The 141,095-nt window shown below is 45.5% G+C and overlaps 2 protein-coding genes across 3 annotated transcripts; both read right to left on the bottom strand.

Moving 5' to 3' along the window:
* Nucleotides 1-41,784: 41,784 nt before the first annotated feature.
* On the bottom strand, nt 41,785-63,359 carry TTLL2 (tubulin tyrosine ligase like 2). The gene is given in 2 exon segments (XM_012554557.1): nt 41,785-43,398; nt 63,336-63,359. Coding segments are annotated over 2 exon segments (1,638 nt in total).
* Nucleotides 63,360-70,000: 6,641 nt separating this feature from the next.
* On the bottom strand, nt 70,001-101,964 carry UNC93A (unc-93 homolog A). Of its 2 annotated transcripts, XM_004368776.2 has the most exons (8): nt 101,878-101,964; nt 95,820-96,001; nt 94,837-95,066; nt 92,229-92,354; nt 81,958-82,169; nt 80,088-80,223; nt 78,936-79,067; nt 70,001-70,685 (listed from the first exon to the last, which is right to left on the bottom strand). In XM_004368776.2, the coding sequence occupies exons 1-8, from the start codon at nt 101,962-101,964 to the stop codon at nt 70,417-70,419; spliced, it is 1,374 nt and encodes a 457-aa protein (XP_004368833.1). In that variant the 3' UTR covers nt 70,001-70,416. The 2 variants fall into 2 exon arrangements, with proteins under 2 accessions (XP_004368833.1, XP_004368834.1); XM_004368777.2 differs by lacking the exon at nt 92,229-92,354.
* Nucleotides 101,965-141,095: the final 39,131 nt, after the last annotated feature.

The following is a 141,095-nucleotide window of genomic DNA, read 5'->3' as shown; positions in this document are numbered from 1 at the left end:
CCTTCCTCCAGTGACTGTCCTCATCCTTCCTCCAGTGACTGTCCTCATCCTTCCTCCAGTGTCTGTTCTCATCCTTCCCCCAGTGACTGTCATCCTTCCTCCAGTGACTATCCTCATCCTTCCTCCAGTGACTGTCCTCATCCTTCCTCCAGTCAATAATAAATGTTCTCGTTCATTTTTATTGCTTCTCATCAGCCACGTTTTCTTAAAGTGTTGTTCTTGCCCTCACTTAGAATAACTTGAGGCACTTGTTAAAAATTCAGAATTCTGGGCCTCAGCCCAGAACCACTGAAGCAGAAGTTCTCTGGAATGTTCCTAGAAACACATGTTTTTAGAAAGTTTCCTCAGGATTTTTGTATTCATTTTTTCTTGCTGCTGTAAGAAATTGCCACAAACTTAGTAGCTTAAACAACACAGACTTATTCTCTTACAATTCTGGAGACTAGAAGTCTGAAACAAGTCTAAAATCTACATGTTGACAGGGCTGTGCTCTTTCTGTGGGCTCTGGGGGAGAACCTGTTTTCTTGCCTTTTCCAGCTTCTAGAGGCCACCCACGTTGTTGGCTCATGGCCCCGTCCTCCATCATCAAGCCAAAACAAAACCAAACCCGTTCCCGTTGAGTCACTTCTGACTCATAGTGAACCTACAGGACAGAGTAGCACTGCCCCGTAGGGTTTCCAAGGAGCAGCTGGTGGATTTGAACAGCTGACCTTTTGGTTAAAAAAATAAAACAAAAAAAAAAACCAAACCCATTGTCATCATAGCGACCATATAGGACAGAATAGAATTGCCCCCATAGGGTTTCCAAGGCTGTAATCTTTATAAAAGAAGATTGCCACATTTTTCTCCCACGGAGCAGCTGGTGGGTTTGAACTGCTGACTTTTCAGTTAGCAGCCAAGCACTTTAACCACTGGCCACCAGGGCATAGCATCTTCAGATCTCTCTGTCTACACCTCCTGCTTCCAACGTCACATCTTCTCTGACTCTGACCCTCCTGTGTCCTCTTCTAAGGACCCCTGAGACTGGGCCCACCCAGATAACCCAGGATAATCTCCCCATCTCAAGATCCTGACTTAATCACACCTGCAAAGTCCCCTTTGCCTCATAAGAACACCATATTCACACAGGTTCTGGGGATTAGGATGTGGACATCTTGTGGGGGGAGAGGGACATGATTCTGTTTACCACAACTTCTTCTTGTTAGGTGTCGTTGAGTCAGTTCCTACCCATAGTGACCCCGTGTACAACAGAACGAAACACTGCGCGGTCCTGCGCCATCCTCACAACTGTTGCTATGCTTGAGCCCATCGCTGCAGCCACTGTGTCAATCCATCTCCTTGAGGGTCTTCCTCTTTCTCACTGACCCTCTACCTTACCAAGCATGATGTCCTTCTCCAGGGACTGGTCCCTCCTGATCACATGCCCAGAGTAATATTTAAGCACATTGGCCTAAACCTTTATCCTGCCTGATGGAATTACTAAATGGTTTCCTAACTGTGCTTGGCATCTCTCTCTTCCTCTTCCAATGTATTTATATGCTTCTGCCAGAACAATCTTTTGCAACCCACACATTTCATGAGTGTACACTTATAGCAGTTCCTGTTTATCAGGTGGAGCCCAAGGTCAAGTGCCTGCATTTTACAATGTTATGGATTGGCCTGAGTTCCCTCAAAATACGTGTTGTAAATCCTAACCCCTGTATCTATGGTTCTAATCCCATTTGGGATTGGTTTTTCTGTTATGTTTAATGAGGCAGGATTAGGGTAGGGTGTGCTTTAAGTCATTCCCTTTTGAGATATAAAGGAGATTAAACAAGCGAGCGAACAAGCAGAGGTGGGGGAAGAGAGACGCCAAGCCACATGAAGATCTCCCAGGAGCAGAAGCTGAGAGGAGACGAGAACCTTCCTCCAGAGCAGACAGAGAGAAAAAGCCTTCCCCTAAAGCTGGCACCCTGAATTCAGACTTCTAGCCTCCTAAACTGTGAGAAAATAAATTTCTATGTGTTAAAGCCACTCACTTGTGGTATTTCTGCTATAGCAGCTCTAGATAACTAAGGCAAGCATTATCTGTGCCCACCCTATGTATTCAGCCTATTCACCAAACTCTTAAAACACACCTTCCACCGCTGGCCTGGTCTTCACACTGGTCTCATATGGCGTCTGGATTATTCCCACCTTTAAGAGCTCAGGCTGCTAACCAAAAGTTCGGCAATTCGAATCCACCAGCTGCTGTTTGGAAACCCTATGAGGCAGCTCTACTCTGTCCTACAAGGTCACTATGAGTCGGAATCAACTTGACAGCAACGGGTATACTAATAGCAGACAAAAGGAATTACATTTTGTCTTAAAATGTTATGGATTTAAAGCTTCATAAAAAGGCACTTGAAGTTAATAAACTCTGGAGCTTACAAGTGGAGCTATACAGTATCCTTTATGTTCACCTTTTCCAGGAAATTTAAATCGATGCACTATACTTATTTCACATTTTTCATTTGGTTCCGGGATCCAATCAAACATCACACATTGCATGGACTTGTCTGGGGTCTTAACCCCTTATAGCTAAGAGCAGTTTACCGCACAGGCTTTTTATTTTCTCCTTTATTTATTTATGCATTTATTTATTTGGTCTTTCCCATACGGACAAACTCGACGTGTCCAGGGCAGTTGTTACGTGCAATGTTCCTCCGTGCAGATTCGTCTTATTGTTTCCTCATGACAAATACAAAGTTGTGGATGCCAGTGAGGGGGTCCTCGTCTTTGTGTAGCATTTTTAATTTAATGTGAATATTTATAACAACAAAATACTTTTAATAGCAAATAGTTCCAATATCAAAAATATAATTCAGTTCCTTTTTTCATGGGGCACTGCTGTATTCAGTTAGAGACTTCCAGCACCAAGGAATCAGAGACAGAACTCACCCACTGGCAAGCAAGTCATCAAACCTTTTAAAGTAAACTCACACCTACATTTGTGCATATCTTTGCTGTTCTCCATCAAAGCAGTAGACTAAATTTGTAAGGCGTACACGGGTTTCTAGTAGCCTTTACCAAAGGAATTCCTTTAGCTACTACCAGGCCAAAGTTAAAAAACAAACAAAAAACAGTTGCTGTTGAGTCAACTCTGACTCATGGTGACCCCATAGGATTTTCATTTTTCAGGAGTTGATTGCCAGGCCTTTCTTCCGAGGTGCCTCTGGGTGGACTCGAACCTCCAACCTTTCAGTTAGCAGCCGAGCTCGTCAACATTAGCCCGCCCATATTCACAATCAGAGCCCTTACAGCCATCACAGGCAAACATAGCAAGATAACTTCTAAGGAGAGCAGTGCTCTGGCTTTGCAGGTCCAGGCATAACCCTGGCCCCCAGTCTCTCCTCCCTTCCGACACCTCTGCTCGTCTGCAGACATTTCTGCTCCCGAGTGGACATCTTGCCTCAAGGCTGTGGTGTCTGAATGACGGAATCTACTCCTGGTGACTGCACTGGTTTTCAGGCTTGGATGACTGAGTTAGTGGTTAAAATGCTTTTCAAAAATGAACAAACATTGTAAAGCGTAAACATGGATCCGTTACTGTGGTTTAGAAATGGTAGAAACCCATAGCGAGACTCATCTACAGCAAGATTTAAAGGACGTAAAACACCTAGTCACACTGTTGTCTTTTCCTGCTCTAAAACTGCCTGGTCAAGAAACTTCCATGTCTCTCAACTGAAGAACTTTCAGACTGAGCAATCCTTCTCTGGCTTCTTCCTTCTCTGGGATCTCCTCGGCATTGATATGGGAAGTCCTGGGTTATCTTTATCTAGCTGATTGGATTTGCTTAAGAAAATGTTGTGTCAATAGGGCATGTCCCTTTAAGAGAGAGAGTCCTTTTAGAATCCAGTATTCTAGTTTTCTGGGGTGGAGGGGCCAGCTGTGGGGACACAGTCAAGAGGAAGAGGATGATGGCGGAGGTGCCCTGTATGGATCGGGGAGGTGACTGAGTCTGACTGGAATGGCTGAGATGAGGGGTCGTACCTAGACCACGAGGAGCTTAGGAGTGTGGGGACACTGGGATATTCTTATCGTGGAAAGGGGAAAAAGTGCCTTTTTGGAGGTTTCAAGGACTGATAAACTCAAGCCTAATTCTGAATGAAACTTCTGGAAAACCCAGCTGAGGAAGGAATGATGGAGTTATTGGTTTTTACTGTTTAGGAGATCCATTTGCTGTCTTCATCAGAAAACAGGTTCTCTGAACCAGCTTGTTTCTCTGTCACTGTGGCCCATCTGTTTATTCTTATGTGGATACACAGTTCAAAGTTTACGAACAAGTACATTTCTGGTTATCAACAGGCAACATTTCGTTACAGTCTGAATCATCTTTGTAACTCTTTGCCTGGAGTTCTCAAGATTCCCGACGGCTTGCTGTGTGCCAGAGTCAGCGACCTCCTTCTGATTCAGGCTTTTTCATCATTTTGATGACAGTGACCCTGCTTCCTAAGGAGCCCTGGTGACACAGTGGTTAAGCACTCGGCTGCTAACCAAAAAGATTTGCGGTTGGAACCCGCCAGCCGCTCCAACGGAGCGAAGACCTGGCGGAAACCCCATGGGGCAGTTCTCCTCTGCACACACGGGGTCCCCGTGAGTCAGAATCTTGTTTCCTTAAAATAGAAAGTGGTAGGGGCTTATCAGAGAGGAATGCTTCCTCTTTTTAGGAATCCGTGTTTTTGTTTTTTAATTGCTGTGAGATTTATATCACAGGCACAAGTGCTGCTTCTCTGAGAAGGGGTAGGTGTGTTCCTTTGCTGTCCTCACACACAGAGCCAGTGGATTCACAGCCAGCAGCCCCAGAGCAGGAAACGGCCATCTGTCAGCACTGTTTGCAGGTGATTGTCTGCTCTTTAGTGACATGCGGGAGCTCAGTGAAAGCACTTCCCCTGCTCTCTCCCTTCCTGGAGCCCCTGGTGGCACAAACGGCTAAGCGCTCAAGTACTCACTGAAAGGTTGGAGATTAGAGTCCTCCCAGAGGTGCCTCAGAAGAAAGGCCTGGTGATCTCTTCCAAAAAACCCTATGAGGTGCAGCTCTACTCTGACACGCTGAGGTCTCCATGACTTGGAGCTGACTGTGCAGAAATGTTTTTTTCTCGTTAGTCTGGTGACAACCTGGGCCCTGCAATGTGACTTCCATATCAGCTCCAAGCCTCTTCCTCTGGCGGTGTGGGAGAGCTTTTGGTTTAACACTTAGATGGGTGGGCTGTGTTTCAGCTCCTTCAGGTGGGGTTGCCAATCAGCTGGTGCTGGGTAAAGAGCCCAGGAGTCCTTCAGTGTCCCATGTGGATGTCCAGTTACATCAGGGACATGGCAGTCAGCCAGCTGGAACGTGGCTGTGTGCTACCCCGATGATCTGCAGACCCCGGCGTTTCTAAAGCTTGTCACCGAGAGGTCGCGTCTGGTTCCTGGGCTGGTCCCACCCCTTCCACTCCGTGGGCTGCAGACACTGAGGTTTCCCTTCCATCATCCAGCTTCAGGCTTGAAAACCTGAGCACTCGACAGGGCGCGCTGGGGTGCAGTGAAGACCTTGGCCTCCTAAAAAGTGGTGGTGTTGTTAGCCGTGTTGAATTGGCTCCAACTCACGGAGACCCCATATACGTCAGAATGAAACCTTGCCCGGTCCTGCGCCATCTTCACAATCGTTGGCATGCCGGAGTCCGTTATTGCAGCCATTTGTGGAGCCCTGGTGGTGCAGTGGTCAAGAGCTTGGCTGCTAACCAAAAGGTCAGCAGTTTGAATCCACCAGGCGCTCCTTGAAAACCCGATGGGCAGTTCTACTCTGTCCTAGAGGGTCGCTATGAGTCGGAATTGGGTTTGTTTCTTTTTTTTTTTTTTTTGGTTTTCAACCTAGGGGTCTCATCTTCCAGCACTATATCAAACAATACTCTGTTGTAATCCATAGGGTTACCTTGGCTAATTTTTGGAGTAGATTGCCAGGCCTTTCTTCCTAGTCTGCCTTAGTCTGGAAGCTCCTCGGAAACCTGTCCACCATGGGTGACCCTGCTGGTATTTGAAATACTGCTGGCATAGCTTCCAGCATCACAGCAACACACAAGCCACCACAGCAGGACACATGGACAGTATGACTCACGCTTATCTTTCGGGTGGGGGGGTGGCCTCAGTCCCGGTGTCGATACCTGAGTGGACAAATGGGGTGTGGGGCCGCCATGCTGCTTGTGTCCACGGTGGGACTGATGAGCCCAGGACCCTGTCTCCCTTCCTGACCAGGGTGCTGAGGGGCCACCTGGAGGCAGAGGAGACAGAGCAGACGAGCCTCCCAGGGAAGAGCAGGCAGGGCTGTTGTTGTTGTTAGATGCCGTGCGGTCAGTCCCGACCCACAGTGATCCTGTGTACAACAGAACGAAACACTCGGTCCTGTGCCATCCTCACAATCATTGTTACGCTTGAGCCCGTTGTTGCAGCCACTGTGTCAATCCATCTTGTTGAGGGTCTTCCTCTTTTTCGCTGACCCTCTACTTTACCAAGCATGTTGTCCTTCTCCAGGGACTGATCCCTCCTGACAACATGTCCAAAGAATGTGAGATGAAGTCTCACCATCCTTGTTCTAAGGAGCATTCTGGCTGTACTTCTTCCGAGACAGATTTGTTCATTCTTCTGGCAATCCATGGTGTACTCAGTCTTCTTGGCCAACACCACAGTTCATCGTGGGATCACAGTGGGACTTAACCCACAGGGTTGCTTGTCCGTAAGGATGTGACAGATGTTCATAAAGGCCTAAGAACAGCTCCCGGTGAGCTCTCATGAAACATTAGGAAGAAAAAGACCACTGCGGACGTGAAGTCGTTCACAGCCTTTTTTCAGGAGATGGACTGCACCGAACGTCTAGGAGGCGGGAATGCGTTCAGTTTTGGAAACATTCGATTTTGAGATGTCTGTGACCAACCGACTTGACTTTGAAACCAATGCCTTTAGGGTAGTGTTTCGCTATTTACAGAGCAAACATGTAATGTTTCCATTTGACCTTTACTGACCCCGTATGACCAGGGGAGAGAAGATGTTATTTCCTATTCAGATGAGAACACCCCGAGGCTTAGGAAGGCTGAGTGGCATTCCCAGGGCTGCGTCCTGGTAGGACTGAGATTCAAGCATTGTGGGGCAGTCCAGAGCTCACCCTGCTCCTGCTCCGTGACTACTTAGGACGGCTGCAGATGGAGGAGGGAATGAGGAGCACGGTGAGGAGCGCTCCTTGCAGCTGGAGCTGGAAAGGCTTCCTGCTGTTGTTGTAAGCTGCCATAGAGCCAGCCCCCAACTCTTGGCTACCTCACGCACAAGGAACGGAACGCTGCCCCGTCCTGCGCCATCCCCGTGATGGGTTGCAGATCAGACCGTTGTGATCCATAGGGTTGTCACTGGCTGATTTTCGGAAGGAGATCACCAGGACTTTCTTCCTAGTCCATCTTAGTCTGGAAGCTCCACTGAAACCTGTTCAGCATCCCAGCAACTCACAGCCTCCACGGACAGACGGGTGGTGGCTGCACATGAGGTGCAGTGGCTGGAATGGAACCCTGGTCTCCTGCGTGGAAGGAGAGGATTCTGTACTGAACCACCACCACCTTGTCCTGGCGAATACTACCGAGAGCTGAGGCAATTACAGATCTCGCCATCAGACGGCGGAGGGCGGTTCCCGCAGGGAGGCACAGATGTACCCGCCACGCCTGTCACCGGTTTTCCGCCTCCTGGTGGCCCCTGCTGGTTGCTGCTGCCAAGCTTTCGGTTTATGTCTGTCATCAGCTGCAGCCTTGACCCCGACGTTTCTCAGCCTCATTCTCTTCATCTCCAGCGGTACTCGGGCATTCTCTCGCCCCCACCCTAATTTCAGCTTTGTCTCCCGAGGTTTGCTAACACTAGGGTAATTCAAACATGGACTTGTATTTACCGAGGGCTTTCCATGTACCAGACGCTGTTTCACATTCTTGGGATACGTCGTTGAACAGCAACTCCTACTCTTAAGAGCTTTACGTTGTCGCACAGAGGGAAGAGAGAAAGGAAGTCGACAATAAACATAAAGAATTAATATACTTAACTAACCCCAAACCCATTGCAGTCAAGTTGATTCTGAGTCATACTGACCCTAGAGGACAGGGTAGAAGTTCCCCATAGGGTTTCCAAGGCTGTAATCTTTACGGAAGCAGACTGCCACGTTTTTCTCCCGAGGCTGGTGGTTTCGAACCGCCAAACTTTTGATTAGCAGCCGAGCATGTAGCCACTGTGCCACCAGGGCTCCTTATATACTGTATTAGAAAGTGATAAATGCTTTGTAAAAATTGAGAAGCAGCAGCAGTTCTGGAGTTTACTTTTCTGTGTTCAAATGTAAGGTTCCCCAACTTATTAGCTGTGTGACCTTGGGTTTGTAACGTGGCCCCTTAACGCTTCAGTCTTATAATTCCTTAAATGGAGGTCATAGTAGCACTTACCTCAAAGGGTTGCTGTGGAACTACCTTGGTGGTGGAAAAGGCTAATGTGCTCAGCTGCTAAGTGAAAGATTGGAGGTTCGCGTCCACCCAGAGGTGCCTCGGAAGAAAGGCCTGGCAATCTACTTCCGAAAAATCAGCCACTGAAAACGCTATGGAGCACAGTTCTACTCTGACACATGGGGTCGCCATGAGTTGGCGCTGACTTGATGGCAGCTGGTTTTTTAATATTTGGATAGCAGTTAGCACAGTGCTTACCATATAGAAGATGTGATTTTTATAATAGAAAAAGTAATGTGGACATCTTCGTGAATTTTCATGCTAGCCTCTCATCTTACCCGTTTAAAACCAGAATTTGGCTCCTCGCTGCCAAGGCACTACCCCCCAGTGTTACTCAGTGCCCCACTTCTAGCGGTTCTGACTCCCAAGGGTTTGTGAGGCTCTACCATGAGTTGGGCAATGTGCCGAGACTTTCATTCACATCGTGGAGTCTGGTACTTTCACTCCCCTTCTTCCACTTGAGAATGGAAGCAAGCCCCCTCCTACCTCCACCGGGTGCTGTGCCCTGCCTTCGCCTCTCCTGCCTTCACCCTAAGCATTGCAGACGCCATGTGGGAAAAGTGACCAGGGCAGAGAATCTTTCCAAAGTCTCTGGTCTTCTCCAGCCATGCACTCCCTCCACCCCGAGGCCCTACATTGTCAGTCTTTACAAGTGTAGTACTATCAGGATAATTTCTGGGGAAAAAAGAAGAACATTAACCTAATTTAAAATTTGAATGCAATTACTTTTCAGCTGTTTCTAGAAAAACCCAAGAGAATAATACAATCACTAATTTCTTCTCAAATTATGTTATTTTCCTTTTATGTAGCTAATTTGTAATGTGATGCTACCTACTTTTCAAAGAGATAATCTCTCTAAAAGTAAAATATTTTTCATGAGTTCTACAGTTTTGTAGCTTATTTTCTCTATTTTGAGGTTCGCTACCGCTGAATTGTCTCTAAAGTATGTAGATCGCTATCTCCTTTTCTGAACAACTTTGATTCTTATATACATAGAACGTTTCCTTTGTTATGTTCAACAACTAATATTTCTTTTAGAGTCTGTTTTGCATATTAACATGAGGAACTGCGTAACATAAGATGGGCTGGTTTAATAGGTACAAAAAGAACAACTAATATTTATGAAGCATTTTCCAAGTGCCATCTCTGTATTACGTGCTTTACACTTAGCATCTGTTCTAATTCTCAGAGTAACACAGTGAGATTATTTTGTATCACCATTTTGGAGGAGAGGAAACTATAGCCAAATGAAGCTGGGATTCCAGGCTAAGTGACTAATTTCAAGCCCCCTGCTTTTAGCTGTTTGCTATCCTGCCTCCCTTAGGATAAGATTAAAAAAAGAAAGAAAGAAAAAGAAGAACTCTCAGGCTCTTTTTGTCTCCGTAATATTTTAACAAATAATAATAATTCATTAACTGTATTAGTTTCCTAAAACCAGCTGCGGTTGAGGCAGAGCTAACATGGCCCTATAGACAGAAGCACCATGCCGTCCCTCCACAGCAAAGACCCGAAAAACTAAGTAAAACAGAGACAAACATCAATCCTGGAAGCCTAAGCATCAAATGAAATAAAGAACTCAACTAAGCACTGAATGGAATAAGAAACTGACAGAGAACAGAGAGTGAGGAGAGATACGGAGCGGAGGTCCCTTATCAGCTAATGCAGCACGGATTTGCCATCTTGGACTCCTACTGGAGATCGGCGGACAGGGAGTACAGGAAAGCAGCTTCACGGAGCTCCCAGCAGGAGACAGAGCACCTGGTAAATACGCTTTCCCACCCTCCACCCTTCTTTCCCCTGCTTGACCTCTGCTGCTTCCTGGTGGGCCACAGGTGCTCAGCCGGGAGCTGCCATCTCCATGCTGCTTGGATTCACCTTGCCCATGCTCCTTCAGTGCCATTTCTTTGTTGCTGATGTTGCTTTTGTTGGCTTCTCTTTGTTTCTTCCCTGCCTCTCACCTTCTCCCCATCCTTTCTCTTGAACACCTGGCTCCATGTGCCATCTTTGCTTCTTTTTGAAAGGCTGTGAAGCATTGCTCGGCTGGGGAACTGCTTCCCAGGTCTGTGCCACCAAGCTGGTGGGATCCCTGAGGCCTTTTTTTTTGTTGGTTTGTTTTCTTTTTCTTTCTCCCTTTTTGTTTTTCTTCATTTCTCCGGTTCTCATCTCTCTCTGCTTTTCTTCTTATCCTGTCTGCTGAATACCTGGTGCTGTGTGCCATCTCTTCCCCTTCTAGATGGGCTGTGCCCCAAGGCCTGGGAGCCACATCCCTGGTTGCTGGTGGGATCCTTGGGGGCATTTCTTTTTTTAAAAAAAAATATTTATTTATTTATTTTTTCTCTTTTTCTTTTTTTTTTCATTTCTGGTTTCTCGTCTCTCCACTCCAACAGCAGGCTCCTTCAGCACTTTTTTTATTTTTTTTTTTGGCTTCTGTTTCCCCTCTGTCTCATCTTTCTTACACCCAGCTTGGCTGTACACATCACAACCTCTCCCTTCCCTCCTGCCTATCTGCACCATGCACTGAACATCACACCCCCAAGCAGCACAGGCACAGCCTACGGGGACCTTCCCTGCACTGATTCCTGGCCCGCCCTGTCAGTCCTAGTACGTGCCACAAACAACCCATCCCAGCAACTCCCTTCGGCTAGACCTGCCCTGCTGCACCATATCTGAGCGACTGACCCTGCCCATTGGACAAGGAGGCAAAAGTATCGTGCCCACAGATGAGCAAACAGCAAAGAACGCACAGCCTGCCTGCTCAGGCATACCCAAATAAAGCAAAAAAGCAGGATGAAACAAACAAATCTTCACTCAATAAATGAAGAAAATAACTGCTGGATGTCCGAAAGACAGCAGACAATATCAAAATATATAAAATAACAGGACAGGATGGTTCCAGTAGGCGTCCAAAATAAAACACCAGATGACTTTCCGGTAGAAGAAAAGGCACTGAAACCACCTGATAGGGAGTTCAAATCTCTACTATACAGAGCTATCCAAGAGTTGAAGCAAAAAGTGACAAAAATGAGGAAAAAATAAATAAATTCATGGCAAGGCAGACAAAATCATGGAAAATACAGAGAAAACAATGGAATAATTCAGGAAAATAATACAGGAACAAATTGTCAAAATTAAGTCACAACTAGAAATCATACAAAAACAGCAATTAGAAATCCAAAAGATAAACAACAAGATTTCAGAAATGGACAGAGTCATAGAAGGTCTGAGACACAGATTCAAAACGGTGGACGACAGGATCAGCGAAATTGAGGACAAAGACTTGGCACTTTGGGGAAAAATCAGAAAAAAGAAAGAAGAAAAATGAAGAAACCCTGAGAGTTATGTGGGATACAATCAAAAGGAAAAATCTGCAAGTGATCGGAGTTCCAGAACAGGGGGAGAAAACAGAAAACACAGACAGGATCACTGAAGACTTGCTGACAGAAAACTTCCCCAATATCATGAAAGATGAAAAGCTGACCATCCAAGAAGCTTAATGAACCCCACATAGGAGAGACCCCAAAACCAGCTGCTGTTGAGTCCATTCTGATTCATGGCGACCTCATATGTATCAGAGTAGAACTGTGCTCCATGGGGTTTTCAATGGCTGATTTTTCAGAAATAGATTACCAGGCCTTTCTTCCAAGTCACCTCTCGGTGGGCTCAAGCGCCCGACTTTTCAGTTCACACCTGAGAACATTAACTGTTCGCACCATCCAGGACTCCATTAGTTTTCTAGGGTTGTCCTAGCAAAGTGCCATAAACTAGGTGGCTTATGAGGACATGAATATATTGTCTCACGGTCCGGAGGCTGAGAGCCCAAGGTTAGGGTGTTGGCCATGTTGCTTCCTTCTGAGGCTCTGACAGAGAATCTGTTTCAGGCCTTTCTCCCAGCTTCTGGTGGTACCAGGCGTTCCTTGGCTTGTGGCTGCAGTCTCCCCTTTTATAAGGACACCAGTTGTATAGGATTAGGACCCAGCCTACTCCAGTCTGACCTCATGTTAACCTAACCGATAACATCTTCAAAGACACTATTTCCAAGCAAGGTCACATTCACAGGGACTGGGGTTAGGGCTTCAGCATGTCTTTTTGGGGACATAGTTCAATCCATAACACTAACCAGCTTCACCTGGTTCTATTACGTGGAATCATTTACAACTGACATTATAGGGCTTAATAAGAAGGATGAGTAAAGCTGTTATAGGTCTATTTATTCAATATCACACCTGAAAGGGCTAGGGTACTCAACTGGTGTACAACATACACATAGTAATTTATTTAACGTAATTAGGTTTGCATACAAGGAGCCCTGGTGGCACATTGGCTAAGTGCTCGGCTGCTAACCAAAAGATGGATAGTTTGAAGCTACGAGCTGCTCCATGGGAGAAAAACTTGGCGATCTGCTTCCATAAGGATTATGGCCGAGAAAACCCTATGGAGCATTTCAACTCTATCACGTGGGGTTGCTATGAGTTGGAATCAACTTGATGGCACCCAACAGCAACAACACGTTTACACAGATTTTTTAAAAAAACTTAATTTCTCCACACTTGTCTTTATGCTTAAAAAGTAAATGAATTGAATTGATTTTTTTTAATCGTTTGCTTTACCTGCTCTGCAGTTGGCATATTTCTGCATTTTTGACAAATGAGGCATTTCACAGTGGAGAGCTCAGCACTCTTGGCTGGGCACTGGGATGTTGTTGAGAACATTCACAGCTGATAATGGCCATCTGTGCAGCCGAGTTTTGATCTTGAGGCATTTCCAGCTGAAGTGACCGTGTCAGGTTTTGTGGCTGTCATTGCACCTCGGTTATACACTCATCTTCCTCAAGTCTGTGGAAATCTAGTGGCAGGAAAGCACCAGCATCAGCCTCTGATGCTGCCACTCAAGGAAGGCAGCCCACAGAGACACTGAGCGTCGTCATGAGGGCTTCTCGTCCAATTCTGCTGCTGACTTTAAGACACAAACCTTCATGATGAAGAGGGCAGTGGTGGCTCGGTGGTAGAATTCTCGCCTACCGTGTGGGAGACCCGAGTTTGATTCCCGGCCAATGCACCTCAAGCACAGCCACCACCTGTCTGTCAGTGGAGGCTTGTGAGCATTGCGGTGATTCTGAACATGTTTCAGCGGAGCTTCTAGACTAAGGCAGACAAGGAAGAAAGGCCTGGTGATCTACTTCTGAAAATGAGCCAGTGAAAACCTATGATCACAGGAATCCAATCCATAACCGATCACGTGGTGGTGCAGAAATGGGCAGCATTCTGTTCCATTGTGCATGGGGTGCCATGAATTGGGGGTTGACTTGATGGCAATTAACAACAATACCTTTATTACATGTAAACACAAAATCTTTCTATAGCCAGTACGCATAGTTCGTGGAGCTTTCTAACTTCTGATCTGTCCTTTGATCCCCTGCTGGGTCCTCTTCTGTCTGTCTTGACAACATCCTCAGACCCCACCACCCAACACCCAACCCAGACGCTGGTTCTCCAGGGGGCCGCCATCGACCCTTCCCTTTTCTCGGTTTGCACGAATCTCCTGGGCAGTCTCTCATCTGCCTGTGGCTGACTGCCACCATGACAGAGCCCACCCAAGGCCAGCTCCTTCCTGAGTGCCAGGACTGTCAGGATGGCTGCCCACTAGCCCGTGTGCCTGGGTGTCCCACTGCAGGGCCAGAGGTGGGAACAGGAGCTCTCCCTCCGGTTGCTGTTAGAAGGCCATCACAATACTCTGTACTGTCACCTGCCAGAGGCCACTGTGACAAAGACATGTGTCTGTGATGTGGATGGTGCCCCGGGGTGGGGTGCAAACCACAGGCTGCACAAGCTTAGCAGGAAACTTGAACGCTGCTGTCCTCCGTGCTCCAGAGCTCCACCGCTCCTAGTGGGCACCGCCCAAGCCCATCAGCCTCTTGGCGGACACTGAGAATCCTTCTCCACCCCCTCCTTTCTTCCTTGTGTCTATCTGGGCCCTGCCTCAACCATTTGGACTTGAACTCCTTCCTCTGTCCAGCCCTCCTGTACTGTCAGACACATCACAGTCTTTCTCCCAAACCTGCCCAACAAGCTTCCTGTCCTTCCAGGCTGCCCCCACCTTGGCGAGGGTCCTCCTTATAGAATACAAAGTGGATACTACGCTCTGTGGCTCAGACTCCCGCAGGCCCCAAGCCAGCCCTCAGTTCACCCTTTGTGCCTTTGCACTTTCTGCTCCCCGCTCCCCATGGGCCTCCTGGCTTCTCTACCACCAAGCGTGATCTCTCTCGGTAATGGATGCCTTCTTGGTGAAGCGCTCCCTGACTCTTGAGACACAGGCTCCGTTGCTGAGCCTCCTCGGCCTCTTTTTATGCATCCATAAACCAGTCATCACACGTGCACGCTCCTTCTGTGTCCGCCCTGGGCCCCGTGAGGGCAGGGACGGAGCCCTTTCATAGGTGAATCTCCAGAGCCATTGCAATCCTTGAAGAAGAGCAGTGGTGAATGGATATCCACTGGGTATGCTCATGGTCACGTGGTACCCGTCACACTGACTCCATATTTCTGTAGTAACCTCAAGAAAGAAAGAGCACCCCTCTGTGCCAATTTCGGGGACTTAGAAATGGCGGTGTTAGGATAATGGTGCTTTCAAGATTGATACTCACTGTCCTGTTAAACCCAGCTTCTTTCCGTTTTAGACACATGCTCATCAGCCTCAGAGGGCCCTGGAGGCGGGTCCCTCCCCTGGGTTCCAAGTGAGGCCTTCTTCACCTGCTCTTGCCCAGACACTGAAGATTCACAGGTAGGGGGCTTGAGGTGGCTCCGTGGAGGTGGCCCACCCAGCTCCCTCAATGGCGGGCACCGTCCCCCAGGCTTTGGAGGTAGAGGCCAGGGCTTGTTACACCTCCATCTTCTTGACAGGACTGAAAATTAAGATGATTCCAAATGCCTCCTGGTTTTCTGAGTCTTTCAGACTTTCAAGTAAGCAGAAACATTAATCATTATTTTTTTTGGTAGTTTTAAGATGTTTACATTCAGACATCATCAAAAACAAGATTGACATTTTACATAAGAGTCCCCAAAATCAAAGTTACGTGATATCTATTTTTTAATCTACAATTTTCAATAAAAATTAATAGAATCACAGGCAAATGTGGCCAAAATATTTCTCAACTCTAGCTAGTGGCCCACTTATTACATGCTATATTTACCAACACGAGTCCCGGGTCCTGAAAATGGTCGACACACTCAGGTGCTCACCGAAAGGTTGGAGGTTGGAGTCCACCCAGAGGTGCCTCAGAAGAAAGGCCTGGTGAGCTACTTCTGAAAAGTCAGCTATTGAAAGCCCTGTGAAGCACAGCTCTCCTCTGACATAATGGGGGGCACCATGAGTCAGGGATGACTCCTTGGCAAGTGTTTTTTTTTTTTAAATCAACAAAATAAAAGTAATTTTTTCCATCAAAGGAAATTTGACCTGTAAAATTTGAACGTCTATTTAGGATGTGAAACTAGTTACTGGTGTGGTAACTAACAAAACCCGCGTCTCCACTTAGTTTCCATTCTCCCTGGAAAATCCCACTTTCTCCCTTGCCCATTCAACTTCCTAAGTGAGGTCGGAGCCCAACGTTTTCCTCTGGGGTTTGCTTTGCTAAAAGGTTAGCCTCAGCCCTCACAGGCTGGCGATCTGCATACAGGAAATCACCGCCCAGGCTCTCGGTGTTGATGGTATCGGTTGTCACCATGATCATCCAACACAGATCAAATAGAAATATCAAAGGAGGCGGGAATACCGTCATCAAAACATAAAATGTGTCCCAAAGCCCTGGCACCGGGTGTCCGAGGACAGAGAAGCTCACCTTCAGGGTGCAAAGTCCTGGGATGACACGTGATTATGCTCGCTGCAGAATTTTCCTCTAGAGCCAGCTGCTTCCTGGAAAACGTCACACCACGTGGCCACTAGGGGAAAAACAAGCGGAAATGCAAGAAGAACCACACCCAGACAGCAAGGGGGCTGTGCGGGCCCCAGACTTCTCCGAGCTGAGGGCCCTGTGCTCTGCAGTTCCGCCCACCGCAGATGAACAGAGGTCTGGGAGGCATGGTCGGCGGGACGGTGCTGCCAGCTCAGTTCCAGTAAATAAAGCAACACACTTTTCAAAAGGGAAATTTGTTTTTGAACATCATTTGCCTCCTATTGCCTCAAGCATCACTCAGCCTCCACATCTAACCCTTGAGTTTGAGTTCCTGCAGGGCACACCGCAGATTGTGGGAATAACCTTGCTGTCTCCCCGGAAGGGGAGCAAAGGGGATCAGCTGCAGCTACAGAGCAGTGTTGCTTTGTCAACCTGGAGGACAATTCACTAGCGTGGAAGGAAGCCCGCATCTCCTCGCTCCTTACTCAACCCAGGGCTTCATTCACTTGCAGCCTTGTTAGTTTACCTTTTAGGAGCTTTAAGATGACGTAGTCTCTCCTGCCCCAGGCGCCCTTCCTTAAATTCGACTCCTGACTCCCCAGAGTCTTTCTCACTCTTGCTGTAAGTCTGGCCTAAGTCACGGTGAATTTACTCTCTTGCAAGCAGACTAAACGTATGAAGAAATGAACAACAGGGCATGATACTTGCAATAACTGCTCAAAGGGGAATTTAGACGTATGTTTTTTCTTTAGTGTGCTTGTTACATGAGGATTACAGGAGAAAAAAGAAACCCCATATAATTTAACTACATTATTTTACCATTTCAGTAGGTAGGTCTATGAGAAATCAGTGCTGTTCCTTTAGTATTTGTTGACTCAATACATGGGTGAATTAATCATTTAACCCCAGGAAGCCTCAAACTCTGTGGGTTCAAGTAATATAGTCCAATCTCTTTAGGAAAATTTCCCTATTCTAAAATTAAAAAAAAATCATAATAGATTTTATGATTGTCTTGTGTAGAACATTTAAATAAATTATTTATGCTCTTCCATTTCTGAGGAGTATTTGGTTACTTACACTTTGTTGGAGTTTTTTTTTTTTTTTTTTGTTTAAGCAATTAATCTTCTAAAATTGAACTGGACACAGCCTTGGGAGTAAGCCGTGAGCCGGCCGTCTTGGTTCAAACCTCAGTCAAACAGACGGGGTGATGGCCAGCAGGTGGCGCACATCCACAAGTTTTGCATCATGGGTGTTCACGCTGTTTTCAGGAGGTAAGCGCTAGCTTTTAGTTCCCTGGGTATGTTCTCGATTGAACTGACCCCGACACTCCTGAGCTGTGCTTAACAGTCAGTGAGATTAACAGTTAACACATCTCACCTTTTAGAGTTTCCACACCACACGTGAGATGATTTCTGTCAGTGTTTTCCTTCTGCACATTGTAGCGTTACTTCTCTATATGTGTAATATTTTCAGTTTGAAAAAAAAGATATTCTTTTCTAAATTCCTAGTCCAGAATTACGCCTATGAAGTTACATAATATTTGATGAGTGTTTATTGAAATGAATACATCTTTGGGGCAGGGTAGAGTAGAGTACGGATCCAAAGAATGGGGTGGGAAGGAAAGGGAAGTGGACGAAGTCTAATTTTTATATAATAATTACTGCAATTCATATAGCTCCAGATTCTAAACTCACCAATGTCAATGGCCAGATTGTGTAGGCTGGTGGCAAAAATACAGTGTGACTTCAAGAAAAAGAGACATTTGTAGGACAAATCATAACCAAATGATACAATTATTCATGGCCAAATACACAGATGGGGCTTTGGACCTGGTCCATTTAGTGAGCATTTGTTCGTGGAAATATGACACTTGATGTCCCCAATGCCGTGCATGCAACTGGCATGTACTAATTCCGAATGAAAGAAATAATAATGAAGCCACAACAATCATGCTTTACATAATTTCTCAATTTTGTGTTTCGATAAAGGTAGAAAGAGCACTTCCTGAATGGTACTAGGAAGGAGCTGAGTGCTGAATTAAGTACAACCGTCCTTCGGGTTTTTAATGGCCACATGAAGGTCATGCTGTAAGTCCAGGTAGTGCTTCAGAGAAGAATCTTAGTGCATTAAGACAATGAAGCTACCTGGACTCCAGAGTGTGTAATGCTCTGGGGCAACTCTGAGATTTCTGGTGTTTTCATTTTGCTTCACCTTTTATTTTTGAGTTGACTCTGACTCATGGCGACCCCATGTGCACGAGAGCAGACGTGCGCAGAGTAGAACTGTGCTCCGTAAGGTTTTCAATGGCTGAGTTTTTGGAAGTAGATCACCAGGACTTTCTGCCCAGGCAATTCTGGGCGGACTTGAACTTCCAACCTTTTAGTTAGCAGCTGAGCACTTAACTATTCACATGCTTTGCTTTATCACAGTTTATTTTCTTCTCATACGTTGAATCCCTACTTTTTTCATAGCCGTGATTTGAACGTCTCCTGAGAAGCCAGCTCTCCAAATGGTGCCAACTCATGGACAATCTGCCACGGAGTGGTTGCTCTGGGGTATCATCATTACCTTCATCATCACCACCATCATCATCGTCATCATCCACCAAGAGTTTGAAGGTGAAGTCTGTCTCTGGGGTAAGCAAGTGTGTTGATAACATGGGCTGCGTCCCTGTTTCCTCATTGTCCCCTGTGTCAACACCACTGTCTCCGTGTGAAATAAAGCCTTCTCCAGCTTCCTGGGCTGCTGCCATCTTTGTTGGAACCAACCAAGCCTGGGCCCTGGTGCAACTGTGTGTTTCCAAAGAACTGTGGACTTGGGATGGGGCCTGCACAGACAGGTCACCTCCTGGTTATCAGGCCAAGTGTTCCCAGTGCTGCCCTACAGAGCAGCAAGCCCGGCCATCGGTCACCTCGTGGGAGCGTGGGGCTCGGACGGGCCCAGCCGCCATCAGCGAGTCTTTGTGGCATGAGCCGTGCCTGGCCCGCAGCCCCAGCCAAGGCCGGGCTGTGCCAAGACCAGATGTCTCGATAAGAAAAGCAGCCCCATTTCAGAGAGCTTTTCCTGCGAGAGAAGCAGCTAGATGTTTTCCACACTTGAAAGGCCACAGAGCTACTTTCCTGTCATCTTTTACTTCTTAAAGCCACACTGGGCCACTCATCTGTCAATGGGATAGTTCTAACGTGGACTGCCGTGCAGACGGCCTTGGAGTTAAAAAGCAATTTTTTTGATAAGGTGTGGTCAGCCAATGGAGTAGCTCACATTAACCCCTCAGCACTTATAATGTGTATACAAGTCTTATTTATAACGTAGGCCGAAAGGAGTTTCTAGAAAATGAATATTTTTGTCTGGATTTCTTTCTTTTATTTCTTCCTCTATTCTAAGAGGTCTAACCATAATTACAAGGAGCCCTGGTGGCACAATGGTTAAGTGCTCGGTTACTAACCAAAAGACGGGCAGCTCAAACCCACCCAGTGGCTCCACGGAAGAAAGGCCTGGCAATCTGCTTCCATAAAGATTACAGCCTAGGAAACCCTATGGGGCAGTTCTACTCTGTCACATGGGGTCACTATGAGTCAGAATCGACTCGAAAGCATCTAAAACAACAACCATAGCTGCAAAACGAAATTTAAAAAGATACAAAGCCAGAATTTACATATAAAAATGGTGCTGGTAGGACGTATGGTTATTCCAATGAGGGTACCGTCTCGTATAAGTTGAGAGAAAGGCAGAAATGGGGACTCTGAAGTCAGGCCTTCTGTGACCTCCTGGCTGGGGCAACCTTGGGCAGGTTGACCTCTTTGCCCGAATTGAAAATCTGTGAATGGAGCAGTGATCACGGGGATTACTGTTCAGCATTCCACGGGCCAGCTCACGTCGAGTGTACTGCAGTGGCTGACACACCCCGGCTCGAGACACCCAGGGTTTTTTTTTGGCAGTACTCTCGGAGAGCAGCCGGCCTCTGCCGGGGGGCGACTTACCCGGTTCGGCTTCTGCAGCCCCCAGCTGTGACTGTCACGGCTGGGTGAGGTCCTCTGACTCTTGAAACTGTCATCATATCCTCCCAAATTGTTCTCACAACACTTCCAACTGCAGCAACATGCTCCGTGTCCCAGCAAGGAGGTCTAGAAAATGCTGGGCTGTAAAAGCCAGACAGTTTTCTTCTCTGCAGTTCTTAGGTTCCTTAATATTCCTTTGTGCGTATGATTCCTCAGAAAGCAATGGGAAGAAATAGTAGTCACTGTTCCGGAACCGTGTGTCACCACAGAACCCTTCCTACGTCACTGTGTGTTAGGAGGGTCCTTACTAGGACCAGGTGCCTTGGGCTTATTCTGACTCACGGTGACCCCGTGTGTGTCAGAGTAGAACTGGGCTCCACAGGGGTTTCAGTGGCTGATTTTTCAAAAGTAGATCACCAGGCTTTTCTTCTGAGGGCACCTGTATGTGGACTTGAACCTCCAACCTTTCGATTAGCAGCTGAGTGCATTCACCTCGCACCACCCGGGGACCCCGCTATGTTCCCCGGCACACCTTTTAGGTAAATGTATAGGGCCTCCATAACTAAGAGGTTTTGTTGTTGATTTTGAACTTGGGCCTTTAAAACACCGATGAAAGTGTTACTTAGAAATCGTTGAATCTACACTGTGTGATGTGCTGTACACACATCTCACTCTGCGTGTACGAGGAGTGGATGTGGATTTGGTGTCTGATATTAACGTCTGTGTCCTGCTCACAGGAACGGGCAGTGCCTGGTGCTGGCTTTGGGTGACAGCTCAGTCCCTTGTGATCCTTCTTACTCTCCTCATCCCTGTTTTCCCGAGCTGTTTGCTGTTCTGGTCTGACGCCCGGCTTCGCCCAGAGCCGGCTCCCGTGTTGGGAGGCCCTTGTCGCCCAGCGTCGAGCTGCTTTTCAGTCTCTGCGGTGACCGAGCGTTGGCACTTTGTTAGTGGGTTTTTTTGTATTTGTTGTTGCTGTTGAGTCAATTCCAACTCACGGCAACCCTGTGTGTGCAGACTGCTCCACGGGGTTTTCAAGGCTGTGACCTTTCAGAAGCAGATCGCCAGATCTTTCTTCCGAGGCACCTCTGGGTGGGTTTGAACCACCAACCTTCCAGTTAGTAGCTGAGTGCTTAACTGTTTGCACCACCTAGGTACTCCTTAGAGTTTGCATTCTAAATAAGAGATTTGTTAATTATAACACAGGGGAAGTCTGCCAGTTCCAATATGCTGTGCAAAAATTCTTTGCAGCTGATTTCTTACGAGCTTTGGAGCGGCCTGTCTGTCTCCATGGCCATGGAAACTCTCTAATTTCAGCCCTACTGCTGCATTCTTGGAGGACAACATCCCGCCCTTCGTATTCCGTGTTGGTGTGTACTTCCTGCCTGACTTGCACCCACAGGGACGGCTCCACCTGGCCCCGTGGGACAGGAAACATGAGACCCCCGACTCGGGCAGCCCCGCAAATGGGCCCTGGGCTGGGCTGCTCTGCAGGTACCCAAGGCTGCCTGTGAAACTCACTACCCCCCGCAACGCTGCAAACGCCAGTGAAGCTGCCTTCGCGGCCAATTTCAAGTCCTGAGAGAGGACGTCATTCGACAAATGTTCCTGCTGGCAGCAGGGTGGGGCAAGCTTGTGACCAGCCACCTGGTGACTGCTTATGAGGACGAGGCTCCTTCGCTAACGCAGCTTGTGATTTGTTTGTTTAAATCAAAAGGGCTCACGACTCGGCCTCCGTACCTTCAAATTACACAAGTATTTAGCATTCATCAGGTGCTTCACGGTCTTGTTCTCTGCAACTACTTTGAGGTGTTAGGCTTGTCTGCTGCAAAAGACCTCTTTAAAGTGTTAAAAAGCAAAGATGCCACCTTGAAGACTAGGGTGCCCCTGACCCAAGCCATGATATTTTCAATCACATCATAGGCATGTGGAAGCTGGACAATGAAGAAGGAAGACCGAAGAAGAATTGATGCCTTTGAACTGTGGTGTTGGTGAAGAATATTGAATATACCATGGACTGCCAAAAGAACGAACAAATCTGTCTTGGAAGAAGTACAACCAGAATGTTCCTTGGAAGCAAGGGTGGCGAGACTATGTCTCACATACTTTGGACGTGTTATCAGGAGGGATCAGTCCCGGGAGAAGGACAACATGCTTGTTAAAGTAGAGGGTCAGCGAAAAAGAGGAAGACCCTCAACAAGATGGACTGACACAGTGGCTGCAACAATGGGCTCAAGCATAACAAGGATTGTGAGGATGGGGCAGGACCAGGCAGTGTTTTGTTCTGTTGTACACGGGGTCACTGTGAGTCGGAACTGACTCGACGGCACCTCACAACAACAACAAGGATTGTCCTCAGATTTAAAAAAAAAAAAAGAATCGGAAATGGAACAGAGCCGAGCTGTACCCCCACTAATAGAGGAAGCTCATCTCCAGGAGTTTCTGATTCACAGTACCAAAATCATCTTAAATGTTAAGCAGTCATGCTTGAACAAATAACATGTAAATGAATTCGAGCTCATTTTCTAGTCTAATCTCTTCACATTTACATGATGGCTCTTTTTTTCTCTAGGAAATGTGAATAATCAACTCAGAATGGGTATGTCGATTATAGGCTGGTGTTGCATATGGTTACCGAATGGGGTAGACAAAGAAATCTCTGGGGCCATTACATTTCACAGGGACTAAGGTCTAAGGGGAAACCCTGGTTGCACAGTGGTTAAGAGCTACGGCTGCTATCCAAAATGTCGGCAGCTCAGAACCACCAGTAGCTCCTTGGAAACCCTGTGGAGCAGTTCTACTCTGTCCTTTAGGGTTGCTGTGAGTCAGGATCGTCTCGACGGCACCGAGCTTTTTTTTTTTTAAGGTCTAAGGAGAACCTTGGTGGCGCAGTGGTTAAGAACTCAGCTGCTAACCAAAAGCTCAGCAGTTTGAATCCAACAGCCAATCACTGGAAACCTTATGCGGCAGTTCTACTCTGTCCTGTAGGGTTGCTGTGAGTTGGAATCAACTCGACAGTAACGGGGTAGATTTTTAAGGTTTTTAGGTCTGAGGCCTGACCCAAGCCATGATGTTTTCAATCACCTCATAAGCATGTGAAAACTGGACAACGAATAAGGAAGAATGAAGAAGAATTGATGCCTTTGAATTATGGTGTTGGCGAAGAATGTAGAATATACTATGGACTGCCAAAAGAACGAACAAATCTGTCTTGGAAGAAGTACAGCCAGAACGCTCCTTAGAAGCAGGGATGGTGAGACTTCTTACATACTTTGGACATGTTATCAGGAGGGACCAGTCCTTGGAGAAGGACATCATGTTTGGTAAAGTTGAGTGTCAGCAAAAAAGAGGAAGACCCTCGCTGAGATGGATTAACACAGTGGCTGCAACAATGGGCTCGAGCACAGCAAAGATTATCATGGTGGTGTGGGACCGGGCAGTGTTTGGTTCTGTTGTACGTAGGGTAGCTATGAGTTGGAACCGACTTGATGGCACCCAACAACAACAACAATGACTAAAGTCTAAGAAGAACCCCTGGTGATGCAGTGGTTAAGTGCTCAGCTACTAACTGAAAGGTCGATGGTGCAAACCCACCAGCCACTCCAAGGGAGAAAGATGTGGCAGTATCTTTTCGGGAAGATTACAGCCTTGGAAACCCTATGCAGCAGTTCTACTCAGTCCTGTAGGGTCACTATAAGTCAGAATTGACTCTATGGCAACAAATTTTTTTTTTTATTATTTTTTAAGGTCTTAGGATCAGGAGTCCTGGTGGCATAACTGTTAAGCGCTTGGCTGCCAACCTGAAGGTGGTTGGAACCCACCCAGCGGCTCTTCGGGAGAAAGACGTGGTGATCTGCTCCCCTAAAGATTACAGCCTAGGAAGCCCTATGGGATAGTTCTACTCTGTCCCATGGGGTCGCTATGAGTCAGAATTGACTCAATGGCACGTAACAACATAATGCGTATTGGGTCAGAAGGCGCCCAGGGTACGATATCAATCATCTCCCTGATAAAATAGCTATGCAAGGATTTCTGTGATATTGGAAATGAGTCTCAACGTCGTCTTTTTTCCTTTATTTTAATTTTGTTTGTTTGATTTTTTCACATTGATGACAAGTGTGCACATTGTATTCAGAAATTATGGCTTACGTAATCCCTATGTTCTTTGCAATGTTCTAGCTCTGTGTGTGTTTGAGCAGAACATGCGGTTTCTAATTGTTGGGCCTAGCGTGCTGTGCTCACCCATTGGACCAAATCCTCTAACTGTGTCGCTCAACTCCTTTCTTTTTTATTTGCTCTAAATTAAAAAAAAAAAATTTGTCCGCTTATTTTACGAAAATAAAATTTCAAACTTACAGAAAACTGCAAGAAAGCACAGAGAACTTCAATATTCCCTTTACCCAGATTCACCAATTTTTAAACCTTCTGCCACATTTGCTTTGCTATTCTTTTTCTCTCATTCTCTCTTCATATGAGTGTGTATGTATACATGTACACATGTACTTGTACACATACATATGTTTCTATTTTCTGATCCCTTTGAGGGTAAGTTGCATATCAATGCCCTTTACCCCTTAATATGTCTGTGCATGGTACCTAAGAATAGGTATTCTCTTTCATAATCACACTACAGTTCTCAAATTCAGGTTATTTAATGTTTTTATCTAATCCACAGTCCATATTCCAATTTTGTCAGTGGTCCCAATAATGCCCTTCACAGCAATTTCCCTTCCACTATAGGACCCAATGCATTTGGTCTCTGTCTGAGTCATCTAGTGGTGCTGTAACAGAAATACCACAAGAGGATAGCTTCAACAAAGAGAAATTTAGTCCAGTAGGCTGTAAGTCCAAATTGAGGACATCAGCTCCAGGAGAAGGCTTTCTCTCTCTGTCGGCTCTGGAGGAAGGTCCTCGTGATGCATCAGTCTTCCCTTGGTCTGGGAGCATCTCAGCGTAGGAACCTCAGGTCCAAAGGATGTGCTGTGCTCCCAGCACTGCTTTCTTGGTGGTATGACGTTCCCATGTCTCTCTGCTTGCTTTTCTCTTTTATATCTCAAAAAAGATTGGCTTCAGACACGATCCAATCTTGTAGACCTCGTCAATATAACTTCTGCTAGTCCATCTTATTACATCATAGTGATTGAGTTTACAACAACACAAAGGGAAATCACCTCAGATTACAAAATGGTAGACAATTATGCAATACTGGGAATCATGACCTAGCCAAGTTGACAGATATTTTTGGAGGACACAGTTCAATCCATAACAGTCTTCTTTAGTCTGGAACACTTCTCCACCTTTCTTTGTTATCATTCATGACATGAAGAGTATGACCCAGTTATTTTATGAGATCTTTCTCATTCTGGGTTTGTCTGATGTTTCTTCATGCTCAGATTCTGGTTATTCATCCCAGGCTAGCACACTACCTACATGGTGTTCTGTCCTTGTTGGGGTATCCCACTCATCTGCCCTCATTGGTGAGGCTAATTTTAATCATCTGGCCAAACCGTTGTCTGGTTTCTCCACTTTGCAGTTAAAATCTACCCCGTCACCACTAATAAAGCGATCTGTGGGCTGACACTTTTAGACCATGCAAATACACTGCTCCTCATCAAAATCCTACCCTCTCCCCTACATGACCTGAACCAATCTTTTCTCTGATGGTTGCAAAACAGTAATTTTCCAACTCTACCATTCCATCTACATCTTTCAGTCAACCTTTTACCAAAAGGAAGAGAAAGGCTTCCCTACTCCCGCATTTGTTTATTTGTTTATTCCTTCGTTCAATTAAATTAGTTCATTTGCTTGTAATCCTCTATATTTTTGCTGATAGTTTTGTCTCTTTGACCTATCAGTAATTAAGGTGGTATGTTGCAATCCACTCAAATGGTGGAATTTTTTTTTTTCTAATTATTCCTATAGCTCTATCCATTTTTGCTTTATACATTTTGAGGCTGTGTTGTTATGTACGTGTATGTTTTAAAATGTCATATTTTCCTGGTAACTCAAAACATTTATCATTATACAATGACCATCTCTACTCCCAATGATATATTTTATCTTCACTGTTCGAAGGAGATATATATATATATATGTATATATAAACTCCACTTTGACTGATGTTAACATATCTACACCAGATTTCTTTGGTTACTATTCCATCCTTTTACTTTCAACCTTTCTATTTCTTTGTGCTTTGGGTGTGTCTTTTCTCCCTTGGGTCACTGTGAGTTGAAAATTGACTCAATGGCTCCTAACAACCACCACCCTATAAATCAGCATAAAGCTAGCATTGTTTTTTTTCCTAGTCAAATTGTCAATTTCTGACTTTTAATTGGTGAGTTTAGGCCAAACATATTTTATACAGTTATTGATACATTTGAATTTGTTTCTACCATTTTATGTTTCAATTTGCCTCATTTTTTCTGTATTTTTCTGTTGCCTTCTTCCTGGATTGAGAGTTTTTTCCTTTATTTGTGTTGAAGGTGGTTTTGTTCATTTGATTATTTTTCCCGTTATCCTACATTTTCCTTTCTGCTGGTTTCCTTTGTTTTAGCAACTACCTTGGGGTTTTCATCATACCTATTTAACTTAATCAAGTTGTAAACCTGAACATGTCTGGATTCTTCCATGAACACACAATCGTATCCACACACATTTGTATCCACCTTTTGGCTACTGTGAATAGTGCTGCAATGAACATTTGTGTGCAGGTATTAAAAGGATTTTTGTGTAGTTTTATTGAGCACGTCTGAACGTTTTGTCGTGGGAGTATTCTCAGCATATCTAATCTGCCGTCTTTCCAACACAGAGCCAAGGCCATTGCTAGACATGACATCCATGACGCGCGGAGCCACTGAGCGGATTCTCGGTGCCACAAGGTCCCGTGATGTGCTTGCTCCTCTAGATCTCAGGATCCTCTTTCCTTTCTGTCCCTTCAGCCAGTGTTACTGCACACCTCGCTAGGACTTTGACCTTGGCAATCTATGACTAGGAGACGAAGCAGAGAAGTGGACACAAAAGCAATTGGCTAACCCAGTGACCTTGAGCAAACTCCTGACAGTGAAAAAGTACACTTGCTAGTTCCCAAATGCCATGTGAAATGACTGATTAATGTTGATTCAAGTCTTTGGTGAAGACAAGTATTTTACAGACCTGTATTTTATTTCTGTCTCTGAGTCTTTCAAACTCTTTGGATCCTAGCTGGTCCATGTGGAATATTTCCAATATATCACTTAATTTTCCAGTGGGAATTCTAAGCCTGTTATTGCTCTTGGATAAACTTACCGTATCTTCAGCACTTCTACCTACGAGGGGTATTTCCAGAACAGAGTGTAACAAAAGTCCCGCTGTTCTCCATCCTGCCAGTTTATAGATGGCAACTCGGTCACATGCATGTTCTTGTAAATGCCTACAAATCAGCAAAGACTCTTTGGGTGTTGGTTGTGCACCAAGAAGCCAGTGAATTCAGTGGTTCTCAAACTAATGTCCACTGTTTCCAGGATGTTCCATCAATACACAACACAAAAATCATCTTTCCAACCTTTGTGCTACAATTTTTTTTGGGGGGGGGTAGAATCTTTTTCTCAGCTGTAAGATTCTGCATCTGATTTATTTTTCTTAAATGTATTTTGTGTTGCCACTCATCTGCCAGAAACTGCTAACCATTGACAAAACAAATGAAGGCCAACAAATAGATATTAAAAAAGAAAAAGAAAAGAAACTAATGAATTAAGTTTAACTTAGCAGCTCTTCTTTTCTTTACAAACACATGAAAATAGTCATAAATCTACACCACATGCGTGCAGTATAATCATGCTGGGTCCTATACTAAAATTAGGAGTAGCAAGATTTCAACATGTTCCACAAGGAACCCCACAACTTCTAAGGTTTCTGCCTCTTGTACAAGGTTGAAAATCACTGTTATTAGTCCGGGGAGGATACTATGGGAGGAGGTAGGGTTCTTCACTACAATTTATTACCTAGCCTGACATCCCAAGCCAAGATGAAAAAGCCAGAGTGAATGTTTATGATAGCAAGGGTCAAGAGCATTCCAAGGCCAGGGGTTGCCTGCTGTGGGATTGATGACGAACTTCAAAGGGTCTGATTTGGAGAGCCAGAGAGGAAAATTGCAGTCGGGGAGATCATTTGAGCAAAGCTAGGAGATTGTATGTTGCAAGGAGACCAAGTAGGTCAATCGGCCTGAAGCAAGATGCTCAAATATCAATAAAAAATGATAGCGTGTGATGTAAAAATCAATCTTGCATACTAGATCTTGATGGGGTGGGTCGCCATAAAACATGCTTGAGTGGCTAAGTGACCCAACAAATGTTTTGGTTTAGGAAGTCATATTTGCCAAATGTGCAAAGGCAGTGTATATATTGTTCATGCCTTGCTGCAGCAGAGGAAGATGGCGCCTGTACTCCCAGGTGCTAACATGTATATATATATCCTTTTTTTTATTGTGCTTTGGGTGAAAGTTTACAGCTCAAGTTAATTTCTCATTCAAAATATTTATACACATATTGTTTTGTAACATTGGTTGCAATCCCCACACTGTGACAGCACTCTCCCCCTTCCCACCCCAGGTTCCCTGTGTCCATTCATCCAGTTCCAGTCCCTTCCTGCCCTCCCATCCTGTTTTTGGACAGGGGCCGCCCATTTGGTCTCGTATATATGGTTGAACTAAGAATCATGTTCATCACATGTGTTGTTTTTTATTTTATAGGCCTCTCTAATCTTTGTCCAAAAAGTGGGCTTCAGGAATGATTTCAGTTCTGGGTTAACAGAGTGTCTGGGGGGCTATAGTTTTGGGGGTTCCTCCAGTCTCCATCAGATCAGTATGTCTCATCTTTTTTATGTGAATTTGAATTCTGTTCTACATTTTTTCTCCTCCTCTGTCTGGGACTCTCTGTTGTGATTCCTGGCAGGGTGATCACTGGTGGTAGCTGGGCACCATCTAGTTCTTCTGGTCTCAGGCTAGTGGAGCGTCTGGTTCATATGGTCCTTTAGTCCATTGGGCTAGTATCTTCCTTGTGTCTTTGGTTTTCTTCATTCTCCTTTGCTCCAGGTGGGATGGGACCAATATATGTATCTTAGATGGCCGCTTGCAGGCTTTTAAGATCCTAGCTGCTACTCACTGAAGTGGGACGCAGAACATTTTCTTTATAGACTTCGTTATGCCAATTGACATAGATGTCCCCTGAGACTATGGTCCTCAGACACCAGCCCCAGCTACTCAGTCTGTCTAAGTAATACTTAGTATTTTCTTATTTTCAGGTGATGTTTAAGTCCTTGAACTTTTGTTATAAGTAAGGTTGCTGGATTTAGCAAATAAAATTACAGTAAAATTTGAATATCTGGTAGACAACAAATAATTTTTCTTTTTTCTTTTAGTATAAGCATATCCTGTGCAATATTCAGTACATACTTATGCTAAAAAATTATTCATCATTTATGTGAAATTCAAATTGAACTGGGCATTTTGCATAATATCTGGCAACCCTAGTTAGAACTCATTTGAGTACAACATCCTCTCTTTTTATCATTCTCAGTAATATTTTATAGATAATTTAGATGCCACATGTTTCTAAATAAAATCAATGTAACATACATTAAAATGCATTCTTCAGAAAGATTCCACCCCGATGACCCCAAAGAAATCGTGTTTCCAGATGGGATAGTGAAGCACCTTACCAACGGACATGAGGAGGCTGTTTCCCAATGAAACAATCATAAAAGTGGAACAGTCAGTGCTATGATAGGAAAAACAAGTCTAAAACATCCCCAATTTTTGGTTTGGGCATTAGATAATTTCTTTAGATTCACTTAGATTTTTGCCAAATTTTAAGAATTTACATAAATATAAAAATAGAAAATAATGTCACTGACCTTAGAAGTTTTGTCTTCTGACCTTGACTTGAATAAGGAATGTGGGCTTAAATACTGATTTTTAAGTCTTCACTTCACTGACATTATGCCTTGAATGGCAGCCGTAAACGTAATTCCTACCTTCATTCCAAGCACAGACCTTGCCATCTAGAGGCCCACGTTTATTGTCGTTGGCTGCCATCTCGTTGATTCCGACTCAAAGCGAGTCTTTTGTAGAACACACATAAACAGATATTTAAGCAACACTGAGAGAGTGCTAATCAGGTTCACTATTTCACAACGCTCGTTTGTACAGACAGTAAAGACTAGAAGATTGTCACCACCCATCCAGTTGCTAAGCTAGAGTTTGGGAGTTTGTTTTAGACTCTCCCTTCTCATTGTCAAGGATTGAATTGTGACCCAAAAATATCTGTCGGATTGGCTATGCCATGATTCCAGTATTGTGTGATTGTCCACCATTTTGTCATCTAATATGATTTTCCTATGTGTTGTAAATCCTATCTCTATGATGTTAATGAGATGGGATTAGTGGCAGTTATGTTAATGAGGCAAGACTCAATCTACAAGATTGGATTGTGTCTTAAGCCAATCTCTTTTGAGATATAAAAGGGAGAAGTGAGCAGAGAGACTTGGGAACTTCATACCACCAAGAAACAAGAGTCAGGAGAAGAGCATGTCCTTTGAACTTGAAGTCCCTGTGCTGAGAAGCTCCTATACAGGGGAAGACTGATGACAAGGATCTTCCCTCAGTGCCAATGGAGAGAGAAAGCCTTCCCCTGAGTGTGGCACTCTGAATTTGGGCTTCTAGCCTCCTAGACTGTGAGAGAATACATTTCTCTTTGTTAAAGCCATCCACTTGTGCTGTTTCTGTTACAGCAGCACTAGATGACTAAGACAACCCTCATAGTCCAATGGCCACTGGGCGTTGTTGAAGGTGCCTCCTGACCACCTTTCGACTCTGCCCTCCCTTCCAGCAGTGCAACCCCAAACTTCATTGATTCTTTCTTGAACTCTTGTAGTAGACTCCTCACTAGGGCCCTCATAGCAGCCAACATGTTCTTCGTTACCTCTGGGGCCATTTTTCCTAGATGATTCCATCAGTCATTCCCTGTGTAAGTCATTGAGTGTCTTGTCCGTCACCCCTTCAAGTTAAGCTTTTAGCCCAGGACTTAAGACCCTGCATGCACAATCTGATGGCCTCTCCAGCCCTGTCTCCTGTCCCTCTCCCACTTGCCTCTTCTCAGTGGGCTGGGTTTTTGTCATTACTCTGAGCCCACTCCGTGCCTTGACGGTTCTGGCCTTTGCACGTTCTGCACCTTCACATCCTCAGACTGGAAGTAAGGAGGCCAGCCTGGTGGCCATGTCCCTCCACCCCCACTGGGAGTAGAGAGTCCACCCTGGCAGCCATCCCTCCACCCCTACTGGGAGTAGAGTCCAGCCTGGTGGCCATGTCTCTCCACTCCCACTGGGAACAGAGTCCAGCCTGGTGGCCATGTCCCTCCACCCCACTTGCTTCATCACGTCCAGGGTTGCAATGCAGACTTAACAAATACAGAAGCAAATCGGCACTCAACCAATTTTTATACTAACACATAGGGCCCCAAAAACGTAGGAAAGGAATAACTTCTTCAAAATCTTATCACAAGATGTATTTGTGTACTTTTTTCCAGTATGTACTTAGGTTTTTGTGTGAAGGAATTGGAATCTATTTTAGTGCCAGTAGTTGGTTTAACCCTAAGAGGTACTGTGCACACATCATTGTAATCTCCATCTTTTAGTGATGCTGTTTAAAGTACCTCGAGAATAGCGGCCGTCTTGGGTTTGAAGGGAGAAAACATTTTTTCTACTGTGATTACACTGGGTGGAGGACTTTTCTTTCCAGATAAAAGGTGAAATGAGGTGAGGCCACTAATCAGCTATAACTGGCACAACAGATCTGTTATTGAAGAGCCACTTTTAGTTCAGCTGGAAAAAATGGACTCATTGCTTTGATTGTTTTGGAACCAGCTCATCCTGAGGATGGTCGTTAAATCAAACCAAACAAAACCCAGCTCTGCTCTGCTGAATAAACTAGCCTCTAATTGTCTTGTGGAAGACCAGGGGAAAAACCAACGGGCAATTTTATCAGTAAGCTGTGCCCTCAAGCTTATGTGATGGCTCAAATGACAGTTCTCAGTAAACATGATCAGCTGTATCCTCTAGCAATGTCTTGCATATAAAATCTGCAGTCAAAACAGGAGGGAGTCCATCTGAGCATTTGGCTCAAAGTACTACGTCTTGTGAATATTCTGGTATGTTGGAATCATACTGGTTTCCAAAACGCCAAGACTTACTTTAGGTCTAGGCTTAACATTCTTCTAAAGAATTCTCATTGGATGTGCCATCTGACATAGGCATAAAATTAACTTTGAAGAGGGTTAATATATGCACATGTTTGCAAGCAATATATAAACACACAGAAGTCCCTGGGTGGACAAATGGTCAAGCGCTTGACTACTAACTGAAAAATTGGAGTTCTAGTCCACCCAGAAGTGCCTTGGAAGAAAGGCCTGGCAATATGTTTCCAAAAGGTGGTCTCCAATAGGACTGTGGTCATGACACTCTTGTGGAGCACAATTCTTCTCTGACTCATATGGGGTCACCCAACTGGTTTGGTTCTGTTGGTTTGTATAAGTGTGTTTAGCTGGTCAGAAGGTAGGATTAAGAAAATCATAGATCACCAACAACATCATCAACAACAACTAGCATTCAGGGCTGGAGAGTGGGTGGGTCCGCCTGCGCATTCTGGAGGGAAGGGTGGTGCCTTCTTGGAGCAGCCGCTCACCCTTGTCTCCTTCATCTGACCTATGTTTTTGACATGGAATCACGAACTCTTACAGGAGAGAAGCTCAGTAAAGAAAGGAGAAGATCAGCAGCTGCTTTCTGTTTTCATCTCTCACCTCGGAATGAGATGCACGCTGAGTCAAGACCCCCTCCCTCTCCAGTTACAGCCCTCAGTGCCACCCCCCTACCTTCTACTAGAGAGAATAATTCCACCTTCAGAGCCTGGCACAGCCTGCCTCCCTGCCCCCTCTCTCCTCACTCACCCATGCCTCACTGGGAATACTCCATTCCCCTGCTGAAGGGCCCCCCATCTTCATCTAATCCCCTGAGTTTGTCCTTCGAAGGCAGGGTGGCCATTGGGCCTTCTGGAAAACCCTCCTTGACCCACTCATCCCCAGCACTGGGTGGGTCCCCATGTGCTCCCCAATTTCCCTCGCACACCCTCTTAGAACTTACCCCACTGCACTCTAATCACGTTTCTCTGCCTGTCCTTCCCACCTCCAGAGCAACCTGAGAGCAGAGACGGGGACCTGGACTCCAGCTTTGACTCCCCAACCACGGGAATAGGGCCTAGGAAGTTTTGGAAATCACTTCCGCAATAAATGGAAGAACCCCTAAGATGGAGAGCATTGTCAGAAACTCTGGTTATGGCTGATTCTTTAATATCAGCAGAGTTTTGACATGGAGGGCTACACACAAAAATTAGTACTATGTCTGATGCTCGATTTTGTTTAAATCCAACTTTGAAACTGACTTTTTCTCGAGCACTGAAACATTGGTTCTAATTAGATTACATTTCCTTAAATAAAGATGTCACTTTGAGGACTAAGGTGCGCCTGATCCAAGCCATGGTGGTTTCAGTTGCCTCATATGCATGCAAAAGCTGGACAATGAATAAGGAAGACCGAAGTAGTGTTGATGCCTTTGGCAAGGAATACTAATATACCATGGACTGCCAAAACAACGAACAACTCTGTCTTGGAAGAAGTACAGTCAGAGGGCTGCTTAGAAGTGAGGATGGTGAGCCTTAGTCTCACATACTTTGGACATATTATCAGGAGGGACTAATCCTTGGAGAAGGACATCATGCCTGGTAAAATAGAGGGTCAGCGAAAAAGACGAAGACCCTCAACGAGATGGACTGACATGGTAGCTGCAACAATGGGCTCAAGCATAGCAACCATAGTGAGGATGGCACAGGACCGGGCAGTGTTTCGTTCTGTTGTGCGTGGGGTCGCTTTGGGCTGGAACCGACTCGATGGCATCTAACAACAACAACAAATAATTTAAGATGAAATTAGAGATTTAGAATGGCTGGTTCTTTTGAAAAAATGCCTTACACAAAAGGCAAGCCCCAACAATTAAAGTTATGACTCTACTTTTTACAAACTTCCTTTTGAAACTTATTTGATAGCGTTCATTATTTCTTTGTTAGTCTGTTATTAATCTTATACCTTCTTAAAATTACTACTATAATTATTTTGCTATCCTTCTGGATTTTTTTTAGGTCATTTTATTTCTTACCCTACTTAAAAGGAGAAAATCTTTGATTAGCCTAGCTGGGTGTGGGAACTGTATCATTTCCTCCACGGTGTTTTAAGCCCGAGACCCTGGTCATTTTGCTGAATTTTTATGGTTGAACTTGACGTGCTACATTAGCCTTTTCAAGTTAATGCTGTTTACAAAACTTTTCATTTTTCCAACCTGAGTTCAGAGCCACATTATGACTTTTGTTGCCTTCGTGGGATTGTTTCTCCATAAAAAAAAATTAAAAATTAAATTTTACTGTGGCGTTAGTATAAAAAAAAAAAAACAAAAATTATAGTGACCCTATAAGACAGAGTAGAACTGCCTCGCAGGGTTTCCCAGGAACGGCTGTGGATTCGAACTGCTGACCTTTTGGTTAGCAGCTATAGCTCTTAACCACTGCGCCACCAGGGTTAGTATTTATCTATACTTCACGTTGTTGTTGTTAGGTGCCATCAAGTTGGCCTTGACTCATAGCGACTCTATGAAAAACAGAACGAGACATGGCCCAGTCCTGCGCCATCCTCACAATCATTGTTATGCTTGAGCCCATTGTTGCAGCCACTGTGTCAGTCCATCTCATTGAGGGTCTCCCTCTTTTTTGCTGACCCTCTACTTTATCAAGCTTGATGTCCTGAGGGACTGGTCCCTCCTGATAACATGTCCAAAGTACATGAGACATAGTCTCTCCATCCTCGTTTCTAAGGAGCATTCTGGCTGTACTTCTTCCAAGACAGATTTGTTCATTCTTCTGGCAGTCCATGGTATATTCAATATTCTTTGCCAACACCATAAATCAAATACATCACTATACTTCATAACCAGACCTATTATCAACAGAGGGAATAAAACCATATTCCCTGCTTAGTAAAGAATAAAATTTAATGTCCCTATTGTATTCTTTTGTATTAAAACCATATTTTTGCCTGATTCATATTAACTCTTTTCTTCTGCATATCATTTTTAATTCACAGATCAGAGTATTTCAATGAATCACAATTATCTATTTTTCATGTTGTGTTGATTTTCAGGTTGTCAAGACTTAGCTGGTGGAGGAGCCTCTCTACATGGGCTTTTTTGTTCTTTTATACCACTTCCCCTGATCGATATTTTTTTCAGCTTTAAAGGCGTTCATTCATTTTTTTTTTTTAAATTGTGGTAAATAGATATGTAACAAAACGTTTGCCATTTCAACGATTTTTACAAGTACAATTAATTCAGTGACATTCGTCAAGTTCATCTTGTTGTTTTTTCAACCATCACCAACCCCTGATATTTACCTACGTACCTCGTTGCTTTCTGGAAACCAATAGTATGTGGCAGACCCATCCCCATTTTTTTCTGCTCCCAGAGATGACATTAGCTACGCTCCAAGGAATGCTGGCTTCTTTTAGGGGAGGAGAGTTTGAAAGAGAAAATCTGGCCAGTTGAGGTGTGCTGAGAGGAGAGGGGGAGGGATGTTCCCGCAGCTATTTTTAGGACCTGGAGCCTGAGAAGACGTTCCTTATTATGCCTATGGATTTACGCTGCTTTTTCCCACTCTTATATATTGTGCTGCTCTACCCTACTTTTCTTAAAGGAAATAGGTCCTTTAGCCACTGGGATTGTCTCCTAAAATGACACTTACAAGTGATAGAAGCCCCAGGGTCATGGAGGGAGTGAATATGTCTCTCTGTTCTCCCCCAACTGTGGTACCTATGAGCACGACCTTGTTTGGAAATAGGGTCTTTTTAGATGTTATCAGTTAAACTGACATGAGGACGTACTGGGTGCATCCTAACCCCACCTGAGTGGTATCCCGTGAAAGAGGAGAAGAGGCGTAGAGACACAGAGAGCAGACGGCCGTGTGAAGGCAGAGGCAGAGACTGGAGTAATGTGCCTACAAGCCAAGGAATGTCAAGGATTTCCAGGAGCTATTAGAAGGTGGGAGAGAAGCATGTGGCAGATTCTTCCTCAGAGCCCTCAGAAGAGATCAACATGGCCAACACCCTGATTTGGACTTCTGACCTCCAGACTGTGAGACTATCAATTTCTGTAGTTTGAAGCCACTCACCTTGTAGCTTCTTGTTATGGCAGCTGTCGGACACTAACACGGTAACAAACAGAAGGATTATGGGCAGAAAGTCCCCGTTAAGCTGCAACACTCACTGAGTCAGCTCCCAGCAGCCCTGGTGTGGTACGCACAGGATGGTGGCCAGATGGAAAGACCAGGCTTAAACTTCCAGCTCTACCACTAAATCTGATCTCGGACAAGCTTCTTGACCTCTCAATCTTTATTTTCTCATTTGTAACATGGGGATATCTACCTCAAGTGTTTTCCTACATAAATACTTATTCTGTGGGAATGGAAATAATGGAGATATTTAAAAAAATTAACTGGTTTCAAGCTTTAAGCTTTCCTAAATAGTGTGTATATCTTGCAATGATTTAAATAAAATTTTGGCGTAGGTGACTGAAAAAATTTCTACCACCAGATTGAAAAACTCTGGGTATTTCCCAATAATATGATTTGCAATTATAGCTACAGCCGTATAACAGACATGTTACATTCTACAAATGGCTGAGGACTAGCTGTACCTCCCTTGTGATTCATCATGGTAAATTGTAGTTCCCAGTGCTAAGTGCCTGTCCAGCAGATCCAAAATTAATTGACTGAAAATTATAGGCTGTCAGAAGAAGGTTGGAAAAAACCTAAAATAAGACCTGCTCTCATGGTTTCTTTTAAATGTGTTGTCTATTTGCTTACTTCTACGCATCACTTTATCTCCTCACTTCCAATAGTTTTACCACATTTTTCTCATGTCTCCTTTTCTCCTTCTCCATAATTTCTTGCAACATTCATTTCCTTTAATAGCAATGATGTGTCTCCTTTTTTACAGGTAGAAGGTTGGGAAAGTTACCGTTAGTGGTATGAGCCAGCGGTCTGAACGAGTAGGGTTTGATTTAGAATTATCTTTTTATTTTTTTTGTCTTTGTTCTTCTTCTGTCTTCATAAGGCTATTTTGGTGCAATTGGCTATATAATTGTAATTCTGAAATATTTAACCTTTCAAAATGCAGCAGAAAGTAGGATTCTAGTAAATATAAAATTTTTAAAGCATTAGAATTTATTTTGCACTAGAGTCCTGGCATCAGAGTTAGGGTCAGCTTTCTGTATACATGCAAGATAACTTACAATGACCAAAAATTTTCTAAGAATTTTCATAGTCCCCCAGGGCTTAGAGATCAGTTTTCAGGTTTTGTGTTAAAGTGAAAGTCTTCCTAAATATCCTCGGTTGATGCCTAACCAGGAGTTTAACCAATCCCTGAGGACCTTTAAAATGAATGACCGTGGGTTATTATTTAGGAAGGCCTGGCAATCTATTTCCAAGTATCGGACTGTCTTAGGCATCTAGTGCTGCTCCCATAGAAATACCACAAGTGGATGGCTTTATAAAGAGGAGTTTATTCTCTCACAGTCCAGTAGGCTACAAGTCCAAATTCAGGGCATCAGCTCCAGGAGAAGGCTTTCTTCCTCTGTAGGCTCTGGAGGAAGGTCCTTGTGACGCATCCGTCTTCCCTTAGTCTGGAGCATCTGAGTGCAGGAATCTCAGGTCCAAAGGATGCTCTCTGCTCCCGGCGCTGCTTTCTTGATGGTATGAGTTCCCATGTGTCTCTTCTCACTTCTCTCTTTTATATCTCAAAAGAGATTGGCTTAAGACACTATCCAACCTTGTAGATGTCATCAGTATAACCTCATCACAGTGATAGAGTTTACAACACATGAGGAGATCGCGTATAACCTCGTCATAGTGACAGAGTTTATAACACATAAGCAAATCACACCAGATTACACAATCATACGAATACTGGGAATCATGACCCAGCCAAGTTGACAGATACTTTTGGGGGACACAATTCAATCCATGACACAGATAATGAATATCCTATGGATCACAAAGGTCCGACCCGAAACCCATCATGGGGATGGCGCAGGACCCAGCAACGTTTTGTTCCACAGTGCATGGCGTCACCGTTAGTGGGCACTTGACGGGAGCCAACAAGAGCAGCAACAACAGCAGCAGCAACAGCAAGAACCACCACAGCAGCAGCAGCAGCAGCAGCAACAGCAACAACAGCAGCAGCAGCACCAGCAGCAGCAACCACCACAGCAGCAACAGCAGCAGCAGCAACAGCAACCACCACAGCAGCAACAGCAGCAGCAACAGCAGCAACAACCACAGCAGCAGCAGCAGCACCAGCAGCAGCAACCACCACAGCAGCAGCAGCAGCCCCTTGGGCATAGACTGCTACCTCTGCCACTCGCTCGGTTGCTACTGGTCTCTGTTTAAACGCCCTAGCTTTCCTCTAGACCTGGTCCTTTTGTCGGCTGGGTTTCCTGCTAGCAGCATGCCCCTCGCAGGATGGCCGTTATGGCCTCACACTGCTCTCCCTGGTAGCTGCAGTGCCTGGTCCTGAGCACAGGTATCTCCTTATTGGATCCACAGAATGGCTGAAATACCTCCTAGCGGCCTCCCCCAGCCCATCTCATCCATGGCTCGCGCTAACTCTGGGCTTCCTTTTGAACCCTGGTCAGTTGTACTCTTCCTGTTCCGTCCACTCCCACTGCACGAGCCTCCTGCCTGCCGATGCAGGTGGCGCAAACCAAAGTCTTCTGATGGACGCCGGGTCCCAGCCGCTTCTGTGGGACTCTCAGGAACAGAAACACCAGCGTGTAATTTGCTGATGTTATCATTCTCACGCCAACCCCAAAAGACAAATAAAGATCGGATTTATAAAGATACTGATAATAAAAGGCAAAAATAACAACAACAAAAAAGATGAGATATTCAACTTATGTCAGAACCAACTTACGACGGAGTTGTCTGAATGGAACCCTGTCGTAAGTCAGGGACTACCTGTATTTAAAAAAAAATTAAGGAAGAGGTAAATCTAATTTCTGGTGTTCAAATGATTCCAGTTGCTTTATTTGGTCTCATTAGAATGCCTAAGATTTTGACAACAAGGACCTTTATTTTTTATGCCCAAACCAAACCAAATCAGTAGCCATTGAGTAAATTCTAACTCCTGGTGACTCCATGTGTGTCAGAGTAGAACTGTGCTCTGTAGGTTTTTAATGGCTGATTTTTCAGAAGTAGATCACCAGACCTTTCTTCCAAGGCACCTCTGGGTGGACTCGAACCACCAACCTTTCCGTTAGTTGTTAAGCACTTAACTGTTTGCTCCACCCAGGGCTCCATTTTATTTGCCAAATACTATAAAGTAGGAACTTTGGACATGTTATCAGGAGGGATCATCATGCCTGATAAAGTAGAGGGTCAGGGAAAAAGAAGAAGACCCTCAAGGAGATGGATTGACACGGCGGCTGCGACAATGGGCTCAAGCATAACAACGATTGTGAGCATGGCGCAGGACCGGGCAGCGTTTTGTTCTGTAGTACACGGGGTTGCTGTGAGTCAGAACTGACTTGACGGCACCTAACAACAACAACATAGGAACTTGACTGACATGTAAGAGCACAACTATCCTGACCTGCTTATATTCTTGCTTGACTCCTTTAAATCTTTCCTGGAACGAGGTTGGGAGCCAAGAAATGTGTAAATGCATGAAAATAGGTAATGGACAGAAACACCATGGTTAAATGTGCTGAAAGAGTTTTTTCTTTATTCCCACCCCCATCTCTCTCTTCTTTTTGAATCCCATAATCCCATCCAGGTCAAATAATAGAGATTTTCCAGCAGCTCAAGAAGCCCCTTCCATGTGCTCCATCCCAATCACAATAATTAATCATCTTGACATTCACAGCAATTAATTGTCTTGACATTCACAGTAATCACTTCCTTGAGTTTTGCTTTTTGTAGCTGTATCACCCACAATGCACCCCAATTCACAATCCTTGTCTTGCCTCTCTTGCTTTTTGATTTTTTTCCTTTGTTTATTTATTTTTTATTATGGCAAAACATAAGATTTACCATCAGCGACATTTAGTACATTCACGATGTTGTTCAACTATCACCACTGTCCCGTTCCATAACACTCTCTTCACCCTAAAAGGAAGCCCCACATCCAATATCAGTCCCTCCCCCCATTCCCTCAGTCCCTGGCAACCACCAGTCTGCTTTCTGTCTATACATTTTCCAACGCTGATATTTCGTATAAATGGGATTATATAGTATATGGTTTATGTCTGGCTTCTTTCACTTGGCCTCAGGTGGAACATTTTGGTTTCCCCCATCAACATGATGTTTTCAGGTAAATGCACTGGGACTTGCGTGTCTTACAACTCCTCAGATGCGTTCTTATTTGGCTGGAGTGGTAACACACCTGCGCCTGGAAGGTTCTGCCGTCCTACACTGGGATGATAAGCTAATAGTCACAGACCATCAAGGGGAGCTTCTTAAAGCTTTTTAAAGCTCATGAGGACCCCAGTGGAGACCCATTTGCTGCAATGTCTGACTTACAGGCCGGGATCTAAGAACTCAGAGTCATTTGGGCATTTTTATTGGGTTTTCAATAATTTTATTCACTCTAAATGACTGACTGATCATTAAGTTGAGAAAAAGAATTTTGAACAAAAAATGGTGGATTAAAAACCAAAAAGTTAATTCCTGTCCTTTTTTGGACAGTTGTCACCTAAGAATCTTTTAAAAATGTTTATAATAATCATTTTTTCATTGTTAGATAAACACATAAAATAATTGTAATAGCTCATATCCAATACACTTAAGGGACTGGGTTATATTACCCCAAGAAGAAGAAAAATAGTTGCCGTCAAGTCGACTCTGACTCGTAGTGACCCCATGTGTGTCAGAGTAGAACTATGCTCCACAGGGTTTTCAGTGACTGATTTTTTAGAAATAGATCACCAGGCCTTTCTTCCAAAGTGCCTCTTGGTAGACTCAAACTACCAGCCTTCTGGTTAGCGGCCAAGTGTGTTAATGGTTCGCACCAACCAGGGACTCCTATTTTCCCAAAATCTCTGAGCAAATAAACACGTGCTGGGGGTTAATCACCACTTGAACATGTTATACTTTGTCAGAGTTGTTATAATTATATACACCCTCATATATATATTCCCAATGAGGTAGTTAGTATGGGACTGGAACTATCGATTTCCCTGGGATATGAGTCTTTGGTTTCCAAGCTCCACGTCACCTTCTTTTTGTTTCATTTTTGGCCACTTGGGTTGGTTGCTTGTTTGTAAGCTTCCGGAGCTCTCGAATTATCCTTTTGATATTTAATCCATTCCTGGAAGCTCCAAAAGTAGCTTCGTTGAAAGGGAAAATGAGAACAAAATTGCCTGCCTGGGGTTCAGGCTCTTCTCTGCTGTCTGGTTGGAGACCTGGGGAGATGCTCATCTTGCAGCTATGCGCCTGGATGCGTGGACCGTAGGGAATGAAGGACTTGTGTGGCGTGTGCCTGCTCCTTAACTTGGGTTTGATCTTGGGCAGCTCTGTTATTGCTAGAAGTACATTTTGCTTGTTCATTCGTTCTGTAAGCTGGGAGGTCTGTGTATTTTTAGGACATGTTCTTTCAACTTTCTCCATAGCGGGTTCATCCCTAGTGAATGCTCTACCTGTGACCTGTAAGAAAGACCCATAAGGTGGAGAACTGTACACCTTACTGAGTCTACCTCTATCACTCTTGGCAAACGAGACATTGGCATCACCCTCGGAGGCATGGCCACATCCTTTCCCCTTGTTCCTTGGGCCAGTTATGTGAATCAATTAGATGATATCGTGGATGAGTTTCCTCTTCACTGACACATCAGTGGAACAGTGTAAGGACAAGGCTGGGTTGAAGTTGACTTCTAAGAGCCATGGTTTCAAATTGTCATCAATCAGAACATCAAACCCGAAGAGCTAGAAGCAGTTGGCAGCACAGGGGACTGACGGAGCAATGGCGAGCACCGTCAGGATGACCACGTGGTTGATTTTTTGCCACAAGAGAAGGTCGTCCACATCACAGCTGCGGAGATAGGAGAAGAACCTGCTGAGGGTCCATTTGCAACCATGGCCGACCACTTCTTTGAACTTCTCGTAGGAGGTCCCCAATTTATTGATGCTGCTGTTGGTCAGGTGGGCATAATTGTTTTGCAAATTACTGAGGTCAGACTTTTCTGTGGCAAACCGCACTAACCCTTCCTGGTAAATATAAATGGTCAGAGGCTTAAAGCCAGTGACACAGACATAAATACGGAGGTCACATTTATACTTACCGACAACAAAAGGGTTGCAGATGTATTTCTGCACTACGTATGTATCATCGAAGACTAAGTCTTTGATGTCACTGAAAATTATGATGCCCCTTCCATGAGATAATTCTGCGGGCTTGCAAATCCAGTAGCTGGGCATAGTACCCAGCATCTGTCTCTCTTTGGAGTACTCCACTACAAACTTGTGATAGTCGTTGGGCATGATGAACGTCAGAGGAATGAATTCATAAAGGGAAGTGCTGTAGACCCCCTTCATGTACTTTAGGAGCTTTACCAAATCATCCTTCCTGGTGAGTTTGGCTGTTCCTGGGTGGTGATTCAGTCACTGCCAAGGCTTGAGGTTGGCATGCTTGATCATTGGAAAAGACGAAGCCCTCCAGTACAGGTTCCAGTCTTCAACATCTTGCATTCGTTTATCAAATTTATTCCAACCATGCTCCAGGAGGACACTTTGCATGACTGCAGGGGTGGTTTCATCCACGTGGAACACCAGTGGTTTCATGACGGCCCCTGAATGTTCATCTTCTGCCCTTAGGTAAGATTTTCTTTTCTAAAAATAGACATCAGAAAAGGGTTAGAAGAGGTAACCTTGCACTACGAATGCCAGTAAACTTCCATTAGTCCATAAACTAGGCCAAGCCAGATTTGGCCCACCCTGCATGTACAGAAGGGCCAGCTGTGACCACTGACTGACCTCAGCAGAGGACGCAGCAACAGGAGGAACGAATCAGAAGGAAAATCATCACCCAGACCCCATTCCAAAGCAAGAGGTTCAACAAGAACCACATCACTTCCTGTTTCCTGGCCGCCTTCTAGGATTTTCCCTCCCCAGTACACCTTCACGGCCGCCATCTTGCTGCCCAAATTACATATAAGCCCGGCTTCCCCATAGCTCGGGGAGTCAGATCTGAGGAACTTCCTCCCGGCTCCCTGCTCTGCGCATTGCAATAAAATTACTCTCTCTTTCTCAAAGACTGGTGTCCAGATCATTGGCAAGTCTGAGTGTGCCAGACAAAGACCCACCTTCCTGGGTTCAGTAACAAGGAGAGGGCCGAGGTGATCTAGCGGAGCTTTCAGATACAATATTTTGATTCATAATCCCAGCTGTCTGGCCTGTACCTGCCATGATATCTACGTGTCTTTCTTCACAAATATGCCCATCTCTGCTACCTCTACAAAAATAGATGCATTTCTGCCCATGCACTTCTTTATCTATTTAAAGCTTAACTGTACATGACATTCTATTTAAAAAAATAAACAATCTGTTGCTGTCCACTTGATTTCCAACTCATGACAACCCCGTGTGTTACAGAGTAGAACTTATATCCATAGGGTTTTGGCTGTAATCTTTGTGGAAGCAGATTGTCAGGCCTTTCTTATGCAGTACTGCTGGGTGGGTTTGAACTGCCAATCTTTAGATTAGCCACTGATCAGAAACCCACTGCGCCACCCAGGGAGGGATGACACTCTATCAATGAGATGTTAAAACATTTGCAATTCCACCACCAGCATTCTGAGGCTAACAGTCAACGTTAGGTCAGTAGGTGAGTCCTATAGGCTTAAAAAGTGAACATTATTTACACCAAAAAACTAATGTCAAATTTTTTATGGTTAAATGAATCTGGATATGTTAAAAGAAGCTTAAAACAATGGTGTTATGTGGTAAGAGTTTTATTCGCTTGAGGAGTTTAAGGAAGGTATTCAGACACCTCTGATGGTGCTCCAAGCACCCACTTGTTCACACCAGGACCACTGAAAGAGTTTTAGTGGCCAGAGGTCTGCCTCATTCAAATAAATGGTAATTTGTGAGAAAAATAGTAGAGAAGGAGAATTTGAGTTTGTAAAAACTCATTTGGCAAAATCAATGATGATGTGAAGTCTGGGCCTCACACTCTGAAAGAGAAATAGGAAACAGAAGATTCAACATTCTTCTGAACTTTCAAGGAAAAACAAGATAGCTTTTGAGAAAATCATAGCTGCTGACGAAGCATAACATTTCATTACGATCTAGAAAAAGGTAGAACATGTCAAAGTCTCTTGGAAGACAGTGTATATTTCCAAAGTCCTACGATGAGGTGTTCATTAAACATTCCTAGTTAAGGCAAATTTGATTTGTTTCTTTGACAGTGTTAGTATTGTTCGTGACTAATTTATCACATAAGGCCACGTAAATAAGTCGTTTGGTAGAAATGATGTGGTGTTTGAGAGGTTATGGTTGATGCAAAAGGAACAAATTTTGGTTTAGTAGTTTTCAGATATGTCATGGGAATATTTTGACACAGGCTGTATTTTCGGTGAAGCCATTTTTGACCAGAAAAGAAAAAGAGGAAAGAGAGAGAGAGCAACAGAGAGGAGGGAGAGAGAGAGGAGAGAGACAGAGAGGAGACAGAGACAGAGAGGAGAGAGAGACAAAGACAGAGAGGAGAGAGAGACAGAGAGGAGAGAGATAGAGGAGAGGAGAGAGATAGAGATGGAGAGAGACAGAGACAGAGAGGAGACAGAGACAGAGAGAGACAGAGAGGAGAGACACAGAAAAGAGAGAGGAGAGAGACAGAGAGACACAGAGATGGAGAAAGAGACAGAGAGGAGAGAGAGGGAGAGAATTACCCTGCTGACTCACCTTTTTGTCCAGATTTGTAGCTGGGTGGAGGATGCAGGGAGGGATGGAAACAACGCGTTTCCACGTCAGCTCGTTTCCAAGTCTGAACCCAGCATTAAAGATTATTTTCCACTAGTACTGAGGATGTCAGCAACACTAAGATGATGGCTCCAAGTAGGCTTCTGAAGAGCTGTGAACAAAAGCAGTGTCCACAGAGTAAGTGTCTAGCTTTCCAGTGTTCCTGCTGTGATAAGGAACATGCAAATTCAGCATGTTTATTGAAGACCTCAACCCTCTCAACTTACAGCGATGTTTTCCAACTGTGTTCAGTGGTGTTAATGGGGGTCTTAGTCTCCTGGTGCTGCTATAACAGAAATACCACAAGTGGGTGGCTTTAACAAACAGAAATTTATTCTCTCACACTTTAGGAGGCTAGAAGTCCAAATTCAGGGTGCCGGCTCTAGGGGAAGGCTTTCTCTCTGTCACTCTGGAGGAAGGTCTTTGTCTCTTCTGAGCTTCTGCTCCCGGGCGATTTTCATGTGGCTTGGCATCTCTCTTCCCCCATCTCTCTCCCTGCTCTCTGATTTAGTTTCTTTATATTTCAGAAGAGCTTGGCTCAAGATTCATCCTACATTAATCCCGTCTCATTAACACAACAAAGACAACTCAACCCCAAATGGGATTATAACCACAGGCATAGCGGTTAGGATTTACAATACATACTTTTTGAGGACACAATTCAATCCACAATACTGAGTATTTCAAGCAGTGTGTAAATGCGTATGTGTGTGGTGGGGGTGGGGTGGGGTCTGTAATCAAATATTCATGGAAGCTAGATTAAATAAAGGTTAAAAACACATGCGCCATGTTTCCCAAACTTATCTGATCACAGGACTCTTACAATGTGTGCTACATCCGTTACCTTTCCACAAAACCAATGTGGAAAATACTGAGTCAGGCAAAGCAAATCGAATAGCAGATGATTTCTGGAAATTCCCACATGTCCCCCAAACCTGAGGATGCACATGTCAGATAAGAGGCTTGAAACAAGGCAGTGAAGTGGCCTGGCTTGGCTGTGCTCCACCCTGGAAGAGATGGCTGAGTGAAGGGCCATCTAGGCTCCGCAGGGCTGAGATCAGCGGATGAGGGACAGTGATGGCAATGTGAGTTATTGCCCTCAAGTCACGGCCACCCACCTAGGTCCCCTCTTACCACAACGCCAAGACCACCAGTCAGGTCTCCTCTGGAGAGGTGAAGTGGACGGCTGAGTGAGATTAGGAATATTCTCAGGGGTTCTGTTGCTTCATCCACTGTAGATTCCATTTCAACCAAGTACTCACTTTCCTGTTATAATTTCACTGGGAGACCAAATGCATAATTAAGAGTTTTTTTTTTTTGTCGTCTCAATAAAATTTGTTCTGAAGTTACCTGAAATTTCTTTTATCCTGCCTCTTTCAGATTTAGAGATACTATTACGGATTGAAGGAGCCCTGGTGGCCCAGTGGTTAAAGTGTTCGGCTGCTAACTGAAAGGTCAGCGACTTGAACCCACCAGCAGCTCTGCTGGAGAAAGCTGTGGCAGTCTGCTTCTGTAAAGAATACAGACTAGGAAACCCTATGGTATAGGGTCACTATGAGTTGGAACCGACTCGACGGCAACGGTTTTTTTTTTTTTTTTTTTTTAAACAGGGTCACTAGGAGTCGAAATCAACTCAATGGCACCCAGCAACAACAACAAGGTCCCTGTGGGTGTCATCCCATTTGGGTTTTCTTTGTTATGTTAACAAGGCCATAGCAGTGTAGGATGTGCCCTAAACCTAATCACTTCTGAGTTATAAAAAAAAGCAGATTAGACACAGAAGCAAGCAGAAACGGGGGAGGATAGAAATCACATAAAAATTGCCAAGGAGCCGAGGAACGCCAGATATAGAAGCTGAAATGAGGACCTTCCCCTGGAGCTGACAGAGAGCCTTCCCCTAGAGCTTGTGCCCTGAATTCGGACTTTTAGGCTCCTGAACTGTGAGAAAATACATTTGCACTGGTTAAAGCCCCCAGCTCATGATATTTCTGTTGGAGCAGCATTAGGCACCTAAGATGGGCACTCACAGCAGCCAATAGCTTGGTTTGGTTTAAAAAGTCTGTGAGGGGGGAGTACATGTAGCAATGTGTCCCCCAGTTAGGTTGGGGACGAGTCCTGAGGACCTTGACAGGGGAGGGGAAGAGGAGGGACTTTATTCTGTAGCGTGAAGAGGTCGTGGTCCGTGCTATGATGGAGGGTAACAGCCAGTGGAAGGACAGACAGGCCCCCGCAGGGCGCGTCCAGACGAGAGGAGCACAGGCCTCTGAAGGGATTGTTGTCAGGGACGCACTCGCCCTTCCACCCAACGACTGTCACCTCCCTCACTCATACAAGGAGGAAACACTATTTTTGCAGCTGACTGAGGCTGTTCCCTTCTCTTTAGGTATGGCAGTGGAGTTTGCCTGGGTGGTAAAGACTGCCAATTTGGAAAAACACAGGAGTGCAAGCTCCTTAGTGCACCTTTTAGCTCTGCAGCGGCAACGCCAACGCCGAGTGCCCTCTGGAGCAGGGTGCTTGAGCCCATGGGGAGCTAACCCGTCTCATGGCTCAGAGTTCTCTTCCTCACGGGTGGACGTCCAGGCACCTCGGAGGTTCTCATAATCACGGCTGTTCCCTTCCTGCCTTGCTCTGAGCTGAGAGGACAGGAGGAGGGCCCCATCCCTGGGGAGGTGGGCAGGATGCAGCTGTTGGCCAAGGCCACATCTTCACAGGAAACTCCTGGAGGAAGACGGACCAGGGGTTGTTGGGCCCTGGGCGGAGCAACGTGTGAGATACACACTTGTCTGTTCTCTGTGTTACCATTTCTGAGCACTGGCCTCATGCTGTCAGCCATCATTAAAACAAACAAACAAAAACCCCTACTGATTGGGAGAAAACTTTTGGGAACCATATATCTAATAAGGGTCTAATATCCAAAATACATTTTAAAAAACTTCTAAACTTAACAACAAAAAGACAAATAACCAAATCAAAAAATGGCCAAAGGTCTTGACAGACCTTTCACAGAAGAGGACATTGAAATGGCCAGCAAACACAGCGTCATAGCCATTCCAAACCAACCGAACCCCTTGTGTCGAGTCGATTCTGACTCATAGCGACCCTAAAGGACAGAGGAGAACTGCCTCATAGGGTTTCCAAGGAGGGTCTGGTGGATTCAAACTCTTGACCTTTTGGTTAGCAGCCTTAGCATTTAACTACTACGCCACCAGGGATTCCTCATTAGCCATTAGGGAGATGCAAATCAAAATCACTAGGAGATAGTGCCTCACCCCTATTTAAATGGCAATGATCCAAAAGCCAGAAAACAGTTGGTGTTGATAAGTTTGTGGAGAAACTGGAGCCCTCGTCTACTGCTGGGAAGAAAGGATAATGGTGAAGCCATGGTGGAGAACAGCTTAATGCGTCTTCGAAAAATTGAGCCTAAAACTCCCATATGACCCAGCAATCCCAATCCTAGGTAGATACCCAGGAGGAGTGAAGGCAGGAACACACACAGACACCTGTGCACTAATGTTCACTACAGCACTGTTCACAACAGCCAGAAGGTGGAAACAACTGAACTGTTCACCAACTGAACGGAGAACAAAACGTGGTCTATCCGGATGATGGAGTGTTGTTGCTCTTGTTGCTAGGTGCCGTAGAGTCGGTTCCGAAACTCTGCCTGGTCCTGCACCATCCTCACCATCGTTGTTATGGAATATTACTCAGCTGTAAAGAGAAATAAAGTTCTGATGTGTGCCCCAACATGGATGGACCTTGAAAACATCCTGTGGAGTGAAACAAGTCAGGTGCAAAAGGACAAATACTGTATGATCTCACTTGTATGAAATAAGCAAACATGTAGAAACCAAAGATTTCCTGATTACCAGGGGTGAGAGGGAAGGGAAAGGGGGAGGTTTTGCTCAGGGGCAGTGAGGTTACGTTAATGGTGGTGGGATAATTTAGAAAAGGATAGTGATAATGGCTGCACTACACGAAGAATGTAATCAACGTCACTGAATTATACATGTGGAAATTGTTAAAAAAACAAAAACTGAAAACACCCACAGGCTGGGGTTACCTGTGCACTGAGGAGCTGAGTTATTGTTGGGTGCTGTACAGTCAATTCTGACTCATAGAGACCCCTTATGACAGAGGAGAACCGCCCCATAGGGTTTTCTAGGCTGTAATCTTCAAGGACATCATGCTTGGTAAAGTAGAGGGTCAGCGAAAAAGAGGAAGACCCTCAACGAGATGGATTGACACAGTGGCTGCACCAATGGGCTGAAGCATAACAAGGATTGTGAGGATGGCGCAGGACCGGGCAGTGTTTTGTTCTGTTGTATGTGGGGTCACTATGAGTGGGAATTGACTCAACGGCACCTAACAACAACAACATTCTTTATGGGATCATAAAGGTCGTTCTCCCACAGAGCTGCTGGTGGGTTTGAACCTCCAGGCTTTTGGTTAGCAGTTGAGCACTTAATCGTTATGCCACCAGGACTCTCCAGAGCTCCTTTGCTGTTCTGTTGTTGTGTGTCTTCTAGTTGATTCTGACTCATGGGGACCCGGGTGACAGAGCAGAACGGCCCCGTAGGGTTTTCTAGGCTGTAAATCTTTATGGAAGCAGATTGTCAGATCTTTCTTCCGAGTAGCTGCTGGGTGAGTTCAAACTGCCATCCTCAAAATAGTAGGTATGTTTGAGCCCATTGTTGCAGCCACTGTGTCAATCCATCTTGTTGAGGGTCTTCCTCTTCTTTGCTGACCCTCTACTTTACCAAGCATGATGTCCTTCTCCAGGGACTGGTCCTTCCTGATAACATGTCTAAAGTATGTAAGAAGTCTCACCATCCCTGCTTCTAAGGAGCGTTCTGGCTGTACTTCTTCCAAGACAGATTTGTTCGTTCTTCTGGCGGTCAAGTGGACACATACAATTTGTTTCCTGTGTATTCCATTTGGCAAAGTCCACGTGTATAGTTGCCATTTATGTTGTTGAAAAAAGCTATGTGCAGTGAAGAAGTCATTGGTCTTGTAAAATTCTGTCATGCGATCTCCAGCGTCATTTCTATCCCCAAGGTCATATTCTCCAACTACCAATCCTTCTTCTTTGTTTCCAACTTTCTTATTCCGATCACCAGTAACTATCAATACATCCTGATTGCATGTTTGATCAATTTCAGACTGCAGAAGTTGGTAAAAATCTTCAGTTTCTTCATCTCTGGCCTTAGTGGTTGATGCGTAAATTTGAATAATAGTCGTGTTAACTGGTCTTCCTTGTAGGCGCATGGATATTATCCTATCACTGACAGTGCTGTACTTCAGGATAGATCTTGAAATGTTCCTTTTGATGACGTGCCATTCCTCTTTAAGTTGTCATTCCCAGCATAGTAGACCATATGATTGTCTGATTCAAAATGGCCAATACCAGTCCATTTCAGCTCACTGATGCCTAGGATATTGATGTTTATGCATTCCATTTCATTTTTGATGACTTCCAATTTTCCTAGATTCATACTTCGTACATTCCACGTTCCCATTATTAGTGGATGTTTGCAGCTGTTTCTTCTCATTTTGAGTCATGCCACCTCAGCAAATGAAGGTCCCGAAAGCTTGACTCCATGCACATCATTAAGACCCACTCTACTTTGAGGAGGCAGCTCTTCCCCAGTGGTCTCTAGAGTGCCTTCCAACCTGGGGACTTATTTTCTGGCACTACATCAGACAGTGTTCCACTGCTATTCAGAAGGTTTCCAGTGGCTAATTCTTTTCAGAAGTAGACCACTGAGTCCTTCTTCCTAGTCTGTCTTAGTCTGGAAGCTCCGCTGAAACCTGTCCACCAGGGGTGACCCTGCTGGTATTTGAAATACTGGTGGCCTAGCTTCCAGCATCACAGCAACATGCAAGCCACCACAGTATGACAGACTGGCTGATGTGCGATGGAAGGAAATGTATAATATGCTATAAATATACTATTGAATTGTATATTGTAACATAAACATAAGATAATACGACATTGTTCATGATTTAAAAATACTTGCCACTTATCAGGGAGCACCATTTCCTTCTGTTGTCCTTAGGGTCGCTATGAGTCGGAACCCACTTGACAGCACCCAACAACTACCCCAGGGAGCACCGTTTTTCGTTCTGTTGTCCTTAGGGTCATTATGAGTCAGCACCTAATAACATCAGGGCATAAGCTGAGACACCTATCAATTTCACCAGCTCAGTCTTAAACCAGAACTTAGATGGAACGGTCCAGTGAAAATGGCTACACAGACTTTATTCTATAAATCACTAAACATTGTCTCAAAACTTAACAGCCGTACCTGGAACGTTAGCTCTAGCCTTATGTGAGGTCATACAGGTACGTCAAGATTTGCCTGAAGTGTGTCAAAGCATAATTTTCCTAAGAATATGTAAACTGCCAACCTTCACTTTTTAAAAAGTACTACAGATACAGTTGGAGCCCTGGTGGTGCAGTGGTTAGGAGTTTGGCTGCTAACCGAAAGGTTGGCAGTTCAAATCCACCAGCTGCTCCTTGGAAACCCTATGGGGCAGTTCTACTCTGTTCTATGGGGTCACTATGAGTCGGAATCGCCCTGATGGCAATGGATTGAATTGACTGAAAGATACAGTTACAGTGAAACCTGGGGGAGCTGGAATGTGGCAAGAGCACCTTGCTTTTTCTGGATCTTACCAGTTTTCCGCTTTTGACAGAGTGCAGTCTTACACTTTTCTGTCACTCTCTATTTCTGGAAAATATTCACGTTTTCCTTCTCTGACAGGTTTGCGCCTTACACAGGTTCTGGCTTTTGCAGGTTTTACTGTATATGACTAACATCATGGCTTCCAACCTGCGTTTCGATATAGTTTCTGAAGTAGGAGATGAAGACTAAGCGTTACACTTATGAAGTCCCTGCGTGGTGCAAATGGTTAACATGCTCAGCTGCTAAAGGAAAGGTTAGAGGTTACAGTCTGAGGCACCTCAGAAGAAAGGCCTGGTAGTCTACTTCTGAAAAAATCAGCCCTGAAAACCCTGTGGAGCGCAGTTCTACTCTGACACACTCGGGTTGCCATGAGTCGGGCTCTACTTGAGGACGACAGTTTGGGTTACAGGTATGGTCCGTGGGAGAGTGTAGCTGCAGAAGGAAGGTTGGTACTGTTGACCTGCCAACCCTGAAAACAGCTCATATGCTGATGAGGCCTGGTGTGTACCGAATCCCTGTGCAGTATTCCAAGATGCTGAGGTCACGTCTCCACATAAAAGTGAACCATGGAACATATCTGAGGCCTTCCCCAGGACAAAGCCAGGGAGAGAGATGGGAAGATGCGGGCCCAGAAAGCAGAGGCTGCTGTGCTTGCTTCCCTCGGCAGAGAAAGGCCTGTCCCCACCCGTCCCAGCACAGCCGATGGATGGACGAGCATCAGGCGCAGACAACATGAACGCTGGCGTCCCGGGGGCTGAGCAGAGCACAGCCACGTTGTTGCCTGCGAGCTGCAGGGGGTGTAGAGAAAGCTTCTGTTTACGTCCAAGTCTGTTACTATGAAACACCCATGCTGGAAATTCCTGAAGTCAAAGTCCTCATCCAGGAGGAAAACATCCACACACATTTAACTAAACTGCAGTCCAACCAGAACAAGTAAAAACATACCCGCCTTCTCTCACACTGCCAAAAGATGGGTGCTGTCAAGTGAGCGATGTTCTCATACCTGCGCTGGCTTTAGCACAAGCAGATTCAGTCAGAGCCTGAACAGCATCGCACGGGCAGCAGTGGCCTTGAGCTCCAGAAGCCACGTTCTTACATATTATTAGATAATTAATATAATTACAGACTTTTACGATCTCTTTGAGGCTGGCTCAGCCCTCGGGACAAACTCTCCTGGCTTGTGAAGGGGGAAAAGGTGCCTCTTACCCATGCCTTGGTGGTGGTCCCAGGCAGCTGGGTTCTGTGGGAAAGGAACGAGCCCAGATCAATGTACCAACACTGCAGGCCACAGGTTTTCCCTGAAGATGGACTCTGGACCAAGAGTAAGCAGGAACAGTCACTCCCCACGTCACAGCTGGCTCATACCCAGCCAGGCCCCAGTTCTCACACCCTCTTCCTTCCCAAACGGGCTCTCAGCAGGCAACTGGAGGTCCATTCCCGTTAGTACAAACTGTTAACTCCTGCCACCACCTGCCTGTCAGTTTGTCGTGCTGTGGTGTCCTGCGTGTTGCTGTGATGTTGAAAGCTATGCCATCGGTATTTCAAATACCAGCAGGGTCACCCATGGTGGACAGGTTTCAGCAGAGCTTCCAGACTAAGACTAGGAAGAAAGGACTGGTGGGTTACTTCAGAAAATTAGCCAATGAAAATCCTGTGGATCACAACAGAATGTCGTCCGACACAGTGCTGGCAGATGAGCCTCCTAGGTCAGAAGGCACTCAAAATACACAGTGATCACAACAATGGACTCAAACACACCAAAACTCCTGAAGATAGCACAGGACCGGGCAACGTCTCGCTCTGTTGTCCGTGGGGTCTCCAGGAGCCAGAGCTGAAGCAATGGCAGTTAACAATATGAAGGTCAGCTCCTTCAAGTACAGACGCCTCCCAGGAACTTTCCATTTCAGCTGAAGTGTTAACCCGTGTAAATCAATGTCATGAATTCCAGTTCCCACTGAACTGACTGAGGAAGTGTTTAGGGGTCAGGGAGAGGGTTCCTTCTTAGGTGACCCTGAAATCAGAGTACATGAAAGCAAACAGGTTCCATCAATGCGAAACCCATTGCCGTCGAGTCAACTCTGACGCATGGTGACCCCATGTGCTACAGAGTAGAACTGCTCCAATGGGTTTGCTTGGCTATAATCTTTATGAAAGCAGATTGCCAGGTCTTTCTTCTGTGGCAGTGCTGGGGGGGTTTGAACCGCCAACTTCTAGGTTGGTAGCCTAAAGCAGACCACTTGCACCATCGACGCAGAGAACTAATTTTTCTACTAAAACGCCAGGCAATGATTGTAACCAGTGTTTCTACTTACATCTCACAAATGCCAAAGATGCAGAAATCAAACTTGATACTTCGATGAAGGGACCTCCGTTGTTAGGGTTTTAGAAATTAACTCCAGCAGTATTTCCCAGTTCATCCAGAATGATGATCACACATAGCCTGTATTGGCACGTCTCTCTTGTGCGGATGTAGGTTCTTGAACGTTATACTGTTGTTAGCCGTGGTTCCAGCCGTGCTGCAAACTTATGAAAGAGCCGTGCGCCATCTTGTCGTGAGTGCAAAATCCACACACACCACTGATTTTTCACACTGCTCAGCACAGCGATTTGCAAATTTAGAAGTCAATTGTTTAGACATACAAAACATGCCATTTTTATTAAATACGATAAAATAGAGGCTGTAGGCCTTTTGAAAAATTCTCCTAGGTCGGTGCAGCCAGTTGGTGGGGAAAAGTCCTCCTCCAACTCTTTGAAGTGGGGATGGCCGTTGCCTGGTTCTCCCCCGTTTACTGATGCAGACTTTGTAGTTGTGGTGTATCGTTCACATGGAACAGAGAAGGCTTCTCACAGTAAGGGAAAAAAATGTATATATCTTATATGTATATATAAACAAAAAACCAAAGCAAACTCATTGCCTTTGAGTCGATCCCAACTCATAGCAACCCTGTAGAAGAGAGTAGAATTGCCCCATAGAGTTCACAACAGAGAGTCCCTGATGGAGCAGGAGAAAGGTGGGGTGCAGAACTCAAATTCTAGTAAAAAGACCAGACTTAATGGCTGACTGAGACTGGAGGAACCCTGGAAAGCATGGCCCCTGGATTCTCTATCAGCCCAGAACTAAAACAATTTCCTAGGCCAACTCGTCAGAGAGGGATTGGACTGGACTGTGGGACGTAAAGAGATACTCGTGAGGAGTGCGCCTCTTAGCTCAAGCAGATAGAAGAGACTAAATGGGCAGCTTCTGACCGGAGGTGAGATGGGAAGGCAGAGAGGGTTAGGAGCTGGTTGAATGGACACGGGGAATCAGAGGTGGAAACGAGGAGTGTGCTGTCACTGTATGGGGAGAGCCATTAGAGTCACGTAACAATGTATGTATAAATGTTTGTATTGGGGAGAAAAAAGAGCTCCCACGTCAATGTCCTTCTGAATAAAGGTTGGTGTTGATCTAAACCCAGAGCGATTACTTGTTATTCAAAATCAGAGCCACGCGCCATTTCTGTTTCTGTGTTAATTACAAGGAAATCCCTGTTTTCTCACTAAAACTTTACCCTCCCCGAGGGCAAGGGCAACTGCAGTACATGTCTTGCCTTCCAGACCAGGTAGCATTGTACCCGTCTTCAAGAAACACTCGTTAAACTGACTTGGGATGGAAATGCTATAAATAGTCCAAGGGTTTCACCTCTTTAGGAACTAAAGATAGGAAGGCAGTGTTTAGAGCAGTATAAAGCCTTCAACAATATCCCACTGCCCATGGCACAAAGTCCACACTTCCCAGGGAGACGTCAAGCCTTCCACGAGCAGTTCATGCCGCCTGATCTCCCTCACAGCCTCACCCCTCACTCCATGGTCCTGAATCCCACACTCCAGACACACAGACACCCCATGAGGCCGGCCGTCTACAGCATCAGGCCCGCACCCCACCCTCCTTCTCTGCTCACAGGTTGTCTCTGGCTGCCCCTTCTCTGCAGACCCACCTAGCTCTCAAAGCCCAACTTGAGGGCCTTCTTCTCCTTGAACCCTCCCTTTCTCTCCACTGTGGGACATGTCCTCAGTCTCCTCTGAGGTCAATACTGTTGTTGTAGTTCTCCGCCATCGACTCGGCTCTGACTCACGGTGACCTCATGTACAACAGAACAGAACCCTGCTTGGCCTTGCGCCATCTTCACAATTGTTGGTGTGCTCAAGTCCGTTGGTGTGGCTCTGAGTATTCTGAGTGCTTCCAACCTAAGAGGCTCATCTTCCAGCATTATATCTCACAATATCCTGTTGTGATCCATAGGGTTTTCATTGGCTAATTTTAGGAAGTAGATCACCAGGCCTTTCTTCCCAGTCTGTCTTAGTCTGGAAGCTCCACTGAAATCTGTCCACCATGGTGGCCCTGCTGGTATTTGAAATACTGGCAGCCTAGCTTCCAGCATCACAGCAACATGCAAGCCACCACAGTATGACACACTGCAGGCTTCCCTTCCTCCCTGCTGTGGGGTCCTTCTCTTCTTATTCTGGAGCCCACACTATTCCATGCCTGTCTATGGAAAACATTATGTTCTGTCCTGTAGCACAGCCCAGGAGTCCTATAGCACAGCTGGGGTGTCCTATATCACAGTACGGGTGCCCGTGGGCTCCACTGGACTGTATCTTGCTCAATCGTACAATCCTAGCATCCATCACAGCTCCTGGGAAACTCTGGATGCTCAAAATGTTTTGGTTGAATTTCACTATGGAGGCGCCCTGGTGGCACAGTGGTTAAGAGCTTGGCTGCTAACCAAAAGGTCAGCAGTTCGAATCCACCAGCCACTCCTTGGGAACCCTATGGGGCAATTTTACTCTGTCCTATAGGGTCGCTTTGAGTTGGAATCGACTTGATGGCAATGGTTTTGGAACTATGGGGTGCATTTAAATGACAAGTTCTCTCCCTTGGATAACACTCGTCACGGACATACGTCTCTGTGTTTACTCTTACAGAGCTGGCACCTGGCACCTCATAGGCCCTTGATAACACATTTTGAGGGCTGAAAACTGTATCAAAGTAATACAGCCCAGGTCAGGGGTGCTTTCCCCTCTGAATCCACACTAAGGGTAGGCTGTAAAAGGAACCTGTTGTCGAGAGACGTACTTACTCTTCCTAGAGGTCCTGGACCCCCTGCCCTCTGGAAGAGGCCTTTCCCGGGATGGAGGCCACACTCCAGTTTCGGGAGTGGCTCCCATGCACTTATCTTGCGCTTGTCTTGATGTGAGGGAGGCAGGAAAGGCCCTCTTGGAGACACCGAGGTCTCTGCTCAGTAGCTGCAGGCCCCATGGAAACAGGGCAGCCTGGGAGGTGGGTGTTGGTTGCTTAGTGATGCAGAGCCCTGCTTCCTCACAAAGGTGGGGGTCATTACCGCTGAGAGAGGTGGGGGCTCCCCTCGGAAGACGGGCCTGCTTCCAGCTGAACTATGTCCCCCGAACATGTTCTGGAACCCTCAACCTTACGCCTGTGGCTGTGAGCCTGCCCGGAAATAGAGTTTCTTTGTTATGTTAACGAGACCACCCTGGAGTAGGGTGGGTCCTAAACCTAATCCCTCCTGAGATACGAAAAGGGCAGAGTGGACGCAGATGGAGGACGTGTGGGGAAGACACACGCCAGGTGAGGCTCGTCTACAAGCCGACGATGCAAGGGACGCCCAAGTCTGCTGACAAGAAGGGAATCAGTGAGGCTGAGACCTGAGCCTCCAGAACTGTGAGAAGATAAATCTCTGATTTTTTTAAAGCCAGTCACTTGCGGTATTTCTGTTATGACAGCAGTAGGTAACAAGACAGGACCCAAGGGCTCATCAGCATCTGCCTTCATCCCAGCTCCGCGTGGACTGTTTTCTTCTTTCCATGGCCTCCTGTGAGCTGTGGACGCTGAGGCTGCGATAAGAGGTGGGGAGGGGGGCTCATTTAGAGGAGCAGAAGCCTCTTCTTCCTGGGACCTCCTTTGCTTTGTTGTTGTTGGTTCCTGTTGAGTCAATTCCAACTCATGGTGACCCGTGCGACAGAATAGAACTGCCCGCATAGGGTTTTCTTGGCTGTGATCTTTACAGGAACAGATAGCCAGGTCTTTCTTCCGAGGAGGCTCTGGGGGAGTTCAAACTGCCAACCTTTCAGTTAGCAGCTGTCTTAGTCATCTAGTGCTGCTATAACAGAAATACCACAAGTGGGCAGCTTTAACAAAGAGAAATTTATTCTCTCACAGTTTATGAGGCTAAAACCAATAAAAACAGACCCACTGCTGCTGAGTCAATTCCAACCCACAGCGACCCTATAGGACAGAGTAGAACTGCCCCACAGGGTTTCCAAGGCTGCAATCTTCATGGAAGCAGGCCGCCACATCTTTCTCCCATGGAGCTGCTGGTGGGTTTGAACTGCTGACCTTTCTGTTAACAGCTGAATGTTTAACCCCTGTGCCACCAGGGCTCCTTCTTGGAGGCTAGAAGTCTGAATTCAGCGCACCAGCTCTAGGAGAAGACTCTCCTCCTGTTGGTGCAGGGAAGGCCCTTGTCTCTTCCCAGCTTCTGTTTCTCAGCTCCTTGGTGATCCTGTGCATCTATCGTTCACCTCCTCTGCTTGCTTCTCTGTGCCTGATCTGCTTGTTTTTTACCTCATAGGCGACTGGTTTAAGACACGCCCTACACTAACACGACCTCATTAACATAGCAGAGAAAACCCTATTCCAAACGGGATCACATTCACAAGTATAGGGGTTAGGATTTACAATACATATATTGGGGGAACACAATTCAACCCATGACATCAGCTGAGTGCTTCATCATTGTGCCACTAGTGCTCCTCCTCTGGCTTAACTTTAAAACCAAAAAACCAGACCCATTGTTGTTGAGTCAATTCCAACTCATAGCCACCCTATAGGACAGAGTAGAACTGCCCCATAGGGTTTCCAAGGAGCACCTGGTGAATTTGAACCGCTGACCTTTTGGTTGACAGCTGAGCTCTTAACCGCTGCGCCACCAGGGCTCCTGCTTTACCTTAGAGGAATCTTAACTTCCCCAGGTGGCACAAACAGTTTACACTGGTCTATTAACCTAAAGATTGGTGGTTCAAATCCACCCAGTGGTGCCTTGGAGGAAAGGCCTGGCAATCTGCTTCCACAAAGACTACAGCCAAGAGTGCCCGACGGAGCACAGTTCTGCTCTGTAACACATGGAGTCGCCATGAGTCAGAGTCCACTCCACAACAGTGGTTTTTTTTGGTTTAGTGGATTTCTAAATATTTTACGTGACATAAAAGCAGTTGAATTTCCAACATGAATCTTCAGTATTGTGTTTAAACCTCGTTTATCTTAGAGACCCCAACACCCCTCCAGCTAAGGCCACACCCCTGTGTTCTTGTCCAGTCTGGCAGAGCCTGTCCGCGGCCCCACGTGTGGTCCATGACCAAGTTAGCTGACGAGAACCTGTGGGCTGCGTCCATCTCAGAGCCTCCTAGCAGAACTGTTTGGACTCTGGCATGCTGTTCCCTCGGAGGCTTGATGGTTAATGTTTTATCGCCACCTATTTAATTACACTCATCTATCCTTAGAAGCAAGGATGGCGAGACTGCATCTCACATACTTTGGACATGTTGTCAGAAGGGATCAGTCCCTGGAGAAGGACGTCATGCTTGGTAAAGTAGAGGGTCAGTGAAAAAGAGGAAGACCCTCAACAAGATGGATTGACACAGTGGCTGCAACAATGGGCTTAAGCATAACAATGGTTGCGAGGATGGCACAGGACCGGGCGGTGTTTCCTTCTGTGGTACACAGGGTCGCTATGAGTCGGAACCGACTCGACGGCACCTAACAACAACAATTCAATTACAGGCAATGCTATAATCTTTCAAGAACAATCACTTGCTTCGTGGACTGTATAAAAACTGCACAACACAGCAGTCGAAGATGTTGACTCGGTGAGACCCAGCAAGAGGGAAACAGTGCGGATTTTCTAATTAGCAAGCCCAGAATGGAAGGAATTCATAATGGCACCTGGATGGAACGTTTCTTTCTGGTTTGACACTTGTGCTTGTCATTAATTATTGGTGACCTCCAGCCATACATGCTGGTAAATTCTGTGAAAACCAAGTGTAATTAAGTTCTCCTGCTCTGACTGTCTCCTTGAGCAGGAAGTGGAGGGTGGCTTTGGCAAGTATTTTCTTTGAGTGGTGTACACAGTTGCAGAAGGTAACCCAGACATGAGTAAGGGTGTCTCGGCCCGGATTATTGAGTTCAGTGATTTATAAATCCTGAGTTTAATTTTCCCCTTCAATTTGAGAGGTTCATGTGAGCCTGAGAGATTCCATGCTCACTCTCTGCTTAGATGTCTGGGCTGAGAAAGAAGAGACCAGCTACCGAGTTGAGCAGATTGCTGTTACCCAACGATAAGGGAAAGGCAGTGTGGGCTTAACCGAAAACCAGACCCCCTGCTGTCGAGGCAACCTGACTCCTAGCGACCCCGTGGTGTGGGCTTAACCAAAAACCAGACCCCCTGCTGTCGAGGCAACCTGACTGACAGCGACCCGGTGGTGTGGGCTTAACCAAAAACCAGACCCACCTCCATCGAGTTGATCTGACTCATAGCGACCCCGTGGTGTGGGCTTAACCAAAAACCAGACCCACCGCCATCGAGTTGATCTGACTCACAGCAACCCCATGGTGTGGGCTTAACCAGAAATCAGACCCACCGCTGTCGAGTTGCTCTGACTGACAGAGATCCCACGGTGTGGACTTACCATATGAAACGTACGGCATTTCCAAGATGAGTACTATGAGCAAATACACTTCCCCAGACTTCTCTGCCTCCTTTTGAGTATTTCTCTGGATTTCACAGTGGGCCCTGAGCTCCGACTGGCTTGGTTCTCCATAGCTCTCAGATACGGGCAGCCTTAGCAATGGCTTAAGCCCCCAGTGTCTGACCTCACAGGTTTTGGACGTTGTGAGCAGAGCACACCAGCTCCCTGAGCAGCATTGGTCTGAGACTGCCTTGCCTCTCAGCTTCCGGCTGAGACACACACTCTTTGGGGCTCTCTAGATTCTGTTGTGTGGACTTGGCTCGTGGATTTAACCAACGTCCACCATTTTATAATGTATGTCTGTCCCCAGCTTCAAATGTAAGTGCCCACTCAGTGCCGAAGCATATACCTGCCCTGTGAGAATCAAGAGGACGCTAGGTGCATTTTGATGCTTGAATCTCTAATGTGAAGTGCAAGGAAACTCTGAACCAGTATGCCAAATTTTAATTTTAACTTTTTTATTATACCTCAGTCCTCTCCCCCAGGCTCGTGGTTGATGGGAAAATAATTCCACCTACCAGAAGCAAGGTCAACGACTTCTTCATTGCAAATACTTTTTCTCACCAACATAAATGGCGACTGTACACGTGGACCTAACCAGATGCAATACACAGGAATCAAATCACCTACATCTGTGGAAAGACATGATGGAAAAGCTCCATATCAGTCAGAACAAGGCTAGGGGCCAACTGCAGAACAGACCATCAATTACTTATATGCAAGTTCAAGTTGAAACTGAAGAAAATTAGAATGAGTCCTTGAGAGCCAAAGGGGTATCATTGCTGATGTCACATGGATCCTGGCTGAAAGTAGAGAATACCAGAAAGATGTGTTTCTATGTTTTATTGACTATGCAAAGGCATTTGACTGTGTGGGTCATAACAAATTATGGATAACATTTTGAGTAATAGGAATTCCAGAACACTTGACTGTGCTCATGAGGAACCTGTACATAAATCAAGAGGCAGTTGTTTGAACAGAACAAGGGGATACTGTGTGGTTTAAAATCAAGAAAGGTATGCATCAGGATTGTATCCTTTCACCAAACTTATTCAGTCTGTATGCTGAGCAAATAATCCAAGAAGCTGGCTATATGAAGAAGAACGTGGCATCAGGATTGGAGGAAGACTCATTAACAACCTGCAATATGCAGATTATATAACCTTGCTTGCTGAAAGCAAAGAGAGCCTGAGTCACTTACTGATGAAGATTAAAGATAACAGCCTTCAGTATGGATTGCACCTCAACATAAAGAAAGCAAAAATCCTCACAACTAGATCAATAAGCAACATCGTGATAAATAGAGAAAAGATTGAAGTTGTCAAGGATTTCATTTTACTTGGATCCACAGTCAACACCCATGGAAGCAGCAGTCAGGAAATCAAAGGACACATTGCATTGGGCAAATCTGCTGCAAAAGACCTCTTTAAAGTGTGAAAAGCAAAGAAGTCCCTTTGAGGGCTAAGGTGGGCCTGACCCAAGCCATGGTATTTTCAATCACCTCATATGCATGTGAAAGCTGACCAGTGAATAAGGAAGACCAAAGAAGAATTGATGCCTTTGAATTATGGTCTTGGTGAAGAATATTGAATACACCACGGACTGCCAGAAGAACAAACATACCTCTTCGTCTCATGTACTTTGGACACATTATCAGGAGGGACCAGTCCCTGGAGAAGGACATCATGCTTGGTAAAGTAGAGGGTCAGTGAAAAAGAGGAAGACCCTCAATGAGACGGATTGACACAGTGGCGGCAACGATGGGCTCAAGCATGATAATGATTGCGAAGATGGTGCAGGACCGGGCAGTGTTTCGTTCTGTTGTCCACGGGGTCACTGTGATTCAGAACTGACTCAACAGTGCTAACAACAACATCTAACTGCTACTCAGCAAAACCACTTAGGTATCTAGTAACATATAGAAATTAACGTGTCCAAAACCAAACTCTTGTGTTTTTACCCCACAGATCTGCTCCCCTGTGAGTCTTCCCCAATCTCAACAGCGGCTTCATTCCTCCAGTTCTTTGTGGAACCAAACTTCTAGAGGTTTCCTTGGCTCTCCTTCTCTACGCCCACCACCAGCACCTCCTGTATGTGGTTGTTGGGTGCTATTGAGTCGATTCCAACTCATAGCGACCCCATGTGACAGAGTAGAACTGCCCCATAGGGTTTCCTAGGCTGTAATCTTTATGGAAGCGGATTTCCAGGTCTTTTCTCCCACAGAGCCGCTGGGTAGTTTCAACCCACCAATCTTTCTATTAGCAGCCGAACGCTTGCACACTGTGCTCCCAGGGCAAGAATATCCCAGACCTGCCCCTGTCTCACCACCTCCACTGCCACCACGGCCATGTCCTCCACACAGTGTCCAGAGTGGTCCTTCTAAAGGTGAAATCATATCCCATCACCCCTCTGATCAAAGTCTTCCGGTGGTCGCCACGCTGCTCAGAGTAAATCTAAAATCCTTGCCTGAGTCCTTCTCTGGACGTCATCTGGCCTGGACCCCTTTCTTTTGTTTTCTGTTTGTTTTTGCAACCGTCGTTACAATTTATTTCCCACACTTTACCATCGCCCGAAGTAGGAACTCTGAACCCGCTAACCACTAAATCCCAGTTCTCTCCCGCCCCGAGCCTTCGTAGCCTCTCTTCTCCTTCGGTCTCTGTACGCGTGCCTCCTCTAGATCCTTTGGGCAAGTGACGTATTTCCTAATGTCACACTCTGTCTGCCCCTTCGTGTCTGACTTACTTCACTCAGCATCATGCTGTCAAGGTTCACCCATGTCATTCCATGTGTCAGGACTTCGTTTCTCTTTATGGCTGAGTAATATTCCATCGTATAGATACACACATTTTGATTATCCATTTGTCTGTTGGATTGTTTCTGGCTTTTGGCGGTTGTGAATAATGCTGCTATGAATAGCGATATCTGAGTTTCTGCTGTCACGTCTTTGGGGCATATCCTCAGGCCTGCTCCTTTCCGGCCCCATCTCTGACCATGGTCTCACTCCACACTGCACTGCAGGCTTGCTGGGCCCTGGCTGCCTCAGGCCATTGGCACTTACAGCTTATCTGACGGGGCTCTGTTCTGCCGGTCGGCTCGTGGTTCTCTTCCTCTGTCTCTCAGGCCACTATTAACACATCCACCCTACCTAAAGCAGCCATTTCCCTCCACCAGGGCATGGTCACCTCTCTTGATGCCCTTAGCTACGTTATTGCTCTTCACACCACTTATCACCGATGGACCCGTCACACATGATTTGTTGAGAATAAAGTTTTTGGAGAGTGGACACTGCTGTTTTATTCACTGCTGTAGTGATCACACCTAGAACAATGTTTGGCATGCAGCAAGTGCTTAATAAACGCTTGTTAAGTGAATGAACCAACACATTCTAATTTACTTACTCGGGAACTTCCATGTGTGAAGTCAACTGTTGAGGGCAGAATGACAGCTTGGGATTTGTTGGGATTGAGCATGGAAGCTCAAGGATTAGGGTTCAGACGAAGGACAGGCTGCCAGCAGAGCAGAAGCCAGGACGGTCTCCTTGGAAACCGTGCTGTGGATGGAGCCTGAGGGGAGCGGGGCTGGGGGAGAAGAGAGGAGGGTGACAGGGGAGAGGGCTGGCCAAGGGCCACTGTAGTGGCACTGGATTTCTTGCCAAAATCAGTGTTGGAAGAGCTGCAGCTCTCTATTAAAGGCAAACTTTCCTGAATTTGTTTTTCTGTAAGGAGGTTATGCTCTTCTCAGAATTTCACTCACGGACTTCATGATACACTGGGCGTGTCATTCTCGCACTGGAACCCATTAGTGCAATCCGAACTCTTGATAGGTTTCTTGGCCACATTGTCAAAGTCTCTGTTGCTGTCATTGATTATCTTTCAGGGCAATGGCGGGAGATGAAGAAGTGCGAAGCCGGCACTGCTGGAAACTGGGAGGAAAGCAGGATTCTCGGGTCAGGGAATGCTTCCCGCTGCATACAAGACGCCAGAAGAGGGGGATGCTACTCGAGGACAGAAATAAGTGGCTTTTGAATTCCTGGGTAAAGACTTTACCCTCTGAAGCAGCCTGACAGATAAGCCGCAGGGTTTTTTGCTTTGTTCTAGTTTTGTAAACAGAGTGGCTAAAGACTCAAGGTGAAGGAGCGTTGTGTTGAGAGTCAGATTTACGGTGTCTTATAAAAGAGACAATAAGTTGGCGCTGAGCCAAAGGAAACGTGACCTGGCAACATCTACAACTATGGGCAGAAACAGCACTTTAAACACACCAGGTCACACTGCTGAGTGGGTCGGACACGGCCCTGCCCACAGTTGCTGAGGCCGTGGTGACCAGCCCTGCCCTCCAGGGGGCGCTGTATGGCCGCCCTTGTTCTCGCCTCAGGAAGCTGGAGGATTGGACCAGGCCCAGGGCAGGTGATCACCAGGGCACAGGAGCCTGGCTGGCCCTGTGAAAAGCTCTCTTGAGAACCAGGCAGTGCCCCCAGGGGGCTTTCTCACCATCACCATTCCCCCTGGGAACAGGTTTCTTTCTGAGTCTCCTGCCCCTTGAAGGGCGCTGAAAGCGAGTGGGAGGGAAGAATGGAGAGCTAAGGATGAGGAACCCCACCAGACTCCTCCTCCAGACTGAGATATTCTCTCAGCAGTGCTATCTACCCAACTTCTCACCCTCAGACTCTCTGGGGCAACAGACAAAGTTCTGGGTTACTACAGGGAAGAATTTTAAGTGCCAGGATGGCGGTAAGGACAGAATGTTCTGGCACATTTCAAGAGGTCATCTCACCCAGGTGGGGTTGCTGCCAGTGGGGCGGAGGGCAGTTTTAAAAAGGCCTCCCAGTGCCATGGATTGAATTGCGTTCCCACAAAAGTATCTGTGAATTTGACTAGGCCATGATTCCGAGTATTGTGTGATCGTCCACTTTTTTGTCGTATGATGTGATTTTCCTATGCACTATAAATCCTACCTCTATCGTGTTAAAGAGGCAGGACTCAATCTACAAGATTAGGTTTGTTTTAAGCCAATCTCTTTTGAAATATAAAAGAAAGAAGCGAGCAGAGAGACAGGGGACCTCATACCACCAAGAAACAAGAGCCAGGAGACTAACACGTCCTTTGGACCTAGGGTCTGGGTGCTGAGAAGCTCCTAGGCCAGGAGAAAATTGATGACAAGGACCTTCCCCCAGAGCAAACAGAGAGAGAGAGAGACAGCCTTCCCCTGGAGCTGGCACCCTGAATTTGGACTTGTAGCCTCCTAGACTATGAGAGAATAAATTTCTGTTTGTTAAAGCCGTCCACTTGTGGTATTTCGGTTATGGCAGCACTAGATAGCTGAGACACCCAGAATGAGTGAATTTTGAGGGTTGAATTAGTTATCCGGGCAATGAGGAGGGGGAAGGGGAAGGGGATTTTAATAAAACAGCCAGAAATGCAAAGATAGAGATAGAAGAGAAATTTATATTTTGGGGGAAAATACAGGGATATGGGGCAAAGAGTGGACCGAGTCATGAAGAGCCCTGTGTGCCAGGGTTCCTTGTTTGGATTTTATCCTGGAGGAAATGGGGAGCCATTGATGAGCTGTGAGGAGGGGACTGTTTATCACGTCATTCTTAACCTTTAGAAAGACTGTTGATTTGGTTATGAACCAACAGTGACCATGGGGAAAGGAGAGATTTGGAAAATTTGAAAACTAGCATCTCCTGGAGCTGGAGGCAGATTGGAAGCTGGGCTGAGGTGCAGAGGAGGTCAGGGCTGGCCCCAGGCTCAGGCCATGAGGGACATGTTTCTGTGGGGCTCTTTGTATGAGGGCCATGGGAGGGGGTGCTACTGAAGATGCAAAAGGAGAAGCTAGTTGTTCTATGAGTGTCCCCAGGCTGCTGTAACAAAGTGCTACAAACTGGGGGGCTTATTAGAGCAGAAATTTGTGGTCTCACAGTTCCGGAGCCCAGAAGTCAGAATTCAGGATGTCGGCAGGGCCATGCTGTCTCCAGAGCCACTGGAGGAAGGTCCTTCCTATCTCTCCAGCTTCTGGTGGTCCCAGGCGTTCCTTGGCTTGTAGCTGCATCGCTCCAATCTCTGCCCCCATCTTCACATGGCCTTGTCCCTGTGTGTCTCTCTGTGTGTCTTCTTATAAGGACACCAATCATATTGGATTAGCACCTACCAGTATGGCCCCATATTAACTGATGACATATTCGAAGACCCTGTTTCCAAATAAGGTCACATTCTAAGGTTCTGGAGATTATGATTTCAACATATTTTTGTGTGTGGGTTGGGGGAGGGACACAATAACAATTGTCAAGCAGGGTAGTGAGTGAGAAACAGGATTCAGCCTGAAGAATGACTGAGTGGGACTCAGGATGTAGGTGTATCTGGAAGGGACATAGACAGAAGTGGAGAGTCCCCACCTGGTGGCTTGAAGTAGGAATCTGTGTCCCCCACTGAGGGCTGAGGAGGGGACAGGTTTGCCAGGCTGGGAAATATACAGGTATAGTTACTCAGCACTGAGGGCCTGGCTGAGGCTGGAGACCCGGATTTACTAAGATGTCAACCACCAAGTTGTCTGAGTTTGTCCCGGAGGTCTGGGCAGCCCAGTTATGGCAGTTAGGATGGTGATATATTTAGGACTGGAGTTTTGCTGTTTGTCTGGATGTTAGAGGAATTGTTTTTCAAATGTTGTCTCACGGTATCCAAGGGGCAATGGAGTCCTGGGATGTCACAGTCCTGAACTGCAGTAATAATAATAATCTTTAATAATAATGATCTTTAATCCCAGAAATTATTTTTTTCTCAACCTTTTTTTCCACAAAAGGACAAATGTTGTATGATCCCATTTATATGAGATATCTAGGCTAGGCAAATGCAGAGAGACGACAGTTTATTCATGGTTACCAGGGCTGGGGGAGGGAGAATAGAAGCCATTGGTTACGAGTGCAGAGTTTCTGTCTGGGTGATGAAAACCTTTTGAAAATGGATAGTGGTGATGGTTGCACAAGACGGTGAATGTTATTAATATCATTGAATTGTGCACCTACAAATGGATAAAATGGCAAACTTTTTACAAAATATTTATGTATTTATGTATATATACAATTCATTGCTGTCGAGTCAGTTCTGGCTCATAGTGACCCTATCGGACAGGGTAGAACAGTCCCGTAGGGTTTCTGAGGCTGTAATCTTTATGGCAGCAGACTGCCATGACTTTCTCCCATGGAGTGCTGGTGGTTTTGAACCACCAACCTTTCAGTTAGCAACCAAGCTCTTTAATCACTGCCACCAGGCTGTCTCCCTCTCTCTATATATATTACCATGATAATATTTTTTTTTTAATTCTCAGCTCTTTAAAATGGGCTTTATATGAAACAGCTGTGTGAGCGAGCTGTTGCAAGAACAGAGAAACAGGATTTAAAACAGCAATGACAGGTAAGGCTCTCATACTGGCTACACCTTCAGATACTTGGGGAGCTTTCAAGCAATGCTGGTGCCCAGGCTCCCCAGACTGGCTGACTTGGGGTGGGTCCTGGGCATCTGAGGAGGGCTGACAGCCTGGGGGTTAGAGGTCAGGGAAAGAGAAACCCTAAAGTGCACAGGGCATCCCTAGGTAGGACAGACAGTTAACGTGCTCAGCTGCTAACCAAAAGGTTGGAGGTTCAAACCCACCCAGAAGCACCTTGGAAGACAGGCCTGGCAATTTACTTCTGAACGGTCACTGCCTTGAAAACCCTATGGAATGTAGTTCTACTCTGACACAAGAGGGGTCGCCATGAGTTGGGAGTCTACTCGATGGCAACTGGTTTGGTTTTATGACCTGATGGGAGCTGTGCTCAGGGTTGGAGGAACACCAGGCTGGGTGGAGGCTGGGGGCCAGTAGAGGACTGTCCACAGAGCCAAGGGAGAAACAAGAAGGACATGCACACAGAGTCGTCTTCACACAGGACTAGTGGAAGCCTGGGGGAAGAGGTGTGGACTAGAGAGGGAAAGGTGAACGAAAGCATCCTGGGGCGAAAGGAAAAAAGAGGAACAAAAAACAGGGAGTGCAAAACAGGGAGTCTAGGAGCTTCTCAGCGCAGGGACCCTGGGTACAAAAGATGCACTATTCTCCTGGCTCTTGTTTCTTGATGGTGTGAGGTCCCCATGTTTCTCTGCTGGCTTCTCTTTTATATCTCGAAGGAGATTGGCTCAAGACATAATCCAATCCTGTAGACTGAGTCCTGCCTCATTAACATAACTGCTGATAATCCCGCCTCATCAGCATCATAGAGATAGGATTTACAACACATAGGAAAATCACATCAGCTGACAAAATGGTGGACAATCACACAATGGAGAGGTACCAGAGGACGTGAGAGTGAAAAGTGAAGAAGGGTCCAAGAAGGAGGCAGTGGACGGCACTACCAGCACCACAGGGCTGGTGCACGACCAGCGCCACAGGGCTGTTAAAGAAGATGAGGGATGAGAAAGGATGGTTGTCATGATGAATGTGGGCTTTGATTGTAAGGACGGACATATAACATATAACAAATATGTTAATAGGCTCACATAAAATATCCTAGTTTTATCATGTTAATAGGCTTACATAAAACATCCTAGTTGAAATTATTCTTGAAGACCTCCAATGATCTAGCTTTAACTTTCGCCTTGAAGTCAACTCCAACTTATGGTGACCCCATGTGTGTTAGAGTAGAACTGTGCTCCGCAGGGTTCCTTTCTTCCGAGCACCTTTGAGTGGACTCAAACCTCCAACCTTTCAGTACGCAGCTGAGTGAGTTCACTGTTTGCACCATCCAATGACCTACAACACTCTAAATCACTTATTTGATGAAATCATTTTGTGTGTGTGATCCAGATGAGGATTTAGAATAAAAATATTTGGACAGGAAGGGAGTCCATAATATAAATTGCATTTATTTAGAAACTCATACTCTATAAATTTCAAGAGTCATAAATGCTAGTCTCAGCTTTGCACCTACTGACTTTGTGAGGTAAAGCTAATTGACTTCCATGGATATCAGTTTATTCATCTGTAAAATTATGGTGTTAAACTACATTATTTTAAGCAGTATTTCACTTCTTAAAAATAGCAACAATAATAACAACAACAGAAACAAGTATAATTCTACAATTCTAAGCAAGTTCTAATTGGCTGATTTCACCCTGAGTTTCTTTCCCTTGTAAAAGCTCATATCTGAGATTAAACTAATTGATACCTGCATACATACCTTTAATCTCTATGGACAATACAGTGGACTGATAATTTGTTATAATAGAAAAAAATATCACATGGACAATGAAATTACATAAGGTCTTCAGAATGGCAAAATATTGCTGAATAGTGAAGAATCACCTGTATTCTCTGAGACATCTTCAAATAAAATACTCTTGCTGATATTTTCTTAGTTCATCTGCCACGACAGTTGTTGCTGTCACATTTTTGTTTGCATTTCTTCTTCTTCCTGTGCTTGATTTGTCTGCTCTTTAGCAAGTGGCTTGATCTGGGTCTTGAACTCCAGACACTCAACAGTTCCGTAAGCCACCATGGTCACAATCAGTATTCCTAGCAGGATGTAGAGTTTGGTGTAGACACATAAATATGTGCTGTATCCAAATGCAATGACAAACCCCAGTGCCTCCCACAGGCGGTAATTCGCAAAGGCAGCCTCCTTGTTCTTCTCAAACAGAGTGCCGTAAAGAGCTGCAAAGGAGACACTGGAGTGAAAACGCTGAAAGCAAACCTTAGACACAAGCTTTTTAATTATTGCTGAAAATAGTGTTACTTTCCCAGCCCCATTTCCTCAACCAAATCAGAACCTTTTCTTTTTTGAAAAACAGAATTATTTCATGATGCAGAATATAGCAAGTCAGGTCACATTCCCTAGCAGTGAAGAACCAACATATGTATAATTAACATAGAACGATGAGATGAAGGAGTGCTTGGCTGCTAACCGAAAAATCAGTGGTTTGAACCCACCAGCCTGCTTCCGTAAAAATTTACAGCCCTGGAAACCCTATGTGGCAGTTCTACTCTGTCCCTTAGTGTTAATATGAGTCAGAATTGACTTCACAGCAGTGGGTTTGGTTTTGAACATGAGATGTTAGTGCTCGAAGACATCTAGGCCCAGACCCTCACTCTGTAGATGAGAAAAGCAAAGCTTACAGACAGGACTGGCCCAGGGTGAGGCATGGCCATTCATTAGAGTTCAAAAATGAAGACAGGCAAAAGTCACAATTATATCTGGGAATGTGTCCTTCATTTAGGGAATGCTTTCAGAAACATGTACACTAGCTAGTAGATAGAGGACCTCAACCTCAGGATTTTCAGATGGCAGCAGCAGAGTCAGTGAAATTACTGTTGTGTGGAACTTTCATTCCTATCCTAGATACTTTAGGAGAGAAACAGTGTGATGGATTGAATTGTGTTTTCCAAAAAGTTATGCGTCAAAAATCAACTTGACAGCCCCTAACAACAACAGTAACTCCTGTACCTATAAATACGATACTATTTGGAAACAGGGATTTTCTTTTCTTATGTTAATGAGGTGATGCTGGAGTAGAGTGTGTGCAATCATGTCTGAGAGATGTCTTATAAAGATAACAGCAGAGACACACAGACACACACCGGGGAAGATGAGTCCATAAGCCTAGAACAACAACAAGGATCACTGGCAGTCACCAGGAGCTGGGGGAGAGGCTCACCGAAGGAATCACCATCCTAGACACCCTAAATTTGGATGGACTTTTAGCTCCAAAACTGTGAGACAACAATACAATTCTGTTCCTTAAAGCCACCCACTTGTATTTTTTTGTTACAGCAGCACTAGGAAACTAAGACAATGAGCTTAACCAAACAATGCTCCAATGTCAAAGGTACTCCCACCCATGACCTGGATGAAAGGACTAGTGTTAGTTAACCAGCATTAAAGGGCTAGTATCAGTCTTGGAGGAAGGACAGCCAGAATGTTCCTTAGTAGCCAGGACAGCAAGAACTTCGTCTTGCTCCCTTTGGATACATCATCAGGAAAAACAAGTTGCTAGAAGAGGACATCATGGTTGGTAAAGTGCAGCGTCAGTGAAAGTGTGGGACACTCTCCATGAGATGGATTGACATGATAGCCTCAGCAACGGACTCAAACATGCCAACAATCATGAAGATGGCAAGGGACCAGGCAACCTTTCCTCCTGTTATACATAAGGTTGTCATGAGTCTGAGCCAACTTGATGGCAACTAACAACAAGGAGCCCTGGTGGCACAATGGTTAAGCACTCAGCTGCTAACCGAAATGTTGGCAGTTCAAACCCACCTAGTGGTTCTATGGGAGAAAGACCTTGCAATCTGCTCCCATAAAGATTACAGCCTAGAAAACCCTATGGGGCAGTTTTACTCTGTCACATGGGGTCATTATGAGTCAAAAATAAATTTGATGGCACACAACAACAAAAGACTAGTACTGAAGAACCTACAAGTGGTTTCCTAAAGGTCTGGAAGAGAAATGACCTAATCTAATAAATTCTTTCAGGTGAGAGTAAATTACTTATTGCTTGTCTTTGCAGCCTAGTGAATTTGTTGATATAACTAGATGGGACTCCATGTGTCCTGGGTGCAAGCAATAAAGACATTGGTTCCTGAGGACCATCACAGCATCACGGTGACTTCCAGGCCTCCGATGAGTCCACCTTGCGCCACCTCCCTGAGCCACCCACTCCGCCCTGCCTCCTCTTGGCTGGTGGGCCTGCCTTCTCCACCAGGATGCCCTCACCTTCCTAAGCTGCCACCACAAGCTCTTCCCACCTGTATGTCCTCCACCACGGCCAGAAAGGGCGCCCACTTGTGCAACAGGCCCACCTCGTCTCCACAGTTAAAGCCCCTCTCCTGCCCCTTCCACCTTGTTGTTGTCGTTGTTAGGTGCCATTGAGTCGATTCCGACTCATAGTGACCCCATGTACAACAGAATGAAACACTGCCCGGTCCTGCGCCATCCTCATCATCATTGCTGTGCTTGAGCCCACTGTTGCAGCCCTGTGTCAGTCCATCTTGTTGAGAGTCTTCCTTTCATCTTACGCTTCCCGTTATCACCTTCCTTTCAGCCTAGAAGCAGTAACACGCTCGGGTCTCCCCACAGGTCACACAAGCTAGCAGATCATCCCTCACAGTCCTTCTCCCTGCACGGCCGCATGAGCGCGTTCCAACAACGGGCATTTATTCACAAGTCCAAGAGAGGTCTGTTTTATCTCCCTATCCTGAGCATGTTGTTGTGGTTTTAAAAGAAGTTTTAAACAACCTTTCTCTGTGTTTAAAGGGACTGATGAATATCAGATGGTCTTGGTGTTTATTAATTGGTTTTTATGTGAAATAACTCATAAAATTTCAGCTACCAGCAAATATGGCCCCTGATTCCTTTAATTCCTTTTATCATTCTGAAGTAGCTGGGGTGGTCTCCAATTTTTAAGCAGAATATGTAATCTGGGAAACAAGAAGATTTTTGGAACTCTCAGAAGATATCCTTCATGTCTGAAATTCCGCAAAGGAAAGGTTCAAAGAGAACCGAACAACAAAATCCTTGGGTTTCATCAGCTTCTGATATTATTCCAAAAACTCTGTATCTTTCTTTTGAGAATGACTCTTAACTGAATCCAAACACAAGGTTCTAAGGAAGGAAATTTGAGTTGAGAGGCTGTGGCTGGAAGTGGTAGCTTATTTCATTTTCTATGGCAAAAGTGTTCTACTGCATCCTTAGCAGTTTGTAGTAACAGAAAAGATGCAGACAATTTGATGACTATTCCAACAATACGTGCAAAAAGTGCTCTGCTGCTAACCAAAAAGTTGCAGCTTGGAGTCTACCCAGAGGCACTTTGGAAGAAAGGCCTGGTGATTCACTTCTGAAAAATCAGCTACTGAAAATCCTGTGGAACACAGTTCTACTCTGACACACATGGCTTGCCATGAGTTGGAGTTGACTCGATGGCAACTTTTTTTTTTTTTTTTATGGGCAATTTTAAGTACTTTTTCGGTTTATAGGCTAGTACCTTTCAGACATTTCAAGATTAAATTTAGATTGCAGATGCTTATAAATCCCTGTGCCCCTCAGCTAAGGGAACTCACCCCCTATCTCTCTTGATCCAGTGCTGGTCTCCTCGAGTGTAGATCAGCTTCTTACGTAGCCATGTGCTTTTAAACATGTGAGTTTATTTCATAAATTTAGCTTTTCTGGGCCTTAATTGTCTTAGATGCCAAATGAGGAATTGGAAATTCTTGAGTGTGACTGGGAAGTTTGATCACGAGGAAGCAGACACAAGAAGGGGGAGGAGAGGACTAGAATACCTGTCACCTCACACCCTGTGTTCAGAATAACCTAGGAGGAGTTCTCAGCATGTCAAGACTTGAGAGGCAGAAGTTAGCTGGAAAGTGGGCGGTGCCTCTGGCCCTACAACAGAACAGATGAGGCAGAAGAAGATATGCATGGCAACTGGACAATAGTGAGGACCCTTTGCGCGGGGCAACAGAGCAAGAAGGAGAGTGAGGAATAAGGAGAGGAAATGGAATGTGTGGCTAATTGCCTTCCTGAACAACTGCCTCCTTTGCCATGAGATCAGAAGAACTGGATGGTGCCCAGCTACCATTACTGAACATTTTGATCAAAGATTCTATAGGAGAATCCTGATCAAAAGAAGAAAAATGCGAACAGAATTTGAAATTCTCAGGGAATCTAAACTTTCTGGAGCCATGGAGGGTGGATGGACCCTTGAAATTACTGCCCTGAGAAAATCTTTAAGCCTCAAACCAGAAATATCCCCTAAAGTCTTCTTTAAACCAAACAACTGAAAAAAAAACCCAACACCCAAACTCCTTTGCTGTTTAGTTGATTCCAACTCACAGTGACCCTATAGGACAGAGTAGAACAGTTTAACTTAATGAGTAAAGAATGTCTGCCTTGGGCATTGTGCTCTTTTAAAGAACTATACGTATGGGATCAAACAGACAGTAGCCACCCAAAAGTTTAGATTGGAAGCTTGGGAGCAATACATTTATGTTCATGGGGGAGGAACAATTTGGAAAAGGAAGGTGAGAATGGCTGTACAGCTTGAAAAATGTAATCAATGTCACTGAACCGTACTTGTAGAAACTGTTGAGTTGGAGTATGTTTTGCTGTGTATGTTTTCAATAACAGTAATAAAAATAAAAGAGTAAAGACCCTTTTCTCCTTCCTCCTTCCTAAGTCTGGCTCTGTCCAGAGGAAGTTGGAACCCAGCTGGCAGAAAAGAGACCCTGATGTGGGCTACAGGAGCCATCTTTCAAGAAAATGTGGAGAAGGAAATCTGGCGAAACTCCATTTTCCCCCTTTTAGGAATACACACCACCATGCATCTGTTTCTTTTGTGCATAGGGTCACTGTGAGTTGGAACCAACTTGACAGCACCTAACCACAACAACAGGACTATGCACGTGTGACTTCAGGCCCAGCCTAAAGAAGGCAATGCCCAAAGCCACTCATAACAAACAAACAGATCAGGCTTTTCAGGAAATTCCTCGATTTGGTTCCTATTTTAACTCAAACATAAAGAAAGCAACATATTTATTATGTCAAAATCCACTGAAGTACCAACGGTTAATGGCATGGCACCTGGAGAGGACAGACATTAAAAAGGAAAGGAATGTAGATTGACAATAATGCAATAATTCTGAAATTACTTTTCACGTGTATGAGGGCTAAACAAATAAGCAAATACACATGTATTTGTATACATAGTGGGAGCCAGGTACTCACTGTCAGAGAAAGAAGATGCAGAGGAGCAAGGGGAAGACTAGAATGAATCCTGAGTTGCTGGATGAGAGTTGGATACAGCACCCATATTTATTGCAATACACACAGACAGATAGATACAGGAATAAGTATGGATATGTGTGCACCTGATTAGCATACACACATGTATTTTCTCACTCTGTCCACCACAGGGCATAGGAACAACAAAAACTCAGTAGCAGTGAGCACACCCAGTGCCCAGTTTTTGGTTTCTAATACCACCCTCCAATGAAAAGGACTTGGGCTCTTTAGAAAAGCAGCTTATTCTACAGCTGGAGCAGGAAAAATACAAGATGAGCCTGGAATGTCTTGGAGTGCCAGAAAGTAAGGGAAGTCAGATGATTGGAGTCTATCAACCCTCAGACAGCCCCTTTGCAGCTAACAGGGCAAAAGAGGTTTTTAGATGGGCCATTTTGCATCTTAAATGCTGTGTAGTGGTGTGTACGGGTTGTGCGCATCTTTTCTCTGCCGGCAGAGAGAATAAACAGGAGTTACTGGCACAGCTCTGCCGTTCCAAAGGCCCAAGACATCCCTAGCACCCAGTGGGAAACAGCAAGGCCCAAATTTGATAATTCTGCCCCAGGAGGGGGGACGGAGGGCTGAGCCATCATGGCTTCCAAGGCGGACAGCGGTAAATCATCAGCCTCTAAACTGAGAAGTGACGACTGAGGAGGGGGTTAGACCGCTCTGGGTTTCATTCTGTTCTGCTGATTAAGACAGCATGTGGCCCAAGTGCTTTCTTCAGGGAAAGGCGCGCATTCAAGGAGAATAAGATTAGAAATCCACTTTGCTATTTGCAATAAAATGAGGCAAAACTGTTCTTGTGATGTGTGGCGAAAGCCACTTGAAATGTCCAGTTTTTAAAAGACAGAGATTTCATGAATGTGTGGTGCTGAATGAAGGCCCCCACAGAGCCCGCCTGCAGGGAATTCCGTCATGAAGACGCCACCCCCGGCTGGGACAACGGAAGGTACAGACTCCAAACGAAACTCTCAAACGTATGAGAAGAAAAATTTCCCCCAACAACTCTTTTGTCCTTGAAATAAAATATTTACTTTTTATCCGCACAAAAAGACAACTAATGCATTTTCATTTCATTGCCCTTATTCAAGTCATATATTCATTTACCCTTCAGTACCTTATTTGTACACTTTTGACTAAGGCTTTGCCCAGAGTATCCTTTGGCTGTAGAAGGAAAAGGCGAGCTAAAGCAGTTGTTAGATATCTCAGGGAGAGAAAACCAAGCACTCTTGATGGCAACCGTCTGAAACACCTAGAGAATTACAGCATGGAGTAGCGGATGGCTGTTCGTTTCAGTCTTCGTTTTACTTTAAGACGGAGATGATTTTTAACAATCAAATGCATTCAGAGAAGCCAGTTGCATTTGAGGTAGTGGGTTGGCAGATGCATTTGCAGAGTTCAGTAAAATTCTGAGCACCTTTCATACCTCCAAGGAGCCCTGTGGTGCAATGGTTAGATGCTAGGCTGTTATCCAAAAGGAGAAAGCAGCTCCGCGAGAGAAAGGCCTGGCGATCTGCTCCCGTAAAGGTTACAGCCAAAAAAAAAAAAAAACCCTATGAGGCGGTTCTGTTTTGTCACATGGTCACATGGGTTTGACGGGACAGCACCTTAGAGCCGTTCATGTCTCCACGGGCATGCTGAAGGGGGCTCTGCCCTGGTGTTTACCGGGTCAGGTACCTAGGATTCCTACACGGGACGGGATGTGCCATTGGTTTCTATCTGGGCTGCCAAGGAGAGCTGAAGTGAGCCTCTGTTTTCCTCTCCATGCTGACTCGGTATTTGTCCTGTTGAACGATATCGTGTGGCTCGCATGTGGATAGTTGCAGTCATCCCTCCCTTCACCCGGTTGACCTTGATCCCGGCAAACCAGGCCGTGGCCAGAAGCCATGTGGGTACAGAGTGTCACTAACGCCACCTGCGTGACTGAGGCGGGAGGAAAGGTTGGAACGCAAATTCCTTAAATCCCACAGGATTAGGTCCTTTGAAAGATACTGCTTTTCAACTGTTCTACGAATACTGGCGGGAGGCCCTGGGTGGTGCAAATGGCAAAACGTGCTTGGTTGCTCACAAAAAGGCTGGAGGTTTGAGTCTACCCGGAGGCCCCTCGGAAGAAAGGCCTGGTGATCTATTTCTGAAAAAATCAGCCATTGAAAACCCTACAGAGTGAAAGTCTACTCCGATACCCATGGGGGTGCCATGAGTCCAGGCTGATTTAATGGCAAGCAGTGTTTCATTGTAGAAGACATAAACAGACAACCAAAAAGAACCCCTGGCATTGTAAATCATTTCCTTGGGAGCTGCTCCGCCTCCTTGCTTCATGTCGGTGTCAGGCCCCCCAAGTGTAAGCCGCTTGCACCTCCTTGCCCCTCACTCCAAGAGCGCGGTGGTGGTGGAGGTGCCCCTCACTCCCCTGACCTCCCCTGACACACTCCTCGGCCTGCTGCACAATCTCCCCTCCTCCTTCAGGGCCTCTGCCGGCGCACTGTCCGCCCACACCCTGCCCAGGGCTGTGCTGCACGCCCCCGGTCAGCCTCAAGGTTTGGTGAGGATGGGGCACGTCCAGCCTGAGTCCAGCTGACCTCTCTGCAGAAGCCTCTCCTGATCTCCCCTCTCCCCGCCCCACCCAGCGCTTCCGGAAGGCTGATTCCTCTCCCCGCTGAGCCGCCTGTGGTGCCCCCCCCGCAGCTGCACCCTGGAGTGTTACTTGTCTTCTGTCCCCAGCCCTGGCCAGGGCCCCGTGACTCTGCTCAGAATGCTCTTGATGTGGGCGGGGGACAGGCAGGAAGGCACTGTCCCCACAGGGACACAAGGCCCCTTCCAGGCAGAGCTGGCCCTGCATGTGCAGGACAGGCCCACGGCCAGGAGACCCTGCCTGAAGGAGACAGAGCTCACCTTTTGACATCTCGGCCTGAATGAATGCTCAGAGGGGAGGTCTCAAGCCCAGAGTCGGGGATGGAAGCTTATGGGCTGTCCCACTTCCCAGCACCCACTGTCCTTGTTTGGGACCTTGGCCGACTCCCACGGGGCCCTGGGCGGACAGTGTCCCCACCCCTGAGGTGCCTGCTCTCCTAACCCCCAGGGGACCGTGCTGGGCACCTGGGAGGTGGGGCTGGGCCTGGGCTCACCGTTGTTCTGTGTCTGCCACACGGCGTCCGCCACGCCCCAGAGGGCAGAGAAGACGAAGAACACTGCCAGCTGGTCGGGGTATGGTTTCCACAGCAGGAGGGCAGCAATGGAGCAGAAGTGGGTCAGCGCACCTGCGGTGGGGGAGATGTGAGTACCACCCCCCTGAGACAGGGACGGGCAGTGGGCTCAGTGAGGTGACACAGAGGTGGCCTGTGGGGGGGGCAGGATTGTGAGTACCACCCCCCTGAGACAGGAACGGGCAGTATGCTCAGTGAGGTGACACAGAGGTGGCCTGTGGGGGGGCAGAATTGTGAGTGCCACCCCCCTAGACAGGGACAGGCAGCGGGCTCAGTGAGGTGACACAGAGGTGGCCTGTGGGGGGGGCAGGATTGTGAGTGCCATCCCCCTGACAGGGACAGGCAGTGGGCCTAGTGAGGTGACACAGAGGTGGCCTGTGGGGGGGGGCAGGATTGTGAGTACCACCCCCCTGAGACAGGGACGGGAAGCGGGCTCAGTGAGGTGACACAGAGGTGGCCTGTGGAGAGGGGCAGGGATGTGAGCGCCAACCCCCTGAGACCGGGATGGGTGGCAGGTTCAGTGAGGTGGAACAGAGGTGGCCTGTTGCGGGGGTGGGTGCAGGGATGCAGCACCCACTGCCATCCAGACGGGGATGGGCCAGCTTAGGGGTGGGGACACAAAGGTGGGTCAGGGAGTTTGCAGGTGTAGGGGGGCCACGGGAATAGGGGTGCCCCCCACCATCCACATGGAGACAGAGAGTGGGCTTAGATGAAGTGACACAAAGGGACCCTTCCCGTGATCATTTGCAGTCACAACACTGAAGTGAGAGACCACAGGGATATGAGTGCCCGCCACCGTCCACATGGAGACAGAGAGTGCTCGTAGGTGTAGGGACGCCAATGGGAACCTTCCTGTGACCATTTGCAGACGTGGCATGCATCCGGCCACACCTCAAACGCCCACCCTGGAGTGAGCTCGTTGCCCGAGTCCTGTCGCTGTGGTCCTCAGGCCCAAGACATGCTGGCCTAGAGCCTGCTCATCGATGGACAGGGAGACAGTGAGCCCCCCTGGTCTCTGCCCTCATCCATCCACACTGCATACGCTCAGGGCTGCCCAGCCACGGCCCCACCTACCCAGCACGTAGATGGCGATCCGCCCGGTGTACTGGGACAGCTTCCCGTACAGCAGGGAGCACAGCGCATTGGTGGCCGAGAAGCAGATCATCACGTAGCCCACGAAATGGATGCCCAGGGCACAGGTGACGTAGGACTGCGGCGGGAGGAGCAGACGTTAGAGGGAGGGCTTGGGTTTGGGTTCTGGAGACTTTGATCAGGGGATACAGTTCATGCAAAAACACTGTTTGCCGGGTGGCAACCAACACACCGATTTGACCTCCTAGCTCCCAGTGTATGAGAGTGAGGCTGACCTTTCTAAGAAGAACTCCCTCTGGGACAAGAGCATAGAAGGAATAGTTGGGACAAAGATCTGAACAAGATTCTTCTTCATCTGTCTTTGCCCTCTGCTGTGGCACCTTAGTCATTTCACACAGGGGCTGAGAGAATCCATTCTTGATGGACTGACCATCTCCTACTAGACAGACAATGAAAAGAAGATGGGAAGAAAGTGGCAGGACATCTCAATAGTGAGCATCCTCGACAACCTCATTAAATGGCTGAGCACCCTCAACCAGGAGTATGTGCCAGATCTGCCGGCCATGTTTCCTCCAGGAGCACCAGCCAAGGACAGACCCACAGAGGGAGGGAAGGGGACCCCAAGGCTCCCACCAGATCCTGGCTGCAGAGGCTGTGGCTGCCGGGTTGGGGTGTCAGTGACGGGTCTGATGGGAGAAGTGGAGGGGTCTTGCCCAAAACACCACATGGACGATTTGTCATTTTTCTCAGACTCTTGAACTTCTCAAAGTCCCCATCAGGGCTACCCTGGGAACAGGGGCCAGATAAAATCCAGGATGCCCAAATACTGCACGGGGCAGGTGCACACTAAAAATCTTTGTTGTTTATCTAAAATTCAGATTTAACCAGCACCCCATTTTCTATCCTGCTAGCTTGGCAGCCCTCCCAGGGAGGGAGCAGAATTGCTGTGGTAGAGAGGATGAAAGAGGAGGTGAAGCAGTACAGGGTTCCTCGATCAGGGCAGACTAGACCTAGAGGGAAGGGCCCATGAGACATGGCAACCACTCCCACCCTTGCTTGGCTCCTGCCAGCTCCTGCTCAGCTCCCACCACACCCCGCCTCACTCCAGTGCTTCTTGGAAGACAGAATCCCCACTCTCATCCATGGGGAGACAGGCTTTGGAGACAAGAGCCTCACTTTTGGGGTGTCCCTCCCTTGTCATCTAAGAAGTTTCTTCAGGAGAGGAGACCACCCCACTGGGAACCCCAGGAGGGCCTTAGCAAGCAGCTCCCTGGTGGACGGTGACCAGGGCTTGGGGTCTGATTGGGCCAACCTCCCAGGGCTAGAGGCACTCGGGGTGCCCGGGGTTCCTGTCCCACTCCAGCAAGCCCCCGAGAGGGGTGCTCCTTCGTACAAAGAGCAGGAAGATGGTGGCGCTCATGGCTGGAAGGGGCAGTATGCCTGAGGGCCACACTGAGTTCTTTCTACACAGGGATGCATATTTGCAAGTTAGAGCAATAAGGAACTCCAGTGCTGTCCATGGATTTGAATGTTTCCCCCTATTTTTCCCTCTAAAATAAGAATATAGCATGAGTCATCGGCAGGTATAACACAAATAGCTACTGTATGTGATGACTCAGTAATAACTTCCCAGTTAACAGCCTTGGCTGGAAGTTCCTTGGAAGCTCCTGGGAAGCTAGAATCATAAACTCAACTATCATAGGAGCGGGGGAGACCTTCAACAGCCAGGGACCCCTGTCCTACCTCCCGGCCTCCGGTAGGGCCCCAAGGCATCCCTGCGTCCTCAGTCACAGCCCAGCAGCTGTAGTAACGGGCCATGCGTTCTGTGCGTCCCTGGCTGCCGCTCTCATACCTTGGTGTAGTCTCCAGCCAGGAATCCCTGCTCGAAGCCACTGAACATGGGCAGCAGAATCAGAAGGCGGAGACGCTTGTCTCCCAGGAGCTTGAAAGTCGCCAGTAAGTTGGACCATAATGGTGATTTCTTCTCTCCTTCACTTTTCTGCTGGGAATCTCGAATTGGTTCCAGAAAAAGCGCTACCAGCAAGACTGCCAGCATGCCGCATCCTAACAGGAGGGGAAGGTGAGATGGTGCAGTGCTGGCTAGAGACCCCAGCCCTAGCACACACCACAGAGGGCCCCTTGATAACACCTTTCCACCCAGACAGGCACCACGTTCGTTACTCCCCAGCTTCACTTTCTGTAATGAAGTTACTGTCCCTTTGGGGACACCGGGTCCTTTGCAGGTATTTCTGTCAGCCTCCCCTACTTCTAGGTTCATTTCAGTCCAGGTAAGGTGACATTAGACAGGCAGCCAAAAGATCTCCAGTGTCACCTGGATCCTCGCTTGATTTCACATCTGTTGATTCTATGATCAGCTTGTCACTTCCAGGTTCTCACATACCACAGGGGGGCAATCTTGTTGTCCTCCGTGACATGAATACAAAAAATTAGGGAGAGACCCCAGATGTCCTTAGCACCCTTAACAATCACCCCAGATTTTCTTATCCTAATCCTTGCATTGATTTTTCTACCAACAGTCAGTCTCACTTCTGAGGACAATGAGCCCATAAGGTTACCGTTTGCGACTTTTCCCTTATTCCAAACCTATGTATGGAGAAGCCCTTCAGGAGGAGCTGGTTAGACAGATTATGGGATGTCCCAACTGCAGTAGGCTGTTGTGCATTTGGAAACAGGATTTATGTACTAAATGGGAGAGCCCTTTCTGACAAATGGCTGAGGGATCAAAGCAAGCCACAGGCAGAGCGTCTAATGTGCCGCCACTTGCTCTGAATGAGTGGGGCATGAAGATCTACTGGCTTAGATGTACATTAAGTGTTTCCTAATACATGCCCAGGACGTAAAGAGGGCACGGATTCCCTGTGGAGGGAGGAGAGTGGGGTCCCCTGTGGAGAAGAGTGGGGCCCCCTGTGGAGGACAGCGGGGTCCCCAGTAGAGAGAGGAGCATGGGGCAGCTGAGAGACAGGTGAGAGGAAGCTCTTTCCTTATAAGTCCTTTGACAATGTTTGCATTTTAAACCCTGTGAATGAGTTATCTATACAAAAAAAAGAAAAAGTACTGATTCCACTCTTGAAGGGACACCCCTAACTTTCATTATTACAAAACTTCATGACTAAATCTCTGCACCTACCATTCACATACTTGATTATTTGATAAGCCTTCCTTTCTCTGGAGCCCTGGTGGCGCAGTGGTTAAGAGCTCTGCTGCTAACCAAAAGGTTGGCCGTTCAAATCCACCAGGAGCTCCTTGGAAACCCTCCGGGGCAGCTCTAGTCTGTCCTGTAGGGTTGCTGCGAGTTGGAATCAACTCGATGGCAACAGGCTTGGCTCCTTTCTCCAGACCAAGAACTGGTATTTATTCTCTGTTTCTCTTTATATTGCTGTTGTTAGCTGCTATTGACTCATGGTGACCCCATGTACAATAGAACAAAACATTGCCTGGCCCTGCACCACCTTACTGCTCACTGGTGTGCTGGAGTTCATTGCTGCAGCCACTGTGTACTCTGAGTGACTTCCAACCTAGGGGGCTCATCTTCTAGCACTTTATGGGAAAATGTTCTGTTGTGATCCATAGGGTTTTCATTAGCTGATTTTTGGACATAGATCACGAGGCCTTTCTTCCTAGTCTGTCTTAGTCTAGGAGCTCCACTGAAACGTGTCCATCATGGGTGAGCCTGATGGTGTTTGAAATACCAGTGGCGTAGCTTCCAGCATCCCAGCAACACAGAGGTCCCCACGGTATGACACGCTGACAGACGTGGTGGTCTCTATATGGAAACCGTTTTATTCCCTGAATGATCTTAGGGACCTTTTGTGATATCTTTGTATCTCCGCTGTGTTTCCCTGCCAGGCAGTGATAACGATACACAAGGTTTCGGTACCACAGATCAACTCAAGAAGAGAAACGATCTCTCCTTTCTCATGCTGACGGCCAGAATCCTTCAGAATAATTCCTAACGACGGATTCTGAGCTCTAAGGCTGAGACCTGCCATTCCTTAAAGACGTTTTGAATTGTTTTATCTCTTTACTTGGTCTCATCAGCCTGACCTGATGTCTTTCTGTCTGTCACAGGCGACAGGAAGCCTTGTGTAATCTACTGCAGGAGGGGCCACATCACCACCCCGCACAGCTAGCGAGGTTACTGGAATCGTGGGTCTCCCAGACAGCCCTCCTCCAAGTTGTCCCCCACATGGTAAAACCAGCCCGAGCACGCATCTCAGAGGGACCCCGTTGTTAACACCTTTCCACCCAGACAGGAACTAAGTTATTCCTTAGCATTATTCTCTGTAAGTAAGCTGTTTTCCCTTTTGTCTAAATATTTACTCTTTCCAATTTCACAATAATTCAACATTTTAATAAAGTCTAGTGAATACTGCAGGAAGCCTGAGAACCTCTGCCCCCAGCCCCCCCAGGCCTCCCCGCCCCGTTTCACAGTCACCCTCCATTTCCTTTAAGTCCCTGGGTGACGCAAATGGTTTCGGTTCTACCACTAGCCAAAATATTGGTGGTCTGAACCCACCAACTGGCACTGCGGAAGAAAGGGCTGAAGGTCTGCTTCCACAAAGATTACAGCCAGGAAAACCCTGGGAGCAGTTCTACTCTGTAATGCGTGGGGTCGCCAGGAGTCTGAATCCACTCTAAGGCAAGGTTGTTTTATTTTGTTTCCCTTCGTTTTCTCTAGTGCTGTGATCACTGACCAAACCATCATGGGTTGCCATGGGTTACCAGGCCTGGGTATGTGGGACACCCTCGGGCGCTCTGCAGTTAAAGCGGACTCCAGGGTTACCAGGCCTGGGTATGTGGGACACCCTCGGGCACTCTGCAGTTAAAGCGGACTCCAGGGTTACCAGGCCTGGGTATGTGGGACACTCTCGGGCACTCTGCAGTTAAAGCGGACTCCAAACCCAGCTTGGGGACGGACTGTGTGTAAAACAAAGCGGACGAGACATCCTTCCGCTAACTGCATACAGCACCTGCTGGCGTCTCACCTGCGGGCAGACTTCAGCTTTGGAGCAGACCAGCAGGAGGAGCACCTCCTGGGACAAGCAGCCTCGTGGGAGTCAACGAGAGGAGGTCGGGGAGATGGACCGCCACGCCCCTTAGTGGTGAAGCATTGCACAATTACGCAATGCACTGCAATCTAAAGGGAACGGCTGCGAATTCCAGACAGAATGGCTCAAAAGAGCATCAGGAGAGAAGAAACTGCATTAGGAGGAAAAAGCCCAAAAATCCCAGAAAATGACTCGAGGGACGTGGCTCTTTCTCCTGCCGTCTGTTTCTCTCCTTCCCTTTATACAGAAACAGTCTTCTTTTCTCTGTGGTCACGTGGTCGGCTAAGGCAAGGAGACATGTATATAAGACCCTGTGGACAGGTGTGCTCAGAACAGTAAGACTGCTTTCTTCGAATTACACCCGCACGCTGTCTGCTCTGCATCAGCTTCTAGCCTTCCCTGCTGCCTCGAGCGGTCTCCTGGATTCTCTGAGAACCAAGGGTGATGGGTCATGTGTAAACAGGGCCTGGACTGCCAGGGTGGACGAGCCACGGGGAGAGGGCCTGGGTGAGCTCTTGCTGGGGAACGCACAGCCGCTTGGTGCACTCAGAGGAGAGAAGGGAAGGCAGCGTCTGCCTCAGGGATGCGCAGAAAAGGTGCTTCTCTGGGTCAGGCTGCTCCCCTAGGACAGGGGTGGGCGAACCACACCGGAGGGCTGCATCCTCCTCCCCGCCTCTTTGTGAATGAACTTGTGCGGAATCCAGCGGAAGCTCGCTTCTTTGCACATTGTCTGTGCTTTTCCCCAAGATAGGGGCAGAGGTGGGCATTTGTACCAGAGACCACATCATCCACAAAGCCTAAAATATTTACGGTCTGACCCCCACAGAAAACATCTGCAGACCCCAGCGGTGGCTCAGCGGTAGAATTCTCACCTCCCATGCAGGAGAGCAGATTTGATTCCCCGCCAGGGCACCTCATGCACAGCCACTACCCATCTGTCAGTGGAGGCTTGTGTGTTGCTGGGATGCTGAACAGGTTCCAGTGGAGCTTCCAGACTAAGATGGACTAGGAACAAAGGCCTGGCGATCTACTTCCAAAAATCAGCTGACGAAAACCCTGTGGATCTCAGTGGTCTGATCTGTAATCCATCATGGGGATGGCGCAGAACCGGGCAGAATTTGTTCCCTTGTGCTGCGGGTTGCCATGAGTTGGGGCCGACTCGACGGCAGCTGACAGCCACACCTCTGGAACCCCGTCATATTACAGGTAGTGTACGTCCCTTCTTTGGGGTTACAAACCAGAAGGTGGCAGATCTGGGCCCAGAAACCTGGATCCAGAATCAGTCTGGCAACCCCTGCTGTGCAGTGTGGCCTCTGGACGGTGGGGCGGGGACGGTGAGGGAAGTATTGAGTGAGCCCACCACGTGGACAGGTTGCAGGGGCAGTGGGGAATGCAGACGGCCCCATGTCGGCAGCACTGTGGAGATGGCGCAGAGTGGGACCTGCCTGTTCCACTGGTTCCCTTTCCTCGTGTCTACCCAATCCTCAAGTCCCCGCCACTCTGCCAAGAGCGCTCTCCACGGGCGTCAGAGGTCTCTCGGTGGCCACACCAGGGGTGTTCAAGCCTCTCAAAGGGGTCTGTCTCTCTGGGCCATCTCAGACACTGTCCCGCCCGCTGCTTCTGCACCCTCGGGTTTCCCCCCCAACCCCTGATGGTTGTCTCCCATCGCCTTCAAAAGCATCCATCCTCTGCCCTGCCCTCCAGCGTGGTGTCCCCTAGGGTCCATGCTGTGTCCGTCCTCCTAACAATAGCTTCTGCTTTTCTCCCCAAGAATCTCGTCACTCCCATGATTTCAACAATCCCCTGCAAAGACACCTCCACATCTGTTTGCACTCTAGTCCTGTCCCGTGGTTTTACCTGCCTCTGGACATAGCACAGGAGGTCAGCAGTCACTGAGCTGGGTGTGTCCCAAACAAAACTAAGTTCTGTACAATAGGTAAGTGGTAACTTTGGTGAAGGGTGAGACAGTACACAATACTGGGGAAGCCAGCACAACTTGACCAAGGCAAGATCATGGAAGCTCCATAGACTCATCCAAACTCCCTGAGGGACAGAATTACTTACTGGGCTGAGGGCTGTGGGGACCATGATCTTGGGGGACATCTAGCTCAATTGGCATAACATAGTTTATAAAGAAAATGTTCTACATTCTACTTTGGTGAGTAGCATCTGGGGTCTTAAAAGCTTGTGAGAGGCCATCTAAGATAATCCGCTGGTCCCACCCCATCTGGAGCAAGGGAGAATGAAGAAAACCAAAGACACAAGGGAAAGATTAGTCCAAAGGACTGATGGACCACAACTACCATGGCCTCCACCAGACTGAGTCCAGTGCAACTAGATGGTGCCCAGCTACCACCACAGAATGCTCTGACCGGGATCACATCAGAGGGTCCCAGACAGAGCTGGAGAAAAATGTAGAACAAAATTCTAACTCACAGAAAAAAAGACCAGACTTACTGGCCTGACAGAGACTGGAGAAACCCCGAAAGTATGTCCTGTGGGCACCCTTATAGCTCAGTAATGAAATCACTCCTGAAGTTTACCCTTCAGCCAAAGATTAGACAGGCCCATAAAACGAAATGAGACTACAGAGACACAGCAGCCCAGGGGCAAGGAGTAGAAGGCAGGAGGGGACAGGAAAGCTGGTAATGGGGAACCCAAGGCTGAGAAGGGGAAAACGTTGACATGTTGTGGTATTGGCAACCAATGTCACAAAACAATATGTGTGTTAATTGTTTAATGAGAAACTAGTTTGCTCTGGAAACCTTCTTCTGAAGTATACTTTAAAAAAAAATTGGAAAAACAAAAAAACCCTAAGTTCTGTAAACTCAGGTTTGCTATGGCGTCTGTCTCTCCCCCACATCCCACATCCTGTTCACAGCTAATCCTGCGGGTCTTTGCCCTAAAATCACCTCAGGTCCACTCTTTCTCTGCACTCCCTCTGCCTTCTTGTGCCTCCTGCGTGGATCACTGCAGCAGCTTCGTAACCTGTCTCTACCCACTGCTTCTCTGCTCCTCCAAACCACGCCACCCCCGGAGTCAGTTTAGGACACAAATCTGAGCGTGCCCAAACCTATTGGCATGGCACCATGGCCTCTGTACTCTGCCACCTCCCCTCCCTGCTGTCCCCTCGGTCCACTCCGCCCTCCAGCCACGGCTGGCTCCTCGCTGGGCTTCTGGGCACCTCTGCTCACGCGGCCACTTGTCAGCCTGGTAAAATCCTGCTCGGCTCTAATATGGTCTCAAAGCCGCTAGTCTCCACTCTCCCCAGGATGATGGAATTACCCATCAATGGGAGCTTTGCTCCAAACACCTACTGTATCAGAGTCGGGTTAGTCCAAGGTGTATCTGTGCCCTTTACTATACTCCATGTGTACTACAGGGTCGCTATGAGTCGGAATTGACTCGACGGCAGCAGGCTTGGTTTTTATGGTTCAAGTGTGGTGAAGGTGAACTGGCCTGTAAGTGTAGTGGAGGTGAGCCTCTTATTATTTTCTGGACCAGAGAAGGCGTAGTGCACTGGGCGATGGTGCTCACTGCACCTTGATGTGATTGCTCTATGAGCACTCCCTCCATTCCTAACTTGGACATGACGTTGAGACCTGGGTGTTGGCAGCAGCTTACTGTCTCACCCTGAAGGTGCTCCTCACCATCAAACCCATTGCTGTTGAGTGGATTCTGCCTCATGGTGACCCCATGTGACAGAGTAGGACTGCCCCATAGGGTTTCCAAGGCTGTAATCTTTATGAGAGCAGATTGCCAGGTCTTTCCTCCCTCAGAGGAGCTGGTGGGTTTGACTGACTTTTCGGTTAGCAGTCGGCTGCTTGACCACTGCAGCACCAGGGCTCTTTCTTTCCCCACTTGTGCCTGCCATCTTTTCTCACCTTGGATCCCCAGGAGGAGACTGGGCTCAGCCCCACCAAATCTGACATACATATCTGAAACTTTTGATATTTAAGGAAGACGTATTTCACACCTTCATGGATTCCACAAGGACATGAATTTAAATTCCCTCCCAAATGCTTAAAACAAAACAAAACCCTAATAAATCTATGAACACAAGAGCCGTTGTTAGCTGTGGTCAGGTTGATTCCGACTGGTGGTGACCCCATGTGTGCAGAGTAGAACTGTGCTCCATAGGGCTTTCAAGGCTGTGACCTTTTGGAAGCAGATTGCCAGGGCTGTCTTCCAAGGCATCTTTAGTTGGGTTTGAATGGCCAACCTTTTGGCTAGTAGTCGAGTCCCTTAACCATTTATGCTAAAAGAAACTCTAAGGATAAGACTCTTAAGGATAAGACTCGCATGACAACTAACTTCCTCTGGGCACCAGTTTCCTCATGAACTTCCGATGTCTGCATATCTTCACCCTGTTGCTGAACAGTGATTGGGAACCATGAGGCTCCATGGATGTGAGGATGGTGGGGTGTGGGACCCATCAGGAGGAGCCAAGCAAATACAGTCCTCAGAAAACATGGCAATTTACAGACGTGGTGGACTTTCAGAGTCACTTGCAGATAGTTGACATACAAACAGGCAAGCCACCAATGTGTGGTCTGCTGTGGTGCTGTGCCATATGGTGTCACCAGCCTCATGTGGACGCTGAGCACTGGAAATGTGCTAGAGACATGGGAACTGAATTTGTAATTTAATAATTTAAATAATAGCCAGGTGTGGCTAATGGCCACCACCATATTGGACTGTGCAGGCATAAAACACTTCCATCATCACAGAAAACCCTACTGGACAGCACTGGTCTACTGTATTTCATTTCATATGGAAAATACCCATGTATGGTCCAGCCCAACACATTTTCCAGGGATTTTTCAACCAAGAAAGAGTATTGTTGTTGTTAGTTGCCACTGAGGTGAGTTCAACTCATGATGACCCCATCTGTGACAGAGCAGAACTGCCCAAGTAATCGGATTTTCTTGGCTGTAACCTTGACCCTTAAACCTTTGGTAACCTATGGGATATACATATTCCAACCACTTTATATGCCTCTGGAGTTCCCTGGGAAGGAGGTAGCCTGATTTAGTCTCAAGGTAGGAGTCTTTTGAAATGCGTGAAACTCAAGAACCCTGAGTTGGAGCCTCATTTTTGTGTAGATTGAGAATTGTCTTAGGTGATGCCTCCTGGCCATGTGAATTTTGTAAACTTTTGACAAGTTTTCCCTTTATATCTGTGAGATAAGCCTCCTCACTAGTTTCCCAGTTGCTATGTTCTTGTCAGAATGTACTTATCATGAGAATAAGCCATTCCAGTTTTCATTCAGTCATAGTGGCCATTTTCTCCTTGATGCCATCCATTGTTTCCAGATGTTACTGGCTCCCTGCTTTTCTAGATTCTGAACAGTAAATAATGCCTTTGCAGTAAGGAATAATGCATTGAAGTGGTGCTTTTCAAGAGACTGGAACTCCTATAAGTTATTCTTACCCCGCATTCAATCTTGGGGCCCAATCATTGCTTCTACGTGTAGCAGGTGGAAGGCACCACTGTGAGCAGGTCTGCAATATTCCAGGGCAGCTGTTTCTGCTTCTTAGCTGTTAGTACTGCTTTTGTTATAATAAACTATACATAGAAGTAGTAATTTTCCTGAGATTCAAATTCCTTTAGTTTTATTTATTTGGCCGGTCAGTACTACTTTCGCAGTAATGAAGAATACATTGTAGTGGTAATTTTTCTGACATAAAAAATTCCTTGGCTTTATTTATTTGGGCTGTAAGTACTGCTTTTGCAGTAAGGAAGAATGCATTGTACCTTTGTAATGGATTGAATTATTTTCCCCATAAATGTGTATCAACTTGGCTAGGCCATGGTCCCCAGTACTGTGTGATTGTCCACCATTTTGTCGTCTGATGTGGTTTTCCTGTGTGTTGTAAATCCTACCTCTATGACATTAATGAGGCAGAATTCGAGGCAGTTATGTTAATGAGGCAGGACTCAATCTATTAGGTTTAGGTTGTATCTTGAGTCAATCTCTTCTGAGATATCAAAGAGAGAAGAGAGCAGAGAGACATGGGGACCTCATACCACCAAGAAAGTAGTGCCAGGAGCACAGAGTGTCCTTTGGACCCGGGCTCCCTGTGTTGAGAAACTCCTAGACCAGGAGAATATTGATGACAAGGACCTTCCCCCAGAACCAACAGAGAGAGAAAGCTTTCCCCTAGAGCGGGCATCCTGAATTTAGACTTCTAGCCTCCTAGACTGTGAGAGAATAGACTTCTGTTTATTAAAGCCATCCACTTGTGGTATTTCTGTTACAGCAGTATTGTGGCACTAGATAACTATGAAAAGTTTTGAAGTTTCATGAAAAGTAATAAAAATGTTAAGAAGAAGGAGACTAGAATGAAATGTGTGTGTGGTTACTGCCAGGGGTCTTCAGGTGTCACCTCAGGTTTTGCAAATTTTCAAGAAATAAAAAAAAAAAAAAAAAGATTTTATCATTGACTCCTATCAGCGGGATTTACATTGTCTAGAGCGTGCTGGCACAAATGGGATCCCAGATAATGGACATCAAAATCCATAACTCATAACAAAAATTCTGAATTTGTCCTTTAATCAGCATGCCTTCCATTAGTGAAAACACCTGGTATCAGCAAAAAATTCAAAGCAGAAAATAACTGGATCTCCAATTAACAGAAGCAGATCACCAGGACTTTCTTCTGTGGCAATGCTGGATGGGTTCCAACTGCCAACCTTTGCATTAGCAGTCAAGCACAAACCGTTTTTTGTCACCCAGGGACCTTAAACCAAACCAGTTGCCATCAAGTCAATTTCAAGTCCTGGCGACCCCATGTATTTCAAAGTAGAACTGCTCCTTAGGGTTTTCAATGGCTGATCTTTCAGAAGTAGGTCACCAGGCCTTTCTTCCAAGGCATTTCTGGGTGGACTTGAGCTGCCAAACTTCCTGTTAGCAGCTGAGTGCTTAACCATTTTTTGCCACCCATGGACTCTAGAAAGATTATCCTTTGGGGGAAATGATGTTTTCGATGCAGGAAAGAGGTCAGGGTTTTGCTCTGGTCAGGCCCCCACTCCGGGCGCTGTGTAAACATACCTGTGTAGATGCCTACCAGGGTGTAAATGAGCTCCTGGGATGGGCGCTGGGTGCTGTTGGTGGGCTCGGTGGCCATCAGGCAGTCACTGGCCCCACAATGCTGGAGCTCCTCATCCGGAAGGAACCCTGTGAAGTCAAAGGCACATGGTGAGCCTGAGTCTTTGTGGAGTGGAGGGGTAAAGTGAAAGAGAAGGCAAGACGTCACAGAAGGTCAGGGTCAAAAGATCCGGGTCTCAGAATGCATCTGCCCCCAGCAGGTCAGCACACTTGAATCTAAGCCGCTTTGGCTGGGAGGAAGAGAATGCAAAGATTCAGAGAAGAATAAATGTGGAATAAACGTTGGTTACTCATCATATTATTCTCCTGACATAACTGAAATTTTTCAACTTTTCAAAATGAAACAAGAAGGAAGTCTAGTTATATCAGTTAAGAGCTCGGCTGCTAACCAAAAAGTCAGCAGTTCGAATCCACCAGCTGCTCCTTGGAAACCCTATAGGGCAGTTCCACTCTGTCCTATAGGGTCACGAAGAGTCAGAATCAATGTGGCAGCCATGGGTTTTTTGCTTACTGGTGATATATGAAAATTTTCAACTTTTCGAAATGAATCGAAAAGAAAGTCCAGTTAGAGCTGGTGTCAGGAGCGCCAGGCTCCCTCTGAAGCATCTACAGCCTGTCCCATAGCCTTGGGCTGGTTACTTAATAACGTTTATGAATGTTAGCTTCCTTGTCTGCTAAAAGAATAAAATGTGAACCATCGGTGATTCTCAGTTGGAACCACGTCAGAACCTCTGCAGAGGAGGGTGAGATGTCCTGTGAAAAGAATATCTAGAACAGGCTGCATAAGCTCAGTTAGAACCACTGCTGAATAACTGATTCCCACCATCACTAGCCCCCTCTTTGTCTCATGATATTTCTTCTTCTTTCTCCCTCCTCCTATTCCAGTCCCTATAAAACTTTAAGATTGACTAAAGTTTCTCCCTGGATGGTGGCATAACAAATTGGTAACCTTCAAGGACTAGGATTAACTCATTTGTGACGTGACAATCGTGACTAACGATGCCAGATAACCTTCAAGGATTGCCAGTAAAAAGTTAGACCATCTGAGATGTGAGAAACGTGACCACTGTGAAGAGAAACTATAATCCTGTCCATATAAAACCTTCAGCCAGTCTCCAGTCGGGGAGACAGGTCTTTTGGAGGAGCTCCTTCCCCTCTGTCACATGTATATCAATATACAATCAAACCCTCTTGCTGCTCACCTCACCCCTGTCTCAGTATTGGCTTTTGAGGCAGGTGGCTCAGATCTGCGCAATTTGCAGTAACCTGTCTAGTGTTTTATTGTTTTCATAATAGAAATTTCATCACTAAAAACCCTACAGCATCTTCTTGACTGGTGAGAAGGTGTCATGATGGCCATGGCATGAAAGGCTGAGACACCTGCGTGCCGCCAGGGTGTGTTCAGCTCTCAAGTTCTGTCCTGTGACCACTTGCCTTCAGAATTGAACCTTTCCGTCCATGACTAACCAGTAACGCCAGAGACTGGGCTTCAATCTCAGTTCCTGTTGCATTACTGCTGACAGCGACAGTAATACTGAGTAACAATTGAAATATTTGAACCGTATAGTTCTCCCTTTGGATGCAATTAGCAAGTGATGACATCACATGAGACAAAAGGGAAGGAGGTTTTGGTTACAGAGTTCCAAAGGCGGGATTTTATATGGGATAGCAAGATGGACAGCACAAGGAAGAGACAGAAACAATCCTGATAATGGTCGGTAGAGGTAGGATTTTTCCCCCCAACGGGAACGTTTTCTTGTAAGAACAGATAAGATTTCTTTCTTCTGCCTTTGGTTTAAATCCTTCACAGAGACATCAAAGGGTGCAGGCAGAGACAGACAGGGCTTCAGTTGCTGCCTGGGCAAGGTCCAGCAGACAAAGGTCTGCTCAGACACCAGCCCAGCAGACATTCCAATCAGTTAAAGGGTAAGGGTCTAAAAAGGAACATTTAAAAAACTCAGTGCAGTGGGAAAATAAATCAGTCCAGCCAGTTCTTAGAGAGTCTAAGAGGGTAGTAATGACTCAATCAACCCACATTACACGAGGCATGGCCCTTGCTGTGGCTCCCCTGTGCTGGCTGTGGGAGGCAGCGCCAGAATCGGGGGGCTGATGGAGCCACAGACCCACCCTGATTTTCCCAGGGAAGAGCCCGGGAGCAGGTGACTCTGAAACACAACCAGGTGGGGGCCACCTCTTGAGGGACGGCCTGATCTATCCGCCCAGATTATTCCGAGAAGAAAGCCCGTACCAGCCGTCATCGAGTCAACTCCAACACATGGCGACTCCATGTATGTCTGAGTAGAACTGTGCTCCATAGGGCTTTCAGTGGCTGACTTTTGGAAGTAGATTGCCAGGGCTTTCTTCCGAGGCACCTCTGGGTGGACTTGAAACTCGAGCGTTTCTGTTAGCAGCCGAGTGCGTTAACCATTTGCACCACCCAGGGACTCCACAGAATAAAGACCTGTCCTAATCTGGGTCTGTTACCCTCTCTCAGCTCCCATTGAAATCCCTGCTCCACCCTGAGGCCAGTGAGTGCCCCTTTGTCTTTTACCTCGAGTGGGAGTCTGGCCAAATACCAGAGAGGAAATCAGATTGCCCCACACACCGGATGACTGGAATAAGAGAAAGAAGATGCCGAAGTACTGGTTCACCACGTCCTTGCCGGCTTTCCCTGCCTTCTCGGCATGCACGTTTCCCAGGATGGTGATGTAGGTGCACTGGGCTGACCAGAGGGGGGCACCTCCCAGCCCCAGGAGGATGGAGGTGGGGATCAAAGTGTACCTGTAAGAAAATGCAGTGACTCCTTCAGATATACCACGCACTTCCCCGTCCATTCTTCCATATACTCGGGCGAGAAGGAAATCTCATACTAGCCTCGTTGTAAGTGCCCTTGTGTTTACCGAGTGACTGTGTCCGTTCTGACTCCTAGCCACCCTAAAGGCCAGGGTAGCACTGTCCCATAGGGTTTCCAAGGCTGTCATCTTTACGGAAGCAGACTGCCACATCTTTCTCCCACAGAGCAGGTGGTAGATTCCAACTGCCCACCTTTCAGGTTAGCAGCTGAGTGTTTAACCACTGTGCCACTGGGGCTCCTTCACGTTTGTATCAACCCATTGCTGTTGAGTTGATTCTGACCCAGTGCCCTGTAGGACAGAGTAGGACTGACCCATAGGGTTTCCAAGGCTGTCATCTTTACAGGAGCAGACTGCCACATCTTTCTCCCGTGGAGCGTCTGTGGGTTTGAACCGTTGACCTTTCGGTTAGCAGCAGAGCGCTTAACCACTGCACCACCAGGGCTCCTTAGAGCCAGCATGGGAGCAAAGAAGTCCCACTTGGAAAAAGAGGAAGAAAGCCAAACTATTGCCCTGTCCCAGAAGCTAAGAGAGGAATTTGAAGAACTAGGGCCTATTTTGAAGTGGAAGCAGGGGCAATAACCAGGGTGTGAACACAACGTGGGTGCAGACAGAAGGTCCCCACAGAGCTGAGCCCGAGGAGCCGCCAGGGAACCTGAGGCCGTGCTGAGGGGAGCTGTACCAGCTGGCGTGGAAGTTTCCCAGGGAGAAGGCCACGTAGCAGCACATGGAGCCAGTGATGGTCCATTTGCAGCCGAATTTCTTGATGAGGAGTGGGGGGAGGAACATGGAGGACAGCAGGATGGTGCCATAGAGGGTGCTGAGGGCCGTCACGCCCAGGCCGGCCTCACTGTTGAGGCTGCTCTGTGGAAACAAAACGGCCCAGTCAGAAGGGGCCTCGGCACAGCCGGGGGAGAGGCTGGCGGTGGGCGCTGTGCTTCACCTCTGCTCAGGACCACCTTCAGAAGGGGCCTCGGCACAGCCGGGGGAGAGGCTGGTGGTAGGCGCTGTGGTTCACCTCTGCTCAGGATCGCCTTTAGGTCCTTGGAGCCTGCAGCAGCGACAGGCTTTAGCTCCGCCAGCTGAGTGTGGTGACGTGAGGGGACAGACTGCTTCTAAGTACTTACCCACTGCTGCCGAGTCGATTTTGACTCATGGCGACCCCGAGTGACAGAGTAGAACTGCTCCATGGGGGTGCCTTGGCTGTTACTTTAACAGACTCTGGTTGGCAGGTCTTTCCTCTGCAGTACTGCTGCATAGGTTTGAACTGTCAACCCTTAGGTTAGTAGCCAAGGGCTAACCGTTTGTGCCACCTAGGAAGCCTTTCTAAGTGTTAGGCAGGGAGAGAGAGGGCTCAGGTTGGGGTGGGTGTGGACAGGGGGCCTCTTGCTTCCTGGGGAACCTGCCTTCTAGGGGACGAGAGTGGGAAGAGGCTGTGGAGATGACGGGGAGGCGGTAGTTTCTTCAGACGCCTCCAGGAAAGTAATATTCAATCTGACTCAGAGGCAGAAAGCTGTCTCCTGTTGCGCCCTCTGTAAACGAAAAATCACCTTCTTCTTTTTGCTACGTTTCAACTGAGTGCCCCGCACGGCTTGGTATGAAAGGACCAAAGGGCCAAACAGGTAAGCAGGACCAGGACAGACAGTCAGGCAGAACCAGGACGGCAGACAGGTAAGCAGAAGCAGGGCGGCAGACAGGTAAGCAGAACCAGGGCAGCAAAGCAGCCTCAGAGATTCAGTCTGACTTTTATAGTGAAAGAAAAACCAGCATAATTGTTTCCTAACTTCACCTGTAAGAGGAAAGAAGAAAGAGGAAGAGGAGGAGGATTCCTCCTTGATTCCGACTCACAGTGACCTCACAGGACAGAGGAGAACTGCCCCACAGGGTCTCCAAGGCTGTAATCTTTAAGAAAGCAGACTGCCACATGTTTCTCCAGAGGAGTGGCTGGTGGATTTGAACCACTGACCTTTCAGTTAGCAGCCGAGAGCTTACCACTAGGGTTCACTGAGGCCAGTAGGGTGGGCCCAAATCCAATATCACTGGTGTCGCTATAAGAAGAAAAATATTTGGACATGGAGGCACCGAGACACAGAGGAGAAGGCTAAGAGGTAGGTATTCCTATCCCCATGCTACAGATGAAGGATGACACTGCATAGTTTAAAGTCAGGAAAAGTGTGCGTCAGGGTTGTATCCTTTCACCATACTTATTCAGTCTGTACGCTGAGCAAATAGTCCGAGAAGCTGGACTATATGAAGAAGCATGGGGCATAAGGATTGGAGGAAGACTCATTAACAACTTGTGTTACGCAGATGACACAACTTTGCTTGCTAAAAGTGAAGAGGACTTGAAGCACTTACTGATGAAGATCAAAGACCACAGCCTTCAGTATGATTGCGCCTCAACATAAAGAAAACAAAAATCCTTACAACTGGACCAATAAGCAACATCATGATAAACAGAGGAAAGATTGAAGTTGTCAAGGATTTCATTTTACTTGGATCCACAATCAACACCCATAGAAGCAGCTATCAAGAAATCAAAAGACGACGTGTGGCCTTGGGCAAATCTGCTGCAAAATAACTCTTTCAAGTGTTGAAAAGCAAAGATGTCACTTTGAGGGCTAAGTTGTGCCTGAACCAAGATGATGTTTTCGATCACCTCTTATGCATGTGAAAGCTGGACAATGAATAAGGAAGACTGAAGAAGAATTGATGTGTTTGAATTATGTTGTGGTAAAGAATATTGAATATACCATGGACTGCAAAAAGAACGAACAAATCTGTCTTGGAAGTACAGTCAGAATGCTCCTCGGAAGCGAGAATGGTGAGACTTCGTCTCACATACTTTGGACATGTTATCAGGAGGGATCAGTCCCTGGAGAAGGACATCATGCTTGGTAAAGCAGAGGGTCAGCAAAAAAGAGGAAGACCCTCAAGGAGATGGAGTGACACAGTGGCTGCAACAATGGGCTCAAGCATAATGATTGTGGGGATGGCGTAGGACCAGACAGTGTTTAGTTCTGTTGCACATGGGGTTGCTACGAGTCGGAACTGACACATCGGCACCTTACAATAACAACAACAACAGAGATGAAAAGAAATACTAAATACCTTTGCAGTCCTACACACAACTAGTTAATGGGCGAGTAGAATCTCAGACCAACATCTATATGACTCCAAAGCCAGAACTTTCAATGCCTGGACCATTGAAAGTCCTTTCTAGCTGATCTCCTTGACAAGACAGAATGTCCTGTACTAAAAGTCCCTGCATAACGCAGCTAGATTTCACTTCCCAAAATGTTCCTTTGGCCTCATGGTTCCCTGTCCCCCAGGTATAGTCCAAACTCTCTGGGCTAATTCTTACTCAGCCTGGCTCCTTGACTCCAGGATCTGCTCCTCATCCTTTCTCTCTGAAGCTACCTACCCCTCATCTCTGTCTATTCTCATCTTCTCCCTCCAAATCGTGCCCATCCTCCAGGGCACAGGTCAAGAATTACCTCTTCACCGAGGTCCTCCCTGACTACCTCATTCATGGAGATCAGCTCTCTGAGCTTGTTCTAGATTTGACCTCTCTACAGTCTCTGGACCTCTAGCGCCTGTCACCTGGTCACCCTCTATGATAACAATCCCTTTGAAAGCAGGGAAAGTGTTCCGCTTTTTTAAAATCCTCTCCAATGCCTTGCCCAATGAGGATACTTAATAAATTTGTTGATTAATTAAAACTGAAAGAAAGAATGGCTATTGCCATAAAAATGCTGAAATCTGGTTATACCCATTACCCACTGCCATTGAGTCAATTCCAACTCATAGTGACCCTATAGGATACAGTAGAACTTCCCCATAGGTTTCCAAGGAGTGGCTGGTGGATTCCAACTGCTGACCTTTTGGTTAGCAGCCGAGCTCTTGCCCACTGCACCACCAGGGCTCTGAAATCTGGTTGGAAGATGGAAATTCATCAGTATCCTCTTAAGTTGGGGTTTCCTGGAAGCTTCTGTTTATAACTCTATTGCCTGGAGTGTGGAGTGAGAGAGCTGGTTCAGCTGGAGCCTTTTTTTTTTTTTTAATACTCATGTATTAAACACTCGTGTATTAATGAGCTTGCCTTTTTGTATGTTAATGAAAGTGTGTAGCATTTCTCTGCACTGGGATTTCTTTCCTACTCAGAGCAATGTTGCAAATGGCAAAAGGTATATGTGTCTCTTGTAATTGGGTCTGATTGCAAACCACTGAAAGGGAAGATATTTTAAAGTCCAAAGTGGGAATCAAATTTCAGAAGCGCCTGTTTTTGCAAGGTGAGTGATCTTGTTCACACACCTGTGTTTGCATATGTAGGAGTGGCAAGCTGCAGACACTGTCTGAGCACACTCGTCTGTATTGTTGGCATCATGGAATCACTGCCTGAGAGGCAGAGGGACCATGAACGGTCTCTAAGGCTCTCCCTCCTCTGGCCTCCAAATCCTGAGGCTAGTTCCCAGGGAGTCTGCAGGACAGCTGCTTCCTAGGAGTTCGCTTCCCCACCATCATCACCCGGCCCCTCAGCACGGACACTCTGTCCTGCCTGCCCCTGATGTTTAGGCAGCTCTGGCGCCCTTCCTGGGAGCACTTTCTAAAGGGAGAGGACTCTGATGGGGCCACACCTTGTCGAATCCCCTGCCAGAAAGCACCGGTGACTCGGACCACTGCTCCATCCCGCGCAGCAGGGGCGGGGGCTCCAGACACAGTGACAAGCTTCTGGAGCCACAAACACTCCTGACGTTCTGTCCTATAACAGCAAGAAAGGAGACTGCACTTCGTCCCCCATTTTGCTTTAAAATCACCACTGGCTGTAATGTCTTCTCTGTGAATCTAACTGGAAACAAGACTGATATCGGTTCAGTGAAGAAAATATGCAATTTGGAATTCAAGGCTGAGCTTGAGCTTCTTTTCCAACGTAAGAGTCTAAAGTGTTTGTGTAGGACCAGCAAGGAAGGAAAGTTAGAATCTCTCCCCTCCTATCATTCCACTCTTCACTCTGAGTCCCCTGGGTGTTCTTATGGTTCAAAACTGTGCCAGAGTAGGGGCCTAATTCTTGTCCTTGGTTGACAAAACATCAGACGCTCTGAAAACGTTTCACCATGAGACAGCCCTGAGGCCCAAGGGTCCTGCAATCTGGACGCATCCTAGGGCAGTGCTGATAGGATGCTGTCCTAGCTGTGGGCCCACGTCCTGACCAGTCCCTGGTGCCCTGGAGGTTTAGTCCACGGTGACAGAGCAGACTTACACCTCACCCACCTTGGGAAGATGGAACACGTCCAATCTACTCCACGGTGTGCACGGCCACGGCCACAGCCTTTTATAGGAGCTTGTTAGAGATCTGGGCTCACAGCCCGGAGGAGGCGAGAACACCATAAACAGTCTAAAATATGCAGAGACCACTTGGTCAACGTTCACATTTTTGCTTAAGGCAGGCTTGGAATCTACAAGGCCTGGTGAAATTTGATAAATTTGCATTATTGCACCTGACCACAAAGCCCAGTGCACAAACCGTAGAATTCACAGCGATTTGTCTTGTATCTCATGTCTCCTCCTTATGTCTCCATGCGTACCCAGCTCATCCAAAGGTGAAGAATGTCTTATTTCAGATCAGTTACCCAAATCCTTGCCATCTTTGTCCATGGGTTAAACACACGCTAGGGGCTTGTGCCGTTCTTATTGGAAGGTTTGGTGGTAGTGTTAGTTGCGGTCAGGTTAGTTCTGACTCACGACGACCCCATGTGTGCAGAGTGGAACTGCTCCATAGGGTTTTCAAGGCTGTGATCTTTTGGAAGCACATCACCGTACCTTACTTCCGAGGCATCTCTGGGTGAGTTTGAACTACCAACCTTCCAGTTAATAGTCCAGCACTTAACCACATCCACCACCCAGGGACTCCATTGAAATGTTAGTGGGAACCATACGTTGTAGGATTGTATACAAAAAAAATGCTGTTTAATGAAGAGCACCAAAGACACAAGGAAAATATTAGTCCAAAGGACTAATGGACCACATGAACCACAGCCCCTACCAGCCTGAGCCCAGAAGAACGTGATGGCGTCCACCTGTCACCACCAACTGCTCTGACGGGGATCACAAAGAGGGTCCTGAACACAGCAGGAGAAAAATGTAGAACAAAATCCAAATTCACACACACACACACACACAAAAGGGCAGACTGACTGATCTGACAGAGACTGGAGGAACCTTTGAGACTATAGCCCCTGACACCCTGCTAACTTAGAACTGAAACCTCTCCTGAAGTCCACCTCTCAGCCAAAGATTAGACAGGCCTATAACACAAACAATAACACATGTGAGGAACGTGCTTCTTAGTTCAATCATGTATATGAGACCAAATGGGCAACACCTGCCCAAAAGCAAAGATGAGAAAGCAGGAAGGGACAGGAAAACTGGAAGAATGGACATGGGGAACCCGGGCTGGAAAGGGGGAGAGTGCTGACACATTACAGGGGTTGCAACCAATGTCACAAAACAATTTGTGTACAAATTTTTGAACGAGAAACTAATTTGCACTGTAAACTTTCACCTAAAACACATAATAATAATAAAAACTATTTATTTCACAGGATTGTCTGGAGGGGGAAAGAAATACTAGGGTGAGTTGGATAAAATGGAGTCATACGTTCATCATACTCCTGTGACTATGGGATTCTTGGAGACCAAGAGAAGAGCCGACGTGAAGATCCCCACGCCACCACACCCACCTGCAGATTCTGCAGCCCTCCGTAGGCCGTGAAGAGCAGGAGGAACCCAAAGGAAACCACCAGCACATTCTTCAGGCTGTGGTCCATGGTGCCGCTGGCAAGTGCAGACCATCAGCGGCGTGGGACTTTGTGGCCACCTGAGAGAAACAAACGCAAGGACAAGTAAAGCAACCGGTGCCGAGAAGTCACATTCTCCCTCCCGGCTGAGTCAAAGGCCCATAGGTCATTACAGCCGCTGCACTTGTGGACACCACAGGGCTTGCTGGGGGTGTTGTCCCTTCTCCTCCTCTGCAGTCCACAGTGGCCACTTTCTCAAGGGGCAAGAGGTTAAGAATCCTACTGGCGTGTGTGATTGTATTTTCCCTATTAGTTCCTGGTAGACATTGTCCTTACTGTAATGTGATAAATTTCATACATATGCACACGCACACAGTGGTACCTTCCACATGGAGAGAAATTATCGACGTGCACAATCTGGAATGTACTTCAGTCTTAAAGAAGTAAGTGCACATGTGAGCTTCAAGATACACAGTTCAACTTCTGAAAGAGAGTTAATGTGATTCTGAGATCCAGGGGCCAAAGTCTTAGTATCTCAGAGACTATCCGATTTTACAACACCGCAGTAATAAAAAAAAAAAAAAAAAAAATCTATGGGAGACTTGAGTCTAGTACTTTACGATTTGCAAAACACTTTTCCACTCACCATTTTGTTTTACCCTGAAACAGTGCTGTCGTAATTATTTCATAGGTCTCTGAGCCCTGGTGGTGCAGTGGTTAAGAGCTCAGCTGCTAACCAAAAGGCCAGCAGTTCAAATCCACTAGTTGCTCCTTGGAAACCATATGGGCAGCTCTTCTCTGTCCTACAGGGTCGCTGTGAGTTGGAATGGACTCGACGGCCACGGGTTTGGTTACAGGTAGACATGAGAGCAACAGTCAAGTACAAGGGATGCTGACCAAGGAGGCAGGTGAGGTCTTTGGGTTCAAATTCCAGCCCTGTAACATTTTAGCTGGGCAATCTCAGGTAGGCGATAACATTCTCTGAACTCAGTTTCCTTTTGGAAAAGGAAGGTTGCCAAAGTTCAATAAGCTAAAACACATGAAAGCCTGTGAGACAGCCTTGGACACGTAGTAATCGCCAGCCAACAATGTTAATTGACTTAAGATGACATTTTAACTTTGAGAGAAAATACCAATTATAGCAATAGTTAAAGAAATATAATATCTAGCACAACATAGACTTTTTTTTTTTACATTAAACTTGTTATCAATGAACTTCAATTAATTAACTAATGACTTTCTTTTTCTGATTAGATGACACTTTAACTTCAATTCTGGCCTATCTATAAAACCAAAGCAAACCTTGTTGTCATCAAGTTGGTTCCGACTTATGATGACCCCATGTGTCACAGAGAACTGTGCCCAATAGGATTTTCTAGGCTGTAATCTTTACAGATTGAATATACCGTGGACTGCCAAAAGAACAAACAAATTTGTCTTGGAAGAAGTACAGCCAGAGTGCTCCTTGGAAGCAAGGATGGCAAGACTACGTTTGATGTACTTTGGACATGTTATCAGGAGGGATCAGTCCCTGGAGAAGGACATCATGCTTGGTAAAGTAGAGGGTCAGTGAAAAAGAGGAAGATCTTCAAGGAGATGGATTGACACAGTGGCTAAAACAATGGGCTCAAACATAGCAACAGTTGTGAGGATGGGGCAGGACCAGGCAGTGTTTCATTCTGTTGTACTCAGGGTCGCTATGAGTCGGAACTGACTCGACGGCACCTAACAACAAAAACAACAATCGTTACAGAAGTAGATTGCTAGTTTCTTTCTTCTGTGGTGCCATTGGGTGGGTTTGAATCTCCACCTTTTGGTTAGTAGCCAAATGTAACCAGGGACCACCAGGCCTATCTCTAATGACCCTCAAGTTACCTGTATTTTGACATTAGAAGACCTTCCTAACATCTGCTGTCCTCTGCCCTTCCTTCCTTGACTACCAACACTTACCAGAACTTTCTTCTTGGATTTGCTAACTGGCTCTGGAGGTCAACTTCCAGTAGCTACTGTTTCCAACTCTTCCCACAGTCAAACTGCAGCTACTCAGGAGTTTCATGGTGGCACAAAGAAAACCTTGGAAGCCTGTTTATTTCTTACCAAGTCATATCTTTCCCTGTCCCTGTAACTGCTCTTTTTCTAGTCAGGAATTAGTGACTGAAATTGTTGCTTTTGTAATGTTTACTTTTCCACTTTATCCCTCCTGGGCCCTTCCCTTTGTCTACATTAAGAGGGATTTTTAAAAATAAAAAATATATTTTACAAACTGTCTTGGCCCTCTAGTAGGATGAAATGCTTCTTAAAAGCAATATCTACCAGCACCACCCCAAATTATTACCAGGAGGGGGGAAGGTTTGAGGAGTAGTCACCTGTCTCAGTCTCTGAGTGCTGCTGTAACACAAACACTGCAAGTGGGCGGCTTTAAAGAAGAGAAATTCATCTTCTCACCCTTCAGGAGACTAGAATTTCCCATTCAGGACATCAGCTCTAGGGGAAGGCTCTTTCTCTGTCAGCTCCTGGGGAAGAACCTTGTCTCATTCAGCGTCTGTAGACCCAGCAGCCCTTGGGAACACTCCTGAGCATTTATCTTCCCATTTGTGCTTTCTTTAATAACTCAGAAGTGATTAGGTTTAAGACACACCCTACACTGGTATGGCCTAATTGACATCACAAAGAAAAACCTGTTTCCAAACAAGATTTACATCCCCAGGTAGAGGGGCTAGGATTCTAACACATACTTTGGGGTGACACAATTCAATCCTTAACATTCCACCCTTTGGCCCCCTAAAATTCATGTCTTTCCCACATGTGGAAACACATTGACCCTATCTCATCACCCCAAATTCTCCAGCAACTCCAAAATCCCATCTTCCGAATCATCTAAATTAGGTATGGGTGAGACTCCGGGTGTACTCCATCTTGGGGCAAAAATTCCTCTTCATCTGTGGACCTATGAAATCTAGAATGCAAGTTATCTGCTTCCAAAGTACAATGATAGGATAAGCACAGGCTAGACATTCCTATTCCAAGTGGGAGGAATTAGAGGGAAAGAAGGAATCACAGGTATGAAAACCAAAACCTGTTGCCATCAAATTGATTCCGACTCATAGTGACCTTATAGGACAGAGTAGAACTGCCCCATAGGATTTCGAAGGAGCAGCTGGTGGATTTGAACTGTCAACCTTTTGGTTAGCAGCCAAGTTCTTAACCATTATGCAACCAGGGCTCCAGGAAAGTCCAAAACCCAGCATGACAAATTTCAATTGAAAATGATCCTCTGTTCTCCAGGACCAGCTGGGCAATGGCTCAACCATCCAGATTCTGGGAGTAGGCTGTGCTCTTGGAGTCATAAACAAAAGAATGCTCTTATCTTCCCCAGACTCATTTAACTTACAAATGGAATTGCATTCCTGTAGATGCGTGGTTGGAGCCCTGGTGGCACAGTGGTTAAGAACTCAGCTGCTAACTAAAAGATCAGCAGTTCAAACCACCAGCTGCCCTTGGAAACCCTATGGGGCAAGTCTACTCTGTCGCTATGAGTTAGAATCAACTCTACTCAATGGGTTTGGTCTGGTTTTTGGATTTAGTTATGTAGTTGAGATGAGGGAAAGAGAATGGGAGATTCTAGAAATACCAAAGCTGGCGTGATTTTAGGAACAGTTTTATGTTATTAGCAGTGTTTCCTCTACCCATGAACTGAAACCAGGGCTAATCTCCAAATGGCTAAAAAGATTCAGGAAGAAATGACTCAAAATATACCAATAATCATTACACTCCTTAAAATCCACATCCACACCATATCACTATGAGAAAAGAGGTAATTTTGTAGATCTGCTTGGATTCTAATGATCATTTATGGGTATTACGGTGCCTGGCAAATGTCTGAAAGAATGGACGCTGGAGAACCACAGGACACTTAACAGCGTAAGTGATTTTAAAAGCCACTAGGTGTCACTGTGTGATTACCCCCGAGGTCGCCGAGAGCTTGATGAGTTTCGAGCGCTTCATAACCACATTTAAAATCATTAAGCTTCCTGCTCTTAATTTAAGGGAAGTCTAACCAATGGTTTGCTCTTTTAAAGAAAGCACTCACGTAAGCAAATTAATGTCAACTTCCTTGACATTTCAGTCTATCTTTGTTAATAAAAAGTAGTACCACGTCAATTCAAATTTGTCCTATTCATTAGTGACGCATTTTTTAAAAAAATCTACCTAAAGATGAAAAACGTATGTGTATGGAGTAGAGCAAACTAGTCTACTTTAGGAATTCTTACACTTTGGAACAAAGGTATGCAGTGCTTTTAAAAACAATAGATAACGGGGAAAGGAAATTTCTATGAGCACAATTCTAGCTTGAGAACATACTTGCTCTTGGCAAATATTCCACACCATCTAGTAGCCTGGGGCACTGCTGGGCCCACGCTGGGGCCTTGCACTTGGGGTATGATGGTGCCCTAGCCAGGGTCTCGAACCCAGGCCTTACACATCCCCTCCTGATTGAGCAGGCATTCACTGGATCCAGAGCTTCTCCCAGCTGAGGCAAAACCAGAGGGTCAATCTAAGAGAAAGATCTGTGAGGAGTCCTCTGTGTGAGGTCCTCGGTAAGACCCCTCAGCTCGTCTCCTTTACTTGGCAGAGAGACAGGCACCCTCACTGGGGAAACTCAGCTAAGGGTAGGAGACTTGGAATGCTTTGCAGGGCCTGGGCCTCCTGACACCTTCATCATAACCACAGTTATGAGTCACGTATGCCCTCCAGGTCACTGGCAGCGCTTTGATGTCCTGAGGCTCTTGACCTTCTTGCCCTGAAGGGCCTTAGCGCATATTTCCATCTGGGATGTCTGTGTGACCTGGCTATCGCTAGCCAGCATCTTTGCTGAGATCTCTGCAGAGCTCTCCTCTCCAATGACATCTGATAAGGTCAAGGCTCCTCACTTGTACCAGGGAGCGCGAGAACCTCCAGGCCTGTAGTTCCTCACTTTTGATGTTTCTTTTGCGCTTCCTGCCAGTTTAGCAAAGTTAAACAGGTCCTGAGATCAGAAAAGCTTTCAGTAGCTCACTTACATATGCGGCGGAACCATGGAGGTTCCTGGTTCTGAATACACGGGTGCACACATGCGCACACACACGCACACACACATCCACACACACATCCACACACATGCATGCACGTGCGCGCACATCTTTATTTTCTAAGCGTGTATCTAGAGCCCTTTTCCTTCTATGATTAGCCTTCTGCTGTCTTCACTGCTTCCACAATCATTCCACAGCTACTTATTGGGTGCCTACCATATGCCAGAGGAGTTCCCAAGTGGCACAAATGGTTAAGCACTTGGCTGCTACAAGAAAGGTTGGAGGTTCAAACCCGCCCAGTAGCACCTCAAAGAAAGACTTGGCAATCTATTCCAAAGGATCACAGCCATGGAAAACCCTCTGGAGTACAGTTCTACTCCGACACACGGAGTCTCCTGGAGTAGGAATCAGCTTGATGACAACTGTTTCGTTTTGTTTTATCGGATGCTGGACATTATTCTAGGGGCTAAGGATACCGCACTGAGAGGACACAAAGGTCCTCTTCTCTCACAGGCGATAAACAAGCAACAGAGAAAGCAAACACACTCACGTGATGATTGGTGCTAAGCCAAAACTGGAACAGGTGCTGATAAAGTACAGGGGCAAGGTGGGACATCAGAGGCACACACAACTCACGCTCACACACCTCACCTCTCTGCAAGGATGGCAGGATAGCACCCACTCAGTGACGGAGCTGCCCAGCCCTTGATGCCCTTCTACACAGCTTTTCTCTCAGCAGAAACTGAAAGGACCAGTTCTGCAGCTCACAAGACTTCCATGAGGCCTGGCAAACTGGAACAGGCCGCTCTTCTGATTGAAAATGACCTGCTGAGTGCTGTGAATAGAACTGGAGCTGATATTTGGACAACTGAGGTCAAGAACGTATTTGTCTGGGGGGAAGCGGTGTTCAGGGGTAGAATCCTCACCTTCCATGAGGGAGGGCCAGGTTCCATTCCCAGCCAATGCATCTCATGCACAGCCCCCACCCGTCTGTCAGTGGAGGCTTGCGTGTGACTCTGAGGCTGAACAGAAGTTTTCAGACTAAGACAGACTAGGAAGAAAGGTGCCCCACTTCTGAAAATGAGCCAGTGAAAACCCTGTGGGTCACAACGGTCCAATCTGCAAGTGAGCATGGGGATGGCGCAGGACCGGGCAGCATTTCATTGTGTTGTGGATGGGGTCCCCGAGAGCCAGGTGCCAATTTGACCGCAGCTAGCAACAATAACAACAACAGCAGTGCCAACAGCAACACGGTTGTCTACAATACCTAGATAAGTGTCAGAGAGTAGCGATGATGCTGCAATTATCTAGACAGTTTTCAGCTGATTATTTTGTCTGCACAGACAAAGCCACCAAAAACCAAAACCCATTGCTGTCAAATTGATTCTGACTCATAGCTGCCCTACAGGACAGAGTGGGACTGCCCCACAGAGCTGTGGATTCAACCAGCCGACCTTTTGGTTAGCAGCCGAGCTCTTAACCACTACACTGCCAGGGCCCCAGACAAAGCTGCAGTGAAGTTAAATTGTATTGATAAATCTCCAAAGATAATGCTCTGTCTTTGCTCCCATTGCACAGCCATCTGTAATGTTTGAACCCCATCCCCAAACTAAACAATGCCATCCTGCATAGGGTGTACCTAGCCTTGAGGCTTCCTCAGGTCCAGTCACCACAGGAGCACATGGCTTCTTATACCTGGGAGAGTTTCGGAGCACTGAGGCAGGTTTACCCAATTTGCTTTGAGCTATAAGGAAAATGAAGGACTCCTTACAATAGTCTATTGGGAAGTCATTGTGCGACAGTTATTTTTGCTGCAGCAAGTGGCAGAGCTTGTTTGTTATAAGTTACTCAATAACAGCTTATCTAGAAACTTCTTTACATCTTTCAGAAAGATTTGCTGGCAACTGTGGAAAGATAGGCTGCAAAAGTATTTGATGTAATTAAGTGAGAATATTCCATACAGACTTCTATTAAGAATTATTGTTTACCTGATCCAAATACCAAAAGCATTCTTTAATGAGATGGAAAAACTAATCATTAACTTTATATGGAAAGGAAAGAGGTGGCGAAGCATTACTGAAGAAGAACAAAATAGGAGGACTCACACTACCTGACCTCAGAACCTGCTCTACAGCTACGGTAGTCAAAACAACCTGGTATTGGTACAACGACAGATACATTGACCAATGGAACAGAATCGAAAACCCAGATGTAAATTCATCCGCCTATGGTCACCTGATCGTTGACAAAGTCCAAAAGTCCATTAAATGGGGGAAAAGACAGCCTTTTTAACAAATGGTGTTGGCAAAACTGGATATCCATTTGTAAAAAAATGAAACAGGACCCCATACCTCACACCATACACAAAAACTAATTCCAAATGGATCAAAGACCTAAATATAAAACCAAAAACTATGAAGATCATAGAAGAAACAATAGGGTCAATGCTAGAGGCCCTAGCATACAAATGGTAACTAACAATACACAAACTCCATAAGATAAGCTAGACAACTGGGATCTTCTAAAAATTAAATACTTAAGCTCATCAAAAGACTTCACCAAAACAGTAAAAAGACAGTCTGCATACTGGGAAAAAATTTTTGGCTATGACAAATCTGACAAAAGTTTAATCTCTAAAATCTGTAGGAAAATCCAACAAAAAGAAAAATAATCCAATTAAAAACTGGTCAAAGGATATGAACAAACACTTCACCAAAGAAGAAATTCAGAAGACTGACAGACACACTAGGAAATGCTCATGATCACTAGCCCACTAGCCATTAGAGAAATGCAAATCAAAACTACAGAGGTACCATCTCACTCCAACATTACTGGCACGAATCAAAAAAAAAAAAAAAACAGAAAATAACAAATGTTGAAGATGCTGCGGGGAGCTTGGAACTCTTATGCACTGCAGGTGGGAAGGCAAAATGGTATAACCATTTTGGAAAAAATGATATGGTGCTTCCTTAAAAAGCTAGAAAGAGAAACACCATAGGATTCAGCAATCCCACTCCTAGGAATATATCCTAGAGAAATAAGAGCCATCACACGAATAGACACATGCACACCCATGTTCACTGCAGCATTATTCACAATAGCAAAAAGATGGAAACAACCTGAGTGCCCATTAACGGAGTAACGGCTAACCAAACTATGGTACATACACACAATAGAATGCTACACAACAATAAAGAGCAATGATGACTCTTCAAAACATCTCACAACATGGATGAACCTGGAGGGCATTATGCTGAGTGAAATAAGTCAATCACAAAAGGACAAAACTATATGAGATCACTATTATAAAAACTCATGAAAAGCTTTACACACAGAAAGAAACAATCTTTGATGGTTACTAGGGAGAGGAGGGGTGAATGAGGTGGGAAAAATACTAACTACATAATAGATAAGTAGTAACTTGGGTGAAGGGTAAGACTGTACACAATATTGGGGAAGTCAGCACAACTTGACCAAGGCAAAGTCATGGAAGCTTCATAGACACATCCAAACTCCCTGAGGGACGGAATTACTGAGCTGAGGCTGGGGACCACGGTATTGGGGAACATCTAGCTTGATTTGCATAACATAGTTTATAAAGAAAATATTCTACTTCCTACTTTGGTGAGTAGTGTCTGGGGTCTTAAAAGCCTGTGAGCAGCCATCTAAGATACTCCACTGGTCCCACCCCATCTGGAGCAAGGGAGAATGAAGAAAACCAAAGGCACAAGGGAAAGATTAGTCCGGAAGACTTATGGACCACAACTACCATAGCCTCCACTAGACAGAGTCCAGCACAACTAAATAGTTCCTGGCTACCACCACCAACTGCCCTGGAAGGGATCACATTAGAGGGTTCTGGACAAGGCAGGAAAAAAACGTAGAACAAAATTCTAACTCACAAAAAAAAGACCAGACTTACTGGTCTGACAGAGACTGGAGAAATGCCAAGAGTATGCCCCTGGACACCATTTTAACTCTGTACTGAAGTCACTCCCAAGGTTCACCCTTCAGCCAAAAATTAGACAGGCCCATAAATGGGCACACCAGCCCAGGGGCAAGGACAGGAGGCAGGAGGGGACAGGAAAGCTGGTAGTGGGGAACCCGAGGTCAACCAAGGGAGAGTGTTGACATGTCATGGGGTTGGCAACCAATATCACAAAACAATATGTGTATGAATTGTTCGATGAGAAACTAATTTGCTCTGTAAACCTTCTTCTGAAGTACAATTTTAAAAAACATTACATCAAGGAAAAAAAATGTACTGAAGGGCATTCTGATATATTCTGTGTTCCAGAAACAGGAATGGGCAGTTCAATTATTATTTTATTCAATAAAATTATTAAGCACTAAAAAACACAACAACAAAAAGAATTATTGCTTAGTTTTCGGATAAAAATAGCATGTGCTTGATGGCTTCAGCAAACTCACAAAACAAAGAATCATGAACTTTTCTGGAGGAAGAGAACTTCTTGGAATTATGGGAGGTAGAATGCAAAGGATTAATATACAGAGCTCTTCAACAGATTAGTAAGAGGATCATGCAAAACACAGAACAAGCCAAGGAACACAAGGAGAGATCAATAGAGGAACTTAAGAAGATTATAGTAGAGCACAAGGACAAACTTAATAGGCTGCAAGAATCCATAGAGAGACAGCAAACAGAAATCCAGAAGATTAACAATAAAACTTCAGAATCAGACAACTCAATAGAAAGTCATAAGAGCAGAACTGAAGCAATGGAAGTCAGAATTAGTGAGACTGAAGATAAAGCACTTGATGTCAACTTATTTGAGGAACAGTCAGATGAAAGGATTTTTTAAAAAGAAGAAACCCTAAGAATTATGTGGGAGTCTATCAAGAGGAATAACCTATGAGTGATTGTAGTACCAGAATGAGGGGGATAACAGAAAATGCAGAAAGAATTGTTCAAGATTTTTTGGCAGAAGCCTTGTCTAATACCGTGAAAGATAAGATGATATCTATCCAAGATCCTCATCAAACCCCACACAAGGTAGATTCCAAAAGAAAGTCACCAAGACATATTATAATCAAACTTGCCAAAACCAAAGAAAAAGAGAGAATTTTAAGAGAGAATAGGGATAAACGAAAAGTCATCTACAAAGAAGAGTGAAAAAGACTAAGCTTGGATTAGTCAGAAACGATGCAGGCAAGATGGCAATGGAATGACATATATAAAACCTTGAAGGAAAAAAATTGCCAGCCAAGAATTATATATCCAGCAAAACTGTGTCTCAAATATGATGGTGAAATCAGGGCATTTCCAGATAAACAGAAGTTTCGGAAATTTGTAAAAACCAAACCAAAAATTACAAGAAATACTAAAGGGAGTCCTCCAGTTAGAAAATCGATAACATCAGATAACAACCTAAGACTAAAACAAAGGACAGAACAACCAGATATCAACCCAGATAGGGAAGTCACAAAAATAAATCAAAGCTAACACACTGAATATAGGGAAACAGAGACGTCAATACATAAAAGATGACAACATTAAAACATAAAAGAGGGACTAAAAAATGTAGTCATAGCTTTTTCATATGGAGAGGAAGTCAAGGAGATACAAAGAATAAAGGATTGCTTTAAACTTAGAAAAATAAGGGTAAATATTAAGGTAACTACAAAGGAAACTAACAATCCTAGACATCAAAATAAAAAACAAGAAAAACAAAGACTCAGCAAATACAAAATCAACAACAATGAAAAAGATGAAAAGAAAATAAATAAAGAAAAACAACTCAGCACAGAAAATTAAGTGGAAAAAGAAACTGTCAACAACACACACACAAAAATATCAAAATGACAGCATTAAACTCATACCTGTCAATAATTTTGCTGAATGTAAATGGACTAAATGCACCAATAAAGAGACAGAGAGTGGCAGATTGGATTAAAAAACATGATCTGTCTATATGCTGTCTACAAGAGACACACCTTAGACTTAAAGACACAAAAAAACTAAAACCCAAAGGATGGGAAAAAATATATCAAGAAAGCAACACTCAAGAAAGAACAGGAGTGGCAATATTAATCTCTGACAAAATAACTTTAAAGTAAAATCCACCACAAAGGATAAGGAAAGACACTATATAATGATTAAAGGGTCAATACAACAGGAGGACATAACTATAGTAAATATTTATGCACCCAATGACAGGGCTCCAAAATACATAAAACAAACTCCAATGGCATTGAAAAGAGAGCTAGACAGCTCCACAATAATAGTAGGAGACTTCAACATACCACTTTCGGTGAAGGACAGAAGAACATCCAGAAAAAAGCTCAATAAAAACATGGAAGATTTAAATGCCACAATCAACCAACTTGATCTCATAGACATATACAGAACATTTCACCCAACAGCGGACAAGTATACTTTCTTTTCCAATGTACATGGAACATTCTCCAGCATAGACCACATATTAGGCCATAAAGCAAGCCTTAACAGAACCCAAAAGCATCGAAATATCACAAAGCATCTTTTCTGACCATAAAGCCATAAAAGTGGAAATCAATTACAGAAAAAGCAAGGAAAACAAAAATCAAACACATGAAAACTGAACAACACCTTGCTCAAAAACTACTGGGTTATAGAACAAATTAAGGATGGAATAAAGAAATCCACAGAATCAAATGAGAATGAAAACACATCCTACCAGAACCTTTGGGATATAGCAAAAGCGTTGCTCAGAGATCAATTTACAGCATTAAATACACACATCCAAAAAGAAGAAAGGGCCAAAATTAAAACATTAACCCTATAACTTAAACAAATTGTAAGAGAGCGGCAAAACAAGCCCTTGGGCACCAGAAGAAAACAAATAATAAAAATTAGAGCAGAATTAAATGAAATAGAGAATAGAAAAACAATTGAAAGAGTTAACAAGACCAAAACCTGGTTCTTTGAAAAGATCAACAAAATCAATAAACCATTGGCCAAATTGACAAAAGAAAAACAGGAGAGGAAGCGAATAACCTGAATAAGAAATGAGATGGGTGATATCACAACAGACCCAAGTGAAATTAAAAGAATCATAACAGAATACTACGAAAAATTGTACTCTAACCAATTTGAAAACCTAGAGGAAATGGACAAATTTCTAGAAACTACCTACCTAAACTAACACAAACAGAGGTAGAACAACTAAATATACCTATAAAAAAGAAGAGATTAAGAAGGTAATCCAAAAAACTCCCAACAAAAAAAAAAAAGCCCTGGCCCTGACAGTTTCACTAGAGAATTCTACCAAACTTTCAAAGAAGAGTTAACACCACTACTACTAAAAGTATTTCAGAGCATAGAAAAGGATAGAATACTCCCAAACTCATTCTATGAAGCCAGCATAACCCTGATACCAAAACCAGGCAAAGACCCCACACACAAAAAAAAATTAAGAAAAATATCCCTCATGAACATTGATGCAAAAATCCTCAACAAAATTTTAGCCAATAGAATTCAACAACATATCAAAAAATTAATTCACTATGATGAAGTGGGATTCATACCAGGTATGCAGGGATGGTTTAACATTAGAAAAACAATCAGTGTACTCCATCACATAAATAAAACAAAAGACAAGAACCACATGATTTTATTAATTGATGCAGAAAAGGCATTTGACAAAGTCCAACACCCATTCATGATAAAAACTCTCAGCAAAATAGGAATAGAAGGGAAATTTCTCAACATAATAAAGGGCATTTATACAAAGCCAACAGCCAACATCATCCTAAAGGGAGAGAGTCTGAAAGCATTCCCCCTGAGAACAGGATTCAGACAAGGATACCCTTTATCACCACTCTTATTCAACCTTGTGCTGGAGGTCCTAGCCAGAGTGATTACACTAGAAAAAGAAATAAAGGCATCCAAACTGGTAGGGAAGAAGTCAAGTATCTCTATTTGCAGCTGATATGATCTCATACATAGAAAACCCCAAAGAATCCACAAGAAAACTACTGGAATTGATAGTAGATTTCAGCAAAGTTTCAGGATACAAGATAAACATACAAAAATTAGTTGAATTCCTTTACACCAACAAACAGAACCTCGAAGAGGAAATCACCAAATCAATACCATGTACAGTAGCCCCCAAGAAGATAAAATACTTGGGAATAAATCTACTACTGTTACTTAGGAATAAATTCACTACTGCAAGAAAACAAAAGAGACCTGCATAAGTTAAAAACATACCTTGCTCATGGATAGGTAGACTCAACATTGTGAAAATGTGTACGCTACCCAACGTTACCTACAGATACAATGGAATCCTGATCTAAATTCCATGGCATTTTTTTTAATGAGATAGAGAAATAAATCACAACTTCATATGGAAAGGGAAGAGGCCTCAGGTAAGTAAAGCATTACTGAAGAAGAACAAAGTGGGAGACCTCACACTCCCTGATTTTAGAACCTATTATTACCACCAGGGTAGTCAAAGCAGCCTGGTACTGGTACAACAACAGATACATAGACCAATGGAACAGAATTGAGAATCCAGATGTAAATTCATCCACCTATGGGCAGCTGATATTTGACAAAGGCCCAAAGTCCATTACCTGGGGAAAAGACAGTCTCTTTAACAAATGGTGCTGGCATAACTGGATATCCACCTGCAAAAAACTGAAACAAGACCCATACCTCACATCATGCACAAAAACTAACTCAAAATGGATCAAAGACCTAAATATAAAATCTAAAATGATAAAGATCATGGAAGAAAAAATAGGGACAACGCTAGGAGCCCTAATATATGGCATAAACAGAATACGAACCATAAGTAACAGTGTACAAATACCAGAAGAGAAACTAGATAACTGGGAGCTCCTAAAAATCAAATACCTATGCTCAACAGAAGACTTCACCAAAAGAGTAAAAAGACAACCTACAGGCTGGGAAAAAAAATTTGGCTACGACAAATATGATCAGTGTCTAATCTCTAAAATCTACAATATAGTGCAAAACCTCAACAACAAAAAGACGAATAATCCAGTTAAAAAATGGGCAAAGGATATGGACAGGAACTTTGCCAAAGAAGGCATTCAGGTGGCCAACAGATACATGAGGAAATGCTCATGATCATTAGCCATTAGAGAAATGCAAATCAAAACTACAATGAGATACCATCTCACCCCAACAAGGCTAGCATTAATCCAAAAGACACAAAATAATAAATGTTGGAGAGGTTGTGGAGAGACTGGAACACTTATACACCGTTGGTGGGAATGTAAAATGGTATAACCACTTTGGAAATCAATTTGGTGCTTCTTTAAAAAGCTAGAAATAGAAGTACCATACGATTCAGCAATTCCACTTCTTGGAGCACATCCTAGAGATATAAGAGCCGTCACACGAATAGATATATGCACACCCATGTTCTTTGCAGCACTATTCACAATAGCAAAAAGATGGAAACAAGCTAGGTGCCCATCAACGGATGAATGGATAAGAAAATTATGGTATATTCACACAATGGAACACTACCCAACAATAAAGAACAGCAATGAATCTGTGAAACATTTCATAACATGGATAAATCTGGAAGGCATTACGCTGAGTGAAACTAGTCAGTTCCAAAGGACCAATATTGCATGAGACCACTATTATAAGAACTCAAGAAATGGTTTAAACACAGAAGAAAAGCATTCTTTGATGTTTACAAGGGTGGGGAGGGAGGGAGATGGGTATTCACTAACTAGATAGTAGATAAGAATTATCTTAGGTGAAGGGAAGGACAACACACAGTACAGGGGAAGTCAGCACAACTGGACTAAACCAAAAGCTAAGAAGTTTCCTGAATACAACCAAACGCTTCGAGGGACAGAGTACCTGGGGTGGGGGCCTGGGGACCATGCTTTCAGGGGACATCTAGGTCAATTGGCATAACAAAGTTTATTAAGAAAATGTTTCTGCATCCCACGTTGGTAAGTGACGTCTGGGGTCCCAACCCACCTCGAGCAAAGGAGAATGAAGAACACCAAAGACACAAGGAAACTATTAGCCCAAGAGACAGAAAGGGCCACGTAAACCAGAGAGACTCCACCAGCCTGAGACCAGAAGAACTAGATGGTGCCTGGCTACCACCAATGACCGCCCTGACAGGGAACACAACAGAGAGTCCCTGACGGAGCAGGAGAAAAGTGGGGTGCAGAACTCAAATTCTAGCAAAAGACCAGACTTAATAGTCTGACTGAGACTGGAGGAGCCCCAGAAGACATGGCCCCCAGACTCTCTGTTAGCCCAGAACTGAAACCATTCTCGAAGCCAACTCTTCAGACAAAGATTAGACTGGACTATGGGACATAAAATGATACTCGTGAAGACTGTGCTTCTTAGCTCAAGTAGATACATGAGACTAAATAGGCGGTTCCTATCCAGAGGCGAGATGAGAAGACAAAAAGAGACAGATGCTGGTTGAACAGACGTGGGAAATGTGGGGTAGAAAGGAGGAGTGTGCTGTCACATTATAGGGAGAACAGCTAGGGTCACATAGCAATGTGTGTGTAACTTTTTGTATGAGAAACTAACTTGAATTGTAAACTTTCACTTAAAGCACACACACACACACAAAAAGCATGTGCTCATTTAATGATAAATTAATTATGGACATATGAGTGCATGCACGTTGTTGTTTGGTGCGGTCGAGTTGGTTCTGACTCGTAGCGACCCCGTGTACAACAGAATGAAACGCTGCCTGGTCCTGCGCCATCCTCACAATCGTTGTTATGCTTGAGCTCATCGTTACAGCCACTGTGTCAATCCATCTCCTTGGGGATCTTCCTCTTTTTCACTGACCCTCTACTTTACCAAGCATGATGTCCTTCTCGAGGGACTGGTCCCTCCTGATAACATGTTCAAAGTACATGAGACAAAGTGTTGCCATCCTTCCTTCTAAGGAGTACATGTATATATGCGCATACATACTCTTATGCCGATATACATACATGGAGTCCTGGGTGGCACAAGTGGCTAATGTGCTGGCAACTAACCAAAAGGTTGGAGGTTTGAGTCCACTCAGAAGTGCCTGGGAAGAAAGGCCTCGTGATTCACTCCTGAGAAAACAGCCATTTGAAAACTGTATGGAGGACAGTTCTGCTCTGACTCACATGGGGTCTCCATGAGTCGGGGTCTACTCGGTGGCAGCTGTTTTCTGTAATATTCATACATGCACTCACATACATACAATAAGTCTATAAGTAGACAAATCAAACTCTTCTCTACACAACAGGACTGGCGGGAGGAGGGGGTAGGGTCCTCTCACTTTGTAGGTGATGTATCTGCACACTGTTCCCATTCTTTCTATAAAGAGCATCTGATTTTAAAAAGAATAAAGATTTTTAAAGGAAAATATAGTTGGTATAAAGAAACGCTTTTACCGAGAACACTAAAAAGGAAACTGAAATTCAAACTTATCTCAAGACAGCTCATTCTTTTCAGTAATCTGCAGTTTGGTCTTGTCTTTTGTATGGTTTTCCCACTGGTTTTCCCCCCCTAAAGCTTATTTTAGCATCCATGCCTGGGTGGCACAGCTAAGTGCTAGCCTGCTAACCAAAAGATTGGAGGTTTGAGTCCACTCAGAGATGCCTTGGAAGGAAATCCTGGTGATCTACTTCTGCAAAATCAGCCATTGGAAACCCTACGGAGCACATGTGGGGTTGCCATGTCTGGGTCAAACTGATGGCAACTGGCTGTCAGGCTTTTAAGCACAGCGCCCCAGTGGTTTATAAAACAAAACAAAGAAGGGCGTATGGTTCCAAAGCTGCTATCAGAACCAGCACAGGAGAGTCCTGCTCAGGCCATTCTACCCTTCCAGATTGAGCACAAACGTCCCCGTCCCCCTGTCCTGCCAGCCCACTAGGTGATCCTTTTGGTCCTATCAGGATGACAACTGTTCCCAGGCCGTGTGTAATCACCTATGTTCAACCTCCTTCTGCCCCTGGGGTCTGCTATTCCCAGAGGCCCGGCCTGTGTCAAGAGCTGAGAAGAAGCAGCGAGTGTGACGGGGAGAGGATAGGCCAGGGAAAATGGCTGTGCCGACGGTCGTCACATTGCCAAACGTGCCCTGAGACCTACTAGGCAGTAGACACACCAGAGACACACAACCCCACCAGAACAGGGCCCCTCTGTCCCTGTGTCTGCTGTCCATGGGGGACCAGCTTGATGGGACGGGGCTCTCTGTCCCTGGCTCTCAGCTCCAGCTCCCTCCCTTTGGGCAGATACCCATGTACCTGGTTCAGTCAAGGTACACCTCCTACTCCTCCACTACAGCACCACGTAGTAGGGCCAGAAGCAGAGACGAAGTGGAGGGGGACAGAGAAAGTCCACTCTCCCTCCATTGAGAAGAAAATCCAGCTGATGATGTGTTTTGAGAACTGGGGAGGATTATGACTCACAAGGCTGAGTGAAAGTTCTGAGTTTACAGTGTGACGTCTCCAGGAGGGCTTTGCCTCCTGGGTGTGACTTCAGGGGGCTGTAAGCTGGAAGTTCAGCCTGCCCTGGGACTCTGAGGGTCCCTGTTGTTGTTGTTAGCTGCCGTTGAGCTGATTCGAACTCCTGGAGAACCCGTGTATGCAGAGTAAAACTATTCTCCACAGGGTTTTCAAGGCTGTGAACTTTCAGAAGCACATCTTCAGGTCTTTGTCCCGAGGCACCTCTGGGTGGGTTCGAACATCCAAACTTTCAGTTAGGAGTCCAGCACTTAACCATTTGTGCCATCCAGGGTGTCCAAAATGGGGTCCTGGGAATAGAACTGAAGAACCTCCACAGCAAAGAGCCCCCTGAACATTCTGAAACACCCAGTGTTTGGTAACAAACTGATCAGTGTCCGTTGGCCTTGGAATCCCAGACTGTGTCTGCACCCTAAAAGCTGGGCCAGTGCTTTTCTTGGGAAAAGCTGTGCGTGGGCACTTGGAAGCAACATTGTGTTGTTCAAAGTAACCCTGACATCTCCGTGTTTTCCTTACCGTGTGGTCAGTTAATGACATGGTATTTAGCTGTGTATTCCCAGCGGCCAAAAAGAGCAGTCGTACCTACTAAAGCTGAAAAAATACCAACTATCTCGTGGAATAGGGCTCCCTGGATGACACAAATGGTCAACACGCTTGGCTGCTCTCTGGAAGGCTGGAAGTTCAAGTCCACACTGAGGCACCTTGGAAGAAAGGCCTGGCAATCTACGTCCAAAAAATCAGCCACTGAAAATCCTATGGAGCCCATTTTTACTCTTGACACACACTCTCTCTCTCTCTTTTAATAGAATGAAAACATGAACTTAGGGAGAAAGATATACATTTCCAGCTTTCAGACTCCATAGTTTTTTCTCTTCATCCACTGGGTACTTTGTTTTCTTTCCTCTTACCCCCTCAGTTTGTTGTACTGTGGGGGCTTGCTTGTTTCTGTGATGTTGGAAGCTATGCCACTGGTATTCAAATACCAGCAGGGTCACCCACGGCAGACAGGTTTCAGCTGAGCTTCCAGACTAAGACAGATTAGGAAGGACCTGACTGTCTACTTCTGAAAAGAATGAGCCAGTGAAAACCTTATGAAGAGCAGCAGAACATTGTCTGATACAGTGTGGAAAGATAAGCCCCTCAGGTTGGAAGGCACTCCGAAGACGACTGGGGAAGAGCCACCTCCTCAAAGTAGAGTCAACCTTAATGACATGGATAGATAGAGTCAAGTCTTTGGGACCTTCATTTGCTGATGTGGCACAACTCAAAATGAGAAGAAAGATCTGCAAGCATCCTTTAATAATTGGAACCTGGAATGTACGAAGTATGAATCTAGAAAAATTGGAAATCATCAAAAATGAAATGAAACGCATAAACATCAATATCCTAGGTGTTAATAAGTTGAGATGAACTGGTATTGGCCATTCTGAATTGGACAACCATATGGTCTACTATGCCGGGAATGACAACTTGAAGAGGAATGGCATTGCATTCATCATCAAAAAGAATATTTCAAAATCTATCCTGAAGTACACACTGTCAGTGATAGGATAATATCCATATGCCTACAAGAAGACCAGTTAATACAACTATTATTCAAATTTACACACCAATCACTAAGGTCGAAGATGAAGAAATTGTGACCCTAAGACCAGCATGTTTTCTTCTTTTCAAAACTGGCAACTGAGAGCCTGACATAACTAATGCCATGATGAACCTATAAGTTTTTCTTTTTTTATTTGCCCGCCTTCTCCTTTCCGCATACCTTTGTTGATGACTTTGTTTTGCTCTGTCCAGCTACCTGTGACCTACGATCTCCCACAGGAAGATTAGAGCCCAGATGTCTGATATGTTTACCTTTAGCCTCATGAGGAGATGTCCGGCACATATCTCTTTAGTCTGATAAAGAGTCTCTTGTAATTACCTTGTAATGAATAACTCATCCGGCCATGCCATCTGCAGGCTACAAAGACACTTCCAACTTTTGTAAAAATCATATATAAGCTCTAACTTAAAAATGCCTTTTGGGACTCCATAGAGACAACCTGCATTGCTGTTGGACTCCCTGTTGATGACCACCTCCTAAATAAGCTTTCTTACTCTTTCTGACTTGGAGTATGTTTCATTGGCTTGACTGTTCCAGGGCACGGACCCTAATCGGGCAACAAAATTGAAGATTTTTACCAACTTCGGCAGTCTGAAATTGATTGAACATGCAATCGGGATACATTGATAATTACTGGTGATTGTGAAAGTTGGAAACAAAGAAGAAGGATCAGTAGTTAGAAGACATTGTCTTGGTGACAGAAACGATGATGGAGATTTCATGATAGAATTTCGAAGGACCAATGACTTCTTCATAGCAAATACCTTTTTTCACCAACATAAATGGTGACTATACACGTGGACCTCTCCAGCTGGAATACACAGGAATCAAATCGACTACATCTATGGAAAGAGACCACAGAAAAGCTCAACATCATCAGTCAGAACAAGGCCAGGAGCCGACCGTGGAACAGACCATCAATTGCTCATATGCAAGTTCAAGTTGAAACTGCAGAAAATTAGGAGAAGTCCATGAGAGCCAAAGTACAATCTTGAATATCTCCCAGCCTAATTTAGAGACCATCTCAAGAATAGATTTAACCCTTTGAACACTAATGACCAAAGACCAGACGAGTTGTGGAATGACATCAAGGACATCGTACACGAAGAAAGCAAGAGGTCATTAAAAAGACAGAAAGAAAGAAAAGACGAAAATGGATGTCAGAAGAGACTCTGAAACTTGCCCTTGAATGTTGAGTAGCTAAAGCAAAAGGAAGGAATGATGAAGTAAAAGAGCTGAACAGAAGATTTCAAACGGCAGCTCAAGAAGACAAAGTAAAGTATTATAATGACACGTGCAGAGAGCTGGAAATAGAAAACCAAAAGGGAAGAACACACCTGGCATTTCTCAAGCTGAAAGAACTGAAAAAAAATTCAAGCCTCGAGTTGCAATATTGAAGGATTCTACAGGGAAAATATTAAACAACGCAGGAAGCATCAAAAGAAGATGGAAGGAATACACAGAGTCATACACTATACCAAAAAGAATTGGTCGACATTCAACCATTTCGGGAGGTAGCATATGATCAAGAACCGATGGTACTGAGGGAAGAAATTCAAGCTACACTGAAGGCATTGGTGAAAAACATGGCTCCAGGAATTGACAGAATACCAATTGAGATGTTTCAACAAATGGATGCAGCGCTGGAAATGCTCACTCGTCTATGTCAAGAAAATTAGAAGGGAGCTACCTGGCCAACTGACTGGAAGGGATCCATATTCATGCCTATTCCCAAGAAAGGTGATCCAACCAAAAGCAGAAATTATTGAACACTAATTCAGAAGAGGCTGCAGCAGTATATCAACAAGGAACTGCCAGAAATTCAAGCAGGATTCAGAAGAGGACGGAGAGCCAGGATATCACTGTTGTTGTCAGATGGATCCTGGCTGAAAGCAGAGAATACCAGAAAGATGTTTACCTGTGTTTTATTGACTATGCAAAGGCATTTGACTTTGTGGATCAACAAATTATGGATAACATTGTGAAGAATGGGAATTCCAGAACACTTAATTTGTGCTCATGAAGAACCTGTACACAGATCAAGAGGCACTTGTTCGAACAGAACAAAGGGATACCGCATGGTTTAAAGTGAGGAAAGGTGTGCGTCAGGTTGTATCTTTTCACCGTACTTATTCAATCTGTATGCCGAGCAAACAATCTGAGAAGCTGGACTCTCTGAAGAAGAACAGGGCTTCAGGATTAGAAGAAGACTTATTAACAACCTGTGTTATGCAGATGACACAACCTTGCTTTCTGAAAGTGAAGAGGACCTGAAGAACTTACTGATGAAGATCAAAGACTACAGCCTTCAGTATGGATTATACCTCAACATAAAGAAAACAAAAATCCTCACAACTGGACCCATAAGCAACATCATGATAAACGGAGAGAAGACTGAAGTTGTCAAAGATTTCATTTTACTCAGATCCACAATCAATACCCATGGAAGCAGCAGTCAAGAAATCAAAAGATGCATTGCATTGGGCAAATCTGCTGCAAAAGACCTCTTTAAAGTGTTGAAAAGCAAAGATGTCTCCATGAGGACTAAGGTGCGCCTTACACAAGCCATGGTGTTTTCAGTTGCCTCATATGCAAGTGAAAGCTGGACGATGAATAAGAAAGACCAAAGAAGAATTGATGCCTTTGAATTGGTGAAGTGGTGTTGGAGAAGAATATTCCATATACCATGGACTGCCAGAAGAATGAACAAATCTGTCTTGGAAGAAGTACAACCAGAATGCTCCTTAGAAGCAAGGATGACGAGACTAAGTCTCACACACTTTGGACAGGTTATCAGAAGGGATCAGTCCCTGGAGAAGGACGTCATGCTTGGTAAAGCAGAAGGTCAGAGAAAAAGAGGAAGACCCTCAATGAGCTGGATTAACATAGTGACTACAACAATGGGCTCAAGGATAACAACGACTGTGAGGATGGCACAGGACCTGGCAGTGTTTTGTTCTGTTGTACATGGGCTCGCTATGGGTCGGAACTGACTCGACAGCACTTAACAACAACAACACCCCCTCCACAGCCCAGATGTTTTGAAGTTGTTTGTAAACCACTACTTTTCACTGCTTTTCTCTTATTTTTTAAGAGTTGGATATTTGGATTCATTAATTGAACGGCTATGTATTGAACTAGGACAATTAGGTGTCCTTTCTGCTAGAAGTCTCTATGGAGCCCACAGAACAGTTCTCATGATCCATGGAAGATCAGGAAAGTAAATACGTGGATGAAATCTTTCCTGTGATGCAGTAGAAGGTGTACGTTGTTGCTGTTGTTGAGATGATTTTCAACTCATAGCGACCCCATGTGACTGAGTAGAATGGCCCTGTAGGGTTTTCTTGGCTGTAATATTCATGGGAGCAGATTGCCAGGTCTTTCTCCCACTGAGCTGGTGGGTGAGTTCGAACCGTCATCCTTTCAGTTAGCAGTCAAGTGCTTAATCTTGAGCCACCAGTGGTTTGAAAATGACAGTGCAGCTCCCTGGAAGACTGACGCCCACCTCTGGTGTTTTGACAAGAGCATAAGCTTTGTTCTGCAGGGTTGCCCAAGACCAGGAAGTTGAAAGAGATGTGAATCAGCAGCTAAGTGTCCTTGGACTTGGCACACTTTTGCCCAAGCACTGCACTTCGCACCTAGTTAAAACAACAACAACAACAAAAAAGTTGTCATGGAGTCGATTCTGACTCATGGTGACCCCATGTGTGCAGAGTAGAACTTCACTCCATACGGTTCTCACGGTTGTGACCTTTTGGAAGCAGATTGCCAGACCTTTCTTCCAAGACGCCTCTGGGTGTGTTCGAGCCACCACCCTTTCAGCTACTAGTAGAGTGCTTAACTGTTCGTGCCACCCAGGGATGCCTTGCACCTAGTTAGAGCATTCAGAAACTATTTGCTGGATTTAGTAGAACTTGCTTCAACTCTGTCACGAGGATGAATATCCAGACTCTACCAAAATACTGGAAACCCCGACTCTGTATTAACATTCACAGAAAGGATTTAATGTTCTGTGGGATTCTGATGCTCTCATATAACTTACTGAAATGTCCTAGTGCCCTAAAGAGTCAATATTTCTTTGAAAAGTTTGTAAATGACTGTCTTCTGGCTACCTTAAGTTACTAGTGTTATTTCTTTCTGGAAGTTCCTTCATTTGACCATACTCTTTGAACAATTACATAGTTATAAGTTCTCTTTCAAAGTTATAAGGGGTCTCTGTTATATAGTCTCTTTTACTCATCAGACCCCTATTAAAGAATGACATTCAAGGTGAGTGTGTGTGTGTGTGTGTGCGCGCGCATCGCATACATTTTTGTCACGTTCCACCAAACCTTTCTAGCTGGTGGGCAGTGCAGAGAGTGAGAGAGTAAACATATTTCAGGGCTAGGTTTACCCCATCAATCATTTCAAGATGTACCTACAACACACCTCTTTTCCCTAGTACCTCACCCAGCTTCACTTTCAGATATGGAATCAAGAACGGATTAGTCAATAAACAAGGTAAGCACTGGCTTACTTGTGCTTACTTACTAAACTGTAGTGAACAATTTCACATGGGTTTCACTTTGATGTGGTATGGTGTAGCCAACCCACAGCCTTAGTTTCTTAGTGCTGCTGTAACAGAAATACCACAAGTGGGGACCTTTGAGGAACAGAAATTTATTTTCTTGCAGTCCTGGAGGCTACAAGTCCAAGTCAGAGCCTTGGCCATGTGGGGTCCTTTCTTGCTGGTGGCCCCAGGTGTTCCTTAGCTCCTTGTTATTCCTTGACTTGTATGCAACTCTCACATGGCATCTGTCTTCCCCTCGTTGTATGTCTACGTGGCTTTTCATATAACTCAGAAGTGATTAGATTTAGAAACTACCCTATCCAGGTATGATCTAATTAATGTAATAAAGAAAATACTATTTCCAAACAGGATCATATTGCAAGTATAATCAAATCAAAACCAAACTCATTGCCTACTCATAACGACCCTATAGGACAGAGTAGAATTGCCCCACAGGGTTTCCAAGGAGCAGCTCATGGATTCAAATTGCCAACTTCTGGGTTGCAGGTATAGCCAACAGGATTCCAATACATATTTTGAGAAGACACAATTCAACCCATAACACTTACTATCCTTGAACATTACTAGGAACTATGTTGTTTTTCATTGACAAGGTTGAACTTTCCCTGAGCCCTGTGCTCCCCCAAAACACCATGGTTATAAAATTCCGCCAACTTCTTGTTTTCCAAAATCCCCCAACTTTTTGGATTCAGGGAAATGGCTCAGTGCAAAGAGCCACCCTCCCTCATATCACTCAGATAAGACCCCGTCCAGTCTTCCGCAAGACTCGCCCATGACCCTCTTTACCTGTGACAAGGCCAAACACAGACATTTTCCCTGTGGCCCGAATCTGCTGACAAGACCAGACACAGACACCACCCCCCTTCTCATTCTTTGTCTCATGGAGGGTTAGCTGAGATTACACTGTTTGTCTTCCTGAAGCTAGCTAGATCCAGAGATTATGTTTCCTGTTGAGTTGACTGACTGAGATTTGCCCAGTGCAAACAACCCTGCTGCCAGTCACCCCACCTGTGACGTGTCCACTCTTCCCTGTACACCTGTATGCAAGGCAAACCCACCTGCCCAGGAAAGCTGAGCTTCAGGCCTGAAAGCCCTCCCTATTGCAATGACCTGAGCCAACCCAGTCTCCTCACCTGTCTGGTTTTTGTCTTCGACCCCACACATGTATTTATGTATAATCCTTTAGAAAAAATGATGAGGTCTTATAACCTCTTCCTCAGGAGACAGAAAGAGAAGGCTCATATTACTTCACCATTGTTGTCAGCTGCCATCAAGTCAGCCTGACTCACGGGGACCCTGTGCACAATGGAACAAAATACTACCCAGTCCTGCGTCACACTCATGATCGGTTGCCGATAGGACCACTGGGAACCATAGGGTTTTCACTGGCTGATTTTCAGAAGTAGATTGTTGGCCCTTTCTTCCTAGTCTGTCTTAGTCTGGAAGTTCTGTTGAAATCTGTTCTGCATCATAGCTACACCCAAGCCTCCTGTGACAGACAGGTGGGGCACTGGCGGTGAGTTGATCCCAGGTCTCCTGCACGGAAGGCAAGATTTCTACCATTATTCAACTACTGAACCACCACTGCCCTGCTGGCCATCACAGCGGCAAGCACTACAAATATGAAGACAGGCAGATTCCTGCTCCTGGCTGTTTAGATTCTCTCTCAGATCTGACCTGTCCCTTCCACCTGCTGAGCACACTGCCTCCCTTCTCCTCCCCTCTAGAGTCATCTCTGGCTTTCCTATCTCTAGGAAACCCAATGGGGCGGTTCTACTCTGTCGTCTAGGTTGCTATGACTCAGAATCGACTCGACCGCACCCAACAACAACAGTCTCACCCTTGAGTCCCTGGGTTGTGCAAATGGTTAACATGCTCGGCAGCTAACCAAAAGGTTGTAGGTTCAAGTTCACCCAGAGGCATCTCAGAAGAGAGATGTGACAATCTACTTCTGAACAATCAGTCGCTGAAAATCCTGTGGCGCACAGTCCTATTCTGACATACACCGGGTTTCCCTGAGTCAGAGTCAACTCAGTGGCAACTGGTTACGTCAACATTCCTTGATGTTAATTCTTTTCTTCCCAGAATTTTTTTTTTTTTTAAGGCATGTCTTCTCTGAGAGGAAGTTGAAGGGTGAGTCCTGAGGGCTAGACAGAGTATTCTACACCGACAGTCTGCAGCACGAATCCCAGACGGTGTCTGCCCACAAGGGCCTCTGCAGGCTCTGGACAGCCTACTGTTTCAGCCGGACCTCCTGTGCCTTCGCCCTCTGGCAGCTGCTGGCCAGGGTGACTCAGAAAAAGCCACCAGTCCTGAACCACAGCCTCCTTGGTCAACTCTTTCGGCCACCCCTTGACCAGGCCCGGGTCTAGACATGGGACCTAGAAACCGCCCCTTACAACCAAGAAAGTCACTGAAAGACGCACATTGTACGTTCACCCCCCAGGGCTGGCGTTATGTCCAAGAGCTGTTAGCTCCTGAGAAGTGTGTTTTCCTCTTGCACCTTACCTGTCACAGGATTCTCTCCAGAGCGGGTGCAGGTGCTGGACCCCTGTTGTTGTCCTGTGTCTCCTGGTCACGTCTTATCCCAAATGAACTTTGCAGGCCTTATCTCCTCTGGTGCTCGCACTGGGCTCTAGCTGCTGATCAGGGAGGGAGTCTTTGATCTTCCAAGAGTAGGCAGCTCAAGCTGGTTGGACAACTTGCTCATACGTCCTCCTGGGACTTCTGTCTCTGGAACTACCTCCTGGGAGGTTACTTCAGCTGGTGTAACATCCTCTGGAGAAGAAGAGTGATTTCCAAATTTGTTTTCCTAGGGCTCACGTCTACTCTTGAATAGGGTTCTAAATGCTGGGAATAACTAGAGATAAGTTTGCAATTCCTTTCATCACAGACAGCAGATTTGAGGTTGCAAAGGGTTACCTGCTTCGATGGATACCATCACTGCCTGTATTTCCTTGACACAGAGCCCACATATCTTCAATGCACCCACTTCCCGCCTCTACTCTCTGACAGTCCCAGAGCCAAGTTCTTAGGAAAGAAGAAGCAGATGGGGCCCAGCTCCAGCCATGACCCACCCTTAGTCCCGCTCGTCTGTGGGAGGGACGTGCTCAGAGGGCACAAATATGGTGCCCATGCCCATTCCTGACAAGGGGGTAGGAATCACAGCCAGAGAGAGAGGAGGGTGTCCCATCCCAGGGCCAGATGGCAACTCTGCAAATCAGACCTTGGAAAAATCCTAATCCCGGTTGGTTCCCTAGCCACACTGCTTTGGGAGTGAGGCCATAGGAGCCATCTTCCTGCCTAGGAAGCTCAGTGTGGCCACACACACAGGGTCTCCGTGGAGGGACCGTGTCTGTCTCCAGTCCTTTCTTCATGTGCCTCCCACATGCCAGTGACAGTGAGTACTGATCAAGTTGGGCGTATATTCTAAAACTCTGGTTAAAAAAAGAAACTGAGGCCCAAAGTGACAGATTCCTGAGCACATAGGGAAGTTCTCAGAGGTCACAGACCATGATGGAATGTACCCAAAAAATAGGTAACAAGAAATTATGTGGAGACACAGTGACCGTAAAGTTGAGCAAGTTCCCATTTGTGACAGACATCTGTTAACCGTAAACTAGCTCAGAGCTTGTTGCATGCAGAGAATTTAACTTTAGGTAATTTCCCTTGCTTCCTGGGAGATAATTCTAAAACTTTAGAATTTCCTGAACAGGCTAGATGCTTTTATTATTTAAACCACCCCCTCCCCCCCGCCACAGACTACACCTGAGCATTTGTACAAAGGTGTGGGGGCTGGCCAGGCCACAGGCAACGCCTAGTAACCTGATGTCAGCTGATCTCAGAAGGGGGCCATGGTCCAATCAATAAGATCAGATAATGGTTAGTTTTCTCCTCTATTTCCTTTTTCCTCCTTAAAATCTCATTGTAAGTGGCCAGAAACTAGTGTCTCCTTGTTTCTTTCTGAACACAGAGGTCTCTCTGTGATCATACAGATCACCTGCTCGGATAAACACTGCTGATGTTGCTAGTCGCTGTGGAATCGATTCCGACTCATGGCGACCTCACATGCGCAGAGTCGAACTGCTCCATAGGGTTTTTAAGGCTGTGACATTTCAGAGGCAGATCACCAGGCCTTGCTTCCGAGGCACCTCTGGGTGGGTTTGAACCGCTAACCTTTCAGTTAGTAGTCTAGCACTTAACCATTTACACCACTCGGGGAGTCCCAGTAAACCCCATATGCTTTCATTTCTTTGTGTTTCAATTATTTTTGACACTGAAAATACAATATCAGCTTATTTGTGATATGACTTTGACTCTAATTGGCTGTAAATTTTCAATCATGGGCTCATGCTCATTGTCTCCATCAAACTCAACATGCCCACACAGCACTACACATTTAACTCAGTGGAGGCTTTCATCACAAGCCACGTTTCTGTATATTCTGGTTTACTTTGGGGTCCTGTTTGTAACCACACCTTTTCCTATAGCCGTAAGATGCAACTTATGTTCCTTGCTTTGCTTCCACCAGTGATAGCAGATATGAGACGTTGTCTGAACTCCTTCTTCCCATTTAGGTTTCTTCTGTGGCACCTCTTGGTAGTTCTTCATACATACCTCCCTGTATATCATTTATTCATTTTTGTTGTTGTTAGGTGCCATCTGATTGGTTCCGACTCATAGCAACCCTATGTACAACCGACTGAAACAGCCACATCCTGCTCCACCCTCACCATCATTGCCGTGTCTGAGCCCATCGTTGCAGCCACTGTGTCAATCCATCTTGTTAAAGGTCTTCTTTTTCAATGACCCTCTACTTTACCAAGCATGACCTCCTTCTCCAAGTACTGATCCTTCCTGATAACACGTCCAAAGTCCGTGAGACCAAGTCTTGCCATCCTTGCTTCTAAGGAGCATTCTGGTTGTACTTCTTCCAAGACAGATTTGTCAGTTCTTTTAGCAGTCCACGATATAAATATTCTTCTCCAACACCATAATTCAAAGGCATCAGTTATTCTTCGGTCTTCTTTATTCATTGTCCAGCTTTTGCATGCATATGAGATGATTGAGAACACCATGGCTTGGGTCAGGTGCACCTTAGTCCTCAAAATGACATCTTTGCTTTTTAACTCTTTAACGAGGTCTTTTGCAGCAGATTTGCCCAGTGCAATATGCTGTTTGATTTCCTCATTGCTGCTTCATGACAAGATTCATTCATGTAGCAAGTATTTTCTGGATGCCATTGAGGTGCCAGGAATTGGGGGAGGAACTAGAGGTGAAGCTGGGAGAACAACAATCACGATCCTTGACTTCATGGTCTCACAATCGATATGGAGATGCAGACAGATTAACGGGTATTTGTATTGTGACGTGAGCGATATTATGATGGGGGATGTACAGGGACTATGGCAACAAATCAGGGGGAACATAACCTAGATGTTGGTGTAGGCGGCCCACGGGGTAACATTTAAGTTAAAAATCTGAGCACGACCATTGGAATAGGATGAGTGTTCCAAACAGCGGGAATTGTATTGAAATAGCCAAGAAGCAAGAGAATTCTTGGGTCACAAGACTAAATCAAAATAACTATGTATGTCTGGGTGGGGAATTTGTGCACTGATTGGGTGGAGGATTTGTATATTGGCTGGCTGGGGGATTTGTACACTGACTGAGTGGGGGGATATGTATATTGGCTGGGTGGGGAATTTGTACACTGACTGGGTGGGGGGATTTGTGTATTGTCTGGGTGGGGGATTTGTACATTGGCTGGCTGATTAGATTTACAACTAGAAAAGTAACCAGAGACATATCATGAAAACCCTTGTAAACCACAGTAAAGAGTTTGGACTTTACTAACATTTTTAAGCAGGAGAATGTCAAGATTGCATACCCAGATACCTAACTTCACTGCTGGCTCTATTTTATTCTGTCTTATCTTAACTCATGTAAGGTTACTATGAGCCAGAATGGACTTGACGACAACAGGTTCTTTTTTGGGGGGGAGGGAGACTTAACTCCTATGCTGATTTGCTGTGGAGATGGAATTATTCTACATATTTACTTCTGCTGTTCACATTTTTAATTAAAAAAACAAACAAACCAAACTCATAGCTGTTGAGTCAATTCTACTCATAGTGACCCTATAGGACAGAGTAGAACTACCCCATAGGGTTTCCAAGGAGTGGCTGGTGGATTCAAACAACTGACCTTTTGGTTAGCAGCCGTAGCTCTTAACCACTGAGCCACCAGGGCTCCATCATTAGGTATAGATCTACTTCTTTGTTTGTAATGGCTGCATGAACATTCCATTGTTCGGAAATATCATAATTTATCTGGTAACTAGCACCTTCTAGATCAACTATAAACTGTTCTTAGTTTTCTGCTATGCTAAACACAACTACAGCGGCCATGTTTCATATCCGCTTTGAGCACATGTGCCTGTATCCGTAGGAGAACTTTGTAGAAGCAGAATTACTAAGTGTGCACGTATTGAGATTTGGCCTTAACTGGTTGCTCTCCAAAAGTTTCTGTTGCTATTCGGCCAGCAAATGCAGTGCAGCGCTCCCCTGCCCTCCGTCTCCTCATCGGCACTCTAGTGTCTACCAGCTGAGTGATGACCAGAGCTAGCCCTTTCCTGTGCATTCTTACAAGTGCCTCCGAGACAGAGCATCGTTTCATGTTTATTGGCCATTTGCACTTCTTTTTCTGTAAAGTAACTTTCCATGTCGTTCACCTGTTGTTTTAGTAAGCCTTTCTCAGAAATTTGTAAGTGTTTGTTGTATGTTAAGAAACTAGCCCTTTGTTTATAGTATATTTGGCCATATTCAAAACTTTTTTTTTTTTTTTTTTTGGTGACGTTGGTTGCCAACCCACGACATGTCAGCAGTCTCCCCTTCTTGACCTTTGGTTCCCTATTACCAGCTTTCCTGTCCCCTCCTGTCTTCTCGTCCTTGCCCCTGGGCTGATATGCTCATTTAGTCTCGTTTTGTTTTATGGGCCTGTCTAATCTTCGGCCGAAGGTTGAACTTCAGGAGTGACTTCATTACTGAGTTAAAAGGGTGTCCGGGGCCATACTCTCAGAGTGGTCATATACAAATTTTAAAATTTAATTTATTAAACCACATTGCAATTTTTTTTTTGTTTGTTTGTTTGGTATGCTTAGAAAAACCCTTCTGAATGTATTTTTAAAAAAATCATTCTTTTTGTACTTTCATGTGACTTTTTGTTTTCGTTTTTTAACATTCAAATCATTGATCACTTTGGAATTTATGTTGGTAAAAGCAGTAAGGTAGGGGACCAGCTTATGTTTTCCAAATCATAAGCCTTTTGCCTCAACATCTATTGAATAATCCATTTTTCACATCAGCTTGCGGTGCTAACTTTACCATATATCACACTTTTATGCACATGCCAGAGAATACCTCAGAACTCACTTTATCCCTTGTCTATTTCCATAGGCGTCATAATGCATTTCAGAATCTGGCTGGACAAGTTCCTCTTGTCCTTATTTTTCAGAGCGTTCCAGATGTCTCTGGGAAGTGACTATGACACACAGAATGATGTGCGCAAAGTTTTAAAGATGTGTTTTCAAGATTAACACCTGTGAGGAAAGGGGGGAAGCAGGAGAGGGCAGAGGAAAACAGAAGGGAGAAGTGGAGAGGATACAAATGCAAAAGACATTTCAAACATACTGGGAGGAGCCAGAGGCAGGAAACCACATTCCCTAAACCAGCGACCACTGCTTCTCCTTCTCCACCTTTGTTTGCCTCTGCTTAGCTGGAGGTCAGCACTGAATACAATTTTACGCTTGGGAAGTAGAAACAATAGAGGGACTGGGTGTGTTCTGGGCATGGGCTACAGGCAGAGGTCTGGGCAAGGTCAGTCAAAATGCTTTGTTCATGTTTGGGATCCTCACTGACATTTTTTCACAAAGCACATTCAAATCAAGCCATTGTCAAACACATAGAAGTTTCTAGAAACTTCCTTTTACATTTCCACATGTCACCATCCAAGAAGGGCAGAGTGAGGGTCTTGGAGGTTTGCTTCACTTGGCTTTTCTTCTAGGCCTCATTCAACAGTCCCTGGAAGGCCCATCTGAGATCAAAAATCCATTGCCATCTAGTCGATTCCAACTCATAGCGACCCAATAGGACAGAGTAGAACTCCCCCCATAGGATTTCCAAAGAACAGCTGGTGGATTTGAACTGCCGACCTTTTGGTTGGCAGATGAGCTCTTCACCACATCACCAGGACTCTGGTCCATCTTAGTCAAGGCTAGAATTCTAGGTCACTAGTTATCTCACTAAGAAGTACAGTCAGAGTGCTCCTTGGAAGCGAGGATGGGAAGACTTCTTCTCACATACTTGGGACATGTTATTAGGAGGGACCAGTCCTTGGAGAAGGACATCATGCCTGGTAAAGTAGAGGCTCAGGAAAAGAGAGGAAGACCCTCAAGGAGATGGATTGACACCGGCCGCAACAATGGGCTCAAACATAGCAATGTTTGTGAGGATGGGCGGGGCCAGGCAGTGTTTAGCTCTATTGTACATAGGGTCGCTATGAGTCAGAACCGACTTGATGACACCTAACAAAAAGTTATCTCACTAAAGTGTCCATATCACAGGCCACTGCTGTAGGACTCAAGCTGGGATAGCATTTTAAAGTGACTGACTTGGGGCCAGCTGATCAGGCCTGCCTCCCTCACCTACCAGTTCTTCCATGAAGTCTGACCCTGGGGAGAGGCGTTGGGGAGGCAGCATTCCTCAGCCCTGGGTAATTCCCCAGAGACCAAGGAAGGTCAGCCCAAGACACGCCAGCAGTTGGAGGAGTAAGTCCTCCAGTCCTGAACGGGGAGCTAGTGGCAAGGCAATGGGTCCACTACAGCAGGCTACATTTATTTGATTACTCTTCCTAAAAAAATAACCCACGACATTAACCGAACTATCACACACGCTCAATTTTTTTTAATTTAGTAAAATTTTATGATGTTGAAAAAGCCTGCTGATATTTTCTTTGGGATCTTATGAATTCATACATATTTAATATGATATCAGTATAGATTTACTGAGAACCAGAGTTCATGTCAAGGATCAGTTGTTAGACCAAGCTTAAGCATAAAGCATGCTATGAGATCCAGCTGAAGGTGAAAAAGAGGCCTGGCCGTTTGACCTACGGTATGAAAGACAGCACTTGAATATTGCAATTGTTGAACTGAAATAGCATGTTATTATTTTAATTGTTCACAGGCGAGGACAGGTTTCACTCTTGTTAGAGAGAATGTGTGCAATACTCACTCGTCATAGGAATGGAATTCAGTTTTTCCTGCGCTGGTTCCTTGCAAGTATTAGTCAAAGTTAGATTTGGCTCTGATGGACATAACAACCCCAAGTTAACAATGGCTTACGCAAGGGAGCATTTTCTCTTCTCCTGGATAATGCAAAGGGTAAACACACTGGGCTGCTAACTGGAAGGTTGGAGGTTCAAGTCCACCCAGAAATGCCTTGGAAAGAAAGGCCTGGCAAGCTACTTGGAAAAAATCAGCCACTGAAAACCTGCTGGAGCACAGTTCTACTCTGACACACATGGGGTTGCTATGAGTCAGAGTCAACTCTACAGCCACTGGTTTTTGTGTAAAAGTAGGGGTCCCAAAGGGGCGCTCCTTGATCGTCAGGGGTCCAGCGCCTGGTCTCAGGGCTTCCTATCTACCTGGTAGTTCACACCTCACTGTCAAAGCTGCTTCAGAGCCATCCAGAGCACGCCAAGCAAGCCAGAAGGAAGACGCTGTATGGAGAAGTCATCACCCCTCCTGGTAAGAACATCTTCTGAGTGTTCTGCATGCCACTTCTTAGACTCCATTGGGCACAGTTTAGTACCAGCTGCACTGAAAAAAACCAAACACGTTGCTATTGAGTCGATTCCAACTCATAACGACCCTATAGGACAGAGTAATACTGTCCCATATGGTTTCCAGAGAGCGGCTGGTGGATTTGAACTGCCAACCTTTTGGTTAGCAGCCGAGCTCTTAACCATTGCACCACCAGGGCCCTTTCAGCTGCACTAGAGGCTTGGGAATGAAGTCTTTATTTTAGGAGGCAAGTGCTCGGCGAAGAGTTAAGAGTTCTGTTACTGTAGAGGATACCCTGCGTGGTGCAAACAGTTAACACTCTCTTCTGCTAACCACAAGGTTGGAGGTTCAAGTCCACCCAAAAGTGCCTCAAAAGAAAGGACTGGGAATCGATTCTGATGTGGAAACCCTATGTGTCAGAGCAGAATTGTGCTCCATGGGGTTTTCAGTGGCTGATTTTTCAGAAGTAGATCTCCAGGCCATTTGTCAAGAAGGAGAGATATTTCTCCCCACCTAGCAGAAGGGATAGTTTAAGTGTAGTGAACTTACACAGTTTGCCTGAAGTTACAGAGCTGCAAATGATTGCAAAAGCCCTGGCTCAAAACCAGGCCTGGCCACCTCCAGAGACCATGCTTTTAAGAGCTACACCGCATATATCCTCCTTTGGGGCCCATTTTTCTCATCTGTGAAACAGAGGTGGTGGTTGTAAGTAGTAGAAGTAATGTATAAAGTCCCTAATATATCAAAGATTTTCAGTAAATGGCAGTTATTTTATTATGACTGTAGTGGACAATTTTTCCCAATGGGTGTGTTTTGGTTACTCAGACATCTGTTTTATAGATTTGTTGTTGTCGTTGTTAGATGCTATCAAGTGAGTTCCAACTCATAGCAGCCCCGTGTACAACACAACCAAACACTGCCGGGTTCTGCATCATCATCACAATCGTTGTTATGCTTGAGCCCATTGTTGCAGCCACTGTGTCAATCCATCTTGCTGAGGGTCTTCCTCTTTTTCGCTGATACTCTACCAAGCAGGATGTCCTTCTCCAGGAACTGATCCCTCCTGATAACATGTCTGAAGTATGTGAGATGTAGTCTTGCCTTTCTTCCTTCCGAGGAGCATTCTGCCTGTACTTCTTCCAAGACAGATTTGTTCATTCTTTTGGTAGTCCATGGTATATTCCATACTCTTCGCCAACACCACAATTCAAAGGCATCAATTTTTCTTTGGTTTTCCTTTTTCATTGTCCAGCTTTTGCATGCATATGAGGTGATTGAAAACACCAGGGCTTGGGTCAGGTGAACCTTAGTCCTCAATGACATCTCTGCTTTTTAACACTTTAAAAGAGGTCTTTTGCAACAGATCTGCCCAGTGCAATAAGTCATTTGTTTTCTTGACTGCTGCTTTCATGGGTGTTGATTGTGGATCCAAATAAAATGAAATCCTTGACAACTTCAGTCTTTTCTCTCTTTTTCATAATGTTGCTTATTTGTCCTGTTGTGAGGATTTTTGTTTTCTTTATGTTGAGGCATAATCTCTACTGAAGACTATAGTTTTTGATCTTCATCAGTAAGTGTTTCAAGTCCTCTTCACTTTCAGCAAGCAAGGTTGTGTCATCTGCATATCGCAGGTTGTTAATGAGTCTTCCTCCAATCCTGACAATGTATTCTTCTTCATATAGACCAGCTTTTCAAATTATGTGTTCAGCATACAGATTAAATAGGTATGGTGAAAGGATGTAACCCTGATGCGCACCTTTCCTGACTTTAAACCATGCAGTATCTCCTATATTCTGTTTGAACCACTGCCTCTTAGTCTATGTACAGGTTCCACATGAGCACAGTTCTGTGTTCTGGAATTTTCATTTTTCCCAATGTTATCCATAATTTGTTATGATCCACACAGTCGAATGCCTTCACATAGTCGATAAAACACAGGTAAACATCTTTCTGGTATTCTCTGCTTTCAGCCGAGAGCAATCTGACATCAGCAATGAAAGCCTCAGTTCCACGTCCTCTTCTGAATCCGGCTTGAGTTTCTGGCAGTTCTCTGTCAATGTACTGCTGCAAACGTTTTTGAATTATCTTCAGCAAAATTTTACTTGGGTGTGATATTAATGATATTGTTTGATAATTTCTGCATTCAGTAGGATCACCTTTGTTTGGAATTGGCATAAATATGGATCTCTTAGAGTTGGCTGGCCAGGTAGTTGTCTTCCAAATTTCTTGGCAGAGATGAGTGAGCTTTTGCAGCACTGCATTCGTTTGTTGAAACATCTCAATTGGCATTTTGTCAATTCCTGGAACCTTGTTTTTCTTCAATGCCTTCAGTGCAGCTTGGACTTCTTCCTTCAGTACTATCAGTTCTTGATCATGTGCTACCTCCTGAAGTGTTTGAATGTCAACCAATTCTTTTTGGTACACTGACTCTGTATTCGTTCCATCTTCTTTTGATGCTTCCTGTGTTGTTCAATTTTTGTGCATAGAATCCTTCCATATTGCAACTTGAGGTTTGAATTTTTTCTTCAGTTCTTTCAGCTTGAGAAATGCTGAATGTGTTCTTCCATTTTGGTTTTCTAATTCCAGGTCTTTGCGCATGTCATTATAACACTTTACTTTGTCTTCTTGTGCTGTCCTTTGAAATTTTCTGTTCAGCTCTTATACTTCATCATTTCTTCCATTCACTTTAGCCACTCAACATTCAAGAGCAAGTTTCAGACATCCGTTCTGGTCTTTTCTTTCTTTCCCGTCTTTTTAATGACCTCTTGCTTTCTTCGTGATGTCCTTGATGTTATTCCACAACTCGTCTGGTGTTTGGTCATTAGTGTTCAATGAGTCAAATCTATTCTTGAGACGGACTCTAAATTCAGGTGGGATTTAGTTGTTCTTTGGCTCTTATGGACTTAACCTGCCCAAACTCTTTTCCCCTCTTTCCCTTCTGACAACAATTGTTGCTCTTCTGGTATGTCTTAATGAACTGTATAACCCCATTCCCACTCAGGTAGGCATAAAAGTGACAAACATGCAGTGTGTGTGGCTTTAACAACAGAGTCTGAGAAGAATGGGCACAAATCTGCTGGTTTGTGGTTTAAGTTAGAATTCCAGAGCAGCAAGAGCCAATTTTCAAGAAAGCTAACTTCTTTCATTTTGGTGTCTCATACCATTCTTTAGTTTTACATGGCGGAGTTGTTGATAAATGTTCCAGAAAGCCCACTTGGCCAGAGTCTCTGAAAGGCTGGTTTTGAACCCTGCTGGGCCAACATCTGGGCCTGAAAAATCTCCATGAGACCCAGGAGAAGACTCAGGACCAGTAGTATTCGCGAGCTCTCTCTCTCTCTCTCTCTCTCTCTTTTGCTCTCTTACTTGCACTCACTCTCTCTCTCCTTTGTGTGTGCAGACTGGTAGGCAGGACACAGCATTATTTAGCTCCAAGAAGTGCACAGGTTCTTAAACCAGGAGTGGACATGGGACCAAACCAAAAATGAACAAACATCTTGCCGTTGAGCCAATTCCGACTCAAGGTAACCCCTGTATGTTACAGAGTAGGACTGCCTCATAGGGTTTTCTTGGCTGTAATCTTTATGGAAACAGAGCTCCAGGCCTTTCTTCCTTCATTAGTAGTGGAGCACAGCCAGGAACCCAGGGATAATGGACAGGGGACAAAGGCAACCAAAGACAGAGAGGCTCCCAGGAATTCTGAAGGTTGTCCTGGTGCAGAGCTGGGTTCAGAAGTGGTTTTTAAGAGAATGAGCGCAGCCACATTTGGAATGTGGTCTCATATTTCATATCTCTTTATCTTCTTTAAACACTTGGATTTTGTGACATAAGGCATTTTGTGTATTCACAGATCAACTATGTACTGGTTTTATAGGGAGCTGAGGATTCCCTACTGAAATGTAGAATTCCTGGCATTTCCCATTTTCAGCATATGCAGACAGAGGCTAGCATCTTGGCTTCAGAAGATAAGACCTGAGGTATGATCAAGAAAGTGAAAAAGATAACCCAGAGAATGGGAGAACATATTTGCAAAATATATATTTGATGAGAACTAGTAACCAGAATATAAAAAACTCTTATAATGCAACAATAAAAAGAAAAGTAACTCAATAAAAAAAAATTTTCTCCACAGAAGATATACAAGTGACCAGTAAGCACATGAGAAGATTCTCAACATCATTAGTCACTGGGAAAATGCAAAGCAAATCAAAACCCCAATGAGATACCACTTCACACCTACTAGGATGGCTGTAATTTAAAAAATGGACAATACAAGTTTTGTGAGGATGCAGAGAGGTTAGAATCCTCATACACTGCAGGTGGGAATGTAAACTGGTGGCACATCCTTAAAAAGTAAATATAGATTTACCATGTTGTTGTTGTGTGCCGTCCAGTCAATTCCAACTCATAGTGACCCCATGTGACAGAGTAGAACTGCCCCATAGGGTTTCCTAGGCTTTAATCTTTATGGGAACAGATAGCGAGGAGGGTTCAAACCACCAACTTTTTTATTACTAGCTGAGGGCTTAACCATCACACCACCAGGACTCCTAGGGATATACCTAAGAGAATTGAAAACATATGTTCATATAGAAATTTATACAAGAATGTTCATAGCAGCATTAATTCATAATAGCCAAAAATGGAAACAACCCCAAATATCCATCAACTAGCAAATGGATATGCAAAATGTGGTAGATCCATACAATGGATTATTCAGCCATATAATGGAGTGATGTACTGATACAAGCTGATATAGCCAGAAGATCAAGCTCATTTAGTGTGCCTTTCAAATCTTCTATATATATAGTCTGCTTGATCTCTTAGTAGTTGAGACAAATAAGATTCTATCTCTTACTATCATGATGGCTTTGCCAATTACTTCCTGTAAAACCATCAATTTTTGCTTTAAATATTCTGAAGCCTATTTCTTTAGGCTATACAAGTGTAGATTTGTTATCTTTTCTTATTGAGTTAAATATTATATAAAACACATTGTGCCACATGAAACCAAAACCAAACCCATTTCTCTAGAGTCATTCCAACTTATAGCAACCCTATAGGATAGAGTAGAGTTGAACTGAGACATAGGGTTTCCAAGGCTGTAATCTTTACCAAAGCAGACTGCCACATCTTTCTCCTGAGGAGCGGCTGATGGGTTCGAACCACCAAACTTTCGGTTAGCAGCTGAGCGCTTATCAACTGCAACACCAGGGATCCTTAAATATTATATAAACCAGGGGGGCAGGGCCATGATGGCAGAGTAGTCAGACGCTTCCTGTGGACGCTCTTACAACAAAGACCTAAAAAACAAGTGCATCAATTATATATGACAATCTAGGAGCCCTGAACATCTAAAGCAAAGTTGAGGAACTGGATTGAGTGGCAGGGGGAGGGAGAGATGGTTCGGAAGCAGCGAGGAGTTGCCAGACCTGACCCAAAGAGAGCCTGAGCCCTTCAGGCCTGATCAGCTCATGGGGGAGAGGTGAGGCAGGCAAGCAGCAGTGCTCTGGAGGTGCGGTTTCCTCACCAGGAGAGATCCAGCACCAGAGGGTCTACATGGCCACCCAGAACCAGTGAGAAGCAGCTCTCGATCGGCGAAAGATAAGT

The sequence above is a fragment of the Trichechus manatus genome, unplaced genomic scaffold, assembly GCF_000243295.1.
Source record: "Trichechus manatus latirostris isolate Lorelei unplaced genomic scaffold, TriManLat1.0 scaffold00002, whole genome shotgun sequence".
Lineage (NCBI taxonomy): Eukaryota > Metazoa > Chordata > Mammalia > Sirenia > Trichechidae > Trichechus > Trichechus manatus.
This window is presented reverse-complemented; position numbering and strand designations above follow the sequence as displayed.

Bases quoted from the DNA above. Each gene is read 5' to 3' on its own strand.
- UNC93A (XM_004368776.2), bottom strand. From the start codon at position 101,964: ATGGACCACAGCCTGAAGAATGTGCTGGTGGTTTCCTTTGGGTTCCTC. The intron at 82,170-92,228 runs GTATGTTTACAC...CCCTCCTGTTAG, and splicing joins CCTGGTAGGCATCTACACAG to GATGCGGCATGCTGGCAGTC. The intron at 79,068-80,087 runs GTAGGTGGGGCC...CCCCCACCGCAG, and splicing joins GATCGCCATCTACGTGCTGG to GTGCGCTGACCCACTTCTGC.